The following is a 144,179-nucleotide window of genomic DNA, read 5'->3' as shown; positions in this document are numbered from 1 at the left end:
CTTTGCACACAATTGGGCACTAATCTCTTTGGATTGTTGGGTTCTGGAGACTGTTCGAGGTTACCACATAGGGCTATTTCCCTATCCTTCCCAGACCTCTCCCCCTCCCCTACTCCATTTTTCCCAACTAGACATGAGCTCCATAGACTCAGAAATTAAAGAGCTCTTGACGAAACAAGCTATTGCTCTAACCTCTCGTCATCTAAGGGGTTTTTGCAGCTATATATTCCTGGTACAAAAGAAAGGTGGGGGTCAAAGATTAGTTCTCAATCTCAAGGAATTCAACCCCTGGGTCAACAAGTGTCATTTCAAGATTGAGGGCATCCGTCTTCTACAAGACTTGCTTCAGGAGCAAGATTAGATGATACGTCTAAATTTAAAGGATATTTACCTGCCAGTTCCTATTTTTCCTCCTCACAGATGTTTCCTTCAGTTTCAGTGGAGAAATCAATGATACGAGTATCTATCAATCTCTCCCATTCGTGCTGTCTTCAGCTCTGTGGGCGTTCACAAAACTAATGAAACCAGTAGTAGAACATCTGAGAGAAAGTGGTAGTCTGCATGAACGCCTATTTAGATGAGATGATTTTGATGGCTGAAGACAAAGCTCAATTGTTGATGCATCTGTCCTGGGTGGTATCCCTGCTACAAAATGTAGAATCTCAGCTAGATTCTGTCAAGTCTCAACTCCTTTTTCCCCATGCAAAGGTGACATCCATTCAGAGAGATTTGAAATCAATTGTGTCCAAACAGATGATGTATTTGAGATTCCTTGTATGGATCATGGGTCTGTTAGCTTCTCCCATTCAAGTGATCTTCCCAGGTCCGTTGCAATACAGAGCCCTCCAGCAGCTAAAAATCAGTTATCTCCAGAAGGGTCTACCGTGCGATTCCCAAGTTCCTTTATCAGAGGAAGCATGAGAAGAGCTCTAATGGTGGTTTCTCTATATGGAAGCTTGGAATGGCAAGGCCTCCTTCTGGGCGATCTCAGACGTCACCATAGAATCAGATGCCAGACGCTGGAGGGCAAGGTGTGGGGACTTTTGTATAAGGGATCGATGGTCATCGGAAGAATTAGGGCTCCACGTAAACTGTCAAGACCTTTTGGCAGGCTCCTTCACCATAGGATCCCTTTCATTCCTAAAGAGTGATTGCTGCATCCTTCTCCAGATGGACAATGTATTTACAGTCAGATACATCAATCGCTTGGGAAGTACCAAATCTCGCCTGTTAGCGAACATTTCCAGGGAATTTCAGCATTTCTGCCTCAGTCAGAAGATTAGAGTGATAGCAGAATTACTGTCCGGGCAAGGACAACAAAGTAGTGGATTGGAATTCCAGGTTTCTGGTGGGTTACAGTGACTGGAAACTCCATCCTCACACCTTCCAGCTGATCTCTCTGGGCCAGTGTTGGATAGATCTTTTTGCATCCCTCCTGAATTCTCAACTCCAAAACGTTTTCAGTTGGAGACCAGATCCGATGGTTCTGGCCACTGATGCATTTATACAGGATTGGTCAGGTCATCTGAATTATGCTTTCCCTCCCTTTTCCATGATCCCGAGGTTCGCTGCGCAAGTCAGGTGGCAATCAGCATCCATTATTCTGATCATCCCGCAGTGGTAGACAGAAGCTTTGTTCCCAGTTCTGCTGGAGATATAATTTGCTTGCCCTATCCTTCTTCCAGTGTTTCCACAGCTGCTCCTGGATCCAGTGGGTTCCCCACATCCTCTTCTTCTCCAAGGCCATCTGATTCTCATGGCATGGAAAATATCGGGAAACATGGCCAAGTTGAGGGCATTTCAGAGGCAGCTGCTGCATTTATACAGCAAGCTTCGGCTCCTTCCACCCATAAACAATGTTCTTCAGCAAGGATGAGATGGGTGGGTTGGTACCTTCAAAGGGATGTGGATCCTGTGGGATTAGAGTTAAAAGATGTGCTTAATTTTCTTTCAGAACATGCAGAATTTAATTTATGTTAGCGGTCTATAAATGATTTCCGGTCTGCTACATGAGCTGGCCGCAATCTCATCAATGGTAAAAATGTTGGTATGCATCCTCTGGTGTGTAAATTGCTTAAAGGCATTCGGATAGCAAACCCTCCGAGACCTAGATATTCTCAATTATGGGATGTTAATAATGTGTTATCTCTATTTGAATCCTGGCCTGACAATCCAGACTTGTCTATTAAACAGATTTCGCCCAAATTAGCAATGCTCCTGGGTTTAATCTTGTGTACAAGAGTGTCAAATGTCAGAGCCCTTCTTCTTGCAGGTAGGTAGTTTTCCCCCTGATTGGGTTTCCTTTATTATTTAAAAAAGGACCAAGACTATGGGGGTCATTCTGACCCTGGCGGCCGGTGGCCGCCAGGGCCACCGACCACGGGAGCACCGCCAACAGGCTGGCGGTGCTCCCACGAGCATTCTGACTGCAGCGGTTCAGCCGCGGTCAGAAGCGGAAAGTCGGCGGTCCCCCGCCGACTTTCCGCTGCTCGGGGGAATCCTCCATGGCGGCGGAGCGCGCTCCGCCGCCATGGGGATTCTGACACCCCCTACCGTCATCCTGTTCCTGGCGGGTCTCCCGCCAGGAACAGGATGGCGGTAGGGGGTGCCGCGGGGCCCCTGGGGGCCCCTGCAGTTCCCATGCCAATGGCATGGGCACTGCAGGGGCCCCCGTAAGAGGGCCCCGCAAGGTATTTCAGTGTCTGCTTTGCAGACACTGAAATACGCGACGGGTGCAACAGCACCCGTCGCACCTTCCCACTACGCCGGCTCCATTCGGAGCCGGCGTCCTCGTGGGAAGGTAGATTTGCCCTGGGCTGGCGGGCGGCCTTTTGGCGGCCGCCCGCCAGCCCAGGGCAAATCTCAAAATACCCTCCGCGGTCTTGTGACCGCGGAGCGGTATTTTGACGGGGAACATTGGCGGGCGGCCTCCGCCGCCCGTCAATGTCAGAATCACCCCCTATGTCTCGATCTATTGATTACCCAGCTTTTCTTCCTAACGCTAAGCTGTGTGTGGTCAAATGTTTGAAAGTGTATGAAGAACGCACCATGTCTTGTAGGACGGATCCTTTGGGTCCGCTTTTTCTAGTGATTACAAACCTTTTAAGCCAGTGTCTGCTGTGACATTAGCTAGATGGGTTAGTTGGATCATGACAGAAGCAGGCCCTGATGTGGCCATGGATGGTGCACATTCTACTAGAGAGGTGATGGCTTCCAAAGCATTTCTACTTGGTTCCAGCTAAGAGGACAGTTTGTGAGCGGTTGATTGGTCATCCGATTCTAGGTTTACATCCTTTTATTATAAACCTATTGTACATGCTTCTTCTATTGTGGATGGTTAGCTTTCAACCAGCATAATCAGAGCCTCCGGTCCTGACATAGAATAAAAGGGTTTCCACCATATACAACAAGCATTTTAGATTCTGTTAAGGACATGGAGGCAAGGGTTAACCCAGAAATGGGAATAGAAACTGTTATGCTAAGGTTTGTTGGTTTTGATATGCCTATAGAATTAATGATTGCTGTGTTTTACCCGTCCTTATGTATATATATATGGGTTATTGGTATTAATGTCATGTGTTCACTTCTTCCCAGGTGCGGATCAGAAGCAAAGCTGAAGTGTTTGGAACTCCATTGTCCTCCAAAACCTTTATCCAGTGGGCAATTGATGTTTTCTACCGCATGGACTTTTGATCATATGGTTACTGTTTTGGTTTCAGTTGCTTTTGGACTATTTCGCTACAGTGAAAGAGGCAGTGAAGATGGTGTTTCACTATTTTGTTGATTGACTGCTATTTTGGAGTATTAAAGTTAGAGAGAGCATAATGCTCGCCTCTGTGTCATTAACAGAATCTAAAATTATTTTTGCATATGCTAGAACATTTTTTCTCATCATTTTATTTCATCAGCTGCTGGCTCTGAGCCAGCATGTGCAGGAAGGAGCAGGGCTGGGCAAGTGGAGGGGGAGGAGGAGTAGAGCGAGTGCACTAAGTCTTAGGTCAGTCAAACTGACATGCACTCTTAGGTTTCTCCAACTCAGCTGTGTTGCACTGTCTGAGTGGCAGACCAAGCCGCTCAGACCAATCATGGCGCTGCTCTCATACTATGTATAGCATGAGAGCCGTGCTAGGATTGCATGGGGAGCTTCTGCTGGTGTACCAGGGACTGCTGAGACACCATCAAAGAAGAGGAGCGAGGCAGCCAGCAGCATTGGGACAGGTACGTTTTTTAAAATGATTTTTTATTTTATTGTTCCCCCATCGCTACCCCCTGACTCCTTGATATTTGTGGTGGCCGCCACCTGCTACATGGTGAGCTCCCACATTGCCCAGGGCTCACTCAGGCAGTGTTGGAGCTCCCGACTACTATATAGGTGTATCAGCCTTTGCTGCATACTTGACAGATGTGTCATTGCATTCTTGTATGTTCTTGAAAGGTGCCCCGCATATACCCCACTATGTTGTGTTGATATGACAGGCCACACAGGCTGGTGTTCCATTCCACTTGATCAAGCGTCCTGTCTATCAGTGCCCCACAGTCTCTACATGCAGAAGTTTTTCTCTCATGTACTCCGACATGTTGGTATTTTTATTCTCCCGAAAGTACAAAAAAGTTCACTAGGAAACACTCTCTATAAAGTAATCATGAACTGGATTTAGAATAGTAAACCATCCACCACTCAAATATTTGGGAGTACTTCTTTTCCTGTCTTCTGAACTTCAGAGGAAGCCTAGATGCCCGGACACTTCCAGGATATACGGACAGACAAGGGGCCCTACGATAGCTAGAATACTGTTTTTGGTATTTTCCCTTGGAGTATCTATCTGGACCCTTAGAAGTCTTCTCTTCTAAAAAGAGTTGTGCAAAGGGCTCCAGCAATGTCCATTCTAAGGAGCTGATTGTCCTCACTTGATAGATTTTTACCAGGCATTTGTATATATTTAATTTTGTGCACAGATCACTATTTGGAGCACCTATGTTTAAAGTTGAAATTTCAAATTTTAAATTTCAAGTTATGTTTTGTATTGTTCCCTGGAATCTTTGAGTAATGGCCGTTTTATATAAATAAGGATTTGTCTACAATAATTCATTTGTTACACTATTGAAGAAACCAACAGTGGATTTCATCACCCTCAGAAGCTACAGAACCATCTTGTGCCTGCCTTTTCCAGCTAAAGTCAAGGACAAATCCATCAGTACACAGCTTCCAGACCACCTAGAACTCCATCAACTCTTAGACAGCTCTCAATCTGGTTTTGACACCTACCACATCACAGAAACAGCCCTCATTGCATCCACAGATAACATCAGACGCATCTTTGACTGAGAAGAAACAGCCGCATTCATCCCCCTCAACTTCCCTGCAGCTTTCGACATGGCCTCCCACAACTCACTCATCAGAAAGCTGCAGCACTTGGGTATCTGCAGACGGGCCCTCAAGTAGATATCCTGCTTCTTCACAGACAGAACTCAACGGGTTAGACTTCCCCCTACACCTCAGAACCCAGGAAAATCATTTGCGGAGTCCCTCAAGGATCATCACTCAGCCCAACACTCTTCAACATCTACATGAAGCTCCTTGCGGAGATCATCAGAGCCCATGGCATCAACAGTGTATTCTATGCTGATGGCACACAGCTTATCCTCTCCCTTACTGACTCACTCAGCACCACCAAAGCAAACTTCATCAACTGCTTGGGCAATGTCACTACTTGGATTGAAAACAATTGCCTCCAGCTCAACACAGACAAAAACAATGTCCTTATCTTCAACAATAACCACTCCCAGAGGAACGCCACTTGGTGGCAAATGCTTTGCAAGATTTCCAGGTGGATCCCACTTAACACCAAATGAACAGTCACCCAAGCTCTTCTCACAAGGAGACTTGACTATGAAAATGCCCTGTACTTTGGAATCCCAATCCATGTTTTACGTCAACTACAAACCACCTAGTACGCCACCCTCAGACTCATCCTGAACATCCCGCAAAATAACCACACCTCTCCATACCTCAACAATCTCCACTGGGTCCCAGTCCAGAAAAGATGTACATTCAAGCTGCTTGCCCATGCTTACAAAGCTCTTCACAACACCGGTCCAGCGTACCTCAACCACCACCTCAACTTCTACCAACCCACCACATACCTTTGATCTGCATCCCAGGCAAGAGCACACCTCCCTAGCATCAAGAAGACCAGAAGTGGAGGACACTCCTTCTCATACCTCGTAGCCAAAACCTGGATTGACGTCCTGCTACACCTCAGAACCTCCCCCTCCCTCATGGACTTCCAAAGTACCCTCAAGACATGGCTTTTCCATACGAAACAGGCATGATCTCCTCCCCCCCTTCAGGCCTGCACTACTCAGTGCCTGGATACCATCACAAGTGATTAGCCATGCTCTACAAATCATTATAACATAACATCAGGTAGGGACCAATTTAATATGGGTTGTTGAATCATAAAATGGAAGTAGAAGTCCTTTTCTTTCTCAAGAAAACAGTCCCACTCCCAGGACCGTTGAAAGACTTAACATCACTCCTTGATGCATGATTTGTCATGCTGACAAAGATAAAGTCAGAGTTCCTCATTCCTTTCTCTGCCTTTTGAAATGCCAAGCTGGACATTTTCAGGATGGCTCCACTACCCACGGGCAACGTCACAATGTTGGACCCGTGGCTCTGGGTGTGGAGACTCTGGCAGCTCTAACCCCAATGCCACACTATTCCAGGCCTCCTCAGGCTCTCACCTTGATGCCACTTTCAAATAAACTCCCGCCTATTTCCATGCCACCCGCATGCAGTCAGTGCCTTCTACAATAAGTGGGTGCTGTCCAAGAGACCATTTTGTTGCTGCTTTCACCTTCGAATTTTGCAGCCGTTTCCTGAGTGGCCAAAGAAAATGTTCAAGAATGTTTCCATGACAAACCCATGTCTCACCATCTCTTTAAGGCAATGAGATTTGCCCGAACGGAGGAACCCTTCAGATCAAAAGCAATTCCTTTGTTTCCAAGGTTTCTTCAGGGGACAAACCTCATTGCAATGGCATACTTTGCTCCTGGTTCAGACCCTCCAACAGCTTTGGGGCAGGGTTGGACCTAAGAGACACTAATAACAGCATCTCCCCTCACCTCCATCTTCTGGTGGATCTGCCACCAAAAAACCTCTTTGATCCCCCCCAAACTCACAATACCAGGTTATGATAGTGGGGAGGGACTCCAATTTTATCACCAACTGGCAGACGATCATGGCAGATTTCTAGGTGTTCAAGCTTATCCTCATGGGCTGCGCCCTCCCCTTTCTCTCCTCCCCCAAACCTTCTCCTCTGACTGCCCTTCTTCTCTGAGGAAGTGCTCCCTGACACACGCCTTGATCTTAAAGGTGTTGTTCCTTACCATGTCATGCAAAGTGGCCATAGAAGTGAGTCCCTTGGAGGAGAAGGGCGAATGATTTTACTCCCTTTGCCTCATAAGAAGGACGGCAGTCTCAGACCCACCTTCAACATACAGCTCTTAAAACTCTTCATTTGACAGGACAAGTTCAACATGATATCCGTGAGCCAGGATCTATTTGCCTTTAATGAGAGAGAAAGGTTGGCTGCTGTGGACCTCCCTACCACCAATTACACCTTTTGATTTAGTAGGAGCTTACCCTCTAAGTGGCAGCCTTCACCAGATTAGGATATCCATGTGTGGATCTCTTTGTCACAACCCTGACTCGGAAGTGTTCTTGGTTTTTGTGTCATTCTGCTAATTCTAATTGATTTCATGCTAACAGGTTAATTGTTATAGGTTGGGTGCCTACAGGTTCCACTGATTATAAGGTCTACTTTAAGTATTGATCCCACTTCCTTCAAAAGTCCTGCAGAAGGTGTGGAGAGCCAAGCTTAGCTGATCACCCCAGATTTGGTGAGAAGGATTTAATACCCTGTTCTGTTGGAACACAGCATTTGGCACCTTTTCCTCTACTGCAAAGTGTGGACCTGCCTTTTCAGCAAAAAGGAAAGGCCCTTTACCCCAATCCTCAGATGCTGTGCTGCACCACTGGAGAAAGGGAACTGGCAATTTGAAATTGTTTGTTTATTGCCAGAAGTGGCAGATATCATCTTAGCTAGCCAAACACCTCTTGCAATTTATGAAAGCATCTGGTCAAAGTTTGTTGTTTGGTGTTAAATTGAAAGTTTGAACCCTTTACAGTCTCATATTTCTAAGTTCAGCATTTTGAGCTTTGCCTTGCCTAGGAGGGTTCGGTAGTTCCCATTGTTGAAAGATATTTGACTGCCTTGTCTACATTTATGTTCCTGCTGGATCAACCTTCTTGTAAGTTACCCTAACTGGTGCATATCCTAAAAGGTTTACAGCACTTAGGGGCAGATTAATACTTTTTGCTGCAAACCTGCATTAGCGCAAGTTTGCAGCAAAAAGTATAATGCCGACTAGCGCTATTCCTAGATGCCGGCTGGGCGCCATAATTAAGGAATGGCGCTAGCTAGCGCTAAGGCCCTGTTAGCATTATATGAAAGGATGCTAGCAGGGCCTGGGAGGCCTGGGGGAAATGGGGTTTGTGTGCCAAAATATGGCGCTACACTGTTTATAGGCAAAAAATTGCCTCTAAGCAGTGTAGCGTAATTTCTGGCGCACAAGCCCCATGAATATGGCTCCTGTCTTAGTAAAGACAGGAGCCATGCCCACCACCCCAATGGCCATGCCAAGGGGATGAATGTCCCCTGGGCATGGCCACTGGGGCCAGCGCTGTGCAGGGGGCCCAAAGTCAGGGCCCCTGAGCGGCGTTGGACAGAAAAATAAAATACCTACCCGGACTTACCTTCGGATGGGTTCCCCATCTGTGGGTGACCTCCTGGTGTGGGTATGGGTGGGTGGGGGTGTCCCTGGGGACAGGGAAGGACACCTGTGGGCAATGTCCATGGTCTCTAACCATGGAAATCTGCTTACAGGTCCCCTTACGCCTTTCCATACCCAGGCATTAAATAATGGCGCTAAGCAGGCTTAGCACCATTATTTAAGGCCCTCCTCCCGTGTGTGATTATTGCACTGGAGATAAATAAGGGCTAGGGCCTTTGACGCAAAGTAGTTTTCCGCAGGTAAAAATTTTTGTTAACTCCAATATTTTGGCGCTAGACATGTCTAGCGCCAAAATATAAATATGGAGTTAAGTTTGCGCCGGATTTGCATTAAAAAAATGACGCAAATCCGGTGCAAACAGAATATATATATATATATATATATATATATATGGACCTTAATTCCTCCCACATCATTTATTGTTCTACAGTGCCATTTGAATTTAGTGCTAGCTTTCTGTATGGCTTTGCTCTTCGAACTGATGCACAGTTTCATAGTCCATTTGGTCACATTGAAAACTGTATTTCTAGTGGCCTTACTTTTGGACCATGGGGCATAAGAATTGCATGCCTTTAGGGTCCAGCCATGTTTCACTGGCTTCTATCCAGAAAATCTCATACTTCCCTCCTGCCCTTCCTTCTTGCTAACTGTGGTGCCTACCTTCCTTATGTACCATTCTATCACTATTCCATTTGTATTTCCTCCTCCTGATACCACCAATATGAGAGGTTGTCTAGACTGAAATCCAGGCAGGTGAAATCTAACAACTTCAATGATACAACACAAAGTGGATGAATAACTCTTTGTGGGCTTGGCTGGATCAAGAAGGGCAAAGCCATAACTAAGCATGTCATCTCACATTGAGTTACCCTTATAAATATCTGCTATGCCTTGGTCAAGGAAGACCTTCCAGCTGGCATTTGTGCCTACTCCGTGAGGGCATGTCTGCTTCTACTGTTTTCATCAAGGGCAGTCCAGTGACTGATATTTTCCAGGAGCCCACTTGGTTTTTCTCTTCATACTTTCGCAGAACATTCTTGCATTTCAGTTCAGGCAAGCAGTGGTAGATACTTTGACGGAAGTTTTTGCATTACTTCATTGGTTAATCAGCACTATTCAGTCCCACCACCCTAAGAGGTATTGATTTGGGAATCATTTATAAGTGGGGTAATCTGCTTGAAGAACTATCAGAAGAAAAAGTATTACTTTTGTTCCCCTTCCCAGCCAGCACCGTCTTCAAAATCAGCTACATCATTTACAAAGCTATCACAACCAGCACCACCACTTGCCTACAGGCAAGTTCGCCATCTGGTGGTTCTTGGTCCACTCAAAGCCAGGACACCATCAGACTGCAAGCTAAGAAATGTAATAAAAAAACACAAGACCAGAGGCTTTTCCATCATCTATGCACCCAGGAACTAGAATAACATCCCATTATCTATCAGGACTGCCCCAGCACTGCTCCAATTTAGGAAACAGTTGAAGACTCACCTCTGTGACAAACACTACATCACTACATTAGCCGTCCACAACTCAGCTTCCCCTCCTATTACTTTCTGACTGTAAGCTTGCCTGTGATCATACACAGCACTCTGCGGCCTTTAGGCTAAGTTTACATTATAGAAATACCACAAAGATACCCACTTAAATATGCAAATATGCTTACCTACCTTTTGCAAGAATATATGTGGTAAGTAGGATCTCGTCCTGCAGATTCCTTACCACCCTCCCACTGTCTATGCTGTGTTATTCCTTTTATTAATAGATCCCACAGAATGAAAATGTATCATCTCCTGTGGTTGTTGCTGTTGTTAATGCTCTTTGGATTCCGCGCCATAAGCATTGATGGTAGGGTTGGAAAAATGCAGGAAACTGATACCAGAGCACCAGTGGGCGAAGTGTATGCCCTAATGTTGTTACATACAGATGGGATGAAGCCGTGGCTAAGCTGGTTAGTACCATCTAGTAGTGCTGGAGTGCAGTTGCTGGGGGAATCATGTTGTGGATCCAGTCTATTTTTGTTATTCTTTTTTTTAACCTTTATTTATGCTTTTATACAAACAAGTGAAGCAGTACAAAAAGATCTTGCATTTGCAGACTCATACATTTCAGATGTCCTATTGTGTCATTCTTAATGGGTATTTCCACCTTCCAGAATCAATCAGTACAGAGTCATTCAGTCATATATATGTGCAATTGGTAGTCCCGCCTTTTACATATAACAATGATCATGCTTAATATGTCAATCAGATTTATCACCCTCTGGTTCTCCCGTTTCTTTCCCTATAAGGTATTGTTTGTATACCTCCCAAAATTTCACTGGCTTATTTGTGGGGGGAGTAGCTCACTATAATTATCTGTTTGTGTGTTACAGTACGCCATATCTCTGTGCCATTCATCCACTTTAAGGATCGGTCCACGGTCCCACCTCATGGCGACCCTCCCCTTAGCAAGCAACAGTCCCATAGCCACCAACTTGCGAACAGTTTTTGGTAAATGGTCATCCCATCCAACGAGTGCTAAGAATGGTCCAGCATCTATTGGTTCCCAAACCATAGCCTCCAGCTCGTTAAAAACTGCCCTCCAGAAGATTTGTATTTTCCCACACGCCCAGGCCATATGTAGGAAATCAGCCCGTTCTATTCCACATCTTGGGCAGTTCGCGTTATCGCACAAACCATATCTGTGTAGTCGGATTGGGGTGTAATATATTCTATGAAGGAATTTGAAGTGGATGAGTCGATGTCTACCATTTAAAGAGACAGAGCGTGTTTTAGCGCAGTAGTAACGCCATTGTGCATCTGTGATCTGTTCGGCCAGATCTCTTTGCCACTCCAATCGGGCTTTTGAGAGCTCATGAGCTCTTGATTCCTGCATCAATGCATACAGACGGGACACCAAACGTCTCAAGCAACTCCCCTGTAGGATCAAAGAGAGTGAAATGACTTCGGGGGGTTCCTGCATGTCTTCGCCTAGAAGTTGTGCTAGTGCATGTCGTGCCCTGTAATACTGAAACCGATGCAGGGGAGTAGGTTCAACGGTTTCATTCCTCACATGTTCCCAGATTTTCATTCGGTTGTTCTCAAATAAGTCCTCCAGCGTGTTAATACCTAGTTCGCCCAGGCTGCGTATCAATTTACTGTCGCTCCAAAGTGGAAACCAAGTACAGCAATATAATGGCACATGTGGGGAGTATAGCATAACTAAACCCTGTTTGTCCACAATCTCCTGCCATGCCTTCGCTACCGAGTCCAGAGAGGCCAATGTTCTACATTGCCTGCTCCGGTGTGATATAGACCTCCCTGCAACGAGGTTGGCGAGGCCTGCTTCCTTTCTATCCTAAGAAATGGGGTGTCCTCTGGTCCGTGAAGCCAAGCCTGCGTCACCGCAGCACGAGCCGCCACACTATAGGCCTCTAGATCCGGGACTCCCAGTCCGCCTAGTTCATACAGTAAAGTTAATACTCGCCACTGCACTCTGGGTTGTTTGCCTGCCCAGGCTAGTCTTATCAGGAGTGATCTTAATGTGGCGAAATATTTTCTGGGCAGTACCATCGCAATATTCTGAAATAGGAAGAGAAAGCGTGGCAATACCACCATTTTCATCAACGCCACCCGACCAAGCAAAGATAATGGGAGTCGAATCCATCTGTCAACATCAGTTGCCAATTTAGTCATTGCTGGGTCGTAATTATCCTTTACTATAATGTTGGGATCAGTACGTACCTTAATTCCCAGATATGTAACTGAGCCAGTTTCCCATTTAGGTGGAAAACCCACCTCCGTCTGCACCGTGGAGGGAGTCAGCGGAAACATCATTGATTTTCCCAAATTAACTTTGAGACTAGACAGTGCGCCATATCGCACTATTTCTTGGAGCATCAGAGCAGCATTGCGTTTTGGATCTTTGATGTACAGCAAGGTGTCATCTGCGTATGCTGAAACCACAACTGTGTAATGTTGAAAATTAAGGCCACGATGACCATGCACAAGCCAGAGGTTCCGCCGCCAGAGCATATAATAGGGGAGAAAGCGGGCATCCCTGCCTGGTGCCTCTAGTGATACCCAACGTTAAGATACCATTAACCTGGACCCTAGCCCGGGGATCCCTGTACAATGTGGCTATCAGGTGTAGAAATGTGTCCTCTACTCCGAACCACCGCAGTGCAGCCCATACAAAAGTCCCACTCCACTGAATCAAACGCCTTTTCCACGTCTAAAAAGACCGCTACAGCTTGTATCTCTGTGTTAATGTTTTGCATGGTACCAAATAAAGTGCGTAGATTCATAGTTAGATTACGGCCGGGGACGAATCGTGCCTGCTCTGGTTTTATCAAGAGGGGTAACACCCTGGCCAGTCGGTCCGCCAAGATTTTTGCATATATCTTGACATCTACATTCAACAATGATAGCCGACTGTAGGAGGAGCATTGTTCAGGTGGTTTCCCTGTCTTAAGTAGTGTGATTATCATAGCTTCCCGCATCGATGGAGGCATGCATCCTTCCGCCACATCTCCTCAAACACCTCTTTTTGGTGTGGGAGTATCAAAGTTTGGTATGCTTTGTAGAAATACACAGTCAAGCCTTCGGGGCCTGGGGCTTTACCTTCAGCCATAACCCCCAACGCCTTTGTTATTTCACCCAGTGTAAATGGTGACCCCAGAGCCTCTTCATCGCTATCCGACAGCTTTAGTAATACAATGTGTGTGAGATACTCTTTTATAGCATTAGGTTCAGGGGCGCCTCTTGTAGTGTATAAAGTTTGGTAGTATTCACGAAATCTAGTAGCTACACTTTCAGGATCCCCGATTATGCTACCATTGGCAGCTACAGTTTTGCTAATTAGATTGGTGCTTCGACTGGGGCAGATTAGATTTGCTAAGACTCTGCCAGGTCTGTCACCCTCCCCATATGCTCGGGCCACAGCATACTTCCCTATATGTCGAACTTCAGAGAGGGCTGTCTCTTGAAATTCTTGTACCTTGGCACGAATATGTCCCAATGTACACTTGTCTGCAGTGTCGCGATGTTCTTGCTCTAGTTGGGATAGTTCCCCTTCGAGTAGCTGTAGTCGCTTTCGTATCGACCGGAGTACACCTGCATGCTTGGATATGGTGATCCCTCTTATGTACACCTTAAATGTTTCCCAGACTGTGCTTACTCGAGTGACCGACCCTTTATTTAGTTGGAAGAATTCCTTGATTGCATTAGCCAGTTCCTCCCTGAACGCAGCGTCTGTCAGTGAGTATGGTGGGAACCTCCAAGAGAACGGTGGCTGTGGAATGGGACCCACCATCAGCAACACTGGGACAGGCGAATGATCCAAATAGGTTCAAGGCCAAGGCGCTTCGGGCGTCACTCTATGTGACAAAATGCGGAGACCAACCATAAATCTATACGAGTGTACAAGTCGTGAGCTGTTGAATAATGAGTGTATCCTCCCTTTTCTGGGTGCCTATCCCTCCAAACATCCACCAGTCCCATGACGATCATATTGTTCAGTGTTGCGCGTACAGCAGCAGCTGGGCCTCTGATTCTACCCCCCGATCTGTCTAATGCAGGAGACATCGTGCAGTTAAAGTCTCCGCACCAAAGTTGTGGAAGGTCTCCCCATTTCATTGCCTGCGCCGCTAGGACTCTGTAGAACTGGGGGTCGTCGTAATTCGGTCCATATATTCCTATTAGTAAAAAGGTTAAAGCTCTCCCCTAACATTTTGCACCACATATCGTCCCCCAGGGTCCACCTCCACACTCTCAAATTCAATGGCAGATGCACGGGAGGCCCACAATAGGACACCCCTAGAGTGAGTTGTGTAACCTGCAGCCAAGAACTGCCCTTTCATTCTGCGAGGAGTGAGCATAAGGCTGCCTGGGGCCAAATGTGTCTCTTGCAAGACTGCAATATCAACCTTGTGTCGAAGTAAGTATGCATCTACCTCCCGAGTTTTACTTGCATCGTTAAGCCCCCTCACATTCCAGGTGATTAACCTAAGCCTATGGCGACCACTTTGTGTGTCAGTAGCTGTATGTTCTGGAGTCATCTAATTCTCTTAGTTGATTTTTTAAACCCGATTGTGTATAGTACAGGTCTGCATTTTGTCTGCTTCGTTTTATACAACTTTCCAACCATGCTGTTACAACAACTTCTACCCTCTCACCCACCCCCCTCCCACAATAGGCCAAACCCCAACCTGCCCATCTGCTTGTTACTTTATGTATCCTCCCGCTAACTACCTCAATGAATACAATCCCCAACATTGCTATAAGTGGAACACACATGAAGAAATTGCTTCCTCACTTCCTGTACCTGTAGTATGAAGTCTGGGTACAATGAAAGGGTCATACCCTCATATTGCAAAGTTTTCAACTCCTGTGCTCGCCTCAGCGCTGCATCCCGGTCTCTATAGTTCAACAGCCTTGCTATCACCGGGCGAGGCAGAGGACCAGGCGGAGGCCGGGCCGACAGAGATCTATGTGCTCATTCCACTACGAAAAATGCAGAGAAGGTGTCCCGACCGAGCAGATGTATCAGCAGGCTTTCGATGAAGTTCTCCATGTTTGCAATTGAAGTAGACTCCTCTATTCCCACAATGCAAAGGCTGTTCCTTCGAGAGCGGGACTCCAAATCGTCCATCTTATGCCTGAGAGTACCCAGCTCCGTGTTAACCTTAAGCTGTCCGGCGGCTGGTGCAGTTTGTCCATCTTCCACTGCCGACACCCGCCTCTCTGCCTGGTCCAATCGCTCTGTCTGTTTATCTAGTCTCTCCGACATCCTGTCCATACGGTACGATAGAGAGTCGATTTTACCATCTATTTGGGTTAGACTTTGTTGCATAGCTGTCAGAATGTTCTGTAAGTTTTGATCTTCATGAGTGGGGACCTCTGGGGTCCTCTCCGGTCCAGACTCTGTGCCCTCCTCCGCCTGGCTTATCGTTTTGCACTGCTCGAAGTGTAGTTTAGGCTGAGTTTTTTTGTGTTTCCCCATGGTGACAGGTATTAGTTTCCCCTCCGCGCGGTCAGCCCACCGTCTCCCGCAAAATTACTTGCCAAGTTGTACGATATTATAGATGCGGTGACACCGCTTCTATCGATGGTCACACCACAGGGTTAGTACCACCGATCAGAGGGCCAGATTTGAACAATCGAGGCACGCTTCGCAGCAGTCAGTGTCTTCCTGCCGGTCACTACTTTCTCTGTGACCCACCCGGGGTCTGGTAGTAGTCAGCGCGCTAAGACCTGCATCCACAGGGTCCCTCCTTCATTCACGCCGAGCCCGCTCTCTACCGCTCTCTAAGTTACGAGGCCAGCCCAGCAATGTCATTATTTGTCCCCGCTCATCTACATTTCCGCTGGGCATCTCAACCCGGCTCAGTTCTCAGAGAGAGCGGAGGGTCCCCGCACTTCTATCTGCCTTGCTGCCGTAGTCTCACCTCTGGGTCCTTTCACAGCTCCCCCGCTCCATTTCGCGCAGTCGATCCCACCGCGCACTCCGATGCGTGCGGTCGGCACCCCTCGGGGGGCCGTCTTGCCTTGCCTTGTTGTCCAGGGACGCCCCCGGCCGCACCCACTCTCGGGCTCTGGGCGCAGCCGGGTCTACCCCATGTCTCTGCCGGGTCTCTCCCACGGTCACGTTCTCGTCAGACCTCGGTCGTCCGGCCCCGGCCTATGCCCCTCGGACCTCCGCGCGGCCTCGCGCTCACACCGGAACCTACCGGAGCCACCCAGCGGTCTCAATCTTCTCTCACGTTGTTTGCATTGTGGTTGCCACCTTAGGGAACTCGAGACATCGGGTGTGGCCCACAGGATTTTGTCAGGATCGTTAGGTAGCCGGTGGAGCTCCGCTACAGTGCGGCCATCTTGCTGCTCGGCAAGCTCCGCCCCCGCATCAAGTCTAGTTATTGCAGAATATTCAGAAAGGAGGAATCTGCCAGAAGATATAGGGCCCAATTTATATCTTGGCGGTATGTATATTCTATCTGAACAGTGAAGGAGTATACATTCCTGCCAAAGATTGTGATCTGCCAACCAAATTTAAAAGGGGCAGACTTTAGGTTTAATCACGGCGGAGACTACTCTTCTCTGCCATGAGTAAACCCCACTAACAGCCCTGTAGAGTAAGGGCCATCAGAAGCAGGCCTTTAATTCCACCCACCCACCTAATTTAGATGGACAGAATTAGAGGCCAGTTTTCCCTGCCTGTCACCGCTAGGAAAATCCTGGTGGTAATGGGCAGTGAAAGGTATGAATAGGTAGTTCCCTCTGCTTGGGTGAGGACTCACATGGTGAGGGGAAAATTGTCTTTTTTAGTTTCAAAAAGAAAATCTCGCTTCAGGATTTTCTTTTTTAAAAGAAAAAATAAAACAGTTTGGTGTAGTGCTCTGTCATATCGAGAGTCCTGCACCAAACTGCGATATACATTAACAGGAACGGCCGTTCCTGGCAATGCTTTAAGAAATGACTGCTAGCTTGGTGGTCATTTGATAATTTGGCTGGAGGATGTGCAGTCAAGGAGACAGAGTAAATTACTCCATTGTCCTGACTGGAAAAGCACAGTTCACCAAATTTTAAATCGGCCCATAGTATCCACCAGAAATATTGTTACCAAAGGTAAGTAACTTTTCTTTGACACAAGGTCTTCAGCGTTTTGTTTTTAGTATTACCACAGGGATAATCTTTTGTCCATCTCCTGCCTACAGCCCTTAACACATGCTAGATTATACTGGTTTAAATCACTGCTTTTGCGACTGATCAGAAGACAAGGGCTAATATTCCTTAGATTCAGCAGCGCTCTGAAGTAGCACAAACGTGGATTCACTGCTTTGATGTGGTGTGTTTTGTGTGCATACACATCTGTCTCTGAGCACGCTGGAAAGGAGCAGCTGTGGTCTAGTGAAGGGAGTTTCCCTGCTGTTATTGCAGTGCACAGAGGATTCTCATACCTGCACCACAGCCTCTCTTGCCTGACTATCTCCATAGTGGGTGATAAAGGTATATTCTGAGTCTTTGGTTCCAGACACAAACCCCACACCCAAACGAAGGGAGGAGCCCCCCCACCCCAGCTGGCCCACACACACAAAGGGGAAATCCAAGAAGTACCACAGAGGGGACAAAGTGGCAATTCTATGGCGGACAATAGTTGTCCTCCAGGGCTTGAGCACTGATTGTGAATTGGAGAACGAAGTGATCCCGAAGTCCAATTAGGGGCGACTAAGGATACACGGGTGTCAGCAACAAAGGAGCTCACCACAGGGATCCTTACCCAGATAACCCCTGCTTTGGGCATTCGCAGTGTTCATGGGGAGTGGTTCTTTCGAGTAATTTCGGAATTGCTGCCATTTCAGACATCATGGCTGTGAGGCTTCTCTTCTCGACAGCTTCATTCTGCAGGGGCACGTCCAAAGCCCCCTTCCACAAGCGAGGCTTCTTCAATAGGTAAGGCCAGTAGGCATCTCTCCCTTGAAAGAGACAGGTACAACCTGCTTTCTCTTTTACACTGCCCCTATGACTACTTCTACCTAGCTTAGTCCAGGTAAAGGACAAAAGCCACTCTATGATGTTTGCACTACGGGTCACCTCCTGACTTCAGAGCCATGATCTGAGTTGCAGTCCAGTGATCAGGCAGGCCTTCAGTGCACACGCATGATTGTCGTAAAAACTGTGGAGACATACTGTGACTTGAAAGGAGTTGAACAAAGGAAGTATGCTTTACAAACCACGCACGGGACATTAACAACCCAACACTTAGGAGCAATTGAAGCGATATATACACTTTTGACTATGTATAGTAAAATACTGAAGCATTGTTGTGCATTGGAAATAGCACAATATTTGTTATTTAGGAACGAGAGACTCTGTTTTGATGCACAGGGTAGGTCCAAAGCCTGTAGCCAGGTGATATGGGGATATAGTATATCACAAATTTCCTCTGTCTGCTCCCTTCCTAAAGCCTGAAACAGAGTAACAATACCTTCTGTGAGTAAAGTATCTTGTATTCAAGAAAGATCTGCATGGTGAGTCAGGTAATAGTTTTCAGGAAAGGCACTGGTCATATAGTTAATGTCCTTGAAAATATGCAGCAATAGCAGTCTGGCCATACTTTTTTAGGCATGTCTCTGGACATGTAGTCAGGGGCACTGGATTTGGAGGGCACAAACAAGTTAGGTGGAAAAGTTGACTAAATTATGTGGCAAAAATGAAAATCATGAGGTACAGAAAGGACAATTTATATGGCGAATCGTGCAAAGAAAACATTTCCGGGACATTCAGGTGGTCATTACGACCTTGTCGGTCTGTGGACCACAACGGTGGAGGTGGCGGTCGCACTGCCGTGGCCTCGGCAGTGCAGATCGCCATATCATGAGCATGGCGGGGTGGCCTCAGCCAAAGAGCCACAGCACCGCCAAGCCTGCCAATGCGGGCGGACCACTGTGGCTGGAGGGGGCCTTCTCCGGGCTGGCGGCATGCCCACCACCGTCGGCCGTATTATGAGTGTGCTTACCTCCAGGGTTTTAGTGGCGGTCACCCCGCCACGAAAACCTTGGCGGTAATTCACCCGGTGGCAGGAATTTACATTCCTGTCACCCCTACACACACACCCCCACAACTCCACACACACACATTTGACCGCCTCTCTCACACCCTTGCTCGGCCTGGCGGTTTCGAATTTTGGGCTGTTTTATGGCAGAATCCTCTTTGTGACTCGTAACGCAGTGGTCACTGTACCGCCACCACTGGTGGTCTGGTGGCGGGTTTATGCACGGCGGTCTAGCCCGAAAACCGCTGATCTCGTAATGAGGGCCTCAGTTCCATTACTATTTAGCTACTGGGACATTTTTACACACAGTGATAGAAAAAGGTTCCAGACTAAACTATTTCCCACAGTAAAATAAGCTTTGTAAAATAAGCGATGTTTCACTTAGAAAAGAGGCATACAAGGATCAGCACTCTGGTAGTAGGAGCTAATGGTCTGAATGAAGAACCCTTTGTAATAACTCATTAGGGTCACAAGGAGATATGTAATAAAAAATCTGATTTGTTCTATTTTCACTTTTAAATGTTTTTTCCTTAAATATATACAAAAAAGTATTGAGAAAGCCGATAGGTTTTGCCTATGCAAGAGCTATTGGCTTTGCCAATGTGTTTTAACCATGTTGTACACAAGCGTGGCTGCTGTTCAGCTTGGCTAAAAGTTAGTGGCGTAGTGGAGAAAGGAGAGGCAAAGAGTGAAGTAGAGTGAGTAAAGAGTGAAGTAGAGTGACATAGTGGAGTGGAGTGTCATGGAGGGGAGTATCGTAGGATGGACTGTCACGGAGTAGAGTATAAGGGCATAGAGGGGAGGTGCATAGAGTGGAATAAGGTGTTGTAGAATGGAGTGTCATAGAGTGGAGTGTTGTGAACTGGCATACAGTAGAGTGTCGTGGAGTGGCATAGAGTAGAGTAGAGTCATAGAATGGAGTGGCATGGAATGGGCTAGAGTCGCAGAGTGGAGTGGAGTGGCATAGAGTGGAGTGGCGTAGAGAGGAGTAGAGTGGCTTAGAGTGAAGCCCTGTAGAGTGTTATAGAGTGGAGTAGAGTGTTGTAGAGTTGAGCAGAGTGTTGTTACGTGGAGTAGAGTGTCAGAGATTGGAGTAATGTAGAGTGGAGTGGAATACAGTGGAGTAAAGTAGAGTGTCATAGAGGGGAGGGCCATAGATTGGAGGGGCATAGAGTTGAGCAGCAGTGAGAGGAGTAAAGTGTTCTAGAGTGGAGTGGCATAGAAGGATGTAAAGTGGCATGGAGTGTCGTAGAGTGGAGTGTCATAGTGTGGAGTGACATGGACTGTCATAGATTGGAGTGTTCTAGAGTGTCCTAGAGTGAAGTGCCATAGAGTGGCATAGACTATAGTGTGGTGGAGTAGAGCGTCCTGTTGTGGAGAAGAGTGTCAAGAATGGAGTAGAGGGAAGTGGAACGACTTATAGTGGAGGGGCATAAAGTGCAATAGAGTTTTGTAGAGTGCAGTGGTGTAGAGTGGCGTGGCGTAGTGTGGAGTATGTATGGTGTGGTAGTGTACTGCCATTCCAAACAACACATTTTCAATATGACTATTACACTTGCACATATAGGCCCCCATTACAACCCTGGCGGTAAATGCCGCCTACCGCCGTGTCGATGGCCGCCAACATAATGTGTCCGCGGCAGAAATCCGCAACGTGTATTATGACCCACACTGAGAATTCTGCCACTATACAGACACCCACACAAGTCCGCCACACCAAAGGTCAGTGATAAACTTGCGATAGCAAAACCCACACCATTACCGCAACAGGAATACGCCCACAGTATCACGACCCACGAATCAATGCAGCGGTCTTTCAACCGCAATAAACCATTGGCGGTACACACCACCGTGCTCACAATACACACACACACTTACAAAACTACACCACATTGGACAATTCAAAATACACACACCTGACACATATACACACACCACACCCACAAACCCACAACACTATAAAACACACACCCACATTACCCACAACCCCTTACAGCAAAAAATTAGGAAGACGCAGAGAGAGAGAAAAGCACCCCAACACATCACCCCACACATCACAACCATCACCTCACACATCACCCACACCACATCATGGCACCTCAAAGACACCCCAGGTTTTCTGAGAAGGAGCTCGGGGTCATGGTCATGGAGGAAATCATCCGGGTAGAACCACAGCTATTCGGATCACATGTGCAGTAGACATCCATTTCAAGGAAGATGGAGCTATGGCGGAGAATTGTGGACAGAGTCAACACAGTGGGACAGCATCCAAGAACAAGGGATGATATCAGGAAGAGGTGGAATGACCTATGGGGGAAGCTACGTTCTGTGGTATCAAGACACCAGATGGCAGTAGAGAGGACTGGCGGTGGAACCCCGCCTCCTCCCCACAACTAAAAAACATGGGAGGAGCTAGTCTTGGCGATAATGCATCCTGAGGGCCTCGCAGGAGTAGCAGGAGGACTGGACTCTGGTAAGGCAAATCTTTAATACTTTATCCTCCTCACCCTACGTGCATGCCATCACATACTCCCACCCTCACCCTCACTCTCACTCCCATGACTCCACCATCTCCCACACACCCCACCATCACGACCCACCACTCCCATGACCAAGCCCTGCATGCAACAGCAATGCATGGACACCCATCACAGACATGCATGTACACCCATCACCAAAGCATATCCAATAGAGAGACTCACCCAGGGCACACAATCACCACTCACACAAGGGCCAAGGCAATAGTGCAAGCACAGTAATAGACACACCCATTGCACAAGATGGCACAAACAGATAAAATAACAATGCATTAACATCCAAACAGGACCTCTACCCAGCGTTATCAGACAGGAGGTGCCAGCCATATCCAGTCCCCCCACAGAAGAGGCCCACAGTGATGACAGCATCTCTGCACGCCTGGATCAAGATGACCAGCCTGGCCCATCAGGGACTACTGGACAGTCAGTTCCCCTGCCACAGTCCCAAGCCACCACCGAGCCTTCCCCCTTAAAGTGAAAAATTGTGCATTAACATTAGACCAGGTGTATTGGCTAAAACCTGATAAGCTATAAAATTCCACATAAAATCTGCAAGCACCTTTTCTTCACATGTATCTAGCTCTCGTTTTGCTCCTTTAAGCTCTCTCCTACTTTCTCTATTCTTTCTCCATTCATCTCCTAATCTCTGTCCCCACTGCCTCTCTCAACATTTTCCCCAGTATCCCTTTCTGTTTGCTGCTCCGTCTAAATTCCCATTCCTGACTCTCCTGCACTCTTGCTTTTTCTATTTACTCTTCTTTGTGTCTCTCAATATTCTCATCTTTTCTAGAACCTTATTTCTCTCTCTTCTCTTCTATCTTTTACATACTTCTCAATATATTTAATTCTCCCTCTAGCCCTATTCTCTATAGACAATGTGCTGCAACTAAAACTTTCTGTTGCCTGTGATTGGCCATAGCAGAAACTGCCACGTTTCTTGGCCGACTGTGCTGTTTGCTAGTCCTAGTACCAGAAGCCTACCTTCCTGGGAGGCTGCTGGAGCAGCAGAAGTCCCCTGCAATCATGAAACAAAGACGTTAGTGCAATATGGCCATCATATCTCTGCAGTTTGTTGTCAGTTCTTTTTGGACAGGACATGAGGCTGCATGGGTTTGGCTGAGCTCTCACTACTTTAAGGCAGATGGCCTGTTGACGACACCATGTTACCTTCACCGAGCGATAGACTTCAACAGGTCTTCCACAGTACTGGAAAAAAAAATGTTGTTGGTAAAAACACCAGAAACATGGTGGGCCATATTTAAGAAAAGTGGTGCTGCACCCAGTGCAGCACCACTTTTCTTGCACTCCTTAGCGCCCCCTAACACCACCATGTATGTGCTGTATGTAAGATATGGTGCACCATGGTGGTAGTTAGGGAACTAGCATCAAAAATGTTAATGCTAGTTTGGAGCTTTGAAGGATTAGAGTCTGAAATTTTGACACTAATGCTGCAAAGCCCACTGAGGCCCATTATGAATAATGGTGTGCCTCCTGTCAACACCTGCTCTGAGCAGGAGTTAAAAGTGCAGAAATAAAATGACGCAAAGAAATCTAATAGATTTCTTTGCGCCATTTTTTCGGCCCCCCAATGGGGTAACGCCCTCTTTGCACACATTATGCATTGAGCTTGCATAATGTATCCCAAATGGTAAGGCGCCCTAGCCCCCTAAGACATATGGAAACATCAGGATTTTTACCTTGCAAGTTGACCCATTCTTGTAATATGGGTAGCTATGGTATTTAGGTCAGGGCTCGGGTGGCACCCAGGGAAACCTGCCAGGCCCAGACCTTTCTGAAAACAAGGCATCTAGAGTAGTCTGGTGTGGTGTGGCTTGCCTAGATCCCAATATTATTCTTACACAGAATGCCCTGCATACACCAAATGTTTCTTAAACCACAAATCATCATCATTCTTCTGTGAAGGAAAATTCCAGAATCTATTAGAATTCATGAAATTCCTACCTCCTAGTGTTCCCATACATTTCCCAATAAAAACACTTAACCGAATGTTCACCCAGCATTATACATTTAGGGCATTAATTACATAGGACCTCTTAACAGCAATTTATATGCAATGACCATAAATTAGAAGAACATAAAACAGAATTTCAAAAGAGTCAATACATTTCAAAAAGCAAATTCACATTACATAGCTCTTAAATGACCATATATACAAATCTGAAAATGTTAGTCATTGTTCTGCAGGAATGTCTAGAGTGGTCAATTACAATACAAATGCTTTCAGCCTCAGATGCCTTGATTATGGTTTCCACTATACTTGGTTTAAGCAGATGAATCTTCAACGTGCTGGCCCTGGCAGGGTTATTTAGATATTACTCTGTTTTTGAAAGTTAGCTAGTCTGTTATAGCAAGCATCTGTGAAATGGCAGGCTATGTTGGGTCATTTCAGATTCACTCTACTGCTAGTTATGGTATTTGCAGACATCTGCAGTAGGCACCTCAACCTAACAAACTATCTGGCTCCTGCAAACAAAATAAAGATCGTTGGAGCACATACATCATCTCACCAGGTTATATTTCACAACAGACCAGAGTAGGCTGTAGGGATGCCAGTCAAATATAAGTCATGCTAGACTTTTGATGATTCTGCCCCAGCCCAATAGGCTTATCAAAACACTATGCCATATTAGATTCAGGAGTTTCCTTATTGGACATTGCTTCTGAATGGTTTCGAGGTTTATATACTGACAACCATATGTGTATCAGGAATAAGAAAGGTCATGGAAGTTGCTGCCTTAAGAACAACATGACTCAATGTCTTTTCAAGTTCAATTTTTTGACAGCGCAGATTCTTGTTTGACAAACCACATGTGAGATGGAGTTCAGCTAATGCCCATTGAATGCTTCACCTCTCAGCTGTGACTTTGAACTAGTGTTAGTGCTACCTTTCACAACAGCCCCCCACACACAACACTGTGGCGTCCCTCAGGTGTCCATCATATCACCTCTGTTATTCAACATCTACCTAGTCCCCTTACCAAACCTGATTAAATCATTCAGTTTCACCTGTTACAACTATGCAGAAGACACCCAAATCAATTTAAAAATGGTTGGTCTGGAAAACCTCTACATTTTACAATTTGACTGCCTTTCGGCAATAGACAGAGATTATGACCAGCGGACAATGCCAAACATGCCAGCCTACTGCCATATGGCCTAAGGAACTTGAGGCCCCTTAAACAATATCAAGAGAAGTCAGAAACTTAGGAGTAACCATGGATTCAGGTCTATGTAGGGTACAACATGTTAATAACATTATTCAGAGTGCCTTCAACACAATGCAAAACATTAGGGGGCATATTTATAAAGCCCCCAGCACCACCTTGCACCACATTGGTGTGATTTCTTTATGCTAATGTGGCTCAACGAGGCTAAAATCCTCGTGCCATATTTAAAAAGTGGTGCAGTGCATGCATTGCGCCACTTTGTAACCCTTTGCGCTACATTGTGCTGCACCAGTCATAATGTATGCAAAGGGGGGGTTCCCCCGTTAGGGAAGGCCCAAAAAATGGTGCAAGGAAATCTAACAGATTTCCTTGCATCATTTTTTACGGCACTTTTAATGCCTGCTCAAAGCAGGCATTAAAAGGGGACTCCATTATTTATAATGGTCCCAAATGTACACTTGAAAGAGTAGCACCAATATTTTGGCACTACTCCAGCAGAGTACACAAATAGCATCCATAAAAATGATTCTATTGCCCCCTACCCTGCGCCAGGTGTGCTGTATCTTAGATAAAGTGCACACATGTTGGCAGTAGGGGGCAGTAAGGGGTGCAAAGAATGTGGCGCTGTACATAGTGCAGTGCCACTTTTCTTAAAAATGCCCCTAGGTTGCATCCTCCCATACCTTGAATACCAACAGAAACTGCAAGCCATCCTCACACTCATAATATTCAAGCTTGACAATGTCAACAGCCTTTACCCTGGCGCACTCGTGTTCATCATACACAAACTGCAACTCTTCCAAAATGCTGCTGGAGCACTTCTTCTCCGCCTTCACCCAAAAGAAGACATGACTCTAGTATTGTAATCACTCCACTGGCTATCTATAGTCCATAGAGCCTTCATGGAAAAGCACTGCTATACCTACAAGCTAAATTCAAGCAATACAAAAAAAACAGGATACTCCGGTCCAGACTTACACAAATTATCATTATATTAATAGGAGGAGGCACTGCTTTATTCAGTACAATCCTCAAAGCTCTAGAACTCATTACCAGCCAACATCCAAAGCATCCAGGAGCATATACACTTTAGAAGACAGTTAAAAACATGGCAATTTCCAAGACGATGTCAGCACCACACATGCTGCACCCTGAAAGACAGTCACAACCTGAAGCTCAATCTTCAACTTACAATCCATAGATTGGACACAACCCAACCAGCAAACTACTTTTGATAGGCAAGTAAGTTAAGGGTGCCTACAGGTCCCATATACATATCTATTATGGCAACTTCTTTACATCTCACAATGACACTAAGATTTGGGATGATGGTAACAAGGCATATCCAAACAAATCTCTCCACTTCTCTCTCCCTACAACCAAGCCAGTTCAGGCCCAAAACTACAAACAAAAGTTCTGCTTAGACAATCCAGATCAATAACTATCTAAGCAGATTGGTATCATAGATGTATATTAAAGGAACCTGCAGAGTTGTTCATGCTGCTTGTGTATTGAAAAACCATAAACTACACATCCATATCTCTCACACCTCATCAATCACCACACTGCTATGCGTTGTGTCCCATAACACAATAATCGTACCTCGGTGATAAGTATGCACAAAATGGAGTCACTTCCCACATAGCGTCACAAAACAAAGACAATACCCTTCCAGCCACAAACCCTCCGGTTTGGGGTAGCTTACTGCCCATGTATGTAAGAGCTTCAGTGCCATACATGGTGTACAAAGTGCTATGCAGATAGCATTTGTGCATCATCCAGATTTGTTTTGATCCTATTAAAATCATTGTTTTCATTACACTTCAGAAATACAAACGCAAAATGTGCTTCATTGACACTTTCATAACTGCTGATGTTTGTTAAAATATTTGTACAGTTCATTTATAGGCAATACCAGAAACAAGTTGACATCCTAGTTTTTCTTTATGCGCTCCCTATATGTAGGGCCACCTGAATTATGTGGTTCTGCTGCGTTTTCTGCATAAATATCAATTTGCCGCTAGTGGTGATTGGTGGCAAATCATATTGGAGAGGCGCAAAAAGCATACGCAAAAAAACTACACATAATATACACACTAATATAAATATAAAAAAATCACTTACCTTACACTGCCACTCGGTGTTCTGCAGCACATCCTCGTTGTTCTGCAGCACGTCCTCTGAGAGATCACAACCAACTCTCTCATCCATTCAAGACGCTGTTCTCATACTGTTAAGCAGCATGAGTGAAGCGTCTTGATTGGCTGGTTCGGGCCGGCCCCACGCTTCAGAGGCACTGTAGACCTGGGCCTGCTCTCCAACCCAGCTGTCCAGGAGAGCCAGGTTGGAGAAGTTTCAATTGTGCTTGTTGGTTTGACCGTAGAAAGGTAGTTGGCCAAACCAACATGTGCACTTCAAACTTAAGTGGTCACTCTTAACTGCTGCCAATCATTGGCAACAGTGAAGCACTGGACCTGCCCCTGCACTCCATTTGCTGTCAGAAAGCGTTAAAAATAAAATGGCAATAAAACCATTTTATTACCATTTAATTTTTTACCCTTTCTACACAGCAGTGTGGGCGGCTGATCCTCCTACACTCCCACCGCATCTGTTTGCCACATACCCTGCAGATTTTAAGAAAAAATCTTGTTGCTTGCTCAAACGGATTCAAAGTGACTAAAAATGCTGTTCTGTGCTGCTGCACAGTGAGGAAGTCCTTCACAAAGATTGCCTGCTCACCTTTCAGTTACTTTTAGCTGTATTTATATATGAAACTGAGACTAATAAAGTGAAACATTTGCCCAGACAATGCTAAAATGAAAACAAATGACAAAAAATGAAGGAATACTATAAAAAATATTGTGCCACATTGAACCGCATAATTTGTGTTTTCTTGACACATTATTTAGTCAACCGTGCTGAATCATTTGGGCTTGCCCCGGCCTCATAATTCCAGTGGCCCTTCCTGCTCCCCAAATATTGTCATTTGCTTCACTTTACAAAATCCTCTCACTTTGCAGTCACAGAAAGAAAGGTTAACAACATCTCCATGTTTAAATGTTTCAGAATACGCAGCCTGGCATTTAAATTCTGTCTTTGAACATGCAGCAAATGTAACAAGATAAAAAAAGGCATTTTTATTGTGCCTTTACCTTCTGAACGTTAGCAGTTTTTTTTAACAATTAAACTGCATCCATTCAGCTGTGAATAAGGTTTGTTTTGTTTTATAAATACTGTGCCAGCTGCCTTGGTCATTTGGGCGGATCATTGATATGGGATGGCCCGGCCCTCAAATGTCATATTTACAAGGCCATGAAAAGCCACGCAAGGTGGTTGTGCATGGACTTGTAAATATAGGCTGGCATTCTGTGCCACCGGAGGATAGAAAACAAATCTTAAATGAGGCCCCAAGTTTTTGGCAAAAATTAGTAAGGTATGAGCAGAAGATTACCTGACTAATGCAACAAATCCATATTTAAGGCCTCATTTACGAGGCCCAAGCGGCTCATTGCACCACTGGAGCATCAAAAAAAAGACACCCCGGTGGGGCAGTGTGCCAGCCCATATTTATAAAGCCATGCAAAGCCACCTTGTGTGGTTTTTCATGGCCTTGTAAATATGGACCCCTTTCATGCATAACACTGCGTGAAAGGGGAGTTCCCTGGGTATAAATGATGCCCACACGCTCTTCAGAATGCTCTCTTGAGAGTCTTTCACGATAAAAATAGCTCTGTCTATGTTAATTTCAATCTCCACTAGCAGATTGACACTCTCCCCTTCATAAATACCTCTTACTTCACAGTGTAACTCCCTAGCCAAATGTGATCTTGTAGATGCAGACATAGTTTGCACTACTATGTGCACCATCAAATTTGATTGTCAGATGATTTATGATCTCACTTTGGGGCAGATTTACAAACTGTCAGACAACACAGCGTAGCAGGCAAAAAATGCTGTGGTGCTTTATGTGGCAGGGAGGGAGAAGGAGAGCGCCATATCTGCAGAGATATTGATCTCTCCTGCCATCTCCCTAGTGCTGGTGCTGATTTTAGCTGCTGTGCTCCACACACCCCTTTACGCCACATGGGTGACTGGTGTTAATGGGCAAAAGGGGCGTTGCCCTGCCACCCGAGAGAGAGAGGCAAGAACAGGGAAATAAACACAGAGCAGCTGAAAATAAATTACTGCTCCAAGACAGTGTGCTGGATCTCTTGGGTGAACTTTGCAGAGGTCCTACTGTGCACGTGCTAGCCAAGCAAGCTTTTCTTCGACCTGCAGGCACAAGCTACAGCACTGACATCATCGGAGAGGGAGTGCTGAATTAGAAAGCAATTGATCCTGTTGTTTTTGGGGTGCAAAAACAGTGGCCCTGGGAGGAGTTACAAAACTCCATCCACTTCAATGGCTGGAGTTGGGGCAGGCCGATGAGACAAGGAGGGAGTGGGTGGCAACAATTTGTTGGTCATCACAGAGGGGCAGGCTGTAGGAGGGGTGCAGGGGGCTGCTCTCCTGGCAGTAACATGTATTTACTACTGCATTTGCTTTTACTTTGAAAAAAATGTTATGGAGCTGAGCTGAGCTGGGCAAAGACCGAGTGCTCCTTATCTCGACCGTAGAGGTACAAGAGAGGAAAGTAACCAGCTGCTGACAACAATTTCACTAGTGGACAAGAGGTAAGTGTGCAGTTAGGCTACTCCCTGCATCAGGGGCTTCATCAACCCCCACTTTAGCAGTTACAGTGGTGTGGGATTCTTTATGGGTCTCTTCATTCTGTAACAGGGGAGACAACGGCTCATAATTAACTTGAGAGGGTAAGTGAGGGAAGGGATGGATGTGTGGATGGATGGATGAAATGATGGATGGATAGATAGATACATGGATAAATGAGTGAAAGGATGGACGTAAGAATGGAAGAGTGAACGGCAGGGAGGGTTTATGAGTGAAAGGGAGGGTGGATGGATGGGTGAATGGATGGAGTGAAAGGATGGGTCGATGGATGATGAAAGAAAGGATGGATAGATGGTAGAATGAGTGAAATGATGGATGAATGGATGATTGGAAGGGTAAATGGATGGATGAGTCCATGGATGAATGGAGTAAAAGTATGGATGGATGAGCGAAAGGATGGATGAGTGAAAGGAGGCATGTAAAAATGGATGAGTAAAAGAATTGATGGATGAGTGAAAGGCAAGATAGATGAGTGTCTGAATGAAAGGATGGATGGATAGATGAGTAAAATGGTGGACTGGTGGATGAATAAATAGCTAGATGAATGAGTGAGTGAAAGAATGGGTGGCTGAGTGAAAGGGTAAATGGAGGGATGTATGAATGGATTGATGGGTGGGACAAAGGGTGGATGGATGGGTGTAAGGATGGATGACTGAGTGAAAGGGTAAATGGAGGGATATATGAATGGAAGGGTGGGTGTAAGGATGGATGGCTGAGTGAAAGGGCGAATACATATATGAGCCAAAGGGAGGATGAATGAATGAATCAATCAATCAATCAATTTGTAAAGCGCGCTTCATACCCGTGAGGGTTTCAAGGCGCTGGGGGGGGCGAGGGTGATGCTACTGCTCGAAGAGCCAAGTCTTGAGGAGTTTTCTGAAGGAAAGAAGGTCCCGGGTCTGTCGTAGATCCGGCGGGAGGGTGTTCCAGGTCTTGGCGGCGAGGTACGAGAATGATCTGCTGCCGGAAAATTTGCATCAGATGCGGGGGATGGAGGCAAGGGCGAGGTTAGCGGAGCGGAGATGCCGGGTGGGGGTGTAGAAGCTGAGTCTGTTGTTCAGGTATGTTGGTCCGGTGTTGTGGAGTGCCTTGTGTGCGTGGGTGAGGAGATTGAAGGTGATCCTCTTGTTGACAGGGAGCCAGTGAAGGTCTCTTAGGTGGGGGGTGGTGTGGCAGTGACGAGGGATGTTGAGGATGAGTCAGGCGGAGGCGTTTTGGATGCGTTGGAGAAGTTTGGATGAGATACCGGTGTAGAGGGAGTTGCCGTAGTCGAGTCTGCTGCTGACGAGGGCCTGGGTTACTGATTTTCTTGTTTCTGTTGGGATCCATTTGTAGACTCTGCGAAACATGCGGAGGGTGTTGTAGCAGGAGGAGAAGATGGCGCTGACCTGCTTTGACATGGAGAGTGAGGAGTCGAGGGTGAAGCCGAGGTTTCGTGCGCTGTCGGTGGGGACCCAGCGTGGTCGGCCACCATGAGTTGTCCCAGGCGGAGGGGGTGCGCCCAAGGATGAGGACCTCTGTTTTGTCCAAGTTCAGTTTTAGCCAGCTGTCTCTCATCCAGTCGGCAATGGCTTTTAGTCCCTCGTGGAGGTTGGTTTTGGCGGTGTGCGGGTCCTTGGTGAGGGAGAGGATGAGTTAGGTGTCGTCGGCGTAGGAGATGATGTTGAGGTTGTGCTGACGGGCCACTTGTGCGAGGGGGATGAAGGATGGATAGAGTGAAAGGATGGATAGATAGAGCGAAAGGGTGGATGGATGGATGGATGATTGAATAGATGGATTTATGGATGAATGGAAGGATGAAAAGGTTTGATATGTGAAAGGATGGATGTTTGAGTGGATGGATTGGTTTGATGGATAGGTGTCCCTCAACCAGTGGCTGCTATCCATTATGGGCTCCATAACTGCACTACACCCCTTTGTTTTGTGGTACATTTTTATTGTATCAAGAGTGAAGAATAAAAATAAAATGCAGACCCACTTAGGGTCCAGCAACAAACTGAGTCAGCTAGTGACATTGATTGATTGCTGACACAGGTGCATGAAGGTGCCAGTGCCAGCCATCAGAGATTCTGTTCAGAGCTGGTGAAATCCCGGCACTGTGAGCATGTGTGTGTGACTCTGTGTATGAGTTAAAATGAGAACGAGTCAATGATGGAATGACTGAGAGTGAGTGAGAATGAGTGACAGTAAGGACAAGTATGTGTGAGAATGGAGGTTAGTAAACAAGGGAGAATGATAGTGAGTGTAACTGAGTGTTACGGCGTGTGAGACTGAGTCACAGTAAGACTGAGTAATTCAGAATGAGTGAGAATGAGTGGGACTGAGTGAGACAGCTTGGGCCAGAGTAGAATGACTGAGACTGCGAGAATTAGTGAGACCAAATAAGAGTGAGTGAGTCAGAGTGAGAGAGTAAACTTAGTGTAAGAAAGTGTGAAAGAACCCTTAAAAAAAACTCTTTGGAATTCAAGCCAAGGATTACGCGTCACCACTTTTAAAGGTCACTGACCACCACTATTGTGCTGTAGTGCAAGGGTGTGGTGTGAGTATAGCATAGGTTTTGTATGGGAAGGGATCCCTTCTAGTACAAAATACTATGCCTAGACATTTATGCGAATGCCCTTGTAACATCCATTTGATGCTAAGTAATGCAAAGCAATGCTTCTTGTTACTTTGCATTACTTTTAGTCATTTTCCAGTGCAAAACCAAGTTTTGCGCTGGAAAGTAAATAATAAAAACACATTTTGCATTTTGTGTCACTTTCATGAAACAAACCCAGCACAAATTGTTAGTAAATCACACTCTTTATCTTTTCCTACTTCCACAAAACTTCAGCTCTGGCTTAATGTTTCTCTGCAATCTCCCTTTTAACACTTTGGTCTTTCCCAAAGCATTAATCATGCTAACAATCTCCCTTGGTAGAAAAAACCCTTCACTAAATCCTCAGTCACTTGCAAATTATAGACCAATGTCATTACTGCACCACCCTCCTACTTTGCTAGATAATCAGAGCCTGTATTACATAAAGTGCTTTGGGGCGCGATGGGCGTTTGTTCCCGCTTTGCGTCCCCCAAGGCACTTTGGTCATTTTCTTGTAAATATGGGCCAAACCTTTTTAGGCTACCTTTGAAAAGCCCTATAGAGAAAATTTGCAACTTCAGAAAGTCATGCTATTCACACCAGAAAATCATCACTTTTGTGGCACAAATGGAGTTATCTATTAAGGTTTTTTGCGCAGGCACGCAGTCACTCGTGTGCGCTAAATGTTACGAAGAATTGATCAATTTACTTACCACGATAAAAGCCTTTTGTGCAACTTAAGACTGTGCACAGCCACACAAGTGCCTACCCATCCCTCATGCCCCATGACCCACAAAACGTGAAAGCGCATCCCACATTAGTCATTGCACAAAGAAAAACTCATGCAGAAAAAGATGTCTACATCCATCATGTGTGGGTTTTATTAGAGTGAAAAATAATTACACTCCACCCCTCCCAACTTATGAGGGGTTGCGTCATTGTATTCCAGTGTCCATGGATACTGTCAAATTGTAGTTCACTTTCATGTCTGTTTTTGTTGTTGAAAATTTGAATTTTCCTTTTTTCCCTCCTCTACTCACAAACTGCCTATTCATAATTTGTTGAAAGACTTTGAGGCGTTTTTGTGCTATTTTGGGAGGTGTTTTCTAACGCCCCCTGCCCCAGATGTGTTTCCCCCATGTTTATAGGCTGGCAGCCCATTTTCAACAGCTTGGCGTCACACATTACGGCTGCCACCATAACAAGATAACAGCTTTTAGATGTGCCAGACGCAGAAGTGAGATTTTCTTCTCAGTCAGCCAAGTGTAAACCAGCTGTGCATTGCACAAGATTCCAGAATATTTGGCGAGCGCAGAGAAAGGGTGCTAAATTAATGCACGTCCATCCATCCATTCATTGTCGTTCCCCACAGGGTTCATTTGCTTGCTGTGGCTAGTGGCTCAGTGATCTTTATTACATGAATTGATCGCCGCCTAGTGGACGTTTTTTTGAGTTGATGAGAAACAGGAATGAAAGACGAAAAGCTGCGTGCAACGCAGGTTTGCAGCAGATCTGTGCACTGCTGATTTGCCTCTGCTTGCATTGCATCAGGTGAACAGTGCAGGTTCCCCAGAGCAGGGCAAGGTCTTAAGGGAAAATGATAATATGCAGTTCACAAAGACGACACAGGACAACTAGTGATGTAATTCTCTTAGAATAATCCTTCATATATATATATATATATATATATATATCACCTACTGGCGGTCACCAGTAGGTAGTTATAGTTTGGACCTAGTTTGTGTAGAAAAAGCTGTTTTTTGCTTGCTTTGGTGCCACTTGATGGATCTTCACAAAATTTTCCCCCAAAAACTCACACTCACATGAGCTGCTGTTTGGAAATTTTCAGGTTGATCTGTCAAACGGAGGCCGAGATAAAAGGGATTGAAATTTAGACCGTTTCCAAGGTTAATTCCCAAAGGAAAAATTGAACTGCGATAGCGCAAAAAACACTGGACAGAAATACACCAAATTTGGCAGAAAGGTAATTTGTGGTCCAGAAAGAGCCCTTTTTGTTATTTAGTGTAAATCTGTTCAGTAGTTTTTGAGAAATTTAAGGAAGTCCAAATTTGTGCATATAAGGACGAGAAGGATTCGCGACCCCTCCCAATCTCTTTCAGAGATCTGATTGGCTGACAACACTTCAAACAAGGAGGTGTTGTCAGACATCATGGGACTCAGCTTCAGCCGAGTCCCAAAAAACAAATGTGAAAAAATTGAAAAAGGACCAGGGTAGGGACACCCTGACACCTTAGCTCTGGTGGTGGGGTCCCAAAGCCCCCTCCCCCCCCCCCACCCCCCCCCCGGCTTAAAAACATTTTTTTAATTTTACGAATGGAGTCGCATTGGATCCATGGATCTGCTGTGAGAAAAAAATGAAGTGCGGGCTCCCTTGCTTCATTACTATAATGCCCTCGGGTGGACCTAGTCCCGGGGGCTTTTGTATAAAAAGGCAGGGGATGCTTCCTAGCCCCTCCCACTGCCCCAGTGACCACCCCCTCCCCAGGGCTTATGAGTTATATGTGGTGGCATGCCTCCCTGCTGCCCTGGGGGCCACCACCTGCTCCTGGCAAATCTTAAATATGTTGTGGGGGGTCTCGTCCCCCCCGCACTGGCCTGGGGACCACCACCTCCTTAGGGCAATATCTGTACTTAATGCAGGAGGGCCTGTGGCTCGAAGACCACCACCACCCTGGCGGACCACCAATCCCCTAGGCTATGCTGTATTTTAAGTGGGGGCAGCGTGGCCCCACCACTCCCTGGCAATCACCAACCCCCGGGGCACATATTTAAAAAAAGAGAGGGGGTCCCTTTGGGACCCCTAAGATCCGGGGACCACCATCTCCCCGGGGCTGTGTGCACAGTTGATGGGGTGTGTTTGGCACCCTTCCTGGAGCCACAGATGGCCCTGGGGACCACCACCCCCCAGGGCTGGTGTCTGCTATGTTCCGGGGTGCCCACCCCTGGGACATAGCTGTTTGCTGTGGCTTGGCTGCAGCTCTCAGCTGCCACCAAGCCAGTGTAAGAACTTCGGGTTTTGACAGCGGGACCTGTCAAGCAGGTCCCATTATCGAAACAGAAAGCTTGCATCTCTGTCCTCTGCACATGTGCAGGGGTCGGGGTGAAATGCTTCAGCAAGCACGGAGCTGCTGTCAAAGCAGCTCTGTGCTTGCTGAAGCAATGACACTACCAGGAACTTAAGGCTTCAACCATAGTGCCAAGTAGCCCGTAAGGGCTTTTTATTAAAAAAAACAAAATACAAAAATCCATAAACAAATAAATATATAGGGACCGCAGGGGAGCAGTTGAGAGCTCCCTCGCGGTCCCAGATAGCCCATAAAGGGCTAAAAAAACAAAACAAACAAACCCATATCTCAGTGTGAAGGTTGCACTGAGCTTTGTGGGTTCAAGTCCAACTGGACTCATTTCCCTCTTTGATTTAATAAAAAAAATATATAATAGCTTTAAAAAAAAAAAAAAGTATTTTTTAAATTTTAAATCGAACACAAATATCTCATTCTAAGTATATGAGATACTAAAGCCTAAAAAACTAAATTTCCCTCTCACTTTCTTTCTCTCTTTCTGTCTCTCAATCAAACTTTCTCACTCACACACTCACTCACTGACCCCCCTATTCACCCACTCACAGACCTGCACACACACTGATGCACCCACTAAAACACTGATGTACACACTCTCACAACCAGATAGACAATCTGACAGCCACTCTGACCCCCAGATACACCGTCTCACACCTATTCTCACAACCAGAGAAACTGCAGCCAAATCCTACCATGCACAGCCAATGGGTTTGGTGGTTAGGGGGTGTTGGCCTCAGGGTACGGCTGCAGGCCTGGTCTTGCGGGCAACCTCCCCTGCGCACAGGTGAAGGTCGTGCATGGTGCAAGGTTGGGTGCTTATAGGGGGTTGGCCTCAGATCCTGGCCAGAGGCCAGGCCTTGTGGCCAACCTTCACCGCGCAATGCCAAAGGCCATGCATGGCAGTGATTGGAATAACGTATAGTAATTAAAATTACTATACGTTAAAAAAACATAGAAATTCACTGAAAAAAACAAAGGTTGCAGGGACATTATAGTTAGGAAATATAATTTAAAAGAAACCTAGAAATTCACTTAAAAAAACAAAGTTTACAGGGACGTTATAGTTAAGCTCACATTTTAAACCTACAAAACCATGGAAATTCAGCAGTTATAGTTAGAAGTACCTCAAGTAACTATAACTCATGCCCTAAGGTAACTAAAGCTCATGCCCTGTATCATTGGTTTTTTAAGTGTATTTTTATGTTTTTTTTTATTCTATTTCCTGAATATAATGTCCCTGTAACCTTTGGGTTTTTTCAGTGACTGTATATATATATATATATATATATATTTATATATATATATATATATATATATACGCACATTTATATAGTCACTCAAAAAAAACAAAGCTTACAGGGATGTTATAGTTAGGTTGAGGTTTTACCCATACAAAACCATAGAAATTCGGCACTTATAGTTATAGTTATACTTATGTTGAGAAACTATAACTCGTTACTTTATGGCACAAGTTATAGTTTCTTCAGATAAGTTTAACTATAACTGCTGATCTTCTGTGTTTTTGTATGGGTAAAATGTCAACCTAACTATAACGTCCCTGTAACCTTAGTTTTTTGCAGTGAATTTCTATGGTTTTTTAACACACACTCTAATGTTTGTGTCAGGTTACGGCAAGCTAGTCAGGGCCTTTGCTTTCCCCAGGATCCAAGGAGGATCTGAAGAGGATCCTCAAATCCGTGGATCAGCCAAAAAAAGGGAATTATTTTGCTCATGGACCCCTCCGTGTGTCCTATGGGGTCAGTGTGCCTGCATCCTGACCCCTTATTTGTTTTTACACTGTTTTTTCCAACCCCCCCTGGCAATGCGAGAAGCTAAATGGGAGCCACAACTTTTCTGCCAGGTTGCGGCTGGCCAATCAGGGCATTGCTTTTACTCCAACTCCACGGAGGATCCGGGAGGGTCCAAGGAGGATCCGTGTCCTTATATATACAAATCTGGTTTTTTTAACTAGAAAACTACTGAATGCATTTAGACAAAATCAAAAGGGCTGCTTTCAGGATCAAGAGTTTGATTTCTGCCAAATTTGGTGTAATTCCATCCAGTGTTCGGCCACGATTCCTGTTCAAAATCCCTATGGAAATTTTTGGGCATATTTTGTGAAGATTTCTCAACCAGCGCCAAAGGTATAGGCAAGTAAAAAAATGCCTTTAGAAACTAGATCCTAACTATAACTACCTAGTGGGGCTCGCCACTAGGTAATATATATGTATATCACATTTGTTTTGCATTTGGCAAATTTTGGAAATTGCTGCAGATGTGGCACCTGTAAATCACATTTCAAGTTGCTATAAGTGAATAAACAAAATGTACAGGGTGTATTTTAAAAACAAACGTTGTTAATTGTGTTCTCTGTTCCTCTCTGAAGAGACTAAAAACATAACCCCTACTGGGCTTTTCTCACAAATAAAATGTATGCTGCAAGTGGAATGTTATTTTACAAAGGCTTGATTACCCCTCACACCTCATCCCTCCACCACCATACACTTCTTGACTCTTTGGGACATATTTACAAGTGGCTTGCTCTGCTAGTGCATCACTTTTTTTGATGCACCAACAGCACAGACTGTGGGCCCATATCTACAAGGCCACGCAAAGCCACTTTTTGTGGCTTTTGATGGCCTTGTAGATATGGAGTAAGGCAATGCAGGGCAAGTCGCTTCCTGGACAAAAACAATCATCCCCACAATGCAGACACCCTTGCACCATGCAACGCAGACCCTTGCATCATGGTGCACAGGTGCCTTCGTTGGCGCATGTCAACCCATTGTGCACCAGCACAGGGGATAAGGCCAAGACTGTACCATATCTTGTTGATACAGTGCATTCTTGCACTTTTTGTTTGACACAGGGCAGCGGAGCAAGAAGGTTTGCGGCACTGCTTTGCATCAAACGATTGTAAATATGCCCCTTTATTTCTTGCAGGTTGTTTTTCATCCCTGCAGTCTCCCTTAGCCATCTATCTCTTCATCCTCCTTTCTTATTTTTGTGTTTTTCTTTCCCTTGCTCTGATTCTAAGGAGCATATTTAAGAAAAGTGGCACTGCACACAGTGCAGCACCACTTTCCTTGCACCCTCTAGTGCCCCCTAACGCCACCATGTGTGTGCCGTATTTAACATACGGCATGCTATGGCAGTAGTTAGGGAAGTAGTGTCAACATTTTTTATGCTAGTTTGGCACTTTTACCAGATTAGCGTCAAAGATTGACGCTAATCCTGCAAACCACCTAGAGGCCCATTGAAAACAATGGGAGCCTCATTTTAAAAATGCAAAAAAAATGGGTTACAAAGTGGTGCAATGCATCCATTGTGTAACTATGTAAATATGGCGCATGGAAAAGCCACTTTAGCGCCACCTTAGCATAAAGAAATGAAGCTATGGCGGGGCTAATGTGGCCCCAGGGGTTCCTAAATAGGAAGAAGAAAAGTAACTGCCGGTCCCCAAAAATGAGTGCCGTTGGGATCCACCTGCAACCATCAACTAAAGCCCCCTAGCTCACATTGATCAGGTGGTAATCGTATGATTCTTGCCTCCCATGAGACCCCTTGATTCACAGTATGTGGAGTGCAGTGCAGGCATGGGCCTTGGACTTTTTGCTTGCTACACTTTGTGTGTGCTGAGCCACACGTGTGCACTGTAGATTCAAACAGCTGGCAGCTATTATTGAGCCAGAACCGGCACCCAGGTTGGATCATGTTAAATATGCTGAATTTGTCCTGTTGTAATCTGCTGACATCGTGACACATTCAGCAGAGCCCACGAGCCACGAGCAGGAGATGAAGGAGCTTTCTTATTTTCAAGTTCCAGCTGGGTTCTAAACAAAGTCCTAATTTAAGAAGGCATCACAGTTTGGGCCAGATTTATGAAAAAATCACCCAACGCAGCAAGCCACCTTGATGTTCAGTGCTGTGTGAAACGAAAACAGCAGGAATGCACTGTATTTATCATTACACAGTACCTTCCTGTACTTTCTTAGCGCTGGCGCACTTATGGCTGCCTAACACCCACTCAGACACTCGTGCATCATATTTCAATGCGCTGCAGGCAGGATTGTTTTTGTGCAAGAAGGTACACCTTCCTGCACAAAAGCAATCCTCAGAGGGATTTTCCTCTTTCCACATGTGCACGTGTGCTGCAGAATGAGGCACAAGTAGAAAGAGGAAATACGAGGAGAAATAAACATATTTCTTCTCGTTACGCCTCCCCTGGGGAGGAGTAGCATTTTGATGCACTGCCAGGCCTACCGCTAATGGTAAATCTGGGAATGTGCCAAAGTACATGAGTGAATATGTGGGAACACCCACGCTCCATCCATGTAATGCCTCCCTGGGGTAGAGTAATGCAAGGCAGTGACTTGCACATTTACCAAGCCACGCAGGGCCACGCAAGATGGTCTTGTGGCTTGGCAAATATCATTCTAGGTTCTGAGTTGTGCTTGCGCCCCCTTGCATGATGCGAGGGCGACACAGACTCATGATAAATATGGGCCTCCATTTTGCTTGAGTATGATTCCACTAGAAGCTATCCAGAGCCTATCACCTAGAAGCTAATGTAAACGAGGGAAAAAAAGGCACAAAGTTTGTTATTACTTAACAAATATTTAAGAGAAATATTGGTGGTAGGGCCTTGACTTTATTCAACCCCTCTATATGGGTGTAATGCATCAACTGTAAAAATGTCAGCTGTATTGGTCTGTCTGAGTAGTTACATTGATGACAATTTAAATAGCGCTTACAAATTTGTTATTCTTATTTATTAATAATAATCATTATTATTAATAATAGCAATAATTTACTGTCTTGTTTATCCTTGTCAATTTCTTCGTGAAAGAATTAAAAAATAATAAATGTATTAGTTGACTACTAGACTCTGCTTTTCGTGACTAGCCCCTTGTGACTCCACCCCCCTTCCGTTGTCACACCTCGACACCCAATTTAAGGGTTCCCAGAGTAAATTCTTTTCAGTACCAGCACCCCCTCCATTTACTTCTCCACAGGAAAATATTGGCTGTTTCAGTAAAATAGAGTCCAGTGAGTAACCATAACCTGACACCCTTCATTACACATTACATGCAGACTCCACCCCAGGTTCTGGCTTGACATAACCTGCATTCTCTGCACCACAATCATATTTCACTAATTGCAGACGTTTTGGGTTTGGCACAAAGTGCCTCTTTGCCTAACATGTTGTTATGCAACTACAGCGTGCTCAGAAATGTATGCCGGGTGATGCATCCAAACTCCTTTAATGCGAGCGATACCCATGTTAAACAAGTGAACCTTTAGCATGCTAGTGAGTAAATGGGGTAAATCCACAGTGGGGGCCCCAGCTGCATGTGTGGCAGATAGCTGACTTGGGGAGGAACTCCATTGGCAGCATTCATCTCTGTTTTGTAGGTTGCAGAATATCAGACAGCTGCCTGGTGTGCTAAAGACATCTTGCGGACATTTAGAAAGCTGACCTAGGAATGCATTCTGCCCATTGCTTGCCATTGGCTTTGTGGTTTGTAACTCACATTTTCTTGCTTTTCATTTGCTGACTTTATTTGTTTTAGGCTACGCAGCTTGAGTTTGTACCTTCCCTTGCTCAAACCTTATTTACAGTATCCTTCAGGATGCCCCCTTTCTGTAAACAGGCCTTTAAATCTTGTTCTTATCTCTTCGCATTTGCTGTGCTTTCAAAGACTGTGGTCAAATGTCAGGTGCTGTCTTCCAAAAGCACTTATTTACTTTTCTTTCTCTGACTTCAAAGTGAGAGTATTTATGTGACAATCCTGCTGCATACTAGGGGTAGGAGAGAATGTTTTTCAAGCACACAACATTTAAATGAACTGTACAAGTATTTTTTTTAGAATATATCAAACTTAGGAACACAAACAAAGCACATTTTTGTTCTTTCTGAAGTGTGTTGGAAACAAATACTATAATATGATAAAAACAAATCATTACACTAGGTGATGCAATTTCCACACATGTTCACCCACGCACTGTATAGCTTTATTAGTAAAATTGTATGTCTGTGCAAATGTAATGAGTATTTCAATTGAGAATGCGTTGTCTGTAATGGCAGTGCGCTACCATACCATTCTTACTCTGCTTTACGCCACTTTACTCTGCTCTGCACCACTCCACGCCACTGCACTCTACAGTGCACCACTCCACTTTACACCATTCCATGCCACAGCACTCTGCACCACCCCGGTCTATGCCACTGCACTCTGCGCCACTTCATGCTAGGCCTCTCTACTCTACCCTGTACTACTCTACTCTATAACAATGCACTCTTCGCCACTGTACTGTACACCATTGCATTCTTCACCACTGCACTATACACCACTCCAGTCTAGGCCACACCAATGTACAGCAAAGCACTATACACTGTAACACTCAAGTCTATGCTCCTGCACTCTAAGCCAATCCACTGTACACGGCTCTAATCTACTCTGCACCACTGCACTCTATGTCACTCCACTCTACACCACTTCACTTTATACCATTACACTCTTTGCCTCTCTATGGAACTGCAACCTATGCTGCACCACTCCACTCCACGCTACTTCAGTGTCCTCCAAAACCATCCACTGTACGCCACTGCACTCTGTACCACTCTACTCCACTCCACTCTATGCCACTGCACTCTCTGTCACTCTACCCTTATCCACTGCACTCTACAGCAATGCATTCTACACTGCATCACTGTACTCTATGCCACTGCTCTCTACCCCACTCAACTCCACTCTAACCACTGAACTCTGACATTCTACTCTGCAACACTGCACTCTCTGCCACTGAACTCTTTGCCACTCTACTCTGCACTACTCCACTCTATGCTACTTTACTCTACACCACTACACTCTCTACCACTGCACTCAATGCCACTTGACTCTACTCTGCACTCTATGCCACTGCACTCTGTGCCACTCAACTCTACTCTACGTCACTGTCCTCTGCATCACTCAACACTATGCCAATCCTCTCTCCACCACTCTAAACCACTCTACTCTACTCCACTGCACTGTATGCCACCACACTCTATGCCATTGCATTCTACACCATGCTACTCTACTCTGTGCCACTCTACTCTGCACCACTCCACTCTGCACCACCGCACTCTACTATGCACCACTCTAAGCTGTGCCTGTGCATTCTATGACGCTGCATTGTACACTACTGAATTTAATGCCACTGCACTCTATGCCACTGCACTCTATGTCACTATACTTTGTAAGACTCTACGCCAATGCACTTTACACCATTTCACCCTACTGTATGCCACTCCAGTGTATGCCACTCTATGCAACTTCACGCTATGCCACTTCAATACACAACCCTCTCTGCCACTCCACTCTGCAACATGCTACTCCAATCTTCACCATTCCACTCTACAACACTCCACACTCCTCTCCTCTATGTCACTAACTTTTAGTCAAGCTGGTGCACAACATGGCTAAAACACATTGGCAAAGCCAACAGCTCTTGCATAGGTGAAACCTATTGGCTTTTACAGTGCTTGTTTACATTTTGCATACTTTCCAGGACAGCCCAGTAAAGCATCTTTGCCACCCATTGGCTGCTGCTGCTGCAGTGGTGTATTCCTGGTGGACAGCAGCGCACCAAAGCGAGCATTTAAACAAGGGAGTCGACTTGACTCCACATTGCTTCCTATTTCAGTACCTTGGGCCAGATGTATCATTATTAGAAATACCGATTACCTAATTGAGATTCACTGCAAATCGCAATTAGGTAATCGCTATTCCTAATGTATGAAACTCAGAGTGTCATTTATTGATTCCCAGTGGGTCGCAAATCGGCCTACCTCTTTCATATTAATGAGGTAGGTTGAAATTGGTGACCCATGAGGAAACGCAAATATCACAGGGATGGTGGCTTGCTGGGGCCAACAGACCACCATGTCTGTGATTGATTTTAAATAAAGCAATCTTTTTTTTCTTCAGTGCAGCCTGTTTCCCTTAAGGGAAAATGGGATTTGTCTAAAAAAGACAAATGAAAAGACTTCTTTTTCTCTTAAAAAATATTTTTACAAACAATCGCAAAGGGGAAGTGGTCCCTTGTGGATGTCTTCCCATTTGCAAATGAGTTACCAGCTACTTGAAGTAAGTGGTGAAAGGCAAATGCTTTGGAACCGCATTCCAGTCACAAAACCATTCCTACTTACCACTGTGACTCGGTATTAGGAAGAAATGCCCTGAACACGCCCCTTCCTAATATCGAATTGGTATGTATTCGCAATTCCAAATTGCGATTCGGTAACATGTTACAGAGTCGCAATTTGGAATGCAGACCTACCAAGATGCATTTTTGTGGTCGCAAACGGCCCGATTCAGCGAATTGGGCCGTTTGCGACCACTAAAATGCATGACACATCTGGCCCCAAGCCCCCTGAAGGACACAGCAGGAATTTTTGGATTTTGTGTTGCCATTGGATTGCCCACCACCTCCTTTACTTTCCTTCTTTCCCTGCTCCACAGCCCTCCTGCCTCCTTGGAGCAATTTTCCCATCTGGGTCCTGGCGGCAGCATCACAAATCCTGAGCCATAGTTCGTTGCAGGGGCTTTCTTTGGCCCAGAAGGTCTGCCCTCCTTGCTGCCAATGTGACCTTTGCTGGGGCCACCTGGTATTTTGGGATTTTTCGCTATCCGTCCATCACTAATTTAAAAGTAGAGAGTGGATGAGTGTATAACTGTCTCTCTATTTCAGTTGTTTTCTATATTTTCTACTTTTTTTTTTAGGTTATGCTTTTATTGTCCCATTTTGTGGAGGAACAAAGTCGTTTTGGCTACACAGCAGGAAGACAACCTGGCATCAGAAAATAAATCAGACAAATTCTAGATCAATTTGGCTTTAACCCTTATCTAAAGTGGGGGAGTTGCACTAGTGTGTGTATGACAGGGAAACGGATGTTGCCCTTAGCCCTCCGGAATACTCTATTGCACCACCCTGGGGTTATTGTGCGTTAGTACTTCGGACAAGAGGCCAAGGTATGACCCAGTTGCCCAGGCCAATTTCATTAAGGGTACCAGGTTAGATCTATCTTTTGGGATTCCAAAAATGTTGGTTAGAAAAGCCTGATGTCTGGACATTCCCCAATACATCATCTCAATTGAAAACACGAACTGATGTTCAATATGTAAAAATAAATATGTACAAATAACGTGTGACATAATGTTGCTACTTCAGATTTATAGAATATGTATTAGAACATTGGAATGTTGGGAGCTCCATTGCACACAATTGAGTGCTCAGGGCTTTTACTGGCCGGTAAAAGCCCACAGCACCAACATTCCAATCTTCTTTGTTCACAGCAGCAGCTGTGAACATAGCCTCACGGAGCCCGAGGGGATTTTAATCCCCTCCGGTTCCGTGAAGCCTTTGTTTTATTTAGGAGAGCATTCTGCCCTCTAATGGCAGAATGTTCTAATAGCCTTAGAACCTGCCGTAGCGGGCTCTACCAGCTATTAAAGGCCCTCTCCCTTGATTAACGCGGATGCGGGCCTTCAATAGCCGGTAGAGCCCGCTACGACGGGTTCTAAGGCTATATTAGAACATTGGAATGTTAGGAGCTCCATTGCACACAATGGAGTGCTCAGGGCTTTTACTGACTAGTAAAAGCCCAGAGCGTCAACATTCCAATTTTCTTTGTTCACAGTAACCGCTGAGAACAAAGGCCTCATGAAGCCCGAGTGGATTTTAATCCCCTTGGGCTCTAGAAGGACTTTGTTTTATTTATTAGAACATTATGGCCCTCATTCTGACCTTGGCGGGCGGCGGAGGCCGCCCGCCAAAGTCCCGCCGTCAGGTTACCGTTCCGCGGTCGAAAGACCGCGGCGGTAATTCTGACTTTCCCGCTGGGCTGGCGGGCGGTCTCGTTCAGACCGCCAGCCAGCCCAGCGGGAAAGAGGCTTCCACGATGAAGCCGGCTCGGAATCGAGCCGGCGGAGTGGAAGCTGTGCGACGGGTGCAGTTGCACCCGTCGCGTATTTCACTGTCTGCGCAGCAGACAGTGAAATACATTTAGGGGCCCTCTTACGGGGGCCCCTGCAATGCCCATGCCAGTGGCATGGGCACTGCAGGGGCCCCCAGGGGCCCCGCGACCCCCCCTACCGCCATCCGGATCTCGGCGGTCCGACCGCCGGGATCTGGATGGCGGTAGGGGGGGTCAGAATCCCCGCGGCGGTGCAGCAAGCTGCGCCGCCGCGGAGGATTCAATGGGGCCGCGGTAACCTGGCGGGACCCCGCCAGTGGTGCCGGTCCGACCGCGGCTTTACCGCTGCGGTCGGAATCCCCATTGAAGCACCGCCGGCTTGTCGGCGGTGCTCCCGCGGTCCTCCGCCCTGGCGGTCATAGACCGCCAGGGTCAGAATGAGGGCCTATGTCCTCTAGTGGCAGAATGCTCTATTATCCTTATAGCCCTTCATAGCTGGGCTATACTGGGCAAATAAAGTTTTGCTCCCTTGTTAAAGCTAATCGCCTTTGCTAGCGCGCCTCTTCCTTAGTAAGTAAACTTACAAGGGGACGAGTGTAGGTCGATGAACCTTTTGGATCGCATGGAGTATCCTAGTCACGCAGTGACTACTGTACCAATAATCAACCCAATAATCAAAGTAATATTTCATAGAAAAACAAATTAACACCATCTACTCATGAAATAACCACAACTCGGAAAGGATTTAACAATTTTTATTTCCCTATTGATTACAACTCCAAGTGATCTGTTAGTTCAATCTTTATTCAATCAACTCAATTTATTAATTTAGTAATAGAAAACTTCATCCCTTGGAGAAAACATATGCGACAATGCAATTTCATAAGCTAAGAGTACCAGAATTAATAGTGAAGTTCAGAAATTAAGTTTGTCAGTCATTTGTCACTGTCAACGTCACCCTTAACAGCCTACCTAACCAAGATTAGCATCAGCATGTGGGTCTTCATTCGAAAAACAATTTGGAGAAAACATTAATTTGGAAAAATCTACCTAAGTGAGAATTTCTATAATCAGCGCAGTTGGTACCTAGAAGAAAAGGCATCAAAATCGTCAGTCACATTTTCATAGCTACCTATCCAGGATGGATCAGCAACAAGTCAATCTTTGTCTTCAGGTCATCAATTAGTCATCTACGGATCAGGCTCACAGATTATGAACCCAATATCAGTACCTCAGACAGCATCCCCTGACGTCATCAATTCTCCTCCTGCAACTCTGAAATTTTGCGCCTTTTCATGACTTTTTATTAGGGTCGCCCAGTCCATCCCCCTAATTGCCAATTGGTCAGTAAGTCAGCAGTTATGACTTTACCCTATAGTTTTTGTTTACCAAATCTACTAATTTCAGAAATTAATATGTTCACAAGATGTGGATTGGTTCTCCATACGATGTTCTCATCATCCGGCTCATAAGATATTGAAATTATTGCATATTCCTCTTCAGTCAGTGCCTCTATTGTTCAAGTCCTGGGAAAGTACATTTAGCCTGCTTTACACATAATTGTAACAAATTGTCTTCATCATCTCCTGTCCGCCGGTACATTGCAGAAAAATCTAGCTAAGTAACTTTAACATCGAGCAGGTAATGGTCAGTGCGTGCTTCCAGTCCTTTGCAAAGCGTTTAGTATTCCAACTCTTCGAGGGTGCGTGGCCCAGGGAAACTAGGCCTTTTGTCCAGCTAACTTAGCACTACGAATTAATGCAAAACATAGGTTATACATCTCATTATGACATATTATTACATTTTTCTCGAATATTTTCATTATTTCATACAGTTTCAGTCATTTTAGTACACTTGGTGATCACACCCGAGGGCACATTTTCAAACATGCACATTATTTTCTTTATGATTAATTTCTCAACGCATTTTCTCATTAGTAATCACATATATATCATTAATAGTTTTCTTAATTAGCGTATCTGCTTCAACACCTTCGGCTCGAGCCTTTCACGCCTTTAATGGCCGGTAGAGCCCGCCATCGCGGGCTCTAAGGCTATAATAAAAACGCCATGAGAGATTATGAGTAGTTCAGGTCGATTCTTGTATGCCCCCAGTTTAATGCAGGGTGGCCCGGAATTCAGGATCTGTCTTAAACCTCTCAGCTTAATTGAGATCTCCCACCTGTGGCTTGCGTCTTTGGAATGCATTTGAAAAGGAAATGTTGTTGAATGGAGCAAGGTGGGAGTTCAGGGCTTAGAACAACATGGTCTCAAGCTGTCCAGTATCAGGCGTGGGTGTAAGTATCTCGACCAGTCCAGAGTGTTCATGCTGTCCCCTGAGTAGTAAGCCATCCCACTAGCCATGTGACTAGCTCACCCACTCCAGAGATCTTAAGCTGATCCATGTTAGGTATCTCACCCAATCCAGAGATCTCAAGCTGTCCAATGCCAAATGAGATTGCTAACTCAGTCCAGAGATTTTCCTTCTGTGGACCAACCATCATAGCTGAGTATTTGTAAGTGGAACACCCCAACAAGAAATCCTAGAACACAAAGGGCCAGATTTACAAGGTCCTAGCGCCACCAGAGAGTCACTTTTAGTGATGTTCTGGTGGCGCTGAGCATTGCACCACATTTAAATGTGGGCCCCTCCAACACAGTTTTCTGCGTCAGAGGGACGTCCAATGGGTGTTGCTGTGGGCGTTCCACTGCAACACCCATTGCTTTTGATGCCCCCACAGATTTACTAAAAGGCATAAATCTGTGACAGCACCAAAAACTAACACCAAGTCAGAGGTGGCGTTAGCATGGGACAACAAGAAGAAATATTTTTATTCCTCCTCATTTTTTGCTTTTGCCATGTGAGCTTTATTCTGCAGCACACATAGAAAGGGCATAATGCCATGATTATGTGGAGGAAGGTGCCCCTTCCTGCACATAAACAATCATTCAAAAATGATGATTTGGTAGCTCCATGTGCTCTGAATTTTGCAGCACACATGGAAGTGCCAAATCGCCATTGTAGATTGTTTAAGTGCAGGAAGAGACACCTTCCTGCACATGAACAATCACTCCCCTCAATGCAGACACCCTTGCACTATGGTGCAAGGATGTCTGTGTTGGCGCAGGCTGCTTAATTTAGCATCGGCACAGGGGAAACGCAGGGGTGGGCTGTATTATTGTGAATATGGCGCATCTCTGTGTTTCAAAACTGGTGCAGCACTGCTGTTTTTTGCCTTAACACTGCGCTGTGCCACATTCTTGTAGATTTGGCCCAAAGTCTGAAAATAGGACTGAGGCTTCCAAAACCCGTTTAGTTTCTAACCAATTTCAAGACGTGAGACAGAGTTTCTGTTGATCTTATGTTGGTTGCAGTCTATTCTAAAGATATGGGATGGGCCTTAGGAGAAACCACACAATTTTGAATTTGAATCTGAATTTAAAACAAAGATGATGAGGCTACTCTGGAGTAGAATTACCCTGGTGAGATGGGCCTAGAATATTAAGATTGCCTTCCTGTTATTTTGATCTAGCCTTCAAATGGTGAGGTTGCCGGATGGTGAGCCTGTCTTGAGTTCAAAAGCCTCCCCTAAGATGGTAAGCATGCCGTAGCACGATGAGCTTGTACTTGAATCTGTGCTGACCCTAAAATAGTGAGCCTGCCTTGGGTTTGTGAGCCTTCCCTCAAATGGTGAGAATGTCTTGGGTTTGTGAGCTTCCGCTAAAATGGTGAGCCTGCCTTGGGTTTGTGAGCCTCCCCTAGGATGGTAAGCAGGCCTTGTGTTCTTGTGAGCCTCCCTAAGATGGTGAGCATGCCTTGGGTCTGTGAGCCTCCCCTGAGATGGTGAGCATGCCTCGGCACGATGAGCTTGTACTTGAATCTGTGCAAACCCCAGGTTGGTGAGCTTGTCCTCAGATGCTAGCTTCGAGCATTCTCTGCAATGGTAAGCTTACTGAAGGCTCAGCAGATTGCTGTAGGCTAGAGAGCTTGCTGTAGGCTGGAGAGCACATTCTTGAATGCAACCTTCACATGAGCTGCACGCTTTGGTGATCTTGCCTTAGGACATTAAGCCTTTCTGTGAGGGTACTGAGACATATTCTTCCATGTCATGCACGTCATAGGATGCCCTAGGCTGCTATGCATCTGCGCAGAGCATGACCTCTGATGTTGCTCCTGTCTTATGATTCACTAGAGATGGGGTACTTGCTGTCAGCAGGTTGCCTGTCCAATGATTACAGGTGGGCAACTCAGGCCAACAAATTAACAGAGTGAGCAGAGCGAGAGCCGAACTAAGGCTCTGGCTCTAAGAGCCCATGCACGAGCCAAGCCTTGAAAATATATGGCTTGGAAATCATGCAACAAAACACTGTATCATATTAGAATATGAAAAGATGTTTTTTTTTACATCAGATTATATTACTGCATTGAGAGAGTATTTATTAAAGGTGTGAAGGTTTAGACATGGTGCAAAAAAACATTTGTGTCTCAGGCCCAGAACAATGCTCTTACTGAGCTAAGAGGCAAGTCAGTTGTAATGTCTACCCTATATGAATTTGTTATTGAAGGGTAAACATTATGGGCTATTAAATAAAGAGTTTTGGTACAGCGCATCTCCCGAACTCTTGTATTGAACAGAGCTCTCATTGCTGAAATAAGCAAAAAGAAGGTTCATTGGAAAAAACATTACCTTATTAAGATCACACAATTTGATAAAGGAGGGAAGTGAGCAGTGGTGGCTGGTGACCTTTAAAAATGGTGCTGGTAATGCTTGGCTAGAATTCCAAAGAGCGTTTTCTTGAAGAATTCTCTCGCACTTTCTTGCACTAAGTTTAATGTCTCACTCTGACTCACTCAGTCTCATTTGGCCTCACTAATTCACAGTCTCACTCATTCTACTCTGGCCAACTCTGTCTCACTTAGTCTCACTCATTCTCACTCATTCTGAACTAATCAGTCTTACTGTGACTCAGTCTCACACACAGTACACTCGGTTACATTTACTGTCAATTTCCCTCACGTTCTCACATTCATTCTCACACATACCTTCCCTTACTTCACTCATTCTCACTCTGACTCATTCCTTCACTGACTCTCTCTCACTTTAACTCACACACATGGTGACACAGACATGCTCACTGAGCAGGGATTTCAATAGCTCTGAACAGAATCTCTGATGGCTGTTTCAGGCACCTTCATGCACCTGGTCAGTAATCAAACAACGTCACTAGTTGCCTCAGTTTGTTGTTGGACCCGAAGTGTGTCTGCATTTTATTTGTATTATATCAAGAGTGAATAATTAGCAAGGATGGTGTAGCGCAGCTGTGGAGCCCATAAAGGAGAGCTCTCACTTGTCAAGGGACACCCATCCATCAAACCAATCCTCATCCATCCTTTCACTTATCCATCACCCCCTTTCATCCATCCATCCATTCAATTACTCATCCATCCTTCCACTCATCCATCCACCTTTTCACTCCATCCGTCCTTTCACTTCATCCACCCTTCATCCTCCTTTTGACCCATCCATCTATCCACCCTTTCACTCAACTGCCACTCTTATACCCATCCATCTCCCCTTTGTCCCATCCATCCATTCATACATCCCTCCATTCACTCTTTCACTCAGCCATCCATCCTTTCACTCACTCATCCACCTATCCACCTATCCATCTAATAATCCATCAGTCCACCCTCATAATGATCCATCAATCCATCCTTACATCCAGACATCCATATAACCTGCCTTTCAGTCATCCATCCATTGTTTTACTCATCCATCTTTACGTGCATCCTTTCACTCAGCAATCTTTCGCTCACCTATCCATACTTTCACTCCATCCATCCATCATCCATACATCCATCCATTGACTTATCCATCCTTCTATCCATTCAATCATTCTGCCATCCATTCATCCTTTCTCTCATTATTCCTCAACCCATCCTTTCACTCCATCCATCCACCCATCCATTCACCCTTCAATTTGTACACCCTCCCTGCCTTTCACTCTTCCATTCTTATATCCACCCTTTCACTCATTCATCCCTGCATCTATCCATCCACCATTTCATCCATCCACACATCCTTCCTTTCACTCACTCATCCTCCCAAGTTAATTATGAGCCGTTATCTGCCGAGCTGCAGACAGAAGAGGTCCATCAAGGACCCCATCATACTGTAGCTGCTAAAGCAGGGGAATTGATGATGCCCCTGATGCAGGCAGAAGCTTAACTGCACACTTACATCTTGTCCACTAGTGCAATTGTTGTCCTCAGCTGGTTAACTTCACTCTCTTGGGCCTCTACTGTCTAGATAAGGAGCACTCTGTCTCTCTCCTGCTCAGCTCCATAACGTTTTCCTCAAAGTGAAACCTAATGCAGTACTAAACAGGTGTTACTGCCAGGAGAGCAGCCCCCTGCACCCCTCCTACAGCCTGTCTCTCTGTGATGACCAACAAATTGTTGCCACCCACTCCCTCCTTTTCTCATCAGCCCTGCCCAACCTCCAGCCATTGAACTGGATGGAGTTTTATAAATCCTCCCAGGGCCACTTTTTTTGCACCCCCAAAAACAACAGGATCAATTGGTTTCTAATGCAGCACTCCCTCTCCGATGATGTCACTGGCAGTAGGACATCTGCAAAGTGGCCTAAAGTTCACTCAAGAGAGCCATCACTTGGCGCAATAATTTATTTTCAGCTGCTCTTTGTTTATTTCCCTGTTCTTGCCTCTCCCCCGATGGTGGCAGGGCAACACCCCTTTTGCCCATTAGCACCAGTTGCCCCTGGATGGGACGAGTGATCCTAGATATTCCAGTTTCTCACTCCGCAGTTTATCTACCAGATGGGCATTTCTTTCTCATACTATAGGTTAATGCTTTGTCCTTAATTCTTGGAGGATGGTGTTAGAGCGTGAGTGACAGGCAGAATCCGAATTTTTTTATTTTTACACTGTTTTTTTCTGACACAGGGAGATTTACAGGGGTTCATAGTCTCACCGGCGTGCTCTGCTGACAGCTGGCACATTCCAAGCAGGGCAGGGATCCTGGCACACATTCCTCCTGAACATGATGTTCGCTTCACAACAGCAGGTCCTGGTGCACCGGAGGCCGCATGTTGTGACACTAGTGAGAGCCGGGCGGAGCCGGGCTGCAGCCTGGTATGAACCTCGCTCTACTGAGCTGATCCCGGACCAGTGCTCTAAAAATAGGCGGGTAGTCTCAGGCACTAAGTACCTGCACCATTTTGACTTGAAAGGGAGAGTACCAGTGCTTCTGAATGAGGGTACTGCTGCAATACGTTTAATGGGAGAGGACCGGCACTTCTTGGTAGCAAATGGGTGGTCGATGATAATGAATATTCTCTCTTGTACATTTCCCTTCCACGTGCTATTTTGGAGTTTGAAGAAAAAGGGTTGGAGGGCAAATAGCGGGGGAAGGGGCCAGGGTATGGGTGTCTCTAAGGATCAAGCAATAAAATGCGCAATTCCCTACTGCTAGTTTTTACATAAATGTTGTGGCACTTTGTGATCAGGTTGAGCTTTCTCAGGTTCTTCTATATTTCCCAATTTAAAGGTAGTTGGTGTGAAACAACCCCCATTTTTGGAAATCTTTCAGGAGTACCCTGAATAACTTTGAGGCCTTCACTAGGAGCACCATTGTATCTGGTTCTGCAGGCCTCACTCGGATGGTTGCCACCTCTATAGGCCCTATCTGGAGTGCTGATTGCAGTTGTGTAGATCTTACCAGGAGTTTTGTGTCCAATGCTTGATTCAGATCTCAAGTAGTGTTCAAATCTGGAGACCTCATCTGGAGTGATGTGTTCAATTCTGAAGGCCTAATCTGGAGTATTATTTAGTTTTGAACATTGCCTATGGATTACTGTGTCCAGTTCAGAAGTCAACATCCTAATATGTCTAATTTGGCAGACTCATCTTGAATATTGTGCACAGTTCTGAAGGCCTTGTGTGGAATATTGTGACACAATGGAGACCTCATATGCAACACTGGATTCACTTGTGGAGTACTAAATTGAAATTTTGCATCAGATTTAGGAGATGACATCCAATGTATTGCGTCTATTTTCGGAAACCTCAACTGGAATAATCTGTCTTCTTCCAAAGGTCTTTGTCCGTATTTGTTAACCACATCTATAATATTGTCTCTTGTAATGGTCTGACCTGGAGTATTGTATCTAGTTTAGGAAACCTCAACTGTTGTATTGTATCCTCTTGTAATGGTCTCATCTGGAGTATTACGAAACCTCCTCTGCAGTACCATTTCCTCTTGCACATGAGGTATCTGGAGTATTGTGGCTCATTTGGAAGACCTCATCTGAAGTATTGTGTTTTCTTGTACAGTACTCATCTGGGGTATTGTGTCTAGCTTTGGAGACCTCTGCTGGAGTATTGTGAGTACGTCTGGAGTCCGGGACTGCAGCACAAAATCCAGTTTTGGAGACCTCCTCTGGAATACTAGGTCTTGTTCTTTCTATATATTTCAGGCATTGATAGGCACTTTTGTCATTGATTGTTTACTAGTACTCGGACAGACTCACTACCTGCCTTTTTGAAAAGCCAGGTGTCTCAAAGTAAGAATAATGTTTGAGAAAGAAGGGCTAGGACAGCGTCCTATCAACTACACAGGACAGACCTCGGAGAACATTAGTACTGGGTGAGCATAGGTAATCCTGAAGCCCACATTGAATCAAGGTGCAAAAATGGTGAAGTGGGCCTGAGAGACCCTTTTTGGCCATGATTTCCTTGTGTAAGAATTTAAATGTATAGCCTATGAAACACTGATTTCAAACAAAGTACTAACAAAAGCTTGACTTTGAATTTTTCCCTAAAGAACTTTCATCCTGCATTTTATCACAACTAACAAATGTGTCTCAAATCTGCCTGCACTGTATTTCAATAGTAAATTAGCATAGTTTTAATAAATGTGGGGCACACATTTTGTAGGCTTTGGGCCAGATATTTATAAAAGACCAATATTTACTCTTTTGTATTTTAAAAATGACTGTATCACTTTTTTATTCAAATGTAAATAAATTGCTTTTAGTTAATTCTATACATCAGTTTTTATAATTATTAATGCAAAATATTTGTATTTTAATTGATCAAATTTGAACTAATTCAAGATTACATTCAAACTTACGTTAATAATGCTGTATTATTCTTTCTTTCCTTCTACATCAGTGATGATATCAATAATGTAATTTGAGGTGTCATCAGTGCCGTCATTATTCATGCCATTTACCATGTAATGAGTGATGTAATATGTGAAGTCATAAGCAGTGCATGGCAGGCATGCAAGTTGTAGTTAGGTCAGTAAACTATAACTGAAGAATTTCAGAGGTTTTTAAGGTTTAACCTTAGTGCAACAAATAACTATAATGTCACAGTTGCCTTTGTTTTTTTCAGTGAATTTCTAGGATTTTTTGATAAGCTAAGATCATATTAGCATGCCTAATTATAACATCACTTTAACCTTCCATTTTTTTAATGAAGTCTGAATGGATATTTCTTTTGAAATATCTGACCGGGGAGTTGACAGTCATGTACCATCGATCAATCAAAAACAACCCTCAAACAAGGAAGAGAAAGCACTCCACTCCTATACATACCATATTGTGGTGGAAAGCACAAGGACAAGAAAGCGATGCGAGAGAGCAAGTACACAAAGGTGAGCAGCACTAGGGTGACCACCTAAAAGGAGGATCTGCCCTACCCCACTGGTTTATCAGTGCATTTATTTACTATTTTTACAATGCTCTACTTATTCACAGTGTCTCTGGGTATGCTACATTCAGATGCCACATTATGTCCTTGCTCAATAGTAAATTGATACCCTTGAGCACAGTGTCAAGGGCATCACCCCTACCCAAATATACCCTTTCTTGGAGGGAAAGCAACATCAACATTGTGTTTATGTTTCTAAACATTTTAATATTCATGGCAAACAGTTTGGGAAAGATTAAGGTAAGTGCCTTTTTCACCTTCTGCTAGTTTAGGTAAGTTGAACAAACCCAACTTGCTCACCTGACCTTCCACTAGATGTCAAACCTAAAAAAAATTATGAGGCAGAGCAGATGGTGTGGGTGACATATTTCATACCTCTCACACCAAATGTCAGAATGTGAGGTACCCACAACTTGTCTGTAGTCTCACAGCACCAAGAAGGCCCGAATGCTGCACTGGATTGTGCATCAGGGACTCTTTATTTATCTCAGAACTTGGAGCCCTGCCACCAGACAAAGAATTAAAGAGCAGGAAGAAGTGAAGATCAGATGGGAGATCTGCAGCAATTGACTTAAAGGGTCATTGCTAAGAACCAGATAAATAAGAAAAACAAAAACAAAGCAGGACAATTCCTAAAATCGGACAGGCCTTCTAAGAGTACTGGAAAGTATTGCGTATCTTTAGAGTAGTCTCAGCAGAGAGGCCAGAAACAGTAGAGGCAGAGGCGCTGTCAAGTGGTTGAATAAGCAGCACCCTACCACCCTGGCAAACTCTACCAGTGAGATTGTCCATTCATAGTGCTTGTAGAGGGCAGGTAGGGACCAGGCCCTTGGAATGTTGGGCCCAGGGCAATTGACCACTCTGTCCATGGCTTAAAATGTCTCTGCAATAGAGCCAATCCTGAACCAGTGGTCTTGCTCATCCCTAAGTGCCGAAGAGCATCGAGAACCTTCAAAATATTTGGGATAAAAACTGCACTACAAACAAAATGTAAGAACATAATAAAGACTTTAAAATGTAGAAAGTGTTTCTTTAACACGTGGAAATGTTTCAATTAAATATGTTAGATTACAACACTGCATTGACATTTATTTGAAGTAGAAGTTTCTAAACATGAATTTTAAGAACTGTATCAACCCTCCATTCTGATAAACCCATGAATGAACAAAGCATACAAATTGTCAAGTGTCCCTTACACCATGGCCAATATTAATTTTATGGATGGAGGAACATTACAGGTTATTTAAGCATATACAAATGAGGTTTTCAAACATGATCCATCTTGAACTGAATTCCTTGAATGTGCTCTCAAATGTCACTATCAAGTAAACCAGACACATGAAGTAACTTGATTTGACTTAAATCACACAATTTAGACATCTGAGGGAGCTGAGATTTGAACCCAGGTTTCCTAATCACACATAGTGTAATTAAGCAACTGACCCGATTACTTTCCTTTTCTCGGTCCTTGTTAGCACTAGAGGACAGTGTTTTAGACAATTCTGTCAAATGAATAGTACATTGAGTCAAGTAAATACAGATCACAGGTTAATTTGAAACAATGTCTAAAAAAGGTATATAGTGAAGATGAGGGACTCCAGGCTAACAGATGCTAACATCACTGTCTTTCTCAGTGATTGAAGGACCTTACAAAAAAGTATGGATACTGTGATACTGAATGCAATAGGGATGTGGCCAGTGAGCTCGGAGGTAGAATCAAAGACATGGCTAAAAAAGAACAAAATAGTCTGTGACTATTTTTTGATCTTTCACCATCAGGTATCTGCATATAAAATAATGCACCTTAAATGAAAAGTAAATGCAAGCTTAAAAAACTGTGGGAAATACGCTATTACACACAGTATAAGATAGGCTGCTACAAAATGTGGACATAAATTAGGTTAAAATTAAAAATATATATACATTTTAGTAATATGGAAAACGCACTTAGTGCAAAGAGTTACCCAACTGTCCATTACAAGCAGGCACTCTACAACTCAGCTTGAAACATCCCCCACAATACCTCTCAAAACAAAAAATCTTTGTCTTCAGGAAAGTTAAAGCATCTTCATCAAATAAGGCCACCTCTACTGGCTCGAAAGCAGCCTTTGCATTTACAGATCAAACAACTTCACTGACCTGCATGCATTTCTTTTCAGGCAACCAGAACCCTGTTTGCATCTGTATGTCTGTCCCTCCCTTGGGATCACAGCACAGGAGACCTTTCACGGAGGCATTTAACTATACAATAGGTATTTAAGAAAAGGCAAAAATTTGACAAATGCCGCCCCTTTAAAACTTCATCACCGACAACGAACTTTGGGGTTAATTCAGGACCAGTCCATGTAAATTACGGACGGCGTCCATCCTAAGCACAACATAGAAGATGGCTGGTAAGAACTGCACAGGCAAGAGAAAACACAAAATGTGGCTGAGGGGGTGTAGGAAGTTGGCTCTGTATGCACTATTTCAAAGTAAGGAATAGTATGCACAGAGTCCAAGGGTTCCCCTTAGAGGTAAGATAGTGGCAAAAAGAGATAATACTAATGCTCTATTTTGTGGTAGTGTGGTCAAGCAGTAGGCTTATCAAAGGAGTAGTGTTAAGCATTTGTTGTACATACACACAGGCAATAAATGAGGAACACACACTCAGAGACAATTCCAGGCCAATAGGTTTTGTTATAGAAAAATATATTTTCTTAGTTTATTTTAAGAACCACAGGTTCAAATTCTACATGTAATATCTCATTTGATAGGTATTGCAGGTAAGTACTTTAGGAACTTTGAATAATCACAATAGCATATATACGTTTTACATAAAACACATATAGCTACTTTCAAAGTGGACACTGCAATTTTCACAGTTCCTGGGGGAGGTAAAGTAATGTTAGTTCTTGCAGGTAAGTAAACCACCTACGGGTTCAAATTGGGGTCCAAGGTAGCCCACCGTTGGGGGTTCAGAGCAACCCCAAAGTCACCACACCAGCAGCTCAGGGCCGGTCAGGTGCAGAGTTCAAAGTGGTGCCCAAAACACATAGGCTTCAATGGAGAAGGGGGTGACCCGGTTCCAGTCTGCCAGCAGGTAAGTACCCGCGTCTTCGGAGGGCAGACCAGGGGGGTTTTGTAGGGCACCGGGGGGGACACAAGTCAGCACAGAAAGTGCACCCTCAGTGGCACTGGGGCGGCCGGGTGCAGTGTGCAAACACGCGTCGGGTTTTCAATAGGTTTCAATGAGAGACCAAGGGGTCTCTTCAGCGATGCAGGCAGGCAAGGGGGGGCTCCTCGGGGTAGCCACCACGTGGGCAAGGGAGAGGGCCTCCTGGGGGTCACTCCTGCACTGGAGTTCCGATCCTTCAGGTCCTGGGGGCTGCGGGTGCAGGGTCTTTTCCAGGCGTCGGGATTTCAGAGCCAGGCAGTCACGGTCAGGGGGAGCCTCGGGATTCCCTCTGCAGGCGTCGCTGTGGAGGCTCAGGGGGGGCAACTTTGGTTACTCACAGTCTCGGAGTCGCCGGAGGGTCCTCCCTGAGGTGTTGTTTCTTCACCAGTCGAGTCGGGGTCGCCGGGTGCAGTGTTGCAAGTCTCACGCTTCTTGCGGGGATTGCAGGGGTCTTTAAATCTGCTCCTCTGGATACAAAGTTGCAGTCTTTGTTGAACAGGGCCGCTGTTCTCGGGAGTTTCTTGGTCTTTTGGAAGCCGGGCAGTCCTCTGAGGATTCAGAGGTCGCTGGTCCCGGGGAAAGCGTCGCTGGAGCAGTTTTCTTCTGAAGGAGGGATACAGGCCGGTAGGGCTGGGGCCAAAGTAGTTGGTGTCTTCTTCTCTGCAGGGTTTTTCAGCTCAGCAGTCCTCTTCTTCTTTAAGTAGCAGGAATCTAAATTCTTAGTTTCAGGGAAGCCCTTAAATACTAAATTTAAGGATGTGTTTAGGTCTGGGGGGTTAGTAGCCAATGGCTACTAGCCCTGAGGGTGGGTACACCCTCTTTGTGCCCCCTGCCAAGGGGAGGGGGTCACATTCCTATCCCTATTGGGGGAATCCTCCATCTGCAAGATGGAGGATTTCTAAAAGTTAGAGTCACTTCAGCTCAGGACACCTTAGGGGCTGTCCTGACTGGCCAGTGACTCCTCCTTGTTTTTCTCATTAATTCCTCCGGCCTTGCCGCCAAAAGTGGGGCCGTGGCCGGAGGGGGCGTGCAACTCCACTAGCTGGAGTGCCCTGTGGTGCTGGAGCAAAGGGGGTGAGCCTTTGAGGCTCACCGCCAGGTGTTACAGCTCCTGCCTGGGGGAGGTGATAGCATCTCCACCCAGTGCAGGATTTGTTACTGGCCACAGAGTGACAAAGGCACTCTCCCCATGTGGCCAGCAACATGTCTCGAGTGTGGCAGGCTGCTAAAACCAGTCAGCCTACACAGGTAGTTGGTTAAGGTTTCAGGGGGCACCTCTAAGGTGCCCTCTGGGGTGTATTTCACAATAAAATGTACACTGGCATCAGTGTGCATTTATTGTGCTGAGAACTTTGATACCAAACTTCCCAGTTTTCAGTGTAGCCATTATGGTGCTGTGGAGTTCGTGTTTGACAGACTCCCAGACCATATATTCTTATGGCTACCCTGCACTTACAATGTCTAAGGTTTGGCTTAGACACTGTAGGGGCACAGTGCTCATGCACTGGTGCCCTCACCCATGGTATAGTGCACCCTGCCTTAGGGCTGTAAGGCCTGCTAGAGGGGTGACATCTATACTGCATAGGCAGTGTGAGGTTGGCATGGCACCCTGAGGGGAGTGCCATGTCGACTTACTCGTTTTGTCCTCACCAGCACACACAAGCTGGCAAGCAGTGTGTCTGTGCTGAGTGAGGGATCCCCAGGGTGGCATAAGATATGCTGCAGCCCTTAGAGACCTTCCCTGGCATCAGGACCCTTGGTACCAGGGATACCAGTTACAAGAGACTTACCTGGATGCCAGGGTGTGCCAATTGTGTAAACAAAAGTACAGGATAGGGAAAGAACACTGGTGCTGGGGCCTGGTTAGCAGGCCTCAGCACACTTTCAAATCAAAACATAGCATCAGCAAAGGCAAAAAATCAGGGGGTAACCATGCCAAGGAGGCATTTCCTTACACCCTCCCCCCCAAACGAAAGAGGATGAGACTAACCTTTCCCAAGAGAGTCTTCATTTTCTAAGTGGAAGAACCTGGAAAGGCCATCTGCATTGGCATGGGCAGTCCCAGGTCTGTGTTCCACTATAAAGTCCATTCCCTGTAGGGAGATGGACCACCTCAACAGTTTTGGATTTTCACCTTTCATTTGCATCAGCCATCTGAGAGGTCTGTGGTCAGTTTGAACTACAAAGTGAGTACCAAAGAGGTATGGTCTCAGCTTCTTCAGGGACCAAACCACAGCAAAGGCCTCCCTCTCAATGGCACTCCAACGCTGCTCTCTGGGGAGTAACCTCCTGCTAATGAAAGCAACAGGCTGGTCAAGGCCATCATCATTTGTTTGGGACAAAACTGCCCCTATCCCATGTTCAGAGGCATCTGTCTGCACAATGAACTGCTTGGAGTAATCTGGAGCTTTTAGAACTGGTGCTGTGCACATTGCTTGTTTCAGGGTGTCAAAGGCCTGTTGGCATTCTACAGTCCAGTTTACTTTCTTGGGCATTTTCTTGGAAGTGAGTTCTGTGAGGGCTGTCACTATGGATCCATATCCCTTCACAAACCTCCTATACCCAGTCAAGCCAAGGAATGCCCTGACTTGAGTCTGGGTTTTTGGAGCTGCCCAGTCCAGAATAGTCTGGATCTTGGGCTGGAGTGGCTGAACTTGGCCTCCACCTACAAGGTGGCCCAAGTAAACCACAGTTCCCTGCCCTATCTGGCATTTGGATGCCTTGATAGAGAGGCCTGCTAATTGCAGAGCCTTCAAAACCTTCTTCAGGTGGACCAGGTGATCCTGCCAGCTGGAGCTAAAGACAGCAATATCATCAAGATAAGCTGCACTAAAGGACTCCAAACCAGCAAGGACTTGATTCACCAACCTTTGGAAGGTGGCAGGGGCATTCTTTAAACCAAAGGGCATAACAGTAAACTGATAATGCCCATCAGGTGTGGAGAATGCTGTCTTTTCTTTTGCTCCAGGTGCCATTTTGATTTGCCAGTACCCTGCTGTTAAGTCAAAGGTACTTAAGAATTTGGCAGCACCTAATTTGTCTATCAGTTCATCAGCTCTAGGAATGGGATGGGCATCTGTCTTGGTGACAGAATTGAGTCCTCTGTAGTCCACACAAAACCTAATCTCTCTCTTTCCATCTTTGGTGTGAGGTTTGGGGACTAAGACCACTGGGCTAGCCCTGGGGCTGTCAGAGTGCTCAATTACTCCCAATTACAGCATCTTGTGGACTTCCACCTTGATGCTTTCCTTAACTTGGTCAGACTGTCTGAAAATTTTGTTTTTGACAGGCATGCTGTCTCCTGTGTCCACATCATGGGTACACAAGTGTGTCTGACCAGGGGTTAGGGAAAAGAGCTCAGCAAACTGCTGCAGGACCTTCCTACAGTCAGATTGCTGTTGGCTAGAGAGGGTGTCTGAATAGATCACTCCATCCACTGATCCATCTTTAGGGTTTGATGAGAGGAGATCAGGGAGAGGTTCACTCTCAGCTTCCTGATCCTCATCTGTTACCATCAACAGATTCACATCAGCCCTGTCATGGAAGAGCTTGAGGCGGTTCACATGGATCACCCTCTTGGGGCTCCTGCTAGTGCCTAGGTCCACCAGGTAGGTGACCTGACTCTTCTTCTCTAGCACTGGGTAAGGGCCACTCCATCTGTCCTGGAGTGCCCTGGGAGCCACAGGCTCCAGAACCCAGACTTTCTGCCCTGGTTGAAATTCAACCAGTGCAGCCTTTTGGTCATACCAAAACTTCTGGAGCTGTTGGCTGGCCTCAAGGTTTTTACTTGCCTTTTCCATGTAGTCTGCCATCCTTGAGCGAAGGCCAAGTACATAGTCCACTATGTCTTGTTTAGGCTCATGAAGAGGTCTCTCCCAGCCTTCTTTCACAAGAGCTAGTGGTCCCCTTACAGGGTGGCCAAACAGAAGTTCAAAGGGTGAGAACCCTACTCCCTTCTGAGGCACCTCTCTGTAAGCGAAAAGCAGACATGGCAGGAGGACATCCCATCTCCTTTTGAGTTTTTCTGGGAGCCCCATGATCATGCCCTTTAGTGTCTTGTTGAATCTCTCAACAAGGCCATTAGTTTGTGGATGATAGGGTGTAGTGAATTTATAAGTCACTCCACACTCATTCCACATGTGTTTCAGGTATGCTGACATGAAGTTGGTACCTCTGTCAGACACCACCTCCTTAGAGAAGCCCACTCTGGTAAAGATACCAATGAGGGCCTTGGCTACTGCAGGGGCAGTAGTCGACCTAAGGGGAATAGCTTCAGGATACCTAGTAGCATGATCCACTACTACTAGTATGTACATATTTCCTGAGCCTGTGGGAGGTTCAAGTGGACCCACTATGTCCACACCCACTCTTTCAAAGGGGACCCCCACCACTGGAAGTGGAATGAGGGGGGCCTTTGGATGTCCACCTGTCTTACCACTGGCTTGACAGGTGGTACAGGAGACACAAAACTCCTTAACTTTCTGGGACATGTTGGGCCAGTAGAAGTGGTTGACTAGTCTCGCCCACGTCTTGGTTTGTCCCAAATGCCCAGCCAGGGGAATATCATGGGCTAAGGTCAGTATGAACTCTCTAAACGCCTGAGGCACTACCACTCTCTTAGTGGCACCAGGTTTGGGATCTCTTGCCTCAGTTTACAGGAGCCCATCTTCCCAATAGACCCTATGTGTTCCATTTTTCTTGCCATTGGACTCTTCAGCAGCTTGCTGCCTAAGGCCTTCAAGAGAGGGACAGGTCTCTTGCCCCTTACACAACTGCTCCCTTGAGGGTCCCCCTGGGCCTAAGAGCTCAACCTGATAAGGTTCTAACCCCATAGGCTCAGTTCCCTCAGAGGGCAGAACTTCTTCCTGAGAAGAGAGGTTCTCTTTTTGTTGTTGTGTTGCAGCTGGTTTCCCAGCTGGCTTTCCTTTCCTCTTGGTAGGCTGGGCCCTTTTTCCAGACTCCAGCTCTACTTTGTCACCCTGAGCCTTGCACTGTGCCCTTGTCTTGACACACACCAGTTCAGGGATACCCAGCATGGCTGCATGGGTTTTCAGTTCTACCTCAGCCCATGCTGAGGACTCCAGGTCATTTTCAAGCAAACAGTCTACTGGGATATTTGAGGAGACCACCACCTGTTTCAGGCCATTGACCCCTCCCCACTCTAAAGTTACCATAGCCATGGGATGTACTTTAGTCTGATTGTCAGCGTTGGTGACTGGATACGTTTGTCCAGCCAGGTATTGACCAGGGGAAACCAGTTTCTCTGTCACCATAGTGACACTGGCACCTGTATCACTCAGGCCTTCTACACTTGTCCCATTAATTAAGAGCTGCTGCCTGTATTTTTGCATATTAGGAGGCCAGGCAGCCAGTGTGGCTAAATCCACCCCACCCTCAGAGACTAATGTAGCCTCAGTGTGACACCTGATTTGCTCTGGGCACACTGTTGATCCCACTTGGAGACTAGCCATTCCAGTGTTAGCTGGAGTGGAGTTAGAAGTGGTAGTTTTCTTGGGACAGGCCTTGTCTCCAGTTTGGTGTCCAGGCTGATTACAGCTACGACACCAGGCCTTTTTGGGATCAAAGTTTTTACCCTTGTACCCAAAATTGTTTTGTGAAGAGGCTCTGGGCCCACCCTCCTGTGCAGGTTTTTGGGGGCCTGAAGAAGACTCTTTACTATTTTTGTTTTTGGATGTCTCAACACTCTTCACCTGGGGAGGCTTTGTGACCCCTTTCTTTTGGTCACCCCCTGTGGAAGTCTTGGTCACCCTAGTCTTGACCCAATGGTCCGCCTTCTTTCCCAATTCTTGGGGAGAAATTGGTCCTAGGTCTACCAGATGCTGATGCAGTTTATCATTTGAACAATTACTTAACAGGTGTTCTTTCACAAATAATTTGTACAGCCCATCATAATTATTAACACCACTGCCTTGAATCCAACCATCCAGTGTTTTCACTGAGTAGTCCACAAAATCAACCCAGGTCTGGCTTGAGGTTTTTTGAGCCCCCCTGAATCTAATTCTATACTCCTCAGTGGAGAATCCAAAGCCCTCAATCAGGGTTCCCTTCACGAGGTCATAAGATTCTGCATCTTTTCCAGAGAGTGTGAGGAGTCTATCCCTACACTTTCCAGTGAACATTTCCCAAAGGAAAGCACCCCAGTGAGATTTGTTCACTTTTCTGGTTACACAAGCCCTCTCAAAAGCTGTGAACCATTTGGTGATGTCATCACCATCTTCATATTTAGTTACAATCCCTTTGGGGATTTTCAACATGTCAGGAGAATCTCTGACCCTAGTTATGTTGCTGCCACCATTGATGGGTCCTAGGCCCATCTCTTGTCTTTCCCTTTCTATGGCTAGGATCTGTCTTTCCAAAGCCAATCTTTTGGCCATCCTGGCTAGCTGGATGTCCTCTTCACTGGAGTTATCCTCAGTGATTTCAGAGATGTTGGTCCCTCCTGTGAGGGAAGCAGCATCTCTGACTACTATATTTGGAGACAGGGCTGGAGTGGCCCTGTTCTCCCTAGTTAGGACTGGTAGGTGGGAATTTTCCTCCAAGTCACTATCTTCATCCTCTGTGTTGCCATCCTCAGAGGGGTTGGCCTTTTCAAATTCTGCCAAAAGCTCCTGGAGCTGTAGTTTGGAAGGTCTGGGGCCCATTGTAATTTTCTTTATTTTGCAGAGTGACCTTAGCTCCCTCATCTTAAGATGGAGGTAAGGTGTGAGGTCAAGTTCCTCCACATTCATTCCTGCACTAGACATTATGCTTCTAAAAGTTGGAATACTTTTTAAGAATCTAAAACTAGTTCTAGAATCTAATTCAAACTTTCACAAAACTTTTAAACTCTAAAAGAAATGCTAAACAGGGACTAACACAAGGCCCTAGCAGGACTTTTAAGAATTTAGAAAAATAGTTCAAATTGCAAAAATCAATTTCTAATGACAATTTTTGGAATTTGTTGTGTGATCAGGTATTGGCTGAGTAGTCCAGCAAATGCAAAGTCTTGTACCCCACCGCTGATCCACCAAAGTAAGGAATAGTATGCACAGAGTCCAAGGGTTCCCCTTAGAGGTAAGATAGTGGCAAAAAGAGATAATACTAATGCTCTATTTTGTGGTAGTGTGGTCGAGCAGTAGGCTTATCAAAGGAGTAGTGTTAAGCATTTGTTGTACATACACACAGGCAATAAATGAGGAACACACACTCAGAGACAATTCCAGGCCAATAGATTTTGTTATAGAAAAATACATTTTCTTAGTTTATTTTAAGAACCACAGGTTCAAATTCTACATGTAATATCTCATTTGAAAGGTATTGCAGGTAAGTACTTTAGGAACTTTGAATAATCACAATAGCATATATACTTTTTACATAAAACACATATAGCTACTTTAAAAGTGGACACAGTGCAATTTTCACAGTTCCTGGGGGAGGTAAAGTAATGTTAGTTCTTGCAGGTAAGTAAACCACCTACGGGGTTCAAATTGGGGTCCAAGGTAGCCCACCGTTGGGGGTTCAGAGCAACCCCAAAGTCACCACACCAGCAGCTCAGGGCCGGTCAGGTGCAGAGTTCAAAGTGGTGCCCAAAACACATAGGCTTCAATGGAGAAGGGGGTGCCCCGGTTCCAGTCTGCCAGCAGGTAAGCACCCGCGTCTTCGGAGGGCAGACCAGGGGGGTTGTGTAGGGCACCGGGGGAGACACAAGTCAGCACAGAAAGTGCACCCTCAGCGGCACTGGGGCGGCCGGGTGCAGTGTGCAAACACGCGTCGGGTTTTCAATAGGTTTCAATGAGAGACCAAGGGGTCTCTTCAGCGATGCAGGCAGGCAAGGGGGGGGGCTCCTCGGGATAGCCACCACCTGGGCAAGGGAGAGGGCCTCCTGGGGGTCACTCCTGCACTGGAGTTCCGATCCTTCAGGTCCTGGGGGCTGCGAGTGCAGGGTCTTTTCCAGGCATCGTGATTTCAGAGTCAGGCAGTCGCGGTCAGGGGAAGCCTCGGGATTCCCTCTGCAGGCGTCGCTGTGGGGGCTCGGGGGGGGCAACTTTGGTTACTCACAGTCTCGGAGTCGCCGGAGGGTCTTCCCTGAGGTGTTGTTTCTTCACCAGTCGAGTCGGGGTCGCCGGGTGCAGTGTTGCAAGTCTCACGCTTCTTGCGGGGATTGCAGGGGTCTTTAAATCTGCTCCTCTGGATACAAAGTTGCAGTCTTTGTTGAACAGGGCCGCTGTTCTCGGGAGTTTCTTGGTCTTTTGGAAGCTGGGCAGTCCTCTGAGGATTCAGAGGTCGCTGGTCCCGGGGAAAGCGTCGCTGGAGCAGTTTTCTTCTGAAGGAGGGAGACAGGCCGGTAGGGCTGGGGCCAAAGCAGTTGGTGTCTTCTTCTTCTCTGCAGGGTTTTTCAGCTCAGCAGTCCTCTTCTTCTTTAAGTAGCAGGAATCTAAATTCTTAGGCTCAGGGAAGCCCTTAAATACTAAATTTAAGGGCGTGTTTCGGTCTGGGGGGTTAGTAGCCAATGGCTACTAGCCCTGAGGGTGGGTACACCCTCTTTGTGCCTCCTCCCAAGGGGAGGGGGTCACATTCCTATCCCTATTGGGGGAATCCTCCATCTGCAAGATGGAGGATTTCTAAAAGTTAGAGTCACTTCAGCTCAGGACACCTTAGGGGCTGTCCTGACTGGCCAGTAACTCCTCCTTGTTTTTCTCACTAATTCTTCCGGCCTTGCTGCCAAAAGTGGGGCCGTGGCCGGAGGGGGCGGGCAACTCCACTAGCTGGAGTGCCCTGTGGTGCTGGAACAAAGGGGGTGAGCCTTGGAGGCTCACCGCCAGGAGTTACAGCTCCTGCCTGGGGGAGGTGATAGCATCTCCACCCAGCGCAGGCTTTGTTACTGGCCACAGAGTGACAAAGGCACTCTCCCCATGTGGCCAGCAACATGTCTCGAGTGTGGCAGGCTGCTAAAACCAGTCAGCCTACACAGGTAGTTGGTTAAGGTTTCAGGGGGCACCTCTAAGGTGCCCTCTGGGGTGTATTTCACAATAAAATGTACACTGGCATCAGTGTGCATTTATTGTGCTGAGAACTTTGATACCAAACTTCCCAGTTTTCAGTGTAGCCATTATGGTGCTGTGGAGTTCGTGTTTGACAGACTCCCAGACCATATACTCTTATGGCTACCCTGCACTTACAATGTCTAAGGTTTGGCTTAGACACTGTAGGGGCACAGTGCTCATGCACTGGTGCCCTCACCCATGGTATAGTGCACCCTGCCTTAGGGCTGTAAGGCCTGCTAGAGGGGTGACTTATCTATACTGCATAGGCAGTGTGAGGTTGGCATGGCACCCTGAGGGGAGTGCCATGTCGACTTACTCATTTTGTCCTCACCAGCACACACAAGCTGGCAAGCAGTGTGTCTGTGCTGAGTGAGGGATCCCCAGGGTGGCATAAGATATGCTGCAGCCCTTAGAGACCTTCCCTGGCATCAGGGCCCTTGGTACCAGGGGTACCAGTTACAAGGGACTTACCTGGATGCCAGGGTGTGCCAATTGTGTAAACAAAAGTACAGGTTAGGGAAAGAACACTGGTGCTGGGGCCTGGTAAGCAGGCCTTAGCACACTTTCAAATCTAAACATAGCATCAGCAAAGGCAAAAAGTCAGGGGGTAACCATGCCAAGGAGGCATTTCCTTACAGGGGGTAAGAGTAATACACGAGGGGCACAGCTAGAAAACACATGCACTGTCATGGAGTGCTTCAAAGAGGGCAGTGGAAGGACAGCATAATACATTCGTGCTGTGGGACAGAAACATGAAGAGAATGCTAGATGAACAGACGGCATTTGTAATTTACATATGTAGGATAGTACAAGGTTTGTCTCGAAGGTGGTGAAAAGATAATTTTCTGCATTCTCTTTTCCATAGCTGTAACCCCGGTACATTTTTATGACTATATACATGCTGTGGTGGTTGGCCATATTACGTTTACTGCGGCATTTATTCATGAATGTTGATTCATTAAAATGCCAGGGGTAGCAAAAGCGACACCGCATGTCCTTTGACACCAATGACATCACAGAGTGGTGTCATATGACCTCTGACCTGCCGTTCCTTCCATTCAACTGTCTGTTTAACAACTATCTCTTTTATCATCACCGTTCGCTCAACTGTCTTTCTCACCTGTTTTTTTCTTTCTTATCTCTCCTGTCTCCTCTACGTCAACGATGCCTTCCTCGCTGATCTCCTTATTAAATCTCATGCCTGATTTTCTCAACTGTTTATCTGTTTTTCAGCTTTCAGCTTGCTCCCACCTATCTTACTGCCTTGTATGTCTCTTTCTCACCGTCTCTGTCTCCATATCACTTTCATATTTCTCTCCTTTCCTCTTCCCCACCTCTCCCTCAACTGTTTTTTCTAACCCCCCTCTGTCTCTCTGTAAACTGCATAAACAATGTCGTCCTTTAAGCTCTGTCACGTTTTCAGTATTCGCGCTCAAATTTCTCATATTTTGGCTTTTACTTTATCACCGCCCTACCCCCCATTTCTAGGCTGTCTTTCTAAAGTGTCTCTTTATTAGGCCTCTCTCTCTCACACCTGACTTCCCTTCCCTCTGGGGTGTCTCTCTCATTGTCTCTATTAACTGTCAACTGTCTCCCCACCCTCTCTCTGAACTGACTCTTGCGCAGTGGCCTCTCGCCTCTTGCACCCGTCTCCCCTCTCTCTCTCTGCAGTCTCTTCATTACCTCTCCATCTCTGAGTTGTGTCTTCCATACGAGTGTCACCTTCCTACATTTGCCTTTCAGTGGTCTATCGTGAGCTGTCTCTATATTACGTTTCTCACACCTGTCTCGCCCTATCTTTCTGTCTCTCTCAGCTATCTCATTTACCTCTGTGCCTAGATCACATCTCTCATACTGTCTTCCTCTCTCATCAGTCTGCCCCTCTGGCTGACTCTCAGCTGTCTCTTTGTTATCTCTGTGTCTATCACCTATTGTTCTCACCTGCATCACTCTCTTTCACACCTGCCTGTATCCATCCTATATTGGTCACTTCTCAGATGTCTCGGTAATCCTCTCTCTGGCTCTCTCACTCTCTCAGGCACACACCCCAGCTTTTGCCTCTCACTCTCACCTCTATTAGTTGTGTCCCCTTCCTCCTTTTACAGTCCTTATTTACCCCTCAACTTTTTTCCACCTGCTCTACTCTCCAGACCTGCCAACTCGCACCGCCCCACAGTGGCCACACAATACCTGCTCCCTTCACACGGTCACCCAGTGGTCAGCCAGCGGTCACCCAGTGAGGAGCCTATATCACACAGTGGCAGAGAAAACAAGCTGAAAAATACTGTAAAAGGCTTTGAACTGCTGATGTCCATTAAGGAGCCTGAAAACTCTCCAGTACATCAGCACCAGCCTCAGCAATGTTGTTTTTTCTTTGGAGGAGGGGGTTTGTGCTGGGTCAAAAGTGCCTTGTAGGTACTTCCTGGCACAAGACCAAGCCCCCCTTCAAGTCCCCGCCCCCTCCCCACACTGTGAATATTTTGTGTGGGTTGGCAGGTCTGACTCTCTCTTGTCTTTCTTGTTCCCTTCACATGCTAAGTGGCAGCAGGATTCAGAGATACTCTTTTACTGGCATCCTCTTCACTTACAACAGTAAATCATTGTTTTGCAAGTTTGGAACTTTGCTGTAAGGCCAGGGATCACAAGCATAGTAGTGGGGGTCACAAGAGGCAAGCCAGGGGTCTTAGCTACTACCCATGGTGACCGCTAAATGACGTCTGTGTGTTCATGGGCTCCTTTCCTTTTCATTAAAGTGGTAACAAGGGTACGTAAAAGAGCTGATCTCACATTAGACAGTGTGGTACCTATGATTACGGCAATGTGGAATAAAAGTTAAATGCATATATTTGTGTATTTTTATTTATTGTATAACTCTAAGAAGACATTGCAACTTCTTGCATGCTTAAAGTGGAATGGGATGAAATCACACCAGGTTTATTCAACCATAAGTAACACCTATTAAAGAAGCTCTGTCCAGGGTGCAAGTCCTAAAAAAAGAAGTGGAGGGACTAACCACGTTAGACAGTATGCAAGTGACATCATGTGTTATTGTGCATGACATGGTAAGTGGCATAACAGGACGTGACATCACAGGAGGTGGCATTACAACCCATAACTTCACAGGAAGTGACATCGCAAGGAGTGACATTTGATCTTAAGACCTAACACATATGTTTAGTAGGTCTATAAGGAGTACATTTGACCGAATTACCAGATTTAACAAGTGGGATTTTGCATTGGGGTTGTGCCAAAAAAGTGACACACCCTGAACCAAAATCTTGGCCTCAATTTCAACATTTATTTTTTAAAATCTCTGCCACAAAGATATTGACACAAGGAGAAACTTGGCAATCAATCTGTTCTGCTTAATTAGTTACAAAGACTGCATTTAAAAAAATCTTGTGGGGTTAATTCACCTGCTGCAGAGAGCTTTGTATACCCAGTAAATGTCAGGGAATAATAATAATGGTAAGATAACACTGGTGGTTGACACATTGGCTGGAAAGATGTGCGTCATGTCTAGTCCCAGTTTGAATCAAAGTAATATAGAGGGGTAACGTGTCTCCTGCAAAGGACATCATGGCAGATTTTTATTTTAGGTAGATAACTAAGTGGGCTACTGCTTTAACATGGAGATCCTTTTGTTACTTGCAGTACATAAATTATAATCCGTATAATACAGCACAGTGAGCTATGAAGGAAATGTGACTCCTACACCTTGTAGTCCTCACTATTCTAGGTAACGTATGCCTTTGTTTCCACTCCATTGCATTTGCAGCTAGGTGTGAAGCTCCAGATGGCTCGAGCGAGAACAAAAGGAGGCCTGATGGCCACTTAACTTCGGCCTTTGTTTCGGCTGCAGCTAAAATTTAAAATAACCCCCTCCCCTCCTTGCCACCAGCATGTTGCTGCTCAGAAGGAAAGCAGACAATGTGCAGGTGCTGCTGAGTGCATTGCAGTGTTTAAAACCAGGACGAGTTCAGCATCTTACAGTGCGGCACAACTACTTGGCAGGAAGGACGGCATCTACCTTGTGAAAATATTGGGTGGATGCCTTTTACCCGCTGTGCCCCCGATTTTTGCCCTGGCTCTGCCTTGTTGTCACAGTGTGGCATGGCTGTCAGCCTTCAACCAGTCCAGGGCCGGCTCCAGGGTGGTGCGACTGGTGCAGCCACATTGGTGCTGGCCTGGAGGGGGCGGCAATGGTAAAGAGGCCATGCTATTGGCTGAAGAAACAGGACTGACAGAAGGTCCCAGTCATGACAAGGGGCGTCTTGCAAGCCATGCACCTTTGTTATACCTGTGTAAAGGATATGGGAGATGTGGAGGGGCGTGACGGGCATGGCAGAAGAGAAAACAGTGGACAGTTCATATGGGGAAGCTCATAGCTTTGCCAAATAGATCCTGTTCTCTATGAAATATTATTTTCTGTCCAGTCAAGATTGGCTCTTCAATAGTTCAATGTAAGGTAGCAGTCGTTAGATACCAAGTGGTAGTGCAAAGTTATTGCAAAAAGCCCCTCGGGTCCTAAATGTATGGGGAATGCTATGGCAGGTAAATACATTTTGCTGGAGTGCCGAAAATCCTTGCATTGTTGCTATGCCCAGGCCAAAAGCTAAAAGGCGTGAAGTGAGAGGGAAGAGCAGATCAGGGTCAAGATGCTGGGGATAAGCAGCTTTTCGCCTTCCTTTTGTAGGTTCTCATGCCTTCTGGGAACAGAACAATTGAATGGATTTCTATTTCAACCAAGGAAAGATGCGCCAAAACAACATGGCATCTTCTGGTAACAATAGTGGGCCTTCCACCAACCTCTGGAGATCCCACAAGAAGCCAACATAGTGCTGGAGTGTTAATATGATGTACGTCCTTCATCTATTGAGGACATCAAAAAATCCCTTGTGATGCACACGAGCTCCACAAATCTGCCTGTTACATGTGTCCTCCAACAGAGAGAGGAAGGGGCAGAGTCTGGGCCCAGGTACTGGATACATGAAGCTCTGAGTGCCAGGAGTTCATGTGAGTACATCATGGTGCCTGTCCGCAGCTCACCGCTCTGCTCACGCCCTTGTTACCCAATACTGACTCATTGCCCTTTAGCTTTCAGTGCTTTTTGATTACTGCTAATGTTTTATATATCTCTGCATACAGAAAGCATCACAAAGCCGCAGAAAGATGGCATGTTTCATAGGTGCCAAGTGAGCACCTCCTGTTAGTAACACCTTTAGTCAGTTATGACATTTTAGACAGCAACATGTTTGTATTCTGTTTATATTCTGGGAGTTTCGAGCCCATACTTACAATGTTAAAAGTGAAACTACAAATCCCAAAATGCAACATGTTGTAATATGAAGGCGTCTTCAGAAGGGGCCCCTTATCTCAGATAAACATAGTGGCCATGTATTAAAAGAGATTGAAATTAATACATGGATGAAAATCTGCTGTGAGCGATTGTAATGGACTGGGCAAACGTGTGGCCTGCTCTTTCTTTTCCTAAGGCTGAGGGAGTGCACCATCCCTCCTGGTCTCTTCTGTCTACCTGCTCCATCAGCAGAGGGCGCTGTGGGACTGGTAGAGTGGCACTGGCCTTGGGGAGGTGTCGAGTCTCCCTGTGGAGGCCGGGCTTAACCCTGAGTTCTGAGGAATCTGGGTCAGCCGCAGCGCTGTAAACATCACTGATGTAACCATGCTTCACAACACAGGAGGGCAGTGCCAGGAAATTACTTCATGAATACTGGGTACAGAGGCCGCTTTGGGCGAGAAATGGGTGCACAGGAGGTGAGAGCCATGCTGCAAGAAGACAACGCACAGGAGGGTGCACCGTCCACCGGGCACACAGGGGGATCAACATGGTTGTCAGATGCTGAGGTTATCATTGATTCCTGGACATATATGTCAATGCCTTTTCTTTACCGATCCTAGCATTTCGCGTGCAAATATGGATTTACCACGCATGCCACCTATTTCAACATCTGCAGAGAGTTTTGCCACCTTTTCAAGAGAAAAATCGCGACCATTTGACTGATAGCCTCATGCTAGCACAAATACAAGGTGATGAGTGGAACGCCTGAATTATTCTCAGCCACTGGCAATAGCTCTTGGCCACATTCCAGTCCATTGTTTTTGTCTCATCATGTCACTCGAAACAAAGGCCCACTTAATGCAAACCACCACCAATATTGCTCCTCATGGGAACAGTCCGTCTCAAACTGCCAGGCATAGCCCGCGCGTGCTCCCACAAGCGATCTCAGGCAAGCCCTGGCTAATTTTGACCTACTTAAGCCTCATCAGTGAGCTAGAGCTGAGGGCCTCATTTACAAGGAAAAGACACAGAATGGAGCTGCAAGCCAGCTTGATACGCCATGCTGCTTCATTTTAAAAGTGCAGGGATGCATCATATTTACAGAAATACGATACATCCCTGTACTTTCCTCTGCACTGGCAAACTGCTGACAAGCACCAACACAAGTACCCTTGCACTATTGTGCAAGTGTGCCTGTGTTGCAGGGATGATTGGTTATGTGCAGCAAGGGACTCCTTCATGCACATAAACAATCATTAATGGTGTTTTCCTCTTTCTATGTGTGCTGCAGTATGCACCACTTTAACGTCACTCCTGAAGATGGCGTAGGAAACTGACGCATTTCCACCCATGTAAATCTGAGAATGTGTCAGATTCCAGGGGTGTTGCTTGGGAACACCCACAGCAACACCCAGGGAATTTCCCTTTCATTCATTGTTATGCGTGAAAGGGGGCCATATTTACAAGGCCATGGAAAGACACACAAGGTGGTTTTGCGTGGCCTTGTACATATGGGCTGGCACACTGCGCCACCGTAGCGTAAAAAAAAAGCTGCTCCGGTGGCGCAGTGTGACGCTTGTGCCTTGTAAATGAGGTCCTGAGTTTTAAGGCATTGTAAGCACAGGACCCACATCAGGGCATACCCAGCACACTTAGAACATAAACTGCAACAACAACAACGTGATGGCTGGAATGCTTGAATTAATCTTAGCTACTGAATGGAGGAGGGTCCCCAAAAAAAATGTAAACATCTTTATTAGCATTATGTTCAGAAGGACACATACATGCGTCAGATCGATTACAACTAATTGATTAACGATCAATTAAGACAATGTAGGAACATATCAAATATCATTGTAGACTCAGGAGTGCGAGGTTTGTTCTAATCTAATTATAACATTAAGTAACCAACAGTAACCTGTATTGTGAGGCCATTTGTCAATATGAATACAGAAACTTCTCAATGATTCCCTCATTCCAAGTCACGTCAACTTTAAGTCTGAATTGGGTAATCTCTGGGAGACTATGGTTTAAGTTAATGCAGATAGAGCGAAATGCCATGCTAGTCGGGTACACATTATCAACCACCCACTCTCTCTTGATATGTTTGGAGCTCCAGGAGCAGCACCTCCCAGTTTGCCGCTATTGAGTACTTGCCTAGGCTGCGTGCTTCATCTCATCGCAGTGCCACTGCCTCAGCCCGTCCCCATATCATTGTCGCTGCACACTAGTGAGGTAGTCCGGGAAAGGATGAGGCTTTCCAGTGCATGGCAATTAGTTTATGTGTTATTGTTGATGCAAAATCTATAAAGCGGCTTGTGGCCATCGCAGCCTTCAGGCACCGGAATAGTCCCAACAATGCCCCCTCCCTTGTACACACCTCCGTCCGGTCAGAAATGCCCACCTGGCAGCCCATATTCCTCATACAACTGGTCAAAGGGTATCAGCACACCCTCCTGAAATAGTGAACCCAGTGTTTCCACCCCTGCCTCCTTCCATGTGTCTATTCCCGCCTCCCCAACATACCGCTGAAAGTGGAGATGGAATTTTCAGGGATTTTCGGTGAGTAGGGAGGCATTTGCGGCATGAGTCGTAAGCTACGGAGAAGACATTTGGGCCCATATTTATACTTTTTTAGTGCCGCATTTGCTCCGCTTTTTGACACAAAATCGGCGCAAACCTACGAAATACAATTGAATTTTGCAAGTTTGCGCCGTTTTTGCGTCAAAAAATGACGCAAATGCAGCACTAAAAAAGTATCAATATGGGCCTTGTGTACAGTTCAGAAAAATCCTCCTGCTCCACGTGGGAGTTGTGCACGCGAAAGAGCTGGTGAATTGCACTGTGTGCCTAGGCCTCGAAGGGATATCCCAGCTCAGACGTGTGTCACCCTGTCGACCAGTGAGTAGGCCAAATAATAATGCTCAAAGTTTTGTGCTCACCAGCCCCCCTACTGACTGGCAGCTGTAATTTATGAAGTGCTACTCAATGCCTTCCCTTATTCCAGACGAAGCTCCCTAGTGCTGAATGTAAAACATGAAATGTGAACCTCGGAATTCGCACTGGTAAATTATGGAATTGATAAAGTAAATGGGATAGCATGACCGTTTTAGCCAAGGACACCCGGTCTTGCACCGTGAGGGGCAACATACTCCAGAATGCCAGATGCAGAGATGCCATGATTGTCATGAGGTTCCCCTTTATTAACTCCTCTGTGGCATGATAGATGTTTATGCCAGGTAACGAACTGTGAGAAGTTCCAGTCGGAGTGGGCACTCGTCTACTGTAAAGCAATTTGGAGGAACGTTTGGGCTTAAGGGGTACAAACACGACTTAGCCCAGTTCACGCCTATGCCAGACGCTGCTGGGAATTCCCATAAAATGGCCTGGATTTGTGCAAAATCAGCACGTCATCCACAGATAGCAAGCCTGTGTGCAGTTCCCCTTCTGTTGGGATGCCCCACTCTCGTGCTTGATGCTGCAGCCTCTGTGCTAGTGGCTCCATGGCTAGAGTGAATAATAGTGGGACAGCAGACAGCCTTGACGTGTCTACCTGCTCACCCTGAAAGGAAGCGAGGCACTAGCCAATCTTTACTCTTGCAGCTGGATATGTGTATAAAAGGCGTATCAATTCCTGCATTCGCCTTGTGATACCAAAGGTGGTTAGTCAATCAATCAATCAATCAATCAAGGATTTATAGAGCGTACTAATCACCCGTTAGGGTCTCAAGGCGCTGGGGGGAGCTATTGGTCGTAGAGCCATGTCTTGAGGCGTTTCCTGAATGTCAAGAGGTCTTTGGTCTGGCGAAGGTGGAGCGGTAGGGAGTTCCAGGTCTTGGCGGCTAGGTGAGAGAAGGATCTTCCTCCAGAAGTGGTGCGGCGGATGCGGGGGATGGAGGCGAGGGCGAGGCTGGCAGAGCGAAGATTGCGGGTGGGGGTGTGGAAGGTGAGTCTGTCGTTGAGGTAGGCTGGGCCTGTGTCGTGGAGGGCCTTGTGTGCGTGGACGAGGAGTTTGAAGGTGATCCTCTTTGATACTGGCAGCCAGTGTTGAGAATAAGTACTCCCAACACACCACATCAAACACTTCCTCCAGGTCCAGGACCAGTAAGGCGGCAAATGGCCACTAGAACGGAGAAAGCTCCATTACTCTGTGCAGTCAGCCTATGTTTTATGTGGTGGACCTCTCGGGTATGAACCCATCGTGGTCATGTGTTCATACAATCAGGCTGCCAGAACGTTACTCAGATCTTGTAATAGGAACCCAGCATTGATAGTGAGCAATAGGCGAGCTTCTGGGGGTCCTTCCCTGGCTTAAGAAGAGAGATTAATAAGGATTCTTAAAGAGACAGCTGGAGGCGGCCCTCTTCGTGTGCTGCTTGATACAGCTCTAGTAGTTTGAGGGCTATGTGACTTTCATAAGCTTTATGAAACTCTATCAGGAGCCCATCTAACCTTGGGATTTTGAGGGTCTCTGCACCCTTAATGGCACCTCGGATTTCCTGTATTGTAAAGGGTGTGTTAAGGTTCTCCATTTCCAGAGGGGTGAGTGTTCGTAGTTCCACTGAAGACAGGAATCAACCAAGGTTGTCCTGCCAGTCCGCAAACAGGGAGTCATATACGGTGCAATAGTGTGGAGTGAATGTTGCTTTCATGAACGTCCGGTGCAGAGCGACTTCAGTAGGGGAGAGCCTAATTCTAGTGATAGTAGCAGGGAGGTCTCTGCTGCCCATAAGCCAAGTCCCCTGACTTATCCCCTTCAGCATGCATTTTGACTTGATATGCATGAAAGTTTAAGAAGCCCAGTTGCTTTACTAGCTGTGTGTGCTTGGCGAGTGTTGGTAGTCAGGGCTGCATGTGTTTCAGGTTCACTCAGGCCTCAGTCTCTCACGCATTTAGTGAAGTCTTCAGCTGAGCAGGTCGTTTTGTAAGGCTGCCCTATAAGCCCACCATCGCTCAGATACAATGCCTCTGGAGCAGGGTCAAAAATGGTTTGCATATATTTGGGTCCAAATTGAGGTGGCATGGTGGGCAAAAGAGCGATGGGATGGATTAGGGTCATGACTGAGGTACACATGGCTGGGTCCAAGCTGAAACTGCAAGTGCTTAGACTTATTACAAGAATTCCTCTCATCCCCTTTTCTGTGTTTGATGTGCCAGCTTCATTCTAGCAGTACAGCACCGTAGCCAAATAGTTGACAAAGCATACCCCACTCAGCATACTAACATACACCGTTCAGTGCGAGTTGAATTAAAAGCATCACGCCATGATCTGCACAATATTCATCGGGTCCATATATTTGCGTTGCTCAGGCCAGCACTGGGCAGCAGTTTACCCCAGAAAAACATAGAAACTGTAATGTTCTTTGTCACTCACATCCACAAACAAAGCACACTAAAGTTACCTGACGGGCATGGTGCATGCTCTGGGTTGCAGGCATGAAGGAACTTTTAGATGTCCCAGGGTCAAATAAGTCTGCAGTTCATAGTCTACTGCACCGGTTTTCATATAATACCTGGACCTCTGCCTGCTAGAGTCCTTCAGGTAGCTCCAGGTCTCTCGAAACACTACTATAGCTGACTAGGGATATCAAGACCACAATCTTGATGTAGAGACGGAGGAGGTGGTAAGAGGGCTATGGTGCAGAGCTGAAAGTTCTTAGGGAGCAGAGAGTGAATAAAGGTTCATAGAGACCCTACGAGAATGCCTGTCAGGCAAGGGTCACCATGCATGCCCTCTTGTCGTCATTATCGAGGCAGGCTGGTCTCTGCTCACCAGTGCCACTTGACTCTAGTCTGGATCATTTTCCATAGATTCTGGCAGGCTGGAGAAGCTGACAGTCATAGCACGAATGCCCTCTTTATTCAGGAGCTTTGTGGTCTGCAGAGAGATGTGCATATGGAAAAGCAGACACTTCGGTGACCCCAGGGCAGGGTGCTCTCTCAATTTGGTCCCAGCCTCGAGGAAACAGGCAACTCATAGTTCCCATTCAGAAAGGACCACCAGCCGGGATCACGCAGGTCCAAGTCTGAGGTGTATATTGTAGCTCTTGGAAGTACTGGACCTATGATTTCAGAATTTATTGTAGTTTTTTGGAGAGCTAGGCAAGCTTTCAGCTCCATTTTGTCAAAATGAAGTCACAACTAGACACATACAGATTAATAGAAGGGTATTGCTATGGGTGACTATATGGAGTTTAAAGGAGTAGATGGCAGGCCTTGCTGCATGAGGACACTAAAAAGGCAGTACCGCTAGCACCCAAGCACTTTAGCCAAGTCAGAAATATTATTCCCTGCAGATAGGATTACCACATTGGGTGCTCATTTACTTTTTTAGGGCAAGTACGTGGATGGTCTTTTGGATTGGAGACAACATAGGAAAATAATCATTGACAAATCAAATATGTATCGCCTAGGAGACCTGTTGGCTGTGGCAATGATTTTTTTATATGTTGCACAGCAGCATCGGTGCTGTGCAGCATGGTTAAAAATAACGCAAAAAGCGCTATAGCACAGCCATCGCATCATTTTGTAGGCAGGCACCAACACAGATGAGCACTCCTACAATATGAGATGAGCATTTCTTTCATCCGAGATGGATTTGTAAATAAAAAGGTGCACAATGCACTTTCTTGTTACCACTAATGCACTTTTTTGATGTCGTGCTAATGTGTTTTTGTTAAAAAAAAGCAAACATGGGAGTAGGCTGGGGTGGGGAGAGGGTAGAGGAAGAGGCAACATGGAGAGAGGCAGGGCAGAAGAGAATCATGCATGCGGGGAGAGAATGACAGCTGAGGTAAAGCAATGGAGAAGCACATGGACAACAGTGGGAGGTGGTTGTGGAACCACATGTACAACAAAGGGTCGGCAGGCAAGGATGAACGAGCACACAGGCAATGGAGGTTGGGCAGATGGGAAGCAAACGGATAACTGAGGGTTGGTGGGCGAGTATAGGGAAACACACAGACAAAGGGAGGTGGGTGAAGCTGGGGAAGCGTGGACCACAGAGACGGATGGGGAAGCAAGAAAGGCGATTGAAGGTGGATGGGTGGGGAGGAAGCAAAGACTGAAATGGAGGGAAGGTGGGCATGGGGAGAAACAAACAGGCAAGAGAGGGGGAACACTAAGTAAATGAGGGAGACATTTGGAAAACACATGCCCTCTCTACAGTGCTAACCCAAAACGAAAAAAGTAGCACCTGAAAATGGATTAATGGAAAACACAAGTAATCAATCCATGCTCTGAAGGGAGAAATAAACACCAGAAGAAGAAGGTAAGCCCATGAAAGCTGACGAATAAGAAGCAAGCAAAAGAGAGTCACAACACAGCCAACCAATGGTAAGCAGGGCATCACTCTTACATTTGGACCACTTTAAATGAGGTGCATACAGAGTGACATCAATCCTGTACGAGGGTGGCAGCAGAGGGGCCTGATTGCTACATGGGAAGTTCCCATGGTGTGGCATTACTGGTACACGTTGGGTGCACCGAAGAGGTTTTATACCCAATAGGATGTAGACAGAATGACTACAGTATGAAGTGTGCAACAGAAGACAGTTGCTGCATAGGATGTACGCAGAGGGTGGCATCCCTGGTATCTGAAACGTACATTGGAGTCGAAGCACACAGCAAGTGAAATCACTGCCATACGAGGAGTGTCTCAGATTGGGGGGGGGTCCCAGTTGCTTCAAATGCACACTGATAACATAACTGCTGTAAGGAATTACCACAACCACCAGTGCTGATAAGGACTTCCTGCTGCCAACCCCAGCTTCCCTGAACCCACAAATCAAGAGCACTATCAGTCATAGAGTGCTCTAGCGGAGTGGCCTCGGGGACACAGGGGAGCAAAAAAGGGACAAGTAGGGACATTTGGGCCACACTCACTGCTGGACACTTTAATTCTGGAAAACAGGTGGATTGGTTATCAACAATTCATGCGGAGAAGTTTAGGTGTTAAATGTATTTACCATACTGATAATTCACTAACCTCGACCAGAACCTATGGACTGCTGGTCCTATAGGCGATATGGAGACTGGTTCAGCAAGAGAACCCAGTAGTCCCTGCAAGACGACTGTTAAGGAAGAAATATATAAAAGCCAGTCTACAGATTTGAGGCAAACCAAAGGGGGACTGAAATAACATTACAAAGGTACAGAACGGGGAAACACCGGCTGCAATCTAATGCAAAAGTTGGAGTAAGTCTACAGGACAGTTTTACGTTCTTACTGATTTTACAGATAAATACAGACATAATACAATCAATTTTCTGTCTGTATTTATTTAAAAAGTGAAAAATACAGACAATTGTGCTTCTTATGAGTGACACTCCTTGTTGTCTTTCAGAAATTCCAGGTCAACTGCTAAGCAGATAGACACCACAGGGATTTAAAAACAGGATGAGATTCCCTTATATACCGGCATATGTTAACATATATTTGTATATAGGGGGTTATTACAACTTTGGAGGAGGTGTTAATCCGTCCCAAAAGTGACGGTAAAGGGACGGATATACCACCAGCCGTATTACGAGTTCCATAGGATATAATGGACTCGTAATATGGCTGGTGGTATATCCGTCACTTTACCGTCACTTTTGGGACGGATTAACACCTCCTCCAAAGTTGTAATAACCCCCATAATGCTAATAGCTACCTGTTGCTCCAGTGTTTTGTTATATTTGGTAGCTTAATTTGCTAAAAAACAACAGGCATAAAAGTCTGAATGCAGGTTTATCAGTTAAATAAATGTGGAAATATACCATTTTATGACTCCATTTATTCTCAAAACATAAAATACATATGGCTAAATACCAAAACAATGGCCCAAAACTAAATATGGATAAAAACATAGGGAAATGTTAAAAAAATAAATACCATAAAACCGAGAGCCTAAACTGTATTGCAAGAAAAAGCAAATTATACTGCGTAATGTAGCACAACTGGCAATAGTATTACTTCATTATTTTGTCACTTTTAGGTTGATGCGTAACAGACAGCACAACTGTCTGATTTGCTTAAGACATTGTGGGGACATTCAGAAAGATAACCTAGGAATGCATGCCTCCCGTTGATTACCACTGGATTTGTGGTTTGTAACTCACATTTTCTGGCTTTCTATTTGCTGCTTTATTTGCGTCCAGCTTGTGTTTACCCCTCCCGTTGGCCAGAGCTTGTTTAGTGTATTCTGCTATAAACTTGCTTTCTGTGAACAGGCCTTTAAATCTTGGTCTTATCTTGTCACATTTGCTGGGCATTCAAAAACAGAGGTCAAATGTCAAGCTCTCTCTTCCGAGGGAGCTTGATGTTTACTTTTCTCTCTCTGACTCAAAGTGAGAGAATTTATATGACAATCCTGCTGAGTATCCATGTACGAGAAGAGGGCGTAGGATGTTTTTCTTATCGTATCACACAAAAAATCACCTGTGCTGATGTTTCAGAATATACAAGAGTTAGTACACATAAAGCATTTTTTTTGTAATTCTGAAGTGTGGTGGAAACAAATCATTGAATACAATCAAAACACATCAATACACTAGATGTTGACATTTGCACACATTATCATTCATGTGGAGTAAAACCGTATTTCAATGCAAATATAATGGTCATTTCAATTCAAAATGTGTTGTGTGTAATAGCAGTGCACTACAACACAATGCATACTACACACAATGCCACTCCACTCCAGTCTATACCCTTCCACTCTCTCCCACGCCACTCCATTCTATGACACTCCACACTATGACATGTCACTCCACTCAAAACCCCTCCACTTTAAGACACTCTACGACACGTCACGCCACTCAACTCCACACGACTCTAATCTAATACACTCACTCAACAACACAATATGCCACTCCACTCTATGCTTCTCTGTTCCACACCACTTACCCCACTCCATTCTACTGCACTGCAATCTATCCCACTCCACTCCAATCTATCCCACTCCATTCCAATGTACCACAATCTACCCTACCCACTCCACTTCACTACAATTTATCCGTAGCTACTCTGCTCCAATCTAGCCCACTCCAATCCAGTGCAACCCACTCCACTCCAATCTATCCCACCCCAATTTACCCATCCCACTACATTCCACCGCAATCTACCACATACACTCCACACACTCAACCTACCCAACTTCAATCAACTGCACTCTAAGCAAATCTACTCCACTCAAATCAACCCCACTCCACTCCAGTCCACCATACCCCAATCTACCCCAAATCACTCCAATCATATCAACTACACTCCAATCTACCCCACACCACTCAATCTAATCCAATCAATCCCATCCCACTCCACTCCAATCTACGTCACTCCACTCAAATTTACCGCACTCTGCTCCAATATATCCCATATACCCCAGTACTCCAATACGACCCACTCTACTCCAATCTACACAACTCCACTGCAATTTACCCAGTCCTATTTACCCCACTTCATTCCAATTTACCTCACTCAACTTCAAACTCAACTACAGTCTATCCAGCTCCTCTCCACTATAATCTACTGCACTCCACTTCAATCTACTCCACTCCACCACAATCTACCCCAATTCACTTCAATCTACTCCACTCCAGTCCACCCAATCTACTCCACTCCACTCTACCCCACTCCACTCTACGACACTTCACTTCACTCTACCAAAACTTCACTTCATCCACTCTAACCCACTCCAAACTACCACTTTCCACTCAAATCTACCACACTCCACTTCAATCTAACCTACTAAGTGGGCTACTGTTTTAACATGGAGATCCTTTTGTTACTTGCAGTTCATAAATCATCAACCTTCTAATACAGCACAGAGAGGTATGAAGGAAATTTGACTCCTACAACTTGTAACCCTCACTGTCCTATGTAACGTGTGTCTTTGTTTCCCATCCATTACATTTGCAGGTAGGTGTGAAGCTCCAGATAGCTTGAGCGAGAACAAAAGGAGGCCTGATGGCCACTTAACATCGGCCTTTGTTTTGGCTGCAGCTCAAATTTAAAAAAAAAAAAAAAAGACCTCTCCTTGCCGCCTGCATGTTGCTGCTCAGAAGGAAAGCAGACACCATGCAGGCGCTGCTGAAAGTGTTGCGGTGTTTAAAACAATCACAGGGACGAGTTCAGCATCTTACAGTGCGGCACAACTACTTGGCAGGGTGAACAGCGTCCACCTTGTGAAATTACTGGGTGGATGCCATGTACACGCTGTACCCCTGATTTGAGACCTGACTCTGCCTTGTTGTCATCGTGTGACAAGGCTGTCAGTGTTCAACCAGTCCAGGGCCGGCTGTAGTGCAGTGTGATTGGTGCAGCCACACTGGCCGCTGGCCTGGAGGGGGGGCTCTGACTTCAGGGGGGGTGCTGTGTTTAGCAATAACTTACATTAGAGCTTACGATTTGTAAGCACCTGCTGCAAAGTTCCTTGTGCTACTACTTTCAGACAGCAATTCAAATGTCAAGATAACTCTTCTGATTAATGTTCCTGCTAGAGAGAAGGATGGAGTTTTTTTCCAGTGAAAGTTCTGACTCACATAAAACAGCACAGTAAGTTAATATGCCTGCTGCAAAGAGCATATCTGTATTTTATGTGGATAGGTGAGTAGATTAGTGAAGGCAGACTTAAAAAAATTGAAATTTACGCAAGAGAGCGAGGTGATGAGAGATGAGGGACACTTTTGTTGGGTGGCAGCGAGAGAATCCGAGGTGGAGAAAATGGGGTGGGCCGCCAAATAAGATTGTTGCACACAGTGCCACCAGCACTAACGCCGGCCCTGGATACATCCTCGGCTCCAACCTGGCTGTGCTATCTTTCTGCAAGTATAAATGCCTATGGGCAAAGCAACAAAGGTGAGCGGGCAGCGACAGAAGAGGATGGCGAGAAACACTTAAGGGGCACGGAGTGTATGGGAGACAAGTACACAAGGGAGACAGCTTGAAAAGGCATGCACTCTCATGGAGTGCCTCACCCAAAAGAAAAAAGTAGTGCTTTGAAAAGCAAGCAATGGAAACAGATATGCCAGCCAATCTAAGCAATGGTAAAGAGGCAATTCTCCAAGGGAAGGACTGACACAAGATTGACAGATTGACAAGCTGAGGCACCAATAAGAAGCAGCCAATGGTAAGCAATGAGTGGGGTACAAGACCCTCTATGTTCAAGGTAAGTAACAATAACCTCTCAACAGACAGCAAATGCACTGTCTAGTAGGCTCCACCTAATGAGTGACAGTGCCCTCCACCTGCAACCATTGACACAAATTAAGCACTGATTGGTGGTCAGATTAGAGACCCTGCTGACCTAAGATTTCTGACTGGTACCTACATGCTCATGTTGAACAGTGCTGGAGAAAAAGATGAGCCATGGGGCAAGCTATGACAACAGAGCTGACAACTCTTTGGAGAAGTGTTGCACAATGCTTAGAGCGGCAGACCCTGATGCAGAGATCTGGCCCGGGACCAGGGTTCAATTCCCACCTTGGCAGGTCTTGGGCTCAATTCCCTTGGACCAGATAATTCTCACCTCATTACCTAATCTAATTAATGGGTCCCACTCTGTAACTCTGGGCAATAGCTTGCTTAATCTCTACAATGGCCCTCACAGTGCTTGGATACCTGGCTTCCTCCTGGGGCTGTCCAGGAGTGGGTGCCTCACAGGGAAAAGCTGGGAGGGGTTCCACAGTGGTATGTGTACAGCACCTTGAGGCCCTAACGGGTGAGTAGTGCACTATACAAGTGTAAAGTTTACAGTTTTACAACTGATTGAGTCCTAGGGATGCCAGATATACTTGTCAGGCGGTGAACCAATATTGTATGGTCAAGGTGGCACTTGCTGTGGCAAACCCCAAACTGTGGATGCAAAATCCCACAGTATCATAATAGCTGCCAATTAACCACAGGTTCTACGGTTACCTTGAGCCAGTCTTAGTTTGTCAGCAACAAGAACTTAGCATCCTGGGACTTATTAAACGTCCACTTATGTTTGCAAATGTCAAACTAGAAGCCCAAGCAGGCTTAGTGCTGTTGGCTGAAGAAACTGGACTGGCAGAAGGTCCCACTCATTACAAGGGGCGTCTTGCAAGCCATGCACCTTTGGAATATCTGTGTAAAGGATGTGGGAGATGTGGAGGGGCGGGTTGGGCATGGCAGAAGTGAAAACAGTGGACATTTCATGTGGGGAACCCCATAGCTTTGGCAAATAGATCTTGTTCTCTATGAAATATAATTTTTAGTCCAGTCAAGATTGGCGCTTCAGTAGTTCAATGTAAAGTAGCAGCCGTTGGATACCAAGTGGTAGTGCAAAATTATTGCAAAAAGCCCATGGGGTCCTAAGTGTACGGGGAATGCTATGGCAGGTGAATACATTTTGCTGGAGTGCCGAAAATCCTTGCATGGTTGCTATGCCCAGGCCAAAAGCTAAAAGGCGTGAAGTGAGAGGGAAGAGCAGATCAGGGTCAAGATGCTGGGGATGAGCAGCGTTTCGCCTTCCTTTTGCAGGTTCTCATGCCTTCTGGGAACAGAACAATTGAATGGATTTCTATGTCGACCAAGGAAAGATGTGCCAAGACAACATGGCATCTTCTGGTAACAATAGTGGGCCTTCCACCTACCCCTGGAGACACCACAAGAAGCCAACATAGAGCTGGAGTGTAAGTATGATGTACGTCCTTCATCTATTGAGTACATCAAAAAATCCCTTGTGATGCACAGGAGCTCCACAAATATCCCTGTAATATGTGTCCTCCAACAGAGAGAGGAATGGGCAGAGTCTGGGCCCAGGTACTGGATACATGAAGCTCTGAGTGCCAGGAGTTCATGTGAGTACATCATGGTGCCTGTCCACAGCTCATTGCTCTGCTCACGCCCTTGTTACCCAATACTGACTCATTGCCCATTAGCTTTCAGGACTTTTTGATTTCTGCTAATGTTTTAAATATCTCTGCATACAGAAAGCATCACAAAGCCGCAGAAAGATGGCATGTTTCATAGGTGCCAAGTGAGCACCTCCTGTTAGTAACACCTTTAGGCAGTTATGAAATTTTAGACAGCAACATGTTTGTATTCTGTTTATATTCCGGGAGTTTAGAGCCCATTCTTACAATGTTAAAAGTGAAACGACAAATCCCAAAATGCAACATGTTGTAATATGAAGGCGTCTTCAGAAGGGGCCCCTTATCTCAGATAAACATGGTGGCCATGTATTAAAAGAGATTGAAATTAATAAATGGATGAAAATCTGCTGTGAGCGATTGCAAGGGACTGGGCAAACGTGTGGCCTGCTCTTTCTTTTCCTAAGGCTGAGGGAGTGCACCATCCCTCCTGGTCTCTTCTGTTTACCTGCTCCACCAGCAGAGGGCGCTGTGGGACTGGTGGAGTGGCACTGGCCTTGGGGAGGTGTCGAGTCTCCCTGTGGAGGCCTGGCTTAACCCTGAGTTCTGAGGTATCTGGGTCAGCCGCAGCGCTGTAAACATCACTGATGTAACCATGCTTCACAACACAGGAGGGCAGTGCCAGGAAATTACTTCATGAATACTGGGTACAGAGGCCGCTTTGGGCGAGAAATGGGTGCACAGGAGGTGAGCGCCATGCTGCAAGAAGACAACGCACAGTAGGGTGCACCGTCCACCGGGCACACAGGGGGCTCAACATGGTTGCCAAATGCTGAGATGATTATTGATTCCTGGACAAACGTGTTACCTCCTTTTATGTACCAATTCTAGCATTTTGCGTGTAAATATGGATTTACCACCCATTCCACCTATTCCAACATCCACAGAGAGTTTTGCCACCTTTTCAAGAGAAAAATCGCGGACATTTGTTGTTGTTTTAAGAATCTGCAGAGGCCTGGGCAGGATACTAAATAGGACTTTAAATAAAATCATATGTATTCATTGGTAACATAACTTTACTGCCCTTGTTTACTTTAATTATTAGTCCAGGATCATCAGGGGCGCAAGGCAGGACACTGCACTGCGGTGCAGGGGAGCCCCTTGCCCTTCAAGGGACCCCCTCAACCCTTCAGCGGGCCCCCAGTCAGCCCAAGGCTAACCAGGGCTGGCTTTAGGGCTCGCGGCGCCCTGTGCGACAGTTTATTGTGGCGCCACCCCCACACCGTGACCTCCTCCTCGGTTTCACTCACTACCACCCGGCAAATGTGCCCCTTATCTCTCCATCACTCCCCTTTCACATACATTCATGTGTTTTAAAGCACTTGTAAAGGCTGGCTTTACTAATCCACTCAGCTACCCACATAAAATATAGGGGCATATTTAAGAGCCCCTAGCGCCATCCTAACGCCACATTAGCATAATTGTTTTTACGCTAATGTGGCGTTAGAAGGCCAAAAACGCCCTGTCATATTTACAAAGTGGTGCAATGTATGCATTGCGCCACTTTGTATCTCTTTGCGCTACATTGTGCCTGAGTCAGGCATAATGTATGCTAAAGTGGCATTCCCCCGTTGGGGAGGGGGGCAAAAAAATGGCTCAAAGAAATCAGCCAGATTTCTTTGCGTAATTTTTTTGACAGCACTTTCAATGCCTGCTCAGAGCAGGCATTAAAAGGAGACTTCTGTTGGTTACAATAGGCCTCTGGGTGCTTTGCAGGATTAGCATCAACATTTTTTACACTAATCCTGTGAAGCGCCAGACTAGCGTCAAAAACTCTGATGCTAGTCCTCTAACTACCGCCATGTTGAGCCATATTTTAAATACAGCACACACATGGTGGCATTAGGGGAGCGCTAAGGGGCGCAAGAAAAGTGGTGCAGCACTGTGTGCAGCGCCACTTTTTTCAAATGTGCCCCATAGGGTCATATTTAAAAGCCCCTAGTGCCATTCTAACACCACATTAGTGCAATGTTTTCTTAAGCTAATGTGGTGTGAGAACGCCAAAAACCCTGAGACATATTTACAAAGTGGGGCAATGCATGCATTGCACCACTTTGTAACCCTTTGCTCTGCATTATGCCTGCACCAATGCCTGATCAGAGCAGGCATTAAAAGGAGGCTTCCATTGAATACAATGGGCCTCTGTGTGCTTTGCAAGATTAGTGTCAACATTTTTTATACTAATCCTGCAAAGCGCCAGACTAGCATCAAAAATTCTGATGCTAGTCCCCTAACTACTGCCATGGTGCGCCATATTTTAAATATGACATGCACATGGTGGCGTTGGAGGGGGTGCTAAAGGGCGCACGAAAAGTGGCACAGCACTGTGTACTGCGCCACTTTTCTTAAATGTGCCCCATAGTTCTGTTTTTTGCAGCAGGCATATTAACCCTCTATGCTACTTTATGTTGAGTAAAAGCTGCCACTAAGCAAAACTCCCATCTCTCTCCCTAGCAGGAACATTAATCACAAGAGGTATCTTGACATTTTAATAGTTTCTTGGAGGCTAAACGCACAAGGAACTTTTCAGCAGGTGCTTTTAAATCACAAGTTTCGGAAGTTATTGCTAAACACAGCGCCTCCCCCCCCCCAACCCCCCCCCTGAGGTCAGCGCCCGGTGCTGTTGCACTGCTCGCACTGCCAAAGAGCCGGCCTGGGGCCAATGAATATCTGGAAGATATGGAGCAGTAAGGGTCCACTCTTCACTTTCTGCAGGTCCCCCATCATTTTGCATTAATGGGGATCATTAGTGCAGTGCTAGAAAATATTTAAAAGTTCTTTTCCATTTGTATTTGCAATTAGAAATATGTGCAGATGAAGGCTAAAAATACTGGCTTTAGGTGATTTCGCACCAGCAGGGCCTTTGAAATACTGGTGGTGCTGACAGAAAACCGGTCATGTGACAACCCTATTTGCAGCGTAGTTTACAGATTTTAACAAAAATGTTTCTAGCTCAGATGGCTCTAAAGTTACTAAAACAAAGTGCAGCAGGTGCCATCGGAAGAGGCAGATATTTTCCAGAAGTAAAAGGGTCATTTTTTAATTCATTGATATATTCAAGTAGTAAACTGGGATCTTTCACCCAGACAGCATCTGTGTCAAAGTGGCAAACTGGAGAAATAATGTTGCCACAGAATATGCTGCATAATTTTCCTTTTCTTGCTGCATAATTTACTCAAACATGCCTAATAATTTAGTCCTTCATTGCTTCTGTCTTTTAGTGGAACTGCAAACAGTGCACCTTTCTAGGTCATGCAAGATATTCCTAATATTCTCTCTAACGGAGACTTCCTGATACCCAAATACAAGGTGATGAGTGGAACACTTGAATTATTCTCAGCCACTGGAAATAGTTCTTGGCCATATTCCAGTCCATTGTTTTTCTCTCACCATGCCACTCGAAACAAAGGTGCACCTAATGCAAACCACCACCAACATTGCTCCTTCTGGGAACAGTCTGTCTCAAGCTGCCAGGCATAGCCCCCGCCCCTCCCCCCACAAGGGATCTCAGGCAAGCCCTGGCTGATTTTGGCCTACTTAGGTCTTATCAGTGAGATAGAGCTGAGGGCCTCATTTACAAGGAAATGACACACCCTGGAGGTGCAAGCCAGCTTGATACGCCATGCTGTGTCATTTTGAAAGTGCAAGGATGCATCGTAATTACAGATACATCCCTGTACTTTCCTATGCACTGGCAAACGATTGCCTAGCGGCAATGCAGACACCCTTGCACCATGGTGCAGGAATGATTGGTTATGTGCAGTAAGGGACACCTTCCTGCACATAAACAATCATTAATAGTGTTTTCCTCTTTCTATGTGTGCTGCAGTATGCACCACTTTAACGTCACCCCAGAAGTGGCAGAATGTGCCAGATTCCATGGGGGTTGTGTGGGAGCATCCACAGCAACATCCATGGAATTCCCCTTTCATGCAGTGTTATGCGTGAAAGGGGGCCATATTTGCAAGGCCATGGAAAGCCACACAAGGTGGCTTTGCCTGGTGTTATAAATATGGGTTGTCACACTGCGCCACCGTAAAAATTATGCTCCAGTGGCGCAGTGTGGCGCTCGTGCCTTGTAAATGAGGTCCTGAGTTTTAAGGCCCAGTAAGCACAGGACCCACGTCTGGGCATACCCATCACACTTAGGACGTAAACTGCAACAACAACAATGTGATGGATGGAATGTGTGACTTAATCTTAGCTACTGAATGGAGCAGGGTCAAAAATTATTTTTTTGTAAACATTTTTGTTAGCATTATGTTCAGAAAATCACATACATGCGTCATATTTATTCCAACTCATTGATTAATGATCAATAAAGACAATCTAGGAACATATCAAACATCATTGTGGACTAAGGAGTGCGAGGTTCATTCTAATCTAATTATAACTTAAGTAATCAACAGTAACTAGTCCTGGGATGCCATTTCTCAGTTTGAACACAGCAACATCTCAATGATTCCCTCCTTCCAGGTCCCGTCAACTTTTAAGTCTGAATTAGGTAAACTCTGGCTCCTATGTGCCTCTGGGAGAAGGTATGGTTTGAGTTAATGCAGATAGAGCGAAATGCCATGCTTGCTGCGTGCTCATTATCAACCACCCACTCTCTCCTGATATGTTTGGAGCTCCAGGAGCAGCACCTCCTAGTTTGCCGCTATTGAGTACTTGCCTAGGCTGCGTGCTTCATCTCATCGCAGTGCCACTGCCTCAGCCCGTCCCCATATCATTATCGCTCAACGCCAGTGAGGTAGTCCGGGTAAGGATGAGGCTTTCCAGTGCATGGCAATTCGTTTATGTGTTATTGCTAACGCTAAAATCTATAAAGCGGGTTTTGGACTTCACTGCCTTCGGGCACCGGAAAAGTCCCAACAACACCCCCTCCCTTGTACACATCTCCGTCCACTCAGCCATTGTCTGCAGCGCAGCAGACACTGCAGCCCGTAGCGCCATGGACTCAGCACACTCCCAGAACAACTGTATCATGTCTGCCCCTGGCTGCTGACATTGCGTCATGCCGACGATGACCCAAACATGCAGGAGAGGGATGCAGGCATGAGATAGGCCCTCTGTAGGATGTTAAACTGGATATATTGAAACTTTGCATTCTAGGAGACTTTCCTGGGGTGTAAGAGCGCAGTCTCACGCTCTTTGTTGGTTAGATCACTAGCTATGTCCCCTTCCCACTACCTACGGAGTGCAGCTAGCGTGTCTTGTATCGTGTGTGCAAGTGCATGAGCAAACCAAGTGATGAGTTTCCTCCCACCACCCATAACATGGAGAGTATGGATCAGGGGAGGTTGGGCTGGCTCCATTTCTGTAATGCCCCAGAGCCTTTCCGGTTTGGCCAGGAAAGCCCACCTGGCAGCCCATATTCCTCATGCAACTGGTCAAAGGGTATCAGCACACCCTCCTGAAATAGTGAACCCAGTGTGTCCACCCCTGCTTCCTTCCATGTGTCTATTCCCACCTCCCCAACATACCGCTGAAAGTGGATATGGAGTTTTCAGGGATTTTCAGTGAGTACGGAGGCAGTTGTGGCATGAGCCGTAAGCTATGGAGAAAACATTTATATGCAATTCGCAAAATCCCTCCACCCCCCCGGCTCCACGTAGGAATCGTGCAGCCGAAGGGAAGAGCTGTTGAATCGCACCATCTGCCTAGGCCTTCAATCTACACCACTATAACCCAATCTACTCCACTCCTCTCAAATCTACACCACTCCAGTCCACCGTACCCCAATCTACCCCACTCCACTCCAATCATCTCAACTCCACTCCAATCTACCCCACACCACTCAATCTAATCCAATCAATACCATCCCACTCCAACCTACCTCACTCCACTCAGATGTACCACACTCTGCTCCAATCTACACCAGTACTCCAATCCAACCCACTCCACTCCAATCTACACAACTCCACTGCAAACTACCCCAGTCCAATTTACCCCACTCTATTTCAATTTACCTCACTCGACTTCAAACTCAACTGCAGTCTATCCAGCTCCTGTCCATTGTAATCCACACCAATCCACTTCAATCTACTCCACTCCACCACAATCTACCACAATCCATCTTCAATCTATTCCACTCCAGTCCACCTAATCTACTCCACTCCACTCTACCACACTCCACTCCACTCTACCCAAATCTACCCTACTCCACTTCATCCAATCTAACTCACTCCAAACTACCACATTCCACTCAAATCTACCACACTCCACTTCAACCTAACCAACTAAGTGGGCTACTGTTTTAACATGGAGATCCTTTTGTTACTTGCAGTTCATAAATTGTAATCCTTCTAATACAGCACAGTGAGGTATGAAGGAAATGTGACTCCTACACCTTGTAACCCTCACTATCCTATGTAACGTGTGTCTTTTGTTTCCCCTTCATTGCATTTGCAGGTAGGTGTGAAGCTCCAGATAGCTCAAGCGAGAACAAAAGGAGGCCTGATGGCCACTTAACTTCAGCCTTTGTTTTGGCTGCAGCTCAAATTCAAAATAAAAAATCCCTCTCCTTGCCGCCTGCATGTTACTTTTCAGAAGAAAAGCAGACAACGTGCAGGCACTGCTGAAAGCGTTGCGGTGTTTAAAACATTACACCGGTACGAGCTCAGCATCTTAGCTTGTGGCACAACTACTTGGCAGGGTGGTCGACATCCACCTTGTAAAAGTAGTGGGTGGACACCATGTGCCCAATGTACCCCCGATTTGTGCCCCGGGATCTGCCTTGTTGTCATAGTGTGACAAGGCTGTCAGTGTTCAACCAGTCAAGGGCCGGCTATAGTGCAGTGCGACTGGTGCTGCCACACTGGCCGCTGGCCTGGAGTTGGGCTCTGACCTCAGTGAGTGTTGTGTTTAGCAATAACTTACATTTGAGCTTACCATTTATAAGCACCTTCGTTCAGGTGCTACTGCTTTCAGGCTGCAATTCAAATGTTAAGATAACTTTTCTGATTAATGTTCCTGCTAGAGAGAGGGATGGAGATTATTTCCAGTGGAAGTTCTGACTCACCATAAAGTAATGCAACAAGTTAATATGCCTGCTACAAAGAACAGATCTGGATTTTATGTGGCTAGGTGAGTGGATTAGTTAAACCAGACTTGAAAATAATTGAACATTATGCAAGAGAGAGGGGTGATGGAGAGATGAGGGGCACTTTTGCTGGGTGGTAGCGAGAGAATCTGAGGTGGAGGATATTTTGTGGGCGCTAAAAAAGATTGTTGCACACAGTGCCACCAGCACTAACGCTGGCCCTGGATACATCCTCAGCTCCAACCTAGCTGTGTTATCTTTCTGCAAGTATAAATGCCTATGCATTATGGGCAAAGCAACAAAGGTGAGTGGGCAGTGACAGATGACAGTAGTGAGACACACTTAAATGACACGGAGTGTAGGGAAGATAAGTACACAAGGGAGAAAACCTGAAAAGGCATGCACTCTCATGGAGTGCCTCACCCCAAAGAAATAAGTAATGCTTTGAAAAGCAGGCAATGGAAACAGAGATAGCAGCCAGTCTAAGCAATGATAAAGAGGCAATGCTCCAAGGGAAGAACTGACACAAGATTGACAAGCTGAGGCACCAATAAGAAGCAGGTAAATAAGAGTGATCAGGAAAGCGAGCCAATGGTAAGCAATGAGTGGGCTACAAGACACTGTGTTCAAGGTAAGCCACAATAACCTCTCAACAGACAGCAAATGCACTGTCTAGTAGGCTCCACCTAATGAGTGACAGTGCCCTCCACCTGCAACCATTGGCACAAATAATCACTGATTGGTGGTCAGATAAGAGACCCTGCTGACCTAAGATTTCTGACTGGTACCTACATGCTCATGTTGAACAGTGCTGGAGAAAAAGATGAGCCATGGGGCAAGCTATGACAACAGAGATGACAACTGATTGAGTCCTAGGGACGCCAGATATACTTGGCAGGCGGTGAGCCAATATTGTATGGTTAAGGTGGCACTTGCTAAGGCAAACCCCAGACTGCAAACTGTAGACGCAAAATGCCACAGTATCATAATAGCTGCCAATTAACCGCATGTTCTACGGTTACCTTGAGCCAGTCCTAGTTTGTCAGCAACAAGAACTTAGCATCCTGGGACTTATTAAACGGCCACTTATATTTGCAAATGTCAAACTAGAAGCCCAAGCAGGCTTAGTGCTGTTGGCTGAAGAAACAGGACTGGCAGAAGGTCCCACTCATATCAAGGGCGTCTTGCAAGCCATGCACCTTTGGAATATTTGTGTAAAGGATATGGGAGATGTGGAGGGGCGTGATGGGCATGGAAGAAGTGAAAACAGTGGACATTTCATGTGGGGAACCCCATAGCTTTGCCAAGTAGATCTTGTTCTCTTTGAAATATTATTTTCTGTCCTGTCAAGATTGGCGCTTCAATAGTTCAATGTAAGGACCAGCCGTTAGATACCAGGTGGTAGTGCAAAATTATTGCAAAAAGCCCATAGGGTCCTAAATGTATGGAGAACGCTATGGCAGGTAAATACATTTTGCTGGAGAGCTGAAAATCCTTGCATGGTTGATATGCCCAGGCCAAAAGCTAAAAGGCGTGAATGGAGAGGGAAGAGAAGATCAGGGTCAAGATGCTTGGGTTGAGCAGGTTTTCGCCTTCTCTTTGACGGTTCTCATGCCTTCTGGGAACAGAACAATTGAATGGATTTTTATGTCAACCAATGGAAGATGTGCCAAGACAACATGGTGTCTTCTGGTAACAATAGTGGGCCTTCCACCACCCTCTGGAGACACCTCAAGAAGCCAACATAGAGCTGGAGTGTTAGTTAGATGTACGTCCTTCATCTATTGAGGACATCAACAAATCCCTTGTGATGCACATGAGCTCCACGAATATGCCTGTTACATGTGTCCTCCAACAGAGAAAGGAAGGGGCAGAGTCTGCGCCCAGGTACTGTATATATGAAACTCTGTGTGCCAGGAATTCATGTGAGTACATCATGGTGCCTGTCCGCAGCTCATTGCTCTGCTCACGCCCTTGTTACCCAATACTGACTCTTTGCCCATTGGCTTTCGGTGCGCTTTGATTCCTGCTAATGTTTTATATATCTCTGCATACAGAAAGCATCACAAGGTGCTCAGCGGTGGCAGAAAGATGGCATGTTTCATAGGTGCCAAGTGAGCACCTCCTGTTAGTAAAACCTTTAGGCAGTTATGAAATTTTAGACAGCAACATGTTTATATTCTGTTTATATTCCGGGAGTTTAGATCCCATACTTACAATGTTAAAAGTGAAACTACAAATCCCAAAATGCAACACGTTGTAATAAAGGCGTCTTCAGAAGGGGCCCCTTGTCTCAGATAAACATGGTGACCATGTATTAAAAGAGATTGAAATTAATACAATGATGAACTGCCGCAATGGACCGGGCAAACGTGTGGCCTGCTCTTTCTTTTCCTAAGGCTGAGGGAATGCACCATCCCTCCTGTTCTCTTCTGTTTACCTGCTCCACCAGCAGAGGGCGCTGTGGGACTGGTAGAGTGGCACTGGCCTTGGGGAGGTGTCGAGTCTCCCTATGGAGGCCGGGCTTAACCCTGAGTTCTGAGGTATCTGGGTCAGGCGGAGCGCTGTAAACATCACTTATGTAAGTCGTGCTTCATAACACAGGAGGGCAGTGCCAGGAAATCACTTCGTGAATACTGGGTACAGAGGCCACTTTGGGCGAGAAATGGGTGCACAGTAGGTGAGAGCCATGCTGCAAGAAGACAACGCACAGGAGGGTGCACCGTCCACCGGACACACAGGGGGCTCAACATGGTTACGAGATGCTGAGGTCATCATTGATTTCTGGACATACATGTCAATGCCTTTTCTGAACCAATCCTCGCATTTCGCGTGCAAATATGGATTTACCACGCTTGCCACCCATTTCAACATCTGCAGAGAGTTTTGCCACCTTTTCAAGAGAAAAATCGCAGCCATTTGTTCTTGTTTTAGGAATCTGTAGAGGCCTGGGCAGGATACTAAATAGGACTTTAAATAAAATCATATATTTTCATTGGTAACATAACTTTACTGCCCTGTTTTACTTTAAATATTAGTCCAGGATCATCAGGGTCGTAAGGCAGGACACTGCACTGCGGTGCAAGGGAGCCCCCTGCCCTTCAAGGGACCCCCTCAACCCTTCAAAGGGTCCCCATTCAGCCCAAGGCCAATGAATATCTGTGATATATGGAGCATTAAGGGTCCTCTCTTCACTTACTGCAGGGCCCCCCATCATTTTGCATTACTCCACTGGGGATAATTAGTGCAGTGCTAGAATACATTTAAAAGTGCATTCCATTTGTATTTGCAATTAGAAGTGTGTACATATTACGGCAAAAAAATACTGGCTTTAGGTGAATTTGCACTAGCCAGGACATTTAAATACTGGTGGTGCTGGCAGAAAACCAGTCACGTGGCATCCCTAATTGCAGCCTAATTTACAGATTTTAACAAAAAAATGTTTCTAGCTCAAAGTTAGGAAACAAGTGCAACAGATGGCATCGGAAGAGGACAATCTTTTCCAGGGGTAAAGGGGTCATTTTTAGTTCACTGATATATTCAAGTAGTAAATTGGGATCTTTCACCCAGAGATCATCTGTGCCAAAATGGTAAACTGGTGAAATAATGTTGCCACAGAATATGCTGCATAATTGTCCTTTTCTTGCTGCATAATTTACTCAAACATGCCTCATAATTTAGTCCTTCATTGCTTCTGTGTTTTAGTGGAACTGCAAACAGAGCCCCTGCCCTGCCCCCCACAAGAGATCACAGACAAGCCTTGGCTGATTTTGACCTACTTAGGTCTCATCAGTGAGACAGAGATGAGGGCCTCATTTACAAGGAAATGACACAGCATGGAGCTGCAAACCACCTTTGTACGCCATGCTGCGTCATTTTGAAAGTGCAGGGATGCATCCTATTTACAGAAATACGATGCATCCCTGTACTTTCCTCTGCACTGGCAAACTACTGACAAGCACCAACACAAGCACCCTTGGACCATGGTGCAAGTGTGCCTGTGGTGCAGGGATGATTGGTTATGTGCAGTAAGTTGTTCCTTCCTGCACGTAAACAATCATTAATGGTGTTTTCCTCTTTCTATGTGTGCTGGAGTTTGCACCACTTTAAGAACACCCTTGAAGTGGCTTAGGAATCTGACGCATTCCCACGCATGTAAATCTGAGAATGTGTTATATTCCATGGGTGTTGTGTGGGAACACCCCCAGCAACACACATGGAGTACCCCTTTCATGCAGTGTTATGTGTGAAAGGGGACATATTTACAAGGCCATGGAAAACGACACAAGGTGGCTTTGCATGGCCTTGTACATATGGGCTGGCACACTGCGCCACTGTAGTGCAAAAGAAAAAAATGCTGCCCTGGTGGCGCAGTGTGACGCTTGTGCCTTGTAAATGAGGTCCTGAGTTTTAAGGCCCAGTAAGCACAGGACCCACATCAGGGCATACCCATCACACTTAGAACATAAACTGCAACAACAACGTGATGGCTGGAATGCTTGAATTAATCTTAGCTACTGGATGGAGCAGGGTCAACAATTATTTTTGATAAAAATAGCATTATGTTCAGAAAGGCATGAACATGCGTCATATTAATTACAACTCATTGATTAATGATCAATAAAGACAATGTAGGAACATATCAAACATTATTGTAGGCTCAGGAGTGCGAGGTTTGTTCTAATCTAATTATAACGTTAAGTAACCAACAGTAACCGGTATTGTGAGGCCATTTGTCAGTATGAATACAGAAACTTCTCAATGATTCCCTCTTTCAAGGTCACGCCAACTTTAAGTCTGAATTAGGTAAACTCTGACTCCTATGTGCCTCTGGGAGAAGCTATGGTTTGAGTTAATGCAGATAGAGCGAAATGCCATGCTAGTCGGGTACACATTATCAACCACCCACTCTCTCTTGATATGTTTGGAGCTCCAGGAGCAGCACCTCCCAGTTTGCCGCTATTGAGTACTTGCCTAGGCTGCGTGCTTCATCTCATCGCAGTGCCACTGCCTCAGCCCGTCCCCATATCATTGTCGCTGCACACTAGTGAGGTAGTCCGGGAAAGGATGAGGCTTTCCAGTGCATGGCAATTAGTTTATGTGTTATTGTTGATGCAAAATCTATAAAGCGGCTTGTGGCCTTCGCAGCCTTCAGGCACCGGAATAGTCCCAACAACGCCCCCTCCCTTGTACACATCCCCATCCGGTCAGCCACTGTCCCCAGCGCAGCAGACACTGCAGCCCATAGCGCCGTGGACGCCGCGCACTCCCGGAACATATGTATCATGTCTTCCCCTGGCTGCTGACATTGCGTCATGCCGACGATGACCCAAACATGCAGGAGAAGGATGTAGGGATGAGACAGGCCCTATGTAGGATGTTAAACTGGATATATTGAAACTTTGCATTCTGGGAGACTTTCCTGGGGTGTAAGAGCGCAGTCTCACGCTCTTTGATGGTTAGATCACTAGCTATGTCCCCTTCCTACTACCTACGGAGTGCAGCTAGCGTGTCTTGTATCGTGTGTGCAAGTGCATGGGCAAGCCAAGTGATGAGTTTCCTCCCACCACCCATAACATGGAGAGTATGGATCAGGGGAGGTTGGGCTGGCTCCGTGTCTGTAATGCCCAGAGCCTTTCCAGTTTTTCCAGGAAATGTCTATCGGCCAAGAAATGCCCCCCTGGCTGCCCATATTCCTCCTGCAACTGTTCAAAGGGTATCAGCACGCCCACCTGAAATAATGATCCCAGTGTGTCCACCCCTGCTTCCTTCCATGTGTCTATTCCCGCCTCCCCAACATACCGCTGAAAGTGGAGATGGAGTGTTCAGGGATTTTCGGTGAGTAGGGAGGCATTTGCAGCATGAGCTGTAAGCTATGGAGAAAACATTTGTGTGCAATTTGCAAAAACCCTCCGACTCCAAGTGGGAGTCGTGCAAGTAAAAGGAAGAGCTGGTGAATTGCACCATGTGCCTACGAGTCAAAAGGCTATCCCAGCTCAGACGTGTGTGTCGCCCTGACAGCCAACGAGCAGGCCACTGCAATTGCGCAGCCAAATAATAATGCTCACAATTTTGTGCTCCCAAGCCCCCCTACTAACTGGCAGCTGTAATTTACGGAGTGCTATTCAGCACCTTCCCTTATTCCAGACGAAGCTGCCTAATGCTAAATCTAAAACATGAAAGGTGGACCTCGGAATTTGCACTGGTAAATTATGGAATTGATTAAGTAAACGGGGTAGCATGACCGTTTTAGCCAAGGACACCCGGTCTTGCACCGTGAGGGGCAACATACTCCAGAATGCCATCTGCAGGTGCAGAAATGCAATAGTTCTCCTAAGGTTCCCCTTTATTAACTCTTCCGTGGTATGATAGGTGTTGATCCCAAGGTAACAAAAGTTGATAGGTTCCAATCAGAGCGGGCACTCATTTACTGTAAAGTAATTTGGAGGACAGTTTGGGCTTAATGGATACTGACACGTATTAACCCAGTTCACGCCTATGCCAGACGCTGCCCGGAATTCACACAAAATGGCCTGGATTTGTGCAATACACCGTGTAGGTACCGGATGTATATCAGCACGTCATCCACATAGAGTGAGACTGTATGCAGTTACCCTTCTATCGGGATGCCCCACTCTCGTCCTTGATGCTGCAGCCTCTGTGCTAGTGGCTCCATGGCTAGAGTAAATAATAGAGGGACAGCAGACAGCCTTGACATGTCTACCTGCTCACCCTGAAAGGAGGCGAGGCACTAGCCAATCTTTACTCTTGCTGCTGGATCTATGTATAAAAGACGTATCAATTCCTGCATTCACCTTGTGATACCAAGGGCCACATGTATGAAGCAAAAGAATTGCGATTCGGAAATAGTGTCTCCTTGCGAACGCTATTTCCGTCTCGCAAAACAGGATGTTGGTAAAAATCGCAATACCAATTTGCGATTCGGTGCGGAGTCGCACCGCAATTTGCGATATTGCAAATTGCACAAGGGTGTGGTCCGGAATCGCAAATTGCGACTGGCTCGCAAATTGGGTGCAGGTGCTAATAAAATAGGTGAAAACACACTGCTTGGTTCTGAGTGATGACATCAGAACCAGGAAGTACCCCCAGGGAACAGGGAGGAGCCTACCCAGCACAGACAGCAGAGGCATACCCAGCTGAGAGGAGCAACAACAGCCATGTCAGCTCAGGACAAGGAGACACCCACTGTTGGGAGGAAGAGGAAACTAAAGTTTTCTGAAAAGGAGCCGGAGGTCCTGACAGAGGAGTGCTGCCTGCACCATGATGTCTTGTTTGGCAAGGCAGCAATGTGTGTCCCTGACACACAAAAGAAGAAGATCTGGCAGGACATCCTGAGTAAAATCAATGCAATTGGAGTCAGCCATCGCACCATCAATGAGGTCCGCAAAAGGTGGTACGACCTTAGGTCCAGGACCAAAGAAAGGGTGGCAGAGCGCATAAGGGAGGTGCACGGAACTGGAGGAGGACCATCAACAGTACCACCTCCTACAGCCATTGAGAGCATGGTGGAGACCACTCTGGAGCCGGACGCTGTGGTAGGAATCGGAGACCTGGACAGTTCTGCACCGGGAACATCCAAAAGTAAGTAGCAAAAATCACTTATTTACACCACTCAATGCACCATGCACACAACCACAGTACACAAAAGCATGCATCTTCCAGATTTGCTCCATTCCCATATTGCAAACTACAGAACAATGCATTATGGGCAATGTAGTACAGTAGTCCAACTTTTAAGAAATATTTATTGTGATACACCAAACATATGAGAGGCACTGAGAGTGTATCCCCTGCGTCCCACAGGTCTCCCACAAGTACCCACCAGCAACCCTACTGTGCAGGAAGATGATTCTGCCACCAACACAGCAGACGAGGCAGCCAGTGTAACAGCAGGGGAGTGCATGACTACACCACTTGTCCACCATGCACGAAAGACCACCGAGGACACAGATATCGATCTTGAGCCAGGCAACCTGACACCGGGGCCACAGATGAGTGGGAGTCAGCCACATAGGTCAGCTGGGTCTGGGCGGAGACGGCAACGTCCAACACAGTCAGCCAGTGAGGAGGATGTCACAGGTGAACAATTATTAGGACAGGAGGCATCCTTACTGAACAGTCACTGCCTGCAAAATAAACATATGCGGGTTGTGAACAGGAACCTGCACAGACTGCAACAGACGTTCTCCCAGGGTTTTGCAAATGTTGACAACCAATTCACTGCCATGAACAACAAAATTGCAAACCTCACCAGCTCCATCAATGACTTGGTCATGGAAATGGTGGTAGATAGGGCCCATTCAAGATGAGGAGAGCGCAACACTGCTGCCCCTTTGGACCGACTGAGTCAGTCAAGTGGCCGCCTTGCAACCACTATTACCTGCCTGTCAAGGCACACAGTAAAGCTGCAGGTTGAACTTGGGTATTTTGCTGGTGATGTAGCAAGGGGAGTAGGGCGCATCAGCCATGCAGTGGACCTAATAGAGACCACCCAGGCAGCAAGGGGCATTGGCGATACCCCTCAGGATAGTGAGGACATCTCCAGCGTGAGCAGCGTTTCAGCCTCAGATGCACGCATCCTGTGGAGTAGCAGTATCCGCCAAATATCTGGGGACCAACCAAGATTGGCCCATGGTGGCCGTAGTTGCAGGAGGGTGTGATCTACCTATTCTGGGATTTGCCTGAGGCACATTATGTAAATGTGTCAGCCATTACATTTTGCTTTTTTCTTGCAGTTGAGATGTCAAAAGTTCATTATTACACTCCTGACATTAAAGGGATTTTATTTTTGTACTACACCACCTGGCTATATGTGTCTTACATTTGTGTGTGTTGTCACAGTTGCCACGTACCTGCTAAAGTAGTGAGTTGCAATGTGGTCCCGTCTCTGTCTGCCCTACAATGCAATCCTACCATCCCCAGGCTGTCGGTGTGGTAGCTCTTGCTCCTCTTCCTCCGAATCTGTGTCGTCAAGGGTGAGATGTAGTCCACATCTGGTGGCGATGTTGTGGAGGATGGCACATGTAGCCACAATCTTGCAACCAGTCTCTGGGGCATACTGGAGTGCCCCTCCACTTTTGTGCAGGCATCGGAAACGTGACTTCAACAAGCCAAAGGTCCTCTCAATGACAGCTCTGGTCCGCCGATGTCCTATGTTGTATCGCCTCTCATTCTGATTGCCAGGTGTTAGGTATGGGGTGAGTATCTATGGCCTCATAGCATATGCACTGTCACCTGTGTGACAAAAGAGCCAAAATTAGCATGGCATCACATGGTTATGCAATGACATGTATTTAAGACATCAGAGTGTACTACACAGTACCTAATAAATATCCTTCGCCAAACTCCCCACGTTCTAGCCGTCGGTGTACCCCACTGTGCCTGAATATGTATGCATCATGTGTACTCCCTGGAAATTTTGCAACAATGTCAGTAATGACATTGTGGGCTTCACATACCACCTGGATGTTTAGTGAGTGCGTACATTTCCTATTGCGGAACATATATTCCAGATTTGCTGGTGGGCAAATTGGTATATGTGTCCCGTCCACACACCTTATTACATGGGGGAAGTTGGCAATTCCGTAGAAGTCCAACTTGGTGCTGTTAATTTCCACCTCATTCCTAGGAAGGTATAAATATCTGGACATGTGTGCGAGTGTGGCATCTAGGAACCGTCTGAAGAATCGTGACAGGGCACTTTGGGACACCCCACCAGCAACAGCAATCACCCCCTGGTAGCTACCCGAGGCCAAGAGGTGCCGTGTGCAGAGCACTTGCACATGTGTGGGGATGGAGCAGCAGCGCATTGTCTGGCGTTCTAGCTGATGTTTCAGCAGTTCAATAATCTCTAGGATAACCGCGCTGCTCAGTCTGTATTTATCATAAATCTCGTCCTCAGTTTGTTGAAATAGGGTCTGCCTGGTTCGGTATATCCTCTCCTGTCTCTGCGTCCTCCTCCTCTGCTGGGCTGCCTGGACTCTCCTCCTCCATGCTATCACGTATAGTGCAGCCATTTTGACAAACCCTGATGCCTTCTGGGTCTCCTTTTATACTTTGTTTCTGGTTACCACCTGTTTTGAATCAGTGCTAATCTGGGTGTGCAAAACAGGCTTTTTGCGATTAGTTGCAATTTGTGACTGCCTTGTGCATTCTGTTTGCAACTCACAATTTGCGATTTCTTGTTTGCGAGTCGCAATTTCATGTCGCAATCATTGCGAGTCGGTAATGGGTCGCATAGCTATTTGGAACTCCGAAATGGCATTGGAACATACCATTTCGCTTTTTGCGAGGTCACATATAGCGCTGCGACCGATTTGCGACTCGCAAAACTTTCGTACATCTGGCCCCAAAGGTGGTTAGTGTTGAGAATAAGTAGTCCCAACCCAACCCAACCCATCAAATACTTCCTCCAAGTTCAGTACCAGGCCGGTGGCAAATGGCAACTGGACCGGAGAGAGCTCAATCACTCTGTGCAGTCGGCTAATGTTTTATGTGGTGGACCTCCCGGGTATGAACCCATTGTATTCAGGGTGTACTAGGTGCTTCATGTGTTCCTATAATCGGCCTGCCAGAACCTCACTGATAGTGGGCGATAGGAGGTGAGCTACTGGGGGTCTCTCCCTGGCTCAAGAAGAGAGATTAATAAGGATTCTCGGAGAGACAGCGGGAGGCGGCCCTCTTCATGTACTACTTGATATAGCTCTAGTAGTTTGGGGGCTATGTGACTTTCATAAGCTTTATGAAACTCTATAGGGAGCCCATCCATCACTGGGATTTTGAGGGTCTCTGAACCCATAATGGCACCCTAGATTTCCTCATTTGTAAAGGGTATGATAGGGTTCTCTTTTTCCAGGGGGGTGAGTGCTGGAAGTTCCAATGAGGTCAGGAATCAACCAAGGTCACCCTGCCGGTCTGCGAACGGCGGGGGGGGCATATAAGGTGCGATAGTGTGTGGTGAATGCTGTACATATGGACATCTGGTACAGAGAGACTTCATTTGGGGAGACCCTAATTCTAGTGATAGGCACTGGGGGGTCTGTGCTGCGCAGAAGCCAAGCTAACATTCCCAGGTCCATGGCTTGTCCCCTTCAGCCTGCATTTGACTTGGTATGCACAAAGGTTTAAGCAGTGCTGTTGCTTTACTAGCTGTGTGTGCTTGGCGAGTGTTGTAGTCAGTGCTGTTTGTGTCGCAGGTTCGCTTCTGACCTCAGTCTCTCACGCACTTAGGGAAGTCTCCAGGTGACCTAGGTCATTTTGTAAGGCTGCCCTAAAACCCACCATCGCGCAGATACTATGCCCCTGGAGCAGGGTCAATAATGGTTTGCAAAAGTTTGGGTCCAAATTGAGGTGGCATGGTGGGCAAAAGAGCGATGATTTGGAATGATATGCGAAGCGATTACCAGTGGTTAGATATATTGCAAGTATTCCTACCGTTACCTTTTGTGTGTTTGCTGTACCACCCTAGGTGGCAAGGGCATTCCCACATAAGGGTCTATGATCACTGTACAACTGGAACCAAGCTAAGCCCGACTGTTGAGCCTCAATCAGGGCAAAACTGGTAGTGGGCTGCTTGTGTTAGGATTCAAAGAGGAACTGGCCTAGCAATTCAGGCTTAGTTGTTCCTATTCGATTAGGGTCATGACTGATTTGCATATGGCTGGGTCCAAGCTGGATCTGCAAGTGGTTAGACTTATTACAAGAATTCCTCCCATCACCTTTTCTGTGTTTGATGTACCAGCTTCATTCTAGCAGCACAGCACCATAGCCAAATAGTTGACAAAGCATACCCCACTCAGCATACTAACATACACCGTTCAGTGCACGTTGGTTTAAACACATCACACCATGGTCTGCACAATATTGCATCGGGCCCAGATATTTGCCTTGCTCAGGCCAGCACTGGGCAGCGGTTTACCCCAGAAAAACATACAAACTGTAATGTTCTTTGTCACTCACATCCACAAACAAAGCACACTAAAGTTACCTGACGGGCATGGTGCATGCTCTGGGCTGCAGGCATGAAGGAACTTTGAGATGTCCCAGGGTCAAATAAGTCTGCAGTTCATAGTCTACTGCACCGATTTTCATATAATACCTGGACCCCCGCCTGCTAGAGTCCTTCAGGTAGCTCCAGGTCTCTCCAAACACCACTATAGCTGACTAGGGATATCATGACCACAAGCTTGATGTAGAGACGGAGGAGGTGGTAAGAGGGCTATGGTGCAGAGCTGAAAGTTCTTAGGGAGCAGAGAGTGAATAAAGGTTCATAGAAAGCCTACGAGAATGCCTGTCAGGCAAGGGTCACCATGCATGCCCTCTTGTCATTATCGAGGCAGGCTGGTCTCTGCTCACCAGTGCCACTTGACGCCAGTCTGGATCATTTTCCATAGATTCTGGCAGGCTGGAGAAGCTGACAGTCATATCAGGTACGCCCTCTTTATTCGGGAGCTTTGTGGTCGGCAGACAGATGTGCATATAGAGAATCAGACACTTCAGTGACCCCAAGGCAGTGTGCTCTCTCAATCTGTCCCAGCCTCGAGGAAACAGGCAACTCACAGTTCCCATCCAGGAAGGACCACCAGCCCAGATCACACAGGTCCAAGTCTGAGGTGTAGTCTGTAGCTCCTCGAAGTACTGGACCAGCAGCATCGGTGCTGCGCAGCATTGTTAAAAATAACGCAAAAAGCGCTATAGCACAGCCATCGCATCATTTTGTAGGCAGGCACCAACACAGATGAGCACTCCTACAAAATGAGATGAGCATTTCTTTCATCCGAGATGGATTTGTAAATAAAAAGGTGCACAATGCGCTTTCTTGTTACCACTAATGCACTTTTTTGATGTAGTGCTAATGTGTTTTTGTTAAAAAAAAGCAAACATGGGAGTAGGTTGGGGTGGGGAGAGGGTAGAGGAAGAGACAACATGGAGAGAGGCAGGGCAGAAGAGAAGCATGCGTGCGGGGCGAGAATGACAGCTGAGCTAAAGCAATGGAGAAGCACATGGACAACAGTGGGAAGTGGTTGTGGAACCACATGGACAACAAAGGGTCGGCAGGCAAGGATGAACGAGCACACAGGCAATGGAGGTTGGGCAGATGGGAAGCAAACGGATAACTGAGGGTTGGTGGGCGAGTATAGGGAAAAACACAGACAAAGGAAAGTGGGTGGAGCTGGGGAAGCGTGGACCACAGAGACGGGTGGGTAGCAGGAAAGGCAATTGAAGTTGGATGGGCGGGAAGCAACGACGGAAATGGAGGGAGGGTGTGCATGGAGAGAAACAAACAGGCAAGAGAGAGGAACACAAAGTACATAAAGGAGAGATTTGAAAAACACTTGCTCTCTACAGTGCTTACCCAAAATGAAAAAAGTAGCACCTGAAAAGGGATCAATGGAAAGACACAAGTAATGGATCCATGCTCTGAAGGGAGGGACAAACACCAGAAGAAGAAGGCAAGCCCATGAAAGCTGACGAATAAGAAGCAAGCAAATGAGAGTCACAACAAAGCCAACCAATGATAAGCAATAGGCGGCCTCTAAGCCCCTTGTAAGCTAACAGTATGTCTCATAACAGAGAGCTTAGGCAAGACCTATAAGAAGGCGGTTTTCAGGCAGCGAACAATTCAATGGATTGTTCTGGGCTTTCTCTATGAAGGTGTACAATTGCTTTAACATAGGTGCAAGGGAAGAGACAACTCTGGTTTATGGAGGACAGCATCTCTGCCATAACAGACTTCCTAGGACAAGGCATCCCTTCTGCATAAAAGGTACACAGGACTTCACTCCTAAATGTGGGCCACCTTAAATGAGGTGTATACAGAGTGACATCAATCCTGTACGAGGGTAGCAGCAGAGGGGCCTGATTGCTACATGGGAAGTTCCCATGGTGTGGCATTACTGGTACACGTTGGGTGCACCGAAGAGGTTTTATACCCAATAGGATGTAGACAGAATGACTACAGTATGAAGTGTGCAACAGAAGACAGTTGCTGCATAGGATGTACGCAGAGGGTGGCATCCCTGGTATCTGAAACGTACATTGGAGTCACCTGTTCTACATAAGAAGCACACAGCAAGTGAAATCACTGCCATACGAGGAGTATCTCAGATTGGGGGGGTGGGTTCCCAGTTGCTTCAAATGCACACTGATAATAACATAACTGGTGTATGGAAGTGCCACAACCACCAGTGCTGATTAGGACTTCCTGGTGCCAACACCAGCTTCCCTGAACCCACAAATCAAGAGCACTATCAGTCATAGAGTGCTCTAGCAGAGTGGCCTCGGGGACACAGGGGAGCAAAAAAGGGACAAGTAGGGACATTTGGGCCACACTCACTGCTGGACACTTTAATTCTGGAAAACAGGTGGATTGGTTATTAACAATTCATGCAGAAAGGTTTAGGTGTTAAATGTATTTACCATACTGATAATTCACTAACCTCGACCAGAACCCATGGACTGCTGGTCCTATAGGCGATATGGCGACTGGTTCAGCAAGAGAACCCAGTAATCCCAGAAAGTCTACTGGTAAGGAAGAAAGATATAAAAGCCAGTCTACAGACTTGAGGCAAACAAAAGGGGGACTGAAAAAAACATTACAAAAGTGCAGAACGGGAAAACACCGGCTGCAATCTAATGCAAAAGTTGGAGTAAGTCTACAGGACAGAGATTTACTTGGCTGTGAATGATAGCGTCCTGTGCCTTTTATGGTGTCTCTGTCAAGAGTGACCTGGAAGAGGGTGCATCAAAGGTTCTGCATGAGGACGGCACAGTAAGCAGGACCACTGGAATTAGGTTGTCTGTATTAATTTTTAAAAGTTGAAAAATACAGAAAATTGTGCTTCTTATGAGTGACACTCCTTGTCTTTCAGGAATCCCAGACCAACTGCTAAACAGATAGACACCATGGGGATTTAAAAACAAGATGAGATTCCCTTAAATACATTCGCATGGTAACATATATTTGTGCATAATGCTAATAGCTACCTGTTGGTGCAGTGTTTTCTTATATTTAGTAGTTTAATTTGCTAAAACGTGACAGGCATCAAAGTATAAATCAAGTTTATCAGTTAAATAAATTTGGAATTAAATAAATGTGGAAATATACCATTTTATGACTCAATTTATTCTCAAGACATAACATAAATATGGTTAAATACCAATCAAATGGCAAAAAAAAAAAATATGGTTAAATACGTAGAGAAATGTTAAAAAAAGAAATTTCATAAAACTGAGATCCCTAATTATATCGCAAGAAAAAGCAAATTATGCAGCGTAATGTAGCACAATTTGCAATAGCATTTCTTCACTATTTTGTCACTTTTAGGTTGAAGCCTATCAGACAGCACAACTGCCTGATTTGCTTAAGACATCTTGGGGACATTCAGAAAGCTTGTGTAGCAAATGCATGCCTTCCGTTGCTTACCACTGGCTTTGTGGTTTGTAACTCACATTTTCTGGCTTTCTATTTGCTGGCTTTATTTGCTTCATTTGTGTCCAGCTTGAGTTCACCACTCGTTGCTCAGACCTTGTTTAGTGTATTCTGCTATAAACTTACTTCTGTAAACAGGCCTTTAAATCTTGTTCTTATCTTGTCACATTTGCTGGACATTCAAAGACAGAGGTCAAATGTCAAGCTCTCTCTTCCAAGGGACCTTGATGTTTACTTTTCTTTCTCTGACCTCAAAGTGAGAGAATTTATATGGCAATCCTGCTGAGTATCCATGTACAAGGAGAGCGTGTAGGATGTTTTTATTTTCCTATCACACAATTAATGACCTGTGCTGATGTTTCAGAATATACAATAGTTAGTGCAAATGAAGTTTATTTTTCTTGTATTTCTGAGGTGTGGAGGAAACAAACATTTGAATACAGTCAAAACATTTCAGTATACTAGATGTTGACATTTGCCCACATTATCATTTTTGTGGAGTAAAACCGTATTTCGGTGCAAATGTAATGGTCATTTCAATTGAAAATGTGTTGTGTGTAATAGCAGTGCACTACCACACAATGCCACTCCACTCCAATATATGTCCTTCCACTCTATGCCATGCCACTCCATTCTATGACACGCTACACTATGACATGCCAGTCCAGTCAACCCAACACCAATCCAATCTAATCCACTCACTCAACAACACAACATGCCACTCCACTCTACGCCTCTCCACTCCACACCACTTTCCCCACTCTAATCTATCACACTCCACTCCATTCCAATATACTTCAAGTCTACCCTACCCGCTCCGCTTCACTACAATTTATCCCTATCCACTCCACTCCAATCTACCCCACTCCAATCCAGTGTAACCTACTCCACTCCAATCTACCCCACTCCAATTTACCCATCTCACCCCAACCTACCACACCTCACCCCAATTTACTCCACTTCAATCTACTCCACTCTAACCCAATCTACTCTATTCCACTCCAAGATTCCCCACTTCACAGCAGTCAACTGTACTCCAATCTACCCCACACCACTCCAATCATCTCAATTCCGCTCAATTTACCCCACACCACTCCCATCTACACAACTCTACTGCAAACTACCACAGTCCAGTTTACCCCACTCCACTCCAATTTACCCCACTCAACTTGAAACTCCACTGCAGTCTATCCAGCTCCTCCCCACTGTAATCTACCCCACTCCACTTCAATCTACTCCACTCCATCACAATCGACCCCAATCCACTTCAATCTATTACACTCCAGTCCACCGAATCTACACCAGTCCACTCTAATCTACCCCAATCCACTCTACCACACTCCACTCCGCTCTACCCAAATCTACCCTACTGCACTTCATCCAATCTAACCCACTCCAACCTACCACATTCCACTCAAATGTACCCCACTGACTCCAACCTAACCCACTCCGCCCCAATCGACCCCTCTACACTCGACTCTAATCTACTCCACCCCACTTCACCCCACTCTAATTTTCTCCAACCCACTCCACCCCAATCGACCCTACTTCAGTCTACCCCACCCCACCTCACTCCAGTCTACCCTTATCTACTCCATTCCAATCTTTCCCAGTCTACCCTACCCCATTCCACCCCACTGCAATCTACCCAACCCCTTTCCACCCCACTCCAGCTTGCACTACTCCACTAGAATCTACCTCAGTCCACTCCAATGTACCCCACTCCAAACTACCCCACTCCAATCATCTCTCTTCAATCTACCCCACTCCAGTCTACTCCATTCCAATCTCTCCTACTGTAATTCACCCAGTCTACCCCACTCCACTCCACCCTCATCTGCCCCACTACACTACACTCCAATTTTCCCCACTCCACTGTTCCCCAATCCATCTCTCGCCACTCCAATCATGACTTCAATCCAATCTATCCAATTCTCCAACCTACCAACCCCAATCTATACCACTCCACTCCACCCCAATCTACCACACTCTATTCCACTCTACCCAATCTAAATCACTCCACTTTACTCCAATCTACCACATGCCATCCAAATCTACCCCACTCCATTCCAATCTAATCCAATCCTCCTAATTTCACCCCACTCCAACCCACTCCAATTTACCCTAATCCACTACACCCCCAAACTACCCTACTCCCATGTACCTCATCCAATCCACCCCACTCAAATCTACCCCATCCCAATCTACTCCACTCCGATCTACCCCACCCTAACCAATCTACCTCACTCCAATCTATCTCACCCATCTCACTCTACCCCACACCACTCTATCCCAATCTCGACCCCAATCTACTCTCCTCTATTCCAATATATCCCACCCCCCCCAATTTACCTCTATCTACCCCTCTCCAAACTACCCCATGCCTATCTATTTCACTCCACTCTACCCACCTCCACCCTAATGCATCCCACTCCAATCTACTCCTTTCTTCTCCTATCTACCTCACTCCAATCTATTCCACTCCAATCTACACTTATTCACTGCACTCCACTCTTCCCAGTCTACCCCACTTCACTTCAATCTACCCAAATATATTCCAAATCATTTTACCACAATCCACCCCAATTCAATCTACCCCACTCCAGTCTACACCACTCCACCCCAATCCACTCCGCTTCACCCCAATCGGCACCAATTCAATCTATCCCACCCCCACTCCAATCTACACCAATCTACTCCACTCCAATCTACTCTACCCCAATCTATCCCACTCTACCCTAATCTACCCCACTCTACCCTAATCAACCGACACCACACCAATCTATCCCACCCCATCTCAATCTACCCAACATTATTCCAATCTACTCCACTCCACTCTGCCCCAATTTACCCCACTCCGAATATCCCAATCTACCCCACTCCTTTCCATTCTACTCTACTATAATCCACCTAATCTACCGCACTCTGCTCCAATCTATCCCATCTATCCCAATCTCACCCACTCCACTCTTCCCCAAGCTACTCACTCCACTTCAATCTACCCCAATATATCCCACACTACTCAACCCCAATCTACCCTATCCCTATCCACCACATTCCAATGTACCCCACTCTTATCTAACCCAATATACTCAACCCCAGTCCACTCCACTCCACCCCAATTTGACCCACACCACCCCAATCTACCCAAAATTAATTTACCCCGCTCTAATCTACCATACTAATCTACCTAACTACCCCACTCCAATCTACCTCACTCTAATTTACCGCACTCAAATCTACCCCAATCCATCCCACTTCATTCTACCCCACTTCACTCTACACCAATCTATCCCACTCTACCCTACCCCAATTGACCCCATTTCACTGTACCCTAATCTACCGCAGTAGACTCTGCCCCACCCAACCTCACTTTGTGCCACTAACTTTCAGCCATACTGTACAGCAGCCACACCGGTGTACATAATGGCTAAAACACATTGCCAATGTCAATGTATCACCTCATTAAGACCAGTTTAACACCCAAATATAGCAATAAGCAACTGAAAAGTGTCTAGTCAACCTCTGTGAAGGGATTTCAACTTTGCGGCTACATGTCAACATGTTTTTAGTAACTTTTTATCTGCTTCAGCTAGAAGCATTTTTTTGTTAAAATCAGGAGAATATTCAGCAGATGATGAATTCTGTGTAAATGTTGTCAGTCCAGATTTATGCGGAAAGCTCCGTGGTCCCAATACTACATAATTCCAGTGGACCTGACTGTAAGTGCCGCCATGAATGAGGCAGTGCTTAATTTGTAAATAAACGTGCCGGTGCCCAACGACCTCCTCTTAAACACGGGGCTGCTGCAATTAAATTTTGGAACACGGAATACTAAGGTGGCGCAATCCTGAACCCATCTCGGGCCTCTTCAATCCATTTACAGCCACTCCCTGCCCCTTCAGCTCACTCCTGCAGCTTTCTACTTTCTCCCACTGTGACGCTTTTTCGTTTTTCCCTTCCTCCGTCTTTCCCACGTGTCTTTTGCTAGCAGCAAATGTTTGAGGCAGAAGAATAAGCCCCGGCTCTCAAAAATAAGTGCTGGTGCTCCGCGCCGGAAACAAGAAGCACAAATTAAGCACTGGTATGAGATGCGCAAAAGAGAGTCGTCCTTACTATACACGGTGTGCGCTTTAGACTCAAGTGATAGCCTGTTACCTGTTTATACAAGGTGCTGCTTGGGGCAGGGTGCCACAAAGAGTCAGTACTGGGAGCTAGTATGATTATACACGTAGCAGTGCTTTAAATGGGCCGGTACTGTCCGGTACTGAGTACCGGCACTTTTTTATTTTGAGAGGGAGAGTACCGGCACATCTCAAGAAAAACGTAATACTTTTAATTGGAGAGTACCGGCACTTCTCAGAAACAAGCAGGTACTCTGGTACAGAGTACCTGCACTTCTATTTTTCCATTTAAAGCACTGACACGTAGTACAATGCGACCATCTCCAAATCCACTGTCTTCTCGAGCACCAGACCGATTCAAGAGTATCCAGAAAAGTAATACGCCCCCCACTTTGAACCACATGACAGAAAACATGCGAGCAAAGTGAGAGACCCCGATCGTTACTATGGAGGCCTCTGAGACTAGTTCCGCCCTCTCCCGCACTGAAAATAGTGCGCGATGATGTTTTTGCAGCACACTTTGAGAAGAATGTGGCGGAACAGCTGCACGTTTACCAGTCTTTCCTTCTTTCTTCCCTACCACCCTACAATTTAACTATCCTATGTTCTATTGTCTTTCTTTCCTTTTATTCTTCATTAATATGTTCTTCTCTCTCTCTCTTACTCATTCCTCCTATATTTTCTTTTTTAATTCATTCTTTCTTCATACTTTATAGAACTGCTTCTTTCCCTCTTTCCACTCTCTTTTAAGTCCTTCTTTCCATGTTACTTTCCTTCCATCCATTGTTCCCTCCTTCCATCTCGCGTTCTTGCTAGCTTTTTGCCCTTCTTTATTTCATAGCCTTTGCCTCGCTCCCTTTTTGCTCATTTCGCCTCTTTCCTCTTTCATGCTTTTTATTCCTTACTTGTCATCTTCCTTCCTCCCTTCATTTCATTATGCCTTTCCTTCTTAGCTTGTTTGTTCTTGCTTCCTTTCCTTCCTGACATTCTACTTCCTTCCTCTGACTTTCTTTCTCTATTGTTATCGTCCTTTCACCCTATTTTCTCCCTTCCGTTTTCTCTCCTTACATGCCCACCTACAGGGCTGAGTAAGTCAGGGAAATAGTACAAGGGTAACCAGCCTTTATCTTCTGGTCACTGGAAACACAAACTGATGGGGTCCCCTGCAGAATGTGGTGCGCGACCACTGAGTCTCCCATATCTCACAGATATACACAGTGCTTCATTTGTGCTTGTTGTTTCCGGTGCTAAGCACCTTATTTTTGAGGGCCGGGGCTTATTCTTCTGCCTCAATCACTTGATGCGAGCTAAAGACACATATGGGAAAGACGGCGGAAGGGGAAAACAAAAGAGCGTCACAAAGGGAGAAAGTAGAAGGCTGCTAGAGTGAGTTGAAGGGGCAGGCAGTGGCTTTAAATGGATTGAAGAGGCCCGAGATGGCTTCAGGATTACGCCGCCTCCGTATTCCGTTTCCATATTTAATTGCAGCAGCCGCGTGTTTAAGAGGAGGGATTTGGGCACCGGCACCGCACGTTTTTATTTACAAATTAAGCACTGGATTTACATAGACCTTGTGCTCATTGGAGATCCCCTGAAGGTTGGGGTGCCTACTGAACAACCGGAGCCTCATTACTTGGGCACTAGTTCAGGTATTGACAGCATGTCATCTCTAGGACTAGACGGATTCAGGAGCTGCCTGTCACCTCTAGCACTCGAGGGGCCCTCTGGACTGGAGCCGGCAGAGAGACTCATTCGCCTCTACGGCTCAGGAGGTTCAGAGCAGGCCAGCTCTGGTCTGCCAACACGAAGCCCCACATTTTGGCACCTGCAGGCCTCAGCGGAGTAGAAACACACGATCTGCCATTTTCCTCAAGAAAGACAAGCTGTTTGATAATTCCCATAGAAAGAAGAAGAAACCTACGACTGCTAAGGATGGCACCACACGTACAGATGAGCTGAAGTTAGAGACAGAAGGAAAACCAACAACCACTGTTGTAGGGCCGTCTAATTTTGGCTCGTCGTGGAGTTCGCTCGAGGGCTGGGATGTTTTTACTCTTAGAATCGTTTCATGGAAATGCAAGCGAGTTTTCTTTGAATGAGCTCGGAATCGGGCCGGCTTTCTAAGAAACTCCTCCTCTCGCATGCCCCACACACCACTTTCAAGGAAATGAGGCGTCGGTGGATCAGCTCCAGCAAAACTAGCTACAGAATGGTTTTCGATGCCAGTGCTTCTTAAAGAAATTGTGTAGATCTCCACTGAGTTAAAAAAACAAACCACACATTCTGGGCCGCAGTGCTTAATTAGCAGTGGAAAGGAAGTGATGAATGGTGGAAGAAAGAGGCACCGGCAGAAACACGACTAATCAGCCTCGGTGTTCGGCAACCACGTCACTCTGCAGTGCTGGCGTCAGACTCCCAAGAAAAGCGCACGGGCCGCGCGGCTTATCATTATTACCTACGAGTTAAGCATTAACCAGCGGAAAAAATGTTTCATTTTAACGCAATGTATACTGATCAGCGTTGTTCTCATTGCCACCGCCAGCCTCCCTTGTGCACAATCTTTCTCAATTACTTACTGGCTGTTATGCTGACAGGCATGTATGGCACGAACAAAGGACCCCCATTTCTACCTGTCTAGGGCCAGTTTGTGTAGGGTGCCCCAGCTGGGGTCTTCAATTTTATTCCCACAGTTTGCCTCCAGGTGTCCTTTGGCCTGCCTCTGTTCCATTTACGTTCTGGGGTCCAGTGGTGAGCTGTTCTTGTCATGACGTCGTGTACCCTTCTGAAGGTGTGTACTATCCATCTTCATCTTGTTATCATAATGATGATGTCCATGCTCTCTGGCTCGCAGTGAGCACTTCATGACTGGAGATGGTTTCCGGCCAGAAAATGTACATGATCCTTCTTAGGTTACCGGTGTGGAATGCTGACAGTTTGGTGGTGTCGCTTTTTGTCATCCATCGGCATTCTGATCCCTATGAGAGTGTGGACAGAGCACAGCTCTGGTAAAGCCTCAGCTTGGTGTTGCTGTACTGAGATGATCTCCACAAATTGTTTGGCATCCTGAAGGCATTCCTGTTCAGTCTGCTCTTGATGTCACTGCCTGCCTCTCCATCATGGCTGATACACGTCCTAGGTAGCTGAACTCTTCATCCATGACTAAGCCCTCTCCATTCACTTTGATTGGTAAAGGGTTTAGGATGTTGAGTGCTTAACTTCTGATTTCTTCATGTTGGTGTTCAGGCCCACTTTCTGTGCACAAATGTGGAAGCGAGCCTGAATAGGTTTGTTTAGATGCATGACTTACGGTAGAGGTCGGGCGGTTGTTGTTTAAGCCCAAGTCTTAAGGGCCTCAGTGCCCGAGACCTTTCAGGCTTTTTGGCCAAACCAGTTCTCCAGTGTAGGGATTTGTAAGGCTTTAAAACCAAAGCTCTCAGTTTATTCAGTTTTTGCTGGTATTTACACTTAAATACAAATGAAAAAACAACACATTTACCTGTCTGTACATATTTTTAAATATGAAAGAAGCAGAACATTGGTCTTCTATTACATGATCATAATGAATGTCAGGTGAATAGATGCAAAGGTTGACAGGTATGCAGAGCGGCTGGATCCCATATCTGCTGCTATTATTGACCCACACCTGGAATTGGTCCTATTGAAATATACCAATTTTGTCCCAGTGTACTTTGCAGACACTGCAGCATATTCCGTGGCAGCCACATTTCGTTTGCATTCACAACAACAACCAACAGGGGTTGATGGAGGTTTCTTATTTCACTTTGATTTGGGACCAATACAAATGGCTCACTTTAATGGCCCTCAGCCCTCCTTCTGTCCTCCCGGCTGGGGAATGACTGGGGCCCAACATCTTGATGCTGATGAATTGAAGGGAAATATAGACACAGATTGTCACTTCTCAAGTGCTTAAGAGACAAATTGTGAGGCAAGTGTCTGAGATATGCACACACTGAAAGAATTTCAGCTGTGGCTGGATGAGTAATTATCCTACTAAACATTTACATAATACTTTTTATTTCATTTTTATTTAATTTCCTTTAAAGTGCTATGCATCCAATGTAGGGTGTCAGAGTATTTATAGCACAGATAGAATACATACATAAGGCAATGAGAGGTACACGGTATAGGAATCAGATAGCATCAAGGCTGGTAGCCATAACATCTTAAAAACAGTTGGGGGCATATTTACAAAGAACTGGCACATCGGCTCCGATGCACCAGTTTCCTTGCGCTGCCTTGTGCACCCCTAACGACACAATGGTAGTGCTGTATTTATAATACAGTGCACTAAAGTTTCAGCGCAGTTGTGGGGCTTTGCTGCACTAGTGGCAAACATTTTGGTGCTAGTGCAGCAAAGCTCAAGGAGGCCCATAGGATTTAGCACTAGCGTCACTTTAACACCAGCCCTGGGCAGGCGTTAAAAAATGATGCTTGAATTGTGCAGTAAAATCTTTTAGATTACACTGTGCCATTTTTTTGGGCCTCCCTGCGGGGGAACGCCTCTCTTGCTACATTATACCTGGCATATGTATAATGTGGCGCAAGGGTTTACAAAGTGGAGCAATGGAACCATTGCGCCACTTGGTAAATTCGGTGCAGGGTAAGGGCCTGTTTAGCACAAACAAAAGGAAGCTACGGTGGCGCTAAGGGGCTCACGGAGCTTGTAAATATGCCCCTTGGTCTGGACAAACACAACAGATGTATTTAAAATGGGATTGTATGTAGTAAAAAATCGTTAGCACTACTCAATGAATCCTTTTCATCAGGCTTACAATAACAAAATATTGAGAAAAAATTGTAAAAAATGAATAAGATTCTTGCAGTTTTCATTCAGCTTCTTGAAGCCTGTTCAGAATTTACTATGCTATATTACAGTGATTGTAGCTTATAACTTGCAAATAACACAAGGATCTCAACAACCCCTGTGCTAGCTACATAACATATACATTATTGGCTACCATGCTACTCTTTTTGCTTTGCAGGAAGTGCATTAACCCTCTGTGCTGTTTTATGTAGAGCAAAACCTGTGACAGAACCACACACAGATCTGTCCAGCAACTGCATTAACCACCAGAGGTAATGTTATTATACCCTGCAAATTACTAGGTACACACAATCTTTGCAGTAAGGGCCTCTTTGAGACCTGTTAAGTAAGCCAGAACAGATTTATTTTTACATTTGTCTCTGTTGCCAATTTTTGGGGCAGAGTTAAAAAAAATAAATGTATACATTGGTTGTCAGAATCTACTTCTCATGGCTCATTCCCTCATAGTTCTGCTGCTTTAATATAGCTCCGTAAAAAAAATGGTTGTGCAGAGATTTGTATTTTTGATTTTTTTTGCATCATTACAGATGTAATTTAGGTTTGGTAGACTATGCTAATCCAGGCCGATTACTTTTGGACAACATTTTTAAAAATGGCGTCTGTGTTGCAGTGATGATGTAATATTTCTGGAACCTTGAGACCTATATACTTCATATTGGTGTCAAAACATAGGTTTTGGCGGTCAAGTAGTCGTACAGAGACAGAAAATAACTCCTCAGAACAACCCTTCTGCCATTTTCCAAAATTGTGGCCCTATCATGATGTGTTTTAGCCATCAAACTGGGAATTATTTTGATACTGTTTTTGTTTCAGGTTTTCTGTTGATTCAAATTCATAAACATGAGCGAAGCAGGTGGAAGCAGAGGATCTTTACCTACTAACAGAGTGTTGCTAACTACACAATCTGAGGACTCCTTCAACAAAGAAAAATGTGTCATATGCCAAACTAATCTGAAAGAAAAGCTAACATTAACCTTGGCTGGACAGAAGAGTGTTTGAGATGCTGCAGAAACATGGGGAAGACGAAGTTCACAAAAGATTGAAACTGATGGGTGAAGAGGATCAAATATTTTATCATTGTAACAACAGTGCTACAATTCGTATACAATGGAAAAAAGCCTGGAAGAAAAATCATCATAAAATAGCAGAAACCAGTGAATCACAACAAGAATTAGAGTCTTCTGGGAAAACAATGACAACCAAATCCAATGCCCATCCACTTAGAAGATCGATGGCTACCCCTTGTCCATCTGCAACAACTGATCAGAAAGCAGTGGACCTTCAATGTGTTATATGTGGTTTAGCCAGCACAAGGGCCAAAGTGATTGATGAAAGAACAAAGTACAGAGAATGTGAGTCTCAAAGGGCAAGCATGTTTTTATCTGCAGCTAGTTTCTTCCGAGATGAAGTTTACAGCAGAGTAGCTGCTCTAAACAGCGAGGTGAATGTATATGCAGCGGCTCCGTATGCCCACCTTAACTGCATGTGTGCATACATATACGAAAATATGAATGTACAATGAGCTCCCTGTTGCAACGTAACTGCCAGCCTTCAGTTAAGTTTGCGCTCTTTGAAAAAGCAAATTAAGTTTTAAAGCCACTCTTGAGTGCTGACTACAGGTTTACACTCAGTGAGAATAGGAGAAATAATGGTTCACATTGATGAAACTGTACTGATCCATAATAATGAAATTAAGATTTTTCTGGTGAGAATGTACGACAGAATTTGTTTTGTCAGTCTAACAAAAAAAATGCCACTTATGATGTTCTCAGTTGATTTGACACCTGAAGTTGTTACTGCCAAAATAAGATCACAGGATGCAGAAAACCAGCAGGAACCATTTAAAAAAACTTCCTGAAAGATTTAGATTTTGGACTTAATGACACATTTTGGGATGCCCCAGAGCTCTGCAGATCATGGGAGTCAACAAGAACGCCTGATGTTGTCTTTACATTTTTTACATCGTTGTTTAATATCAGCAAAGCAAAATTGTTACAAACTAAAGTTCTTGAATTCGGAATAGAAGCCAACAACATTGATGTTGGCTTTGAAGATATAATCGAAGAAGTGGAAGACAATCCCATGAACCGACAGGCTTATGCTGTGTAAATGTACTATCTTTTCCAAATCATGTTTTATGAATTACATCACGGCAACAAGAAAACTCTGCTACACATGATGACTGCCCATGCAATCTATGACAAGAGCAAAAATAGTGAGCTAATTACTTCCATTATTAGGATTGGTATATCAAAAAGTTATAATGACATAGTACGGAACCGGAACTTGTTTGAAGCTCATGCAGTAAAATCTTGTGAATCCAACAGCACACCACTTCCAAACCACTTTACCAGGAAAGGATTTACAATTGTTTCTCTTGATAATTCTGATTTTGAAGACAGGTCTTCTTTGTCTCGAACATCCAGCACACACGATACTGCAGTAAGGGCCTTAAACCCACACATGGTGCTTTTTCAAGACTATGCCAATGAAGTAGGTGCTGGAAAACAAGCTGTGTCAGCCGTAGACATAAACAAACGAAGCTGCAAACTTATAACTCCACTGCCTTCCCAACATGTACAAAATGACTACAAGTCATCAAAACGTCCCAATAAAACAGAAAGTTTCAAAGTGGCTGAGGACATGGATCTTTTTCCAGCTGATAGTGCAGTCCGCAAAGCTTATTTAACTGAATTTATCATATTGCTTATTTGGTGCTGACTGAAGGCTAAAAAAAAGCCAGTTCCTCCGTGGGATGGAATTCACGCTCTGATCTCCCAGAAAACCATCCCACTATAGAAGGTTGGGTTTTTACTAGTAATACCATCTCCAGTCAGAAACTATGCAACAGTGTACACTGCTCTAAAACATTTCCAAAATGTGTGTGCTCAGCTTGAAGACCAGCCTGTCTTGCCAATTTTCTGCAATGCATGTGTTTTCCGTATTGTAGCTGACATTTATATGAGCAATCCAGTAGAATTCGATGATCTTTATCCAATGATGGGCATTTTCCACTTGATAAAAGTTGTGTTGCAATGTGCAGGAAGTTATCTCAGTGGATCTGGCATGAATGATGCACTTATTAAGGCTGTAATCTTTAGACGCAAAACTGTCCAGTCAGTATTGAGTGGAACACACTATGTTCGTTTGTTTAAAGGTATGCTCATCATATACAAGGCTATAGAAACATTGTGTTGGAATGCTTTCTGGAACAAGAATGACGAGGTTTTGCATATCTTATCTCAGAAGTGAACAAGACATAGAGTGCACTTCTTTCAAAAGACATAATGCAAAGTCAGGCAATGTTCAATACACTCAGTTCAAAATCAGAAAACATGAAAATCAATTTTGTAGAGTTTGTCAAAGAATGTGAAGAAAAATCAGAACTTTGCAAGTACTGAGGAAATGTTTGAAAGATAATAGCTCAAGTGAAAAACTTGATATGTGCTGATCAGGAAGGTGATTGGGAGCTGCACATGAAGACTGTAGACTCACTGATTAATGTGTTTCGCAAATTTGATTGCATAAACGACCTGAGATATGGGTCCTTGTATTTGGAAAGAGTGTAATGTAATAATCTCTATTGCTTGATTAATAAAAACCATTGTATTGTAATACATAATAAAACGCCAATGCTGGACGGATAAACATAAGTCATAAGATAAAGACTTTAAAATGCATAAAAACAGTGGGGACAAAGTTATGTCATAGACAAATTAGGGGCCCAAGTTCAATACAGCCGACGATACACCTTCATATTCAAACTCAGTAAAAAACTATTGAATGTAATATCATAAATCATTTTAAAAGAATGAATTCATGGGTGGGGGTGATGCTGCCTAAAACATGGCAAGTATTGCGGCCTCTTATTTTCAGTACACAAAAGTAAGGACTGGGATGTCCGACCACGGCCCTCTACTTCCTGGTTACTGCTACTCAAGCGATTGCCCTAAGTTGGTATAGAGTTGAATAAGGCCCCAGAGCTGCCCAGGTGTGCCATCTTTTAGCCAAAGAGGCCTTATCTGTAATGAGCGATAGGGAGCAAACAGAGATGTTGACAGATTTATTGAATGCAGCCTTACCCATACTGCACTTCCTTGCTTCTTCCATGTCCAAGAATTGGATGATCTGATTTAAGTAGCTTCCCCAACTTTCTTTTCTATTTCTGGTTTGTTGAGCCTGCACTTCTTGCCAGCAGGAGTAATTTATGGAGGTATTCTCTGTGGCCCGTAGCCTCCAAGATGCTTTAAGAAAGGCTCCCTTACACTGCAAGACCTGTTTTTTTAGGCTAAACTCCAGCCGAAACTGGGACGAGGAAGCACTTTTTGGAATACTGAAAACAGCTTTATATACTTTAATTTGTCTTTTATTTAGTGAAAGGATCTCAAAGTCCTGCAAAACGTCGGTTCAGTAAGAGATGGCTGGGAGGAACTGAGCTGACATGATTTTGAGAAGGAGAGAGATGGTGAGACAAATTAGGACAGTCCAATTTCTTCTTAAGCAACTTTAAGCTATATGTTAATGAATGGACCATTGCCTGAATCGAAGGCAGCTGCCGCTTCCATTTCAATCAGGGTTCAAGGTGAACTTCTAGGTGTTTGTATGACTGCCCCACCTCCACAGTTTTCCCCCCAGAAACCAAATAAATTTGCTCTGGAGAACCACATCAGTTTTGTTTTGGCCAGGTTTAATTGTAGGCCTTGCTGATCCATAAAGGTTTGGAGAGTTTTTATGCTCTGTTGCAGGCCCAGTGGAGTATGACTCAGTAACAAGATGTCATCTTCATATTGTAGGCACCTGACTTTCTCTGGGCCTAAAGCCGGAGGATGGCTGTTCACTGGTGCTAGCGAACCGGCTAGATCTGCCAGATATAAATTGAACAGTTTCCTGGACTGTTGAACAATTTGAGTTTTCTGAATGTGCAGGGCCTTATTAAACCAGGCCTGTCAATCTCGACCCCTCTTTGTGTTAAAAGCCTCCGGCTGAATTGTTAAGTTGGAGGTAGCCAGAAATTTTGCTAGCAGAAAGCAAATTAACTCAGTGTAGTAATGGGTATTAGAATGTTAATAGATTGCTTTCGTGTTAATAGAATGTTGTGTGTAGAGTTCTAAATGGGAACTTCGGCTTGGAAGACAGTTGGAGCTGAGGCTGGGATGAGACGTTTCTTGGTGTGAGGGGCTTGAAACGTTACTTCATAAAGGAATTAAATACTTAAAACCAACTCGCCTCCGGACCGTTCTTACACTCAGCCCAATCCTCATAACAATCACTTTTGAAAGCGACCTCTTTTTCTTGCATGGCTGCTAAGCTTATTCTCACTTCCAGGGACCCTGCCATACAATACACCTCTTCGATCACTGCCACTGACCCTTGCTGATGCCATTGTATTCTTTTATTATTGAACACGGAAGGGGGAGCAATTGAGCCGCTCAACATTTGTAGCTGCTCAAATTTAGATGCCAATTTCAATGTTTGTGGCAAGTGATCTCTCTCAGCTCTGCGCTTGATTTGGAAATTCCACTCCAAGGTCATCGCAGAGTTACTTATCAGAGTGTAATCAATAATTGAGCAAGTTCAGCCTCTCGCAATTGTTATGGATGCTGGAATGTCCTTGTTGCAGTTCCCGTTTAGCAATGTTAGGCCTAAATTTTCCAGGTGTCTCCTGTGTGTGCTTGCGACTTGGTTCTTTGCGTTTCCTGCTTTTGTGGCCAACAGATTAAGATTGATATCACCAGAAATTATAAATATGGTCTCATTATGCTGTCTTTGTAAGACCTTAATTAATTCATCCAACGATTCCACTTTGCTCCCTTTACATGCTATTTCGGGTGGATGTAAACATTTATCATCATTTTTGACAGCTGCGGGGCCCACCAAGTGTGACCTTGGTTGCCTGGATCCAATTTGACCCTGTGTCGACTATACCTTTATGCCCTTTGAGTGCCGTGGGAACCAAGGTTCCCAGACCTCCTTTTAAATTGTAAGTGGCCACATTTGTATGAAATCTTCGCTGGAATGTACAAGGCTGCGCTACCGGGCACCAATATCGGCCCTGGGCTTCAAGTTTCCTGAAGTAGAAGAATATCAAGCTCCTGGAGGAAGGACTGCACTTCTGGGTCTTCCAGTATTGACTCGATTCCATGGACTTTCCATCAAAAGATGTTAACATGAGACCTCAATAAATCCTGGTCCTGAAGCTTTTCAATGTTGTCAGGAATGAATATTGGCTTTTGCCCCCCATATTCTTCACTTTTTGTGATTTAGGGGGCTGGTGTTCTTTGTGATCCCGATAAATTTGGTCTAGACCAGTCTTGGTGGTATGCTTCATGAACATTAGCTTTATCATTTCCACTGGATTTGATTCAGCTCCTGTTACCCCTCTTAGCACTGATTTTTTACTGATGATTACAGCCCACAGCGGTCCTGTGTAACGAGGATGTTCTACCTTTCGTAGCTCAATTCCGTAGGAGTCAAAGATGTCAGAATGAGAACTAATTGATGCACTCGGCCTGGCATGGTCCACGTAGTTACTGTGACATCTTGATTGCTCCTTAAGGGATGGGGTTTAAATTCCACGGAAAGTAGATCTGCTGATGACATGTGGGAAAGTCCTCTTATTTCCTCTATCAGTTTTAAAATGTTTCCTCTGTTGAGAGTATCAAAACTTCCCTTTGACTTGTAATGTGGAAGAAGGAGAAGCTTGTGCACCTCAGAGTGCATGGCAGCCGGCAAGACCATCATTTTCCTTTCTATTCGTTGGCTCAGTGGGAACCCAGGGCTTTGTGGAACACTATGTGGATTTCTCGTCTCAGTAGGTTTGGTTGTGCCTGTACTTTTGGGGTTTTCCCCGATGTATGATCTCCTTGATGTAAGTGGATTGAGATCCATCTGGGCTCTGAGTGCCCTCTTTTTTGAGGGGCAATTGACATCGATGGCCCCCTTGGCGGCGTTTCCACAATCACTATTTTTTCTTCCCATTTTTCCAATTCTAAGACCCAAAACCTTTCCCTTGTGTTTAGGGTCTGAGCCCTGACTTCCAAACGTATTTCACTGAGGATGGAAGAGATGACCTGGAGCTTTTCCCCTACGGTGGTGCAGACACATGCGGCTTGCTGCACGTAAATGTGCTTTTGGGTTCACTGAATCAGGTCGTTGAGAGTTTGTAACTTTGAGTTGATTCCCATGATATAATTGGCCAGGATTTTGAGTAAATCTACTTGAATGTCTTGTTTATCGATTTGATGCTTTATTGCAGCTGACAGGAAGTCGATAGGAGTGTGCCCCGCATGCTGGCTGGTACCTCCGTTTGTGGCTGAACGTTTTTCAAGCAATTCTGGAAGGCGCTTAAGGTGATTGCAGTGTTCATTTTTTTCTCTTCATCCCTTCAGTCATGCCTGAGGAGAACAGCTGAGGCATTCTTATCCTGCACGGTGCTGGCATGGTCCGTGAAAGAGTCTGTATTTATGAGCTTTATTAGGTGGTTGTCGTGGGTGTTGGCAGTGTCCAGATGCCCTAGGTCATTCCTTGGTCATGGGTTTGGAGATAGGTCATCTTAGTTGCTAAAGTTGAAATAAAAAATAGACTCCAAAAGATCAACGCTATCAGTTTCCGTCTTCCTACTCCCACATGTGGGGGGGTGATGGCACTTTTCATTTGTGACTGGGGCCTGGTCGGTCGGGCTCTTGCAGTTTGCTATTTTGGAGCCGGGGGAAGCAACCCCAGCGTGACTTGCTCGAGATTTTCCCCTCTAGAAATAGCCTTTAATTTGTGCTACTTTTGAAGCTGGGTCACTAAAAAGTTTTATATGGGGCGTGGTCAAGATGGCGGCGTGAGCGGACGCGTTGGTCCGCGCTCCGCCACGTAGGCCCTGATCTGGCTGCTCGACCCCGATTGTAGAGACCCGCGGGGTCCCTACTGGGTGCCCTGTCGGGTGCTGGGGGCCCGTGCATTAAAGGCACTCTGAGATTGATCTGCTGCACGCGCACGGCCACGTCTGCTGAACCGGCGCTGGTGGCTGGTAGAGGCGGTGGCACGCAGCCCGTTCAGAGAGGTGGACCCGGAGTGGAGAGGTGACCCAGGAGACGGTGGTGGTGTGGCGGGGCCCTTAGCCGGGGACAAGACCCTCTGAGGCACGGGCTGGTGGCGGGACCTCTCTGGTGGGCTTGGCACCAGAGAGAGGAGACGGCGAGGCCCGCTGGTTGGGCCCTGGGAGCTGGCTTTAAGAGAAGATGACGGCGGGGCGAGGACCCCCCCTAGGGGGCTCTGCTTAGCGGCGGTGGTGACGCTTGGGGCCCCAAACGCCAGCTGGAGGCGTGGATGGCCTGTGGTGACCCTGCCTGGTGCGGAAGCAAGCTGCTTTTGGAAGTGGCCTGGTGGAGTGCACGGCGGAAAAGAGGCTGACACCTGCGGGTGAGGGGCCCGTCTTGGGTGTACGGAGCCCGGTGTTGGTGCGCAGGGGCCTGGCTGAATTCCTGGGCAGTAGCTGTCAGAGGTCATAGATATGGTGACCTCCAAACCAAAGCGAGACCGGACAGTAAGAGAAATGCTGACGGGGGCGCCCGGCGCTGGGTGGGGCCCCTGAAGATCCCCGGCCGCGTGGTCCCCTGAAGCAAGGAAGGAGATGCCGGAGGAGGACGCGGTACCAGTCACGAAGGGCTTCCTAGCCTCCCTGTTTTGGGGACCTGCAGGAGCTCCGTAAAGATATATCGCAGGAGGTGAAGGAGCTGCGGGTGGAGCTCTCGTCCCTGGGTGAGCAGATAGCCCAGGTTGAGGATGGGGAGGCGGCCCGAGGCGAGGAAGTAGCGGTCTTGCAGCAGGAGGCTCTGCGCTTGCGGGAGCAGCAGGACCTTCTTCAGATGACAGTGGAGGACTTGGAGAACTGCTCGCGCAGGCATAATATCCGCATTAGAGGAGCGCCGATTGGAGCGGAGAAAGAAGACATTAGAGACTTTGTGGTGGCGTTGTTTCATTCAGTGCTGAACCTGGAAGCATCCCAGGAAATTGTCCTGGACAGAGTACATTGTGTGGGCCGCGCCGGGGGAGTCGGGGACGGCCCGCCGGACATCCTTGCATGCGTCCATAATTACGGACTGAAAGAAAACATTTTGCAGCGGACACGCAATACCCAATCAATCAATTGCAGTTATACCAGGACCTGTCGGTTCGGAGCCTACAGCGGCGGCGGGAGTTCAAGCCTATCACAGAGCACTTACGGGCACATGCTGTATCCTATACATGGGGACACCCGTTCCGCCTTGTTTTCCGCTGGGAGGACCAGCTTCGCCAGGTGAAGACGGTATCGGAGGCTCGCCGGATCCTGAGCTTGGAGGGAGACGCTCGGGGCTCGGCCACGAGTCTTGGGCCGGCAGACGGAGATCGCCCGCGCTGGAGGAGGAAGGAGAGAAGGAGGAACCAGCGGCGCCCCACGGAGTCGGAACGGATTTTGGAACGTCAGTCGGCAGTGAGCAGTGTAGCGGCTGGGACAAGTGCCTAGGTGGGGATGGCAGGATGCCATTGTTTAACAAGGGGTCGCTTATTGTGGGCTTGTGCTCTAGTGGGGTGGCCTGGGCGGCGGAGGCGGTGGACCTAACGGGTGATCTGGTGTGGTTCTACTGCCCTGTGGAGACTTTTCCTCTTGGGAATGGGTGTGAGAGGACCTTTTTGTTATGAGCACCTGTTGTGCGCTTTAGATATATGTTTGTATGCTTCCCTGCGGGTTTGGTCATCATGGGCTCTAATGGGTCGGTCATGTTACTTGGAGCGGTGGAGATGCTGTTCTGAGTTCTGGCCCCTCAGTGGTTTCTCTCCCCCCCTGAGCGATCTCCTCCCCTTGATGGTATGACAATTAAGTGCTTACGTTTGAATGTCCGTGGGCTTAACAACCCAACCAAGCGGTTAGCGATATTGTCCGCTCTGGAGAAATCAGGGAGCCATATCTGTCTTTTACAAGAGACCCATTTGTTACTTAAGGATACGTTCCGTATGCGATCCAGATGGTTCCCTAGGCAGCTCTGATCCTCAGCAACCACGAAACATGCGGGAGTGGCAATATTGCTCTCGAGGACATTTGCTGGGGAGATAGTGGGGAAGGTACATGAAGTCCAAGGTAGGTTCCTGGCTATTAGAATTAGACTTGGGGCCTTCTCCTTTACCATTGCTTCTCTCTACGCTCCGAATTCCCAGCAGGAGACCTTCCTGAGACAGTCAGTTTCCCCTATACTTAGTTCACCTGATAGTGCCATTTTGGTAGGGGGAGATTTTAATCTGGTGATGGATAACGAGCTTGACCGCTTGGGCCAGCGCTTTGGGCAGACTGGAGCGTTGTCGGAGATAGGGCGTCAATGGCTGGTGGAGTGTGGGCTGGAGGACGTATGGAGGAAGTCGCATCCCACACTCCGGATTACTCCTTTTACTCTGCTGCGACCAAGACATATGCACGGCTCAATCTCTTTCTGGCCTCGCATGAGTTTATGTCCCGGGTTAGGGAGGCTACGATTGAGCCCAGGGCCATGACAGATCATGCCCCTATCATGGTCGAGCTGGCCATGGAGATAGGGCACGTAGGCACCCGAGCTGGCGCTTTAGGGACTCCCTGCTTCAGAGTGAGATATCGGTGGACTCGCTTCGTCGTGCGATTAGGGAGTATATCAGCCTCAACGATGAGGGTGGTACTTCTGTGGAGACGGTGTGGGAGGTGCTGAAGGCGGTAGTGCGGGGCGAGGTGATGGCATTATCAGTGAGGGATAATAGAGTGAGAAGGGAGGTGAGGGAGAGGTTAGAGCAGCGAGTAGCTGTTCTGGAGCGTTCCCATAAATCCACTGGCGCGCCTAGAATTTGGCGCAAATTGGAGAAGGTACGGCAGCAGCTGAAACAACTGGACTGGGATAGGGCGGAGTACGCAGCAGTACGACTTAAGCACAAATACTATATCGGGAGCAACACATGTGGAAAGCTACTGGCGCATCGGTTAAGTGCGCAGCGTGCGGCGTCGGCGGTTAAATTGATCCGTTCTTCTTCGGGCGAAGAGGTCTGCACGAGCGATCAGATTGCAGAGGCTTTCGTGGGATTTTACCGGGGGTTATACGCGGCAGATGAGCGGGATGACGCGCCCTGGATTCTTATTTAGAGGGCATAGCAATTACTCCTCTTGGTGAGCAAGAGGTGTCCCTGCTGGACCAACCGATAAGGCTGGAGGAGGTTATATCGGCTATCTCCCGCTTAAAGAGCGGGAAGTCTCCCGGGCCTGACGGGTTCACAGCACTGTTTTATAAAACCTTTTGTGTTGAGCTCGCCCCGCTTCTGGTGAGGCTTCTTAACTCCTTTCGGACGACGGGAACTCTGACGCCGAGTATGCTGGATGCTACTATTACTGTTATACCTAAACCGGGTAAAGACCCGGAGGAGTGCGCTTCATATCGGCCGATCTCACTTCTGAATATTGACGCCAAGCTATTTACGGGGATCCTTGCTCACTGCCTTAATCCTTATATGCCGGGTCTTATTGATCCGGATCAGACTGGTTTTATCCCAAATCGACAGTGTGGCGACAATACGAAGCGCCTCCTGCATTTGCTAGATAAAATTGAGAGATCCCGCAGAGATGCGCTTTTTCTCTCTGTCGATGCTGAAAAGGCGTTCGATAGGGTCATTGGCCATATTTATTTCGGGTTCTGGAGCATTTCGGCATGGGCCCGGACTTTAGATCTTGGATCCAGTGTGTCTATCGGTCCCCTAGAGCGGCGGTCAGAGTTAATGGCGTGCTTTCTAGGCCGTTCGTGGTGGGGCGTGGGACCAGGCAGGGGTGCCCGCTTTCCCCCTTTTGTTTGCGTTATATATGGAGCCCCTCGCACAGCGTTTGCGAGATAGTCCCTTGATTTCTGGGGTGAGATTTGGCGGAGACCACCATCTTATTACTTTATATGCGGACGATGTTATTCTTACACTTGCGGAGCCTACGACCTCTTTGCCTGCGCTTATGGAGAAATTAGTTGAATTTAGCCAGGTTTCGGGATTTAAAGTGAATATGCAGAAATCTCAGGTCCTTGGTTTGTCACTGAGTGCTGATCAAGAGGAGAATCTGAAGGCCCGATACCCCTTTATTTGGACGTCCTCACGCCTTTCCTATCTCGGGGTTGAGCTGGCGACGTCTGCCGTTAAAACAGCGAGTGTGAACTACACGAAGTTGGTTCGCGATGTACGGCGGGACCTGGAGTTGTGGGGGAGCCATAAACTGTCTTGGCTGGGTAGGGTGGCTGCGGTCAAGATGACAGTCTTGCCGCGAATACTGTATATGTTTCAGGCGCTCCCGCTAGCACCCCCTCCTCGGACGATTGCCACCCTGCAGTCGGCGGTCCTGAGATTTATATGGGAGGGTCGTCCGGCGCGTCTACTGCGGCAGGTTCTATATCGTCCCAAGGGCAGCGGGGGTTTGGCGATACCATGTCTCCTGAGATATTTTCAGGCAACACAGCTGCGCTTTCTTGTGGAGTGGATTCGCCCACTTACGGAGAAACACTGGTGTTTTATGGACCAAACGGTGGCGGGCTCTCATATATGGAAGGAGCCCTGGCTCCGGTGCCGGCATAGGGCGGGGGGCCTTTATTCTTCCCTGATTACTGGAACAACGTTACGTATATGGGATGCGGTTGCTTGCCGTCTGGGGCTGACTTCCTTTCCTTCCCCTATGACCCCCCTAGGCGCGAACCCTGACTTTGAGCCTGGACTTTGTCTGGAGGGCCTGAGACATTGGTATGAAGGGGGCTGTAGAAGAGTAGGGAGTCTTTTTGATGAACAAGGGGTGTTGTCCTTCGATCAGATGCACGAGGCCTACGGCCTAGAGGAGGCGGATAGATTGCTGTACTATCAAGTTCGACACTGGGCTCTCTTGCCGGCGAACAGAGCTCTGATAGACAGGCCTCTTAAGCCATTTGAGAAATGGCTGTTCCTAAAGAAGGATGATAAGAGAATAATCTCGGAGCTTTATCGGCTATTACAAGGGGAAGTCCGTCCGCCTAAGCCAAAAGTGCAGTTGCGATGGGAGAGGGAACTGGAGAGAGAACTCTTAGATGAGGAATGGGATAGCAAATTCTATAGAGTATACCACACAGTATACAATGCAGCCGGAAAGGAGACATCATATAAAGTCGCCTCATATTGGTATTACACTCCAGCGCGGGTGCACGCATGGAACCGTGATAAGCCGGATCTTTGCTGGAGGGGGTGTGGAGCTACGGGTACGCTTACGCATCTGCTTCGGCACTGCCCCAAGCTACATCGCTATTGGGAAAGCATATTAGATGATATTGACGCAGCATTCCAAGTTAAAATCCCGAGACTTCCATCGTACATCTTACTGGGGTTGCCCAATTCCCTTACTTTTCCTTTACGGTCCTTAAAAGGGAGACAGATTGCTTTAGCACTTAACGCAGCGCTGCAATTGATCCAAGCTCTCTGGGGTACAGACAGAGTCCCGACGCGTATCTCATGGCTCCAGAAGCAGTGGTTTATCTTGGCCATGGAGAAAATCACGCTGGCCTCTCAGCAGCGGGCAGGAGACTTGGGCGAATTGTGGAAGCCGTTTCTTCAGACTCTTTCAGCAGAATTTACCGAGCTGACATGCTCGTTATACCTGAGAGTCTTGAGGCAGATTTGAATTCCTGGTTAGAAGGCTGGGGAGGAGGTCGGATGGGGTAGATGAGCCTGGAGGATGCAATGGGTCGAGATGAGGAGTGATAGGATGATGACATGGTTTCTCGGAGGGAGGCATAGTTGAAATGTTTATGTTTGTATGTTTATGTGTTCTCATCTGTGGGACTGGTGCCTCGGAGGATTATTGGGCAACACCGAAGGACATATAATTCTGCACTGAGAAGACTGGCTGGGTGGTCTCGCGGGGTGTGATCCTCTGACTATGAGAGAGATTTCTGGGTGACGATTTGGGATTGCTATTGTGCTGATATCTTGCATATATATTTCCCTCAATGAGCTATGTTTGTATGTTTATTTTTTTGTCCTTTAAACATAATAAACAGATTTGATCCTAAAAGGTTTTATATCCCTCTTTTTTTGCGGATTGCATCTTGATGTCATTTTCCAGCTGTTCTACGAGCTGTTTTCCTTCGATTATCAAGACGCCTGGGCGTACTTTGGATTAGTTCACCGGGGAGCTTTGCCTTGATCTTTTTGGTAGCCTTTTCCTTCCCCCATGGGGGGCCCACAGGGTTTGCCTTATCGCATTGTTCTTGCCTGCTGGTACAATATTTGGGAGGTTCACAAGGAAAATTGACATCTGGGAAGCTAGTATGGAAAGCTAAGCTCCTTTGGCTACCCACTTCCTACTTCTGAGGCCCTCTGCTTATTGTAGGTGGTGGTTGATGATGTCTAGTGCTGCGTCTGGTGATATCTGAGGTTATTGCTTGTTCACAATTGCCAGCTACGGGCTACCAGCTGCAGGTGCAAAAGATGAAAAAGATTTCCAAACTGCTCAAAGGACTCTGCCAATGGCAATGAATTTGGGTCATACTATCTGTTGATGATGATAACATGGGAGGGAGGAAAGTTTTTAGGGGCCTCCAGGTGGATCGTGAGCGGTTCTCACTGGGGGCTCCACAAGCTGCACCCGGACCAAGCTGCACCACTTCTGTGAATCCGCCAGGGCTCACACTCTGCAGTGGCTGACTACATCGGCTGTGCTCGACTAGCCCTCCTGACTAGCTCAGCTGGCGCTCCTCTACACCCTAGTGAAACACTGAAGTGGGCTGTCCCAGGCTGCTGCTGGCACTGCTCTGCTCTACACTGGAGCCCCCCCTTCCGATGGCGTGATGTTACGCTGGAGCTTTAGTGCTTCTTTGCCTTGGGAGGGGTGGTGAGATGCGGTTGGGGAGGCCCCGGAGATGCTGTGATTCGTGTGACACTCCTTTCCCCTCTGAGCCACCCCACATGGCCTGCACCCCTCCTTCACGGTCCCCCACCTGTTGTGCTGATTCCTTGGATGCAAAGAGTGGATGGTGGTGGAGGGCAGCGGGTGAGGGGGGTGATTCAGTAATGTGCCGCTCCTACCGATCCTGGTGCCCTGGAGCCCAGAAGTTGCTGAGGCTCCGAGCTTCAGAGGATCTTGGCCACAGCGCTCCACTTGGTGAGGTCGGGCTGGGTCAGGTAGGGTCAGCCGGAAGCAACTAGGCTCCCCAACTGGCTGCCTAGCTGTTGTGCTGCCGTACTGTACTGTGGTGTGCTTGACTGTGGTCGATGCTTGCCGCTTGCCACTCCTCTCTCCGGACAGTGCCCTGAGTCCTCGTCTCTTTTTGAATTAAAAAGGCAAATGAAACAGTAAGGAAGGACATGGAATTGAGAGAGGCTTGCAGCTCGTGGAAAGAGTAAAGAAGCTAGAGGTGGAAAAACCATACCTCTATAGAAAATTCATCCAAAGACATTTTGTGGTGAAAGACAGGGAAGGTTCAATGCTGTGGCTCCAGAAATGAAACTGGAACAGACGATCCAGAGCTCACAGAAAAGCTCCAGGGGAATAGTTTGTCAGACACATAAAAGTGAATATGTTGCTCAATGGCATTTAGTTTACCATGAAGTCCTTTCTACTCGCAATGCTTTCAGAGAGATGACAAATTCAAAATTAATGGACCACTGTGAAACTGTTCCTCACTACAACCTCACCACAAATGTGTGGGAACATTTTAATAAACATGTTGACAGCCTTCTTCATTTCGTGCAGCAGCAAGGAAACCTTTTGGAAATGAGTGAGCCTGCGTGACTACACAACTTCGCATCCAAGCAATATGTGGATAACAATATAAAGACACATCAACTAGATGTCCTGGAACATGGATCGAAACCATTCGCAGAACTTAAGCAGGAGAGATTTGTATTGAAAGAGAAAAAGCTGTTTGACATAATCATTAAAGCTAAACTTGCACTCTTTAATTGCCATAGTAAGAATATAGTCCAACCAGCCTCTACAAAACAGGTTACAAAAAACAACTTTTGCAAGCAGATAGAGAAATGGATGTGGCAAAAGAAGGGGGTGAATTTATCAAAGACATTCTGTTGCATGATCTTCTTCCAGCAAATGTATTATTTGATGTAGATGCTGCACCCCAAATCTGTGAAGAAAAAACTCGTAAAAGAGCTCGAAAAAAAACTTTCACCTGAATGATTTTTAATTTGAAAAGGTGTCCTCATTGAAAACTGCAAACGATGTCACAATTGCGAATTGTCAAGATTTCATCCATGCAAAACTTCGGAAAGGTTGTTCAGACTGTTCTACAGATCTCACCCTACAAGAACTGGACATTGTCTTTGACAGTTATCTTGAACTATCTGTTAAAAACTTTGAGAGAATCAGACAAATGTCTACAAGTGGAACAATTGATCTTGCCGGCATCAACAATTTGACATCTTCAATTGATGAATTCTGGTCAACATCGAACATGATGAACTTGGAGATGTTAACTCGCCAAAACATTGCTGTTGCTTCATTGAACACTGAATTTCCAATTATTGCAAGTGGAATGATTCTCAATGAAGAGTAGGTGCCTGCAAAGATATATTCAAAAGGTACGAGCCCTATTTTTCAAGAACTTAACAGCGTAAAGGAGGAAACTGACCATCGTTGTTGTGCCACATGTTGAGTGGGCTGTTCGAAATGGTTCCATTGAGTCATCGTACTGTCAAAAGATAGAGATGTTATTATTGTGCTATTTAGATTTGTTGCAATGTTCATAAGTCAAGGATTGTTAGAGTTATGGATATGTTATGGAATGGGTGACAAACAACACTTAATTTTGCTTCATATTCTGTACAAGAAACTTGACCCACAAATGCCCAGTGTTCCTACAAATGCATATATTCTTATGGGTGATGAAACTATGAGCAAATTTGGAACAAAGCTTGGAGCTTTAACTGCTGAACCTGTGAAGTTTCTCCTAGGATTTGCTGAGACAGAAGAAGAATGTGACTTTAAAGACATTGAAAAATACCTTGTACGTGTGTGGAAAACTAGTTCTGACTGTCACGCATTTGACGATCTTCAGTACAGTAAGTTTAAGAGATCAGTCCCACTATGTGACCTCCACCAACATTATATTCCGTACATGAACACATTAAGAGAGTGTTCTACTTGATCAGAAGATGTGTAAATGTTTTGGATCAAGCATACGTAGAGAAAGTTTCATGTGAATTTGGTTAGGAAGATATTGATGGGGTGCTAAGACCTACAAAATTTTGAAAGCCTCTACCCACAGAACTTACATGTACATGTACTTGCAAAACCTGTGCTACAAAAAGATCTCCCTGTCGATATGCACTTCACAAATGCTTAACATTTTGCAAATATACCACAAACAATTGCCGAAGCAAATACATAAAATGTACAATGAAAATGTGTCTAATACAGGAGTGATAAACATTATTTTTTTCATATTCAAATCATATACATTGTTTGGTGTATGCATAACAGGATTAAAAACCAAAATTATTTGTTTCATTTCTATATATGTCTCTTCTTCCTCTCTTATAGCTGCCATTTTGGTTGCTCTGAGGAGTTATTTTCTATCTCTATAAGACTATGTGACCCTCAAAACCTATGTTTTGTCACCAGAAAGAGTATATAGGTCTCATGGTTCCTGAAATATTACATCATCACTGCAACACATCCACCATTTTTAAAAATGTCACCCAGTAAAATTTGGCCCTGATCAGCAATGTCTACCCACGCTAAAAAACTTCTCTATTGATCCAAAAACACAAATCAATAATGAAAATCTCTGGCCAAGAATTATTTTATGGAGCTATTTCACGGGGGTGGAATTACCGTGACTTCAGCTCCTTTCTGCTGCCACACCTTCACCTCCAAGTTATGTTTGGGATCGCAGAGTAATTGTTTTCAATTTCCAGCAATGCAGGTTAGGGAGTTAAAAAGAAAAAAAGGATAAGGGTTCCTAAAAATTCTTAACTATCTGAAGATGTGCATGGGTTATACTACAATACCATTGCTTTCACTGTACCTGTTATCAAATTTTATGACTGTGTACAGTGCTAAAAAGTGTTAGTGGATTTTTTTGTTAAATAAAAGTAGAAATACACCTGTTGAATTTTAATTTTTTTCAAACAACACAAACCAAAGTTATGGATATAGAATGTCAAATGAGGTAAAACAATCTAAAATATGTAAACACTTTCATTAAAATGTAATAAAAACATATACATTTACAAAATTACAATAATATTGAAAACAAACATTGACAAAGCAAATAGGTCTTATCTTTGTTAGGCATTAGGGGACCATTTGATTCAAGCAATGCTTGTTGCTGCAAAAAAAAAAAAAAGAATTCCTGACGATAATAAACAGTACTGACAAAAACAAAAAAATGAAACTTATCTGTTCACCCTGATGCATATGGATCCCGTTAGAACATAAATGGGAGTTTTTTTTTTACTTTTCATGGAAATAATATAAATATAGTTGTTTAGAATTGTTTAAATAGATATATATCGCTATGGATTCTGGTTTGTAAATTCATTAAAACCTAATACTCTTCTCTTTTTATCAATAAAAAAGTTAACCAAAAAAAACAAGAGGATAAATAAAAGGGAGTTTGTCAACCCAACACGCTGCAATTTTAACCTATGTTGTAAAATATTGCTTTGGTTTTTAAGGACATGGAGCCCCATTTACAAGGCCCTTGGCTCAGCGTGGTGCAGCAAGAGCCTTTCTGCGCCACCTTGTGCCACCAGGAAAGGGCAAAAATGCATTGTATCTAGAAGATATGGTGTATTTCTGCCCACCCCCGGTGCACAAGTTGCTGCCATGCGCCAATGCAGGCACCCTTGCACCATGTTTAAAAGTGCCTGCACTAAAACAATCACACGAGGTGTTTTTCCTCTGCAGACTGCAGCCCACATAGAAAGAGGAAAAACCGGGGAGAAATAACAATATTTCTCCCTGCTGTGCCAATCTTACACTACCCCTGAGGTGGCGCAGGAATCTGACACATTTGCAGGCTTGTAAATCTAGTTATGCATCAGGGGCCAGTTGTATCAAGCATTTTTGCATTCGCAAACGGTGCGAATGGCCGTTTGCGAATGCAAAAATGCGTTTTCCGAAGTATGAAAGGCATTCGCAGTGTGAAATTAAGAAATCGCAAAAATAGCGAATTTTTGCGATTGTGACATGAATTTGCATGTCGCAAACAGCGTATTGCAAATTGCGTCATGGTTTACTGAATCGCTATTTGCGAAACGCTAATTGCGTTATAGATTAGCGAATCGCAGACAGCGATCCGCTAAATCATGATGCAAATTGCGACACGCAAAAACGGATTCGCAATGCGATGCATCAAAAATTCACAATTTGTGATTATTCACAGAATGGCCGTTTGCACATGCAATTTACCACGAACTGAAACCAGGTGGTAACCAGGTGCAACCTATATAAAGGGGCCCAGAATGCCTCAGCTCCTCTTCCACAATGGCTGCGCTCTACGTCATGGCGAGGAGAATGAGGATCTTGGCAGGTTTGAGGAGAGAGAGAAGGAGACAGGAGTGCATTTTCAGAGTGTGCATCATCCTTTTTGACCAGACTGATAAGTACAGGTTAAGCTCAGCCATGATACTTGACCTGATAGCTGAGCTACAACCCATACTGCAGCGAAACACACACAGGACCAATAGCGTACCCACCCATGTGCAGGTATTATGCTCCCTGCACCTTCTAGCCTCAGGGAGCTATCAAGGGGTCATAGCAGCAGCTGGAGGGGTATCACAGAGTGCCCACTCTAGATTTTTGCAAAGCCTTTCCCAATGCCATGCTGAGCAGAATATAACTGTGCATAAGATTCCCCAATACCCCACTGGCATTAAAACAAACTAAAGTTAATTTCTACCAGATAGCACATTTCCCACATGTCCTAGGTGCCATTGATGGGACACATGTAGCAATCTGTTCCCCATTGACCACCGAGTATGTGTATCACAACCGTAAAAAACATCATTCTATGAACATACAGGTAATACGCGATGCCTCCTACATCATTACTGATCTCGTGGCCAGATACCCAGGGAGCACACATATTTTGCCACAGCGGGATACACACAAGACTGCTAGCAGGGGAGTTTGGTGAAGGATATCTACTAGGTAATTTGATAGTTCAGAATGATGCATTGATGTAAGCGTGACGTCAGACAGCACAGGTACTCATTTTACTCTCTGTGCATTCAGAAGACAGTGCCTACGCTGTGCGCACCTATATGTTTACGCCCTACCTGAACCCTGCAACTCCAGCAGAGAGGAGGTACAATGCTGCACATAGGGAAACCTGCAATGTGGTGAAGCGCACTTTTGGGCTGATGAAGAGCCGCTTCAGGTGCATCCATAAGAGTGGAGGTGCACTACAGTACAGCCCAGAGACGACATGCAAAATTGTGGGCACATGTGCCATCCTGCACAACATAGCAACCACCAGGGGCATACCAGTGGAACTCCTGGAGCCTCACTCAGATGAGGATGGTGATCTCTTACCACCCCTTCTACCAGCAGACAGGACCACTGCAGCAGAGGGCAGGCAAAGACTTGCTGACATCACGCACAACCATTTTTGATGTAAGTAATGACAAATCCACTTCAATGAAATGTATTTCTGAAGTGAGCATCTTTATTATCTTGACTGCAGGTAAACAATGTGTCATTAGGACATAGCTATTCACAATGGGCAGACATGGACAAGTCACAGTGTCAGACTATTAGCATCATAGTATGACTGTATTTCTAACTGCTTTTGGGGTCCCCTGTAGCCCTCCACATCACTTCTTACGTCCACGCACTCCACTTGAGTGCTCTGTGCCCTCGCTGGCACCTCTAGTAGCAGGTTCACATGCAGTACTGTGTTTGGCACTGCGACGCCTCGGATAAATCACAGGGACTGTCAGACTGCTGAGGCTAGAGGACTCCTCTCTGTCCCCAACACCCAGTAAGCTGGTTGTGGCACTGCATGCTGTTTGCATGGCATCCACTACGTTGGCAATTTGCACCAATCACTGTGCAATGTCCAGACTGCAATGTGCCATCTCCACCTGTGTGGCAACGGCACGCTGTAATATCTGGGCTGTAGAACTTGCGAGCCGATTGACAGATCTACAGAAGCTATCAAACCTTCCAAAATATTGGTGATGGTGCCTGCGCTGGCTGACGCACTCCTGCCGTATCTCTGTGCAGAGCTCCCCAATGGCCTGTGTCAATTCCTTGGTGTTTTCAGCAGCTGTTTGCTGTCCCTAAATCTGAGTCTCCAACTGCTTGTGTAGTAACCCCATATTGCTGTTGTGAGACACAAACTGTCTGTGCAGTGACTTCAATTGTTTGCATTGCAGGTGCTGCACCTTCAGCATGGAAGCTTCAAGGCTGGCAAAGATTGATGGGCCCACTTCTTCTTCTGTGTACTGTCTGCCTGCTTCGTGGCGCCTCCTGAGGGGAGTTGACGGGCACTGGCACAGGGACTGCTGTCTTCCTGTGGGACTCGCCTGTGGTGGTGGTGTGGGTTCGTGTTCTGGCATCTCATCTGAGTCCTGGTTATACTCTGGCAGTGGTAACACCCTTGCCCTGCGTCTCGTTGGAACAATACTGTAGGACTCACTGGTATTAGAGACAGACTGTGGTTGTGTTTCTGCTTCCCCCACTTTTTCAGATCCTTCAGCAGCAGGGACCGAGTCATCTGCAAGGACAATGTGCAGCATGTCAGTTCTAGCATTTGTCACAGATTTCCACAGTGTTGCTTTCAATGTACAATTAAAATGTGTCACCCTGAGTCGTTTGAGGTGTTTCTCTATGTGGCTGACCACTATCTTGCTATTGATTTTGTGCTTTAACCTTAGGGTGGACTCCACCAGGTCTTCCATAGGGGTGGACGGTGTCTGGGTGGATGGTCCGCCTCCGGTGCTCCTTGCATCCATGAGCCTGCTGGCCACCCTCTCCTTGGCACGGGACCGCAAGTCGTACCATAGCTTGCGTATCTCCTCCACAGAGCGCTGCGCAACACCCATTGCACATATTTCAGTCTGGATATCAGACCAGAGTTTCTGCTTCTCACTCTCTGGTACTTGGAGTGAGTTTTTTCCAAATAGTTTATCATGGTTCCCAACAACCTCCTCGATGAGCACCTCCAATTCTGCCTCCCTAAATTTTAGCTTCCTCTTCCTGTCTCCCTTCTCCTAACCATTTCCTCCAAGTTGCAGTTTGGTCCTGGCTTCCTCACAATGCTGACTCCCTGGTGCTGGGCTGTGTCTCTCTGCCTGCTCCTGTGGGTGTGGCTCCCGGAAACAGCATGGACTGACTCACTTCCTGGTTGTGATGTCATCAGGCTGTTCCAGTTTGCCGTTTTCGCATTTTGCGATTTTCAATTACTGAATCGCAATTTTTTTTGCGATTCGGTAGTTGTATCTCGCAAATTGGGTTTGCAAATTTTAAGAAATCGCTAATAGCGATTTTCAAATTTGATACATTGTTTTTTGCATTTCTTAAATTGCGATTTTTTAAAAATCGCAATTTGAGAATCGCTAACTGGACTCTTGATACATCTGGCCCCAGATTCCTTAACGTCCTATGGGTGTTGCATGGGAACATCCACAGCGACACGCATCGCCCCTTTCACGCAGAGTTATGCCTGAAAAGGGTCCATATTTACAAGGCCATGAAAAGCCAAGCAAGGTGTCTTTGTGTGGCCTTGTAAATATGGGCTGGCACACTGCACCACCAGAGAACCTTGTTCTTCAATGGTCTAATGAGCAAAATAGCAAGTGATGGCAGAGTGATAGGTCACTTATGTGCAGGAAGTGCCACAGTTTCTGATAAAGGTACCCAGCTTCCTTTTTGCGGTTAGAGGCTTTGGTAAGAGAATGGAGGGGCCCGCGGAGAGAGACATGGTCTAGTCTCTTCACGGGTACTTTCGGGGAAAGGAAGTGACGGAAAAGGATGGAATTGGCAGGTAAGTAAGTGGGGGTGGGGTTGAGGAAGGGTGTTTATAAGGGCTGACAGGCAAGTGCGTGCAGCGATTTTACTGTTTTGCCTTCAGCATCATGGCAACCAGCCACAACGCGGAGGCAGCTAGGGCCGCGCTTTGCATACTACGCGAAGCCGGCCGTGCCGATTTGCTCAGGCCTGGTGTTCTCGATCAGGCCTGGGTCGGCATGACACGGCCGACGTGTCGTGCGTCGGGCGAGGGAGCGGCTGCTATAGCCGCTTGTAATTCACCAGAGAGGCCTAAAAAGAAGAAATCAGTGGTGGGCAGGCATGCAGCGCGTCCACCCCTCAAGGGCCAAATATATTGACTGACTCAGGGCAGGAGGTGGGAGGGGAGACAGCAGCTAGTTCAGGGGGTGGGGCCCACATGGCTCAGAGTTTTGTAGGCCCTGAAGGGTAGGAGACAGCCACTGGGCCCCTCGAGGAGGCAGAGACTGGGGCCCAGGAGGAAGCAGGGCCCAGTACTAGCCTGGTGCCCTTGGACCTTTCCTTGCCCATAAGTGGGCTATATATAGGTAAGAGTAGGGGGCCACAACTAAAGAAAAGAGGTAAGAGTGCCAACTAGGCTGGGTGTGGGTCTGTTAAAGCAAAAGGACAGGAAGGTTTGGGAGGGACTGTCCCCTTGAAGGCAGGCAGTGGGCATGCAGGGCAGGCTGGGGAGTGCTTGTAGTTGGACAGGAAGGCGTAGAGGCAAGTGGGCTTAGGCAGAATAAGCTGGATCTGGGAAATGCATGGGACTTGGAGGCTAGAATTCAGGAACAGAGGCGTATAGTGGCAGAAACAGAAGAAAGGTGGGCCCAATTGTGCAAGGACAGGGACGGGACATGGGTAAGGGGCAAGCAACTACAGAGGACAGCGGAGGTATTGGGCAGGAAGGGACCTCAGGTACAGGTGCCAGGGCGGGCAGTTGGGTTTGGGTGCCACAGGTGGAGGTGGGGAGGGGTCAAGAAGCCTTTGCGGCCGGAGGGTCTGGTGGCACGATGAGCATTAGTGGCTCACACGGCCATGAAGGGCGTGGAGAGTCAGTGCCAGTGACTGAGACTGGCAGAAAGAAGGTGATGCCAACGGGGCACAACACGGCCTCAGTACTTTGGTCTGAAGCACTAGAGGGGTCTTCGGAGGCCTTCTCTATGACGCACGATCGGGGTCGGCGCAGAGATGGAGTGCGCCATGTGGGTCTCGCAGAGGATTCGCCGAGCAATGTGCGGATGAGTAGTGGTGATGACAGCAGGTGGGAGATGGATGAGGAGGATGTAGTGGAGCTCGATTATGACGAGGAGATGGATGAGTGGGAGGACGGGGAGATTCGTGAGGTGGAGGTGAGCAGTGGCAATGGGAGGTGGAGAGGGCGCAGGAGCGGTGCAACCCCTTCTTCTGTTCATATTTTGCAGGATCGCAAGGTCGGTGGTGAACCACAGGAGGTGCTGCAAGGGCTGGCACGTGGTCACGTGGCTAAGAAAGAATCCCAGCCGTTGGTGACACAAGGCAGAGGTAAGGACGAATGGTGGTCTGTGTGGGGGGACTGTTCAGGCTCTGGGGGGCCAGCACACATAAGTCTATTGGGGTAGAAGATTTTTCAGTTCATGACACATTTGTAGACGAGGTCACGCAAGACCTTGACGGTACAAAGATAAGGGCGCGGTTGTGGCGGTTGTGAGTGAAGCTGGGGACAAGGCAGCTGGGGACGCTCCAGGGTCTGAGGACAAGGAAGGGGGGGACACAAGAAGCGTCTTCCTTATATGAGTTTGGCAATGCCACCGGGCTCCCACATAGCGGACAAAACAAAGGCTCGGATATGGAAGCATAAGAATGTCGATGTTTTTAAGCTTTTACATAGGGACACACAAGCCAAGGAGGGGTCTAAGGAGGAAGAGTGGGAGCTGGTTCGCAGGCCGCAGGTCCCCATTACTATGGATAATTGGACCTCGGCATTTTTTATATTTGCGAGTATATATTGTGAAAAGTTCCCAGATAGGGCCTTAGCGCTATTCAAATACATGGACATAATACGGAAGGCCCAGATGCACTTCAGTGGTTTCGCTTGGTTGAGCTACGATGAGGAGTTTAGGCCAAGAGTGAGTGCCAATCCAGATAAACCATGGGGGATGTAGATCGGGAATTGTGGATGCAGTGGATGGCGTTGTCGCAGTCCATGGCGTCTACGCACACTGCGAGTGGCCTACCAGTGGTGTACAAGCTGTTTCAGGCCCGTCCCGCCCAAGGAGGGGGCGGTGTGGGTCAACGGACCCCAGTACCCACTACAGGAGCCTGCTGGAACTTCAATAATGGTTTTTGTTCCAGGCAGCCCTGCAAATTTAAACACAACTGCTCCAAATGCGCGTGTCGTCACCCGGTCACCCAATGCTTTTCCCTCTCTAGCCCAGCCGAACAATTGAGAGCGTCCAGGGGAAGAGGCATGCAAGGTGCTCCTGCGCCAAAGGGCTCGTATGCCAATTAGGCTGGAGGCTCTCCTACCTTGGCTACACGTGTACCCGGATAAGGCCATGACTTGCAAATTAGCATGGGGCTTTAGAGAAGGTTTCCGTGTCAGTTACCAGGGCCAGAGAATGAGGAGATGGGCAGACAATATGTGGTCTGCGAGAGAGATGCCACACTTAGTGAGGGAATAATTAGCTAAAGAAGTGTCTTTGGGCATAATTGCGGGCCCTTTCTATGAGTGGCCAAGTCGGGACCTTATGATCTCCCCTTTGGGCAAGGTCCCCAAAAAGGTGCCAGGTGAGTTTCGCCTGATACATCATTTGTCATGGCCAGAAGGCACGTCGGTGAATGATTTTATCGCACCTGAAGACACTAAAGTGGTGTACGCATCAGTGGACAATGCCATCAAACTGACAAAGGAGCGGAGTTGGCAAAATGCGACATCCAGTCAGCTTTCCGGTTGCTGCCAATACACCCAGAAGATTTTCATTTGTTGGGTACACAATTATGTTGACAGAGTTCTCCCAATGGGTTGCACCATTTCTTGTGCGCTTTTTGAAGCTTTCAGTACCTTTTTATAGTGGGTTTTTGTCAAAATGAGTGGGCATCGTGCGGTGACTCACTAGATGATTTCCTTTTTGTAGGACCAGCAGGATGTGGGGAT

Source organism: Pleurodeles waltl, chromosome 4_2 (assembly GCF_031143425.1).
Source record: "Pleurodeles waltl isolate 20211129_DDA chromosome 4_2, aPleWal1.hap1.20221129, whole genome shotgun sequence".
NCBI classification, from domain to species: Eukaryota; Metazoa; Chordata; class Amphibia; order Caudata; family Salamandridae; genus Pleurodeles; species Pleurodeles waltl.
Note: the sequence above shows the minus strand (reverse complement) of the source record.